Below are 144,179 nucleotides of genomic sequence, written 5' to 3'. Positions count from 1 at the left end.
TAATTTTCTCATTAGGCTTCAGTCCTGTTGGCACAATGAGGCTGGACCCTGACAAGCCACATGGGCCGGTGTGAGAGAATGGGAACCACAGTAAAACATGCATTTTTGGGGAGACTCAATGGAGTGACCCAGAGCCAGCTTATTGCATCTTAGAAAGTTATAGGAAAGAAGATTTATATTCTGTAGGTTAGTTTGAAAGTGGGAGAAGAGGTTATAAACTGGGAAGTCAACGAAGTGCTTTTGAAAAAATATTTGCTGAACATTTTAAGGCATAGGTTTCTGAGAGTACGGTGTTTTTATTTCTTCCCAGATACTCTGCCTTTAAATGCAGATCCAGCTGTCTGCTGTATGTAATCTGAGACAAAGGTTAATTTCCAGTGCTTGAATTACCCACACCACTTGTGGCCCTTATCCTGTAGGCGGAATTTGTGAAACATCCAAATAGTCACCTGTCCTGGAGCTAATGTACCTGCCCTGATGAGGGAGACAGGCAAAACAAGGTCTGCCCTCTTCCTGTATGTGAACCCCTGAAAGTGTCACCAGGCAACGATTTGGAGAATGTGTGGGTGAGGGATGAATGTTTTGACCCCTTTAGTTATTTCAACTGGAGCAGAAGAGAAGAACCCATGGCAACATCCAATTACAAACATCTTTGTTCTTATTTGAGACTGATAGCTATGCTTTTTCTTAATCTTTGATAGAAATATATTTCAAAAAGCAAGCACACAAAATTCTGTTTTAACAAAGAACCTTTAGAAATAGTGTAATTTTCCAAAATAACTTTTCATCGCAGGAACTTTAAACATTGTGTTTTTCCTCCGTAATCAGATAGGATGATAACTGGAATGAGCTCATAGCCTTATTATTCCTTGCTCATAAGAGACAAAAGTCTGTTGATCCAATGGTTTCCATGGGGGGAGAAAAATTCCTATATGGATATGTCAGGCAAGTAGGCCTTAGGACTCCCTCTATCCCTATCCTGAAGACAATTCATTTAGTGCTAGAAAAATCACCTCATTGCCACCTCTGCACCTTGGGATCTGCGTGCATAATTGCTCATACAATTATTAGGATAAACACTGATTCACTGTTAGTCTGAAGCTATACAGCCAAGTTTAATATAAGATTCAAGGTTTTTATTGCCAGGATTCAAATGCTAAAGTCATATTCCAATTTCTGTTAAATTAGAGAAAAAAAAATAAGACCTAGTATTTTCTAAAAAGTTGGAGGAAGGAAACAGATACGGCCTAAGGCCTTTTTATCAAATGCAATTAGGTTCAGCTGAATATGGTAGACAATCCAATGTGGCTTAAGATAAGGATTTTAATTTTTTAGCAGGAAAAGGATGTCTAGGTAGGTAGGATGACTCGAAGCAAAGAGTGGAAACCCAGATTCTTCTGTCTTTATGTTCTCCAATACTTAGGGCTTGATTTCTATCCTGAAGGTCATATTCTAGTCACAAAATAGTCACTGTGGCTCTAGCTAAAGGCAGTGGTTCTCATAGTGTGGTCTCCAGACCAGCAGCCACCTGGGAACTAGTTACAAATGAAAATACTCTGGCCGCACCTCAAACCACCTGCATCAGAAACTGCTGGGTGGGACTCACTGGTGTTTTGAAAACAGGTGCCCACCCCACCAGCTGAGGCACCTCCCTTGAAAGCCCCACCAAATGACTTCCAGATACTTTTCCCTGCGCCCCACCCCAGCCTTCCCAAACCTGGAGATGTTGGCTTTAGTTGAGCACATTGTCACTGTCAGGCCTGAGCCCAAGCCAAGTCATCGCATCCCCTGTGACTTGCACGTATATGCCCAGATGGCCTGAAGTAACTGAAGAATCACAAAAGAAGTGAAAATGCCCTGCCCTGCCTTAACTGATGACATTCCACCGCAAAAGAAGTGAAAATGGCGGGTCCTTGCCTTAAGTGATGACATTACCTTGTGAAAGTCCTTTTCCTGGTTCATCTTGGCTCAAAAAGCTCTCCCACTGAGCACCTTGTGACCCCCACTCCTGCCCGCCAGAGAACAAATCCCCTTTGTAGTTTTCCTTTATCTACCCAAATCCTATAAAACGGCCCCACCCTTATCTCCCTTCCCTGACTCTTTTCCAACGCAGCCCACCTGCACCCAGGTGATTAAAAAGCTTTATTGCTCACACAAAGCCTGTTTGGTGATCTCTTCACACGGATGCGCATTGACATTTTGTGCCATGACTCTGACATTTTGGTGTCATGACTCGGATTGGGGGACCTCCCTTGGGAGATCAATCCCCTGTCCTCCTGCTCTTTGCTCCTTGAGAAAGATCCACCTACGACTTCCGGTCCTCAGACCGACCAGCCCAAGGAATATCTCACCAATTTTAAATCGAGTAGGCAACCTCTTTTTACCCTCTTCTCCAACCTCTCTCACTATCCCTCAACCTCTTTCTCCTTTCAGTCATGACACCCAAAACTTCAATCTTTCCCTTCTCTTAATTTCAGTTCCTTTCCTTTTCTGGTAGAGACAAAAGAGACGCCTTTTATCCATGGACCCAAAACTCCGGCGCTGGTCACGGACTCGGGAAGACAGTCTTCCCTTGGTGTTTAAACACTGGGGGACGCCTGCCTGATTACTCACCCACCTTTCAGATGTGTCTGACCACACAGGGACGCCTGCCTTGGTCCTTCACGCTTAGCGGCAAGCACCGCTTTTCTCCGCGAGCGGGGGAAGCATCCCCGACCTCTTCTCTCCCTGTCTCTACCCCTTCTCTGCTTTTCTGTGTCGGGGGGAGTCGGCAAGGACCGCCCAACTTCTTACCTCTGCGCCCCAACCCCTTTCCCGCTTTTCTACAGGGTAAGAATCCCTCAACCCCTTCTCTCCGTGTCTCTACTCTCTCTTCTCTGGGCTTGCCTCCTTCACTATGGACAAACTTCCATCCTCCATTCCTCCTTCTCCCTTAGCCTGTGTTCTCAAGAACTTAAAGCCTCTTCAACTCACACCTGATATTGACCTAAAACCTAATGCCTTATTTTCTTCTGCAACACCGCTTGGCCTCAATACAAACTTGACAATGGCTCTAAATGGCCAGAAAATGGCACTTTCGATTTCTCCATCCTACAAGACCTAAATAATTTTTGTTGAAAAATAGGCAAACGTCTGAGGTGCCTGACATCCAGGCCTTCTTTTACACATTGTTCCCTCCCTAGTCTCTGTTCCCAATGCAACTCATCCCAAGTCCTCCTCCTTTCCCTCCCGCCTGTCCTCTCAGTCCCAACCCCAAGCGTCGCTGAGTCTTTCTAATCTTCCTTTTCTACAGACCCATCTGACCTCTCTCGGTCTCCTCCAGCTGCTCCTCGCCAGGCCGAGCTAGGATCCAATTCTTCCTCAGCCTCTGCTCCCCCACCCAATAATCCTTTTATCACCTCCCCTCCTCACACCTGGTCTGGCTTATGGTTTAATTCCGCGACTAGCCCTCCCCCACCTGCCCAGCAATTTCCTCTTAAAAAGGTGGCTGGAGCTAAAGGCATACTCAAGGTTAATGCTCCTTTTTCTTTATCCGACCTATCCCAAATCAGTTAGCGTTTAGGCTCTTTTTCATCAAATATGAAAAACCCAGCCCGGTTCATGGCTCGTTTAGCAGCAACCCTGACACGCTTTACAGCCCTAGACCCTAAAAGGTCAAAAGGCCGTCTTATTCTCAATATACATTTTATTACTCAATCCGCTCCCGACATTAAATAAAACACCAAAAATTAAATTCCGGCCCTCGAACCCCACAACAGGACTTAATTAACCTCGCCTTCAAGGTGTACAATAATAAAGTAGAGGCAGCCAAGTAGCAATGTATTTCTGAGTTGCAATTTCTTGCCTCCACTGTGAAAGAAACCCCAGCCACATCTCCAGTGCACAAGAACTTCCAAATGCCTGAACAGCAGCCAGGCATTCCTCCAGGACTGCCTCCCCCAGGAGCTTGCTACAAGTGCCAGAAATCTGGCTAGTAGGCCAAGAAGTATCCGCAGCCCAGGATTCCTCCTAAGCCGTGTCCCATCTGTGCGGGACCCCACTGAAAATCAAACTGTTCAACTCACCTGGCAGCCACTTCCAGAGCCCCTGGAACTCTGGCTCCTTCCCAGATCTTCTCAGGTTAGCAGCTGAAGACTGACACGGCCCGATCGCCTCGGAAGCCTACAGGACCATCACAGATGCTCTAAGTAACTCTCACAGTGGAAGATTCCCAGCCATATGAAGACACCCTAGCTGGATGATCAGTTCTTGTTAAGAATCTGACCCCTCAAACTCTACAGCCTCAATGGACTGGACCCTACTATAGTACCCCAACTGCCGTCCACCTGCAGGATCCTCCCCACTAGGTTCACCATTCCACAATAAAGCTGTGTCCATCCGACAGCCAGGCTAATCCCTCCTTTTCCTCCTGGAAGTCGCAAGTACTCTCCCCTACTTCCCTTAAACTCACTCGTTTTTCTGAAGAACAGTAACAACCCTTATGAGCCTAATGCATCCCTTCATTCTATCAGGTCTGTTTGTCCTTACCCTACTTTTTGCAACAGGGCTTTACGAAGTCACCCCCACCACTTGGACCGATCCCCAAAAACTAGTCATCCCTACTATCTTCTGTCTAGTCATACTCCTATTCTCCGTTCTCAACCACTTATAAATGCCCTACTCTTATTTACACTGCCGGTTTACACTGTTTCTTCAGGCCATCACAGCTGATATCTAGTGGTGCTAGCCCCAAGATGGACGCGCATGACGGTCACCAACAACGTGGAGATTCTGTTAGTAAAGAATAGACACTTGGTAAGCAACTAGCAGAAGAATCATAGCAATAAAGTGCAGGGCTAAGCACATTTTCATTGTCGATGAAGAGAGTCATTATCATTGTCATTGTCGATGAAAAGAGTCAAACTGTAAAATATTTGAAGAGATTTATTCTGAGCCAAATATGATTGACCATGGCCTGGGACACAGCTCTCAGACGGTACTGAGAACACGTGCCCACTCAAGGTGGTCAGGGTACAGCTTGGTTTTATACATTTTAGGGAGGCATGAAACATCAATCAAATATGTTTGAGAAATACATTGGTTTGGTCCAGAATCAATAGAAAGGAAATGTTCAGGTTAAGATAAAAGATTGTGGAAACCAAGGTTTTTTTTTTTTTTTTTTTTTTTTTTTAAAGACAGAGTCTTGCTTCATTGCCCAGGCTGGAGTGCAGTGGCATGATCTTGGCTCACTGCAAACTCCTCCCCCAGGGTTCAAGCAATTCTCCTGCCTCAGCCTCCCGAGTAGTTGAGACTACAGGTAGGTGCCACTACACCTGGCTAATTTTTGTATTTCTAGTAGAGGCAGAGTATTGCCATGTTGGCCAGGCTGGTCTTGAACCCCTGACCTCAGGTGATTTGCCTGCCTTGGCATCCGAAAGATCAAGGTTCTTTTGCAGTCTCATAGTGTCTGCCATTAGAGACAATAGATGTCAAATGTTTCCTATTCAGACCTTTAAAAGGTGCTAGAGTCTCAGTTAATCTCTTCAGGATTGGGAGGGCCTGGAACTAAAAGATCTAGCTATGTTAATAGAGATTCTTTACAGATGCAAATTTTCCCCCACCAAGTATGGCTTTGCAGGGCTATTTCAAAATATGGTAAAGAAACATGTTTGGGGGTAAAATATTTTGATTTTCTTGTCACGTAATGTTATGCCGGAGTCAGATTGGAAAGTAACTTAAGATATATAGGGTTAAATAAAACCCATCTGATGAGAATTTATGGTTTGTAGGGCATGACTCCCCAGACCCCTTAGGTAGGAATTTGGCAAGATAAGAAAAAATTAGAGCTTAGTCCTCATCATTATTGTTTTGAAATCAGGTATATTGGTGGTCAAACGAATTATTTTGGTGGGTAAATTATCAGATGCTTTCAACTTTTAATTTTGTACTGTGCCAATAATATCAAATGTCTGTGTAGATTATGTACGATAAGATTTAATTCAACTGAGCAGGAACACTCAGTGGACCATTTATTAGTAACAGGAAATTTTTTGAAAGTTTAGTAACAATTTCTCTATGTTGAGCATTTTATATTTTTCAAACGTAGGAAAAGTGGATAATCAAATTCCTAGAAATTTCTCTTGTTTTAGCCTTGCTGTCACACAGGTTGGTGTGCAGTGGTGTAATCTTGGCTCACTGCAATCTCCACGTTTTGAGTGGCTGGTACTACAGGCATGTGACAAAATGCCCAGGTAATATTTTTGTATTTTTAGTAGCTACAGGGTTTTGCTGTGTTGGCCAGGCTGGCAAACTCCTAGAAATTTCTACTTTTGGATGTTTATTCACATGTAGTCAAATATTGTTAATACAGTCTCTATATCCTTAAATGAACTAATTGACTCATGAGAACTAAAGGTAACTAAATTAGAGTAAAACCAGTGTCTAACTCATCAGAATACATTCCACCTCCTCTACCTTTCTTGTCAGTATTCCACTTTTAAAGAGCCCAATGACAAAAAATGATTAGCCTATGCCAGGAATTTAATTAAAAAATTAACTCATTGATCAGAATAGGTTTGTCATCATCTTGTACTTCTCTATGTACAGGTACAGGCCTATATAACATAATTCATTGTTCACAATTGCCTTCAGTTGAGTTTACCAGGGTAGAGACTCTGATAGTCTAAGATTTGTGTATAAGAGTTTTATTGGTTAGTGCTCTCAGGATCAACACTTGAGTAAAGTCCAATTCCTCACTGTGACTGACAGACCTTACAAGATCTGGCTCTGGATCACTTCTTGGTGTTACCCCTAACCTCTCAATCCTCTCCACCACTGCTTTCTGCTCCTTAAGCATGTCGAGTGCCTCAGGGCCTTTGCACATACTGTTCCCTGTCCTGGACCATGCTTCTCTCTAGATAATCATATAATATGCTGCCCCTTTCCATCCTATGTTTGTTCAGATGTCACCTCTGCAGAGAGGCTGTTTTGACCAGCCTTTCTAAAATAACTCCATCCTATAGTTTCTTCATCTTCACAACACTTAATCACTACCTGACAATATTAATGTACATTTTTTTTTCAGTTTTTTGTCTGTCCTTCTATAAAGGAAAATCCATGAAGTCAGGGTCTGATATGTTTGGTTGATGATATATAACACCCCTAAAATAGGTGTTATAGGGTCTGACACACAATAGAAATTCAGTAATATGTGGTGAGTCAATAAACTAATTCATTCAAATAAATTCTCTGATGAATTTACTGAAATAGAAGAGGTTAATTTTAGACAGAATTGAAGAAGGTTAATAATGAGCTTCATATAACCAGATAATTTTAATTAGTATATCACAACCTCACCAACCAGTCTTTTGAAGGAACTGTTACTGTGATAATTTGCATCAACTTGTAGTGAATATTGACTAAGTTAGTTTACCTGTAGTGAATCATCTGCATTTTCCATTTGGGATAGTTTCAACAGTTTTTATGCCTCTGTCACCTTAACCAGGTCCAAGAGGGAGAAACAGCTGTGACGAGCTGGCAGGTGTTAAGTATAAACCACAGCTAATTCCTCCCCACGAATCCAAACTTGTAACAAAATCAGGGTGCTAGTTAAGTTTATTTTTCTTTACAAGTTGATGAAAACTTCATTTTAAGTTTATAGACTACCAAGGCTGGCAAATGACAGCAGCACCTTTGGCTGGTGGAGCTGATGTTTACTCCCTGCTGGGAATTTCCAGCCTTACTACACCTAAGAATGGTGTTTGATGATGCCCTGGGGTCTCTTTTTGTGACCTGGGAAGGTGGACAGAGTGTGTTTGGGACTAGAACAGCGGAGGAGAAGGGAGGTGAAGATCTTGGAAGGGATAGCCTGGTCTCTGTTCCCTGTTGGGTCAACTAAATGTCTCTGAGGCATTGCCAGTTATGGCCAGAAAGTAACAGAACCAATTTCACAAGAGAGTTTTTGACACCCTGGGCCACATAGAGTAGCTGCTGGGCCCAAGGAAACAAAGTGCAGTCGCTGGCTTACAGGGCTCACTCATACCACCTGTTAACAAAGAGTCAAACTCCATAAAATATTTAAAGGTATTTATTCTGAGTCAAATATGAGTGACCATGGCCTGTGACACATCCCTCAGGAGGTCCTGAGAACATGTGTCCAGGGTGGTCGGGGTACAGCTTGGTTTTGATCATTTTAGGGAGCCGTGAGACTTCAATCAAATACATTTAAGAAATAGTTTGGATCCGTCCAGAAAAGTGAGACATCTCTAAGTGGGGGTGGTGGGGGCTTCCAGGTTATACATATATTTAAACAATTTCTGGTTGACAATTGGTTGAGTTTATCTAAAGACATGGGATCAATAGGAACGAAATGTCTGGGTTGCAATAAGAGGTTGTGGAAACCAAAGTTTTATCATGCAGATGAAGCTTCCAGGTAACAGGCTTCAGAGAGAACGGACTGTAAGTTCTTATCAGACTTAAGGTCTGTGTTGATGTTAATGCCAGAGGTATAATGAGGCATATCCAACCCCCATTTCTCATCATGGCCTGATCCAGTCTTTCAGGGTAAATTTTAAGCGTGCCCTGGCAAGGAGGAACTTTATTCAGATGGTTGGAGGGGCCTTAGAATTTAATTTTTGGTTTACATACCTCTGCAGAGCACCTACTGTTACTTTGGTTCCCCAAGAACTGAAAGCTTTGGGATCTTGGTGTTACCAGCCAGGTCCAGGTCCTTTCTGCCTGTGTGCAGTAAACCAATCACTACGGCACAGGTTTTACAAAAGAGAGAAGATTTATCCTCAAGGTTGCCAAGTGAGGAGGTGGGAGAACAGCTCTCAAATCCGCCTCCCTAAAGATAAGACTTAGGTATATTTATTGCTTAGGGAAGTGGGGTGGTCTAGGTCATGAAAAGGTGATTGTGAATGGGAGAGTTCTCTGACTTCCCTTGCAGGATGTGTGAGAAAGGTGTGGCTCATCTGTTAGGCTGCCATGTGTACTCAAACCAAATATGGGATGAGGAGCAGGCAGATGGGTAGGTGCAGGAGCCGGGTCAAGTGCCCCTGGGCTCTGGCCCCACAGGAGTGTCCGAGGTGAGTGCCTGCAGCTCCCAAAGCCCAAGTGGGCACATATTACAGTGCACTCCCTTAGACTTGCCATCCACAGATGGCTTATGTGTTAACTAGCTCAGTGCCCTCTTGGTACCCAGGTACTTGTCTGGCATCTGGGAAGAATCAGGTTGCACTTGGATTTGAAGGATGAATGTGGGGGTTTTACTGAGTGATGGAGGTGGCTTTTAGTGAGATGGATGGGAGCTGGAAGGGGGATGGAGTGGGATGATGATCTTCCCCTAGAGTTTGGCAGTTCAGAGGCTGATCTCCTCTCCAGCCATCCCCAGTTGAACTCTTCTCAGTGTATAGACGCTCCTTCTCTTGTCTCTGCTGTGGTTCCTGCAGTTCTTCTGCTCTTCTGTTCATCCTCTTGTCTTCTGTGCATATCATTTGGCAGTGGGGAAAAATGAAGTAACAGGTTCATTCTACACAAGCACGGGTGTTCATGCCATTTCATAGGACATATGTACAGAAAATGGCAGCGTTAACATGATCTGAGGGTGGAGTTTTTGGCCCTATGACATCAAAAAGCCACCTCTTGAGTACTTATGCAGGCCCAGTTGAAGGGTTGGGGGTTGATATGGTTTGGCTATGTCCCCACCCACATCTCATCTTGAACTGTAGTTCCCATAATCCCCACATGTCATGGGAGGGACCCAGTGGGAGGTAATTGAATCATGGGGGTGGGCCCTCATGCAGTTCCCATGATAGTGAATGAGTTCTCATGAGGTCTGATGGTTTTATAAGGAGATTTTCCCCCTTTTGCTGGGCACATCTCCTTGCTGCCACCTTATGAAGAAGGATATGTTTGCTTCCACTTCCACAATGATTGTAAGTTTCCTGAGGCCTCCCCAGCCCTGGGGAACTGTGAGTCAATTAAACCTCTTTCCCTTATAAATTACCCAGTCTTGGGTATGTCTTTATTAGCAGCATAAGAATGGACTAATGCCTCAGAAATTGGCATAAGTAACAAGCTGAATGTTAATCACCAAGACAAAAGGGAAAATGTCTTCAGGGCATGTCAGAGGTATTCATGGCAGTTCTTCCAGTCACAGGCCCAGAGGTCTAAGAGGTAAAAATGGTTTCATGGGCTGGGCCCAGGGTCCCCCTGCTATGTGCAGCCTAGGGACTTGGTGCCCTGTGTCCCAGCTCCAACTGTGGCCAAACAGGGGCCAAATTATAGCTCAGGCCCTGGCTTCAAGCCCCAAGCTTTGGAAGTTTTGACTTGGTGTTGAACTGCAGGTGCACAGAAGTCAAGAATTGAGGTTTGGGAACCTCCATCTAGATTTCAGAGGATGTATGGAAATACCTGGATGTCCAGGCAGAAATTTGCTGCAGGGGTGGAGCCCTCATGGAGAACCTCTGCTAGGGCAATGTGGAAGGGAAATGTGGGGTCAGAGCCCCCACACAGAGTGCCCACTGGGGCATGCCTAATGGAGCTGTGAGAAGAAGACCACAGTCCTCCAGACCCCAGAATGGTAGATCCACTGACAGCTTGCACCATGTGCCTGGAAAAGCTGCAGAGACTCAATGCCAACCCATGAAGGCAGCTGGGAGAAGGGTTATATCCTGCAAAGCCACAGGGGTGGAGCTGCCCAAGGCAATGGGAGCCAACCTCTTGCATCAGCATGGAGTCAAAAAAGTGTGAGTCATGGAGTCAAAAAAGATCATTTTGGAACTTTAAGGTTTAATGACTACCCTATTGGATTTCAGATTTGCATGAGACCTATAGCCCCTTTGTTTTGGCCAATTTCTCCCATGTGAAATGGGTGTATTTACCCAATGCTTGTACTTCCATTGTATCTAGGTAGTAACGAACTTGACTTTTAATTTTACAGGCTCATAGGCAGAAGTTTCTTACCTTGGCTCAGATGAGACTTTGGACTTGGACTTTTGAGTTAATGCTGGAATGAGTTAAGACTTTGGGAGACTGTTGGAAGGACATGATTGAGTTTTTAAATGTGAGAACATGCAATTTGGGAGAGGCCAGCAGTGGAATAATGTGGTTTTGCTGTGTCCCCACCCAAATCTCATCTTGAACTGTAGTTCTCATAATCCCCATAGGTCATGGGAAGGACCAACTGAGAGGTAATTGGATCATGGGAGCAGCTACCCTCATACTGTTCTTGTAAGAGTCAGTGAGTTTTCACAAAATCTCATGGTTTTATAGGAAATGCCTTTAGCTTGGCATTTCTCCTTGCTGCTGCCATGTGAAGAAAGATATGTTTGCTTCCCCTCCCACCATGATTGTAAGTTTCTTGAGGCCTCCCAAGCCCTGTTGAACTGTGAGTCTATTAAACATCTTTCCTTTATAAATTGCCCAGTCTTGGGTATGTCTTTATTAGCAGCATGAGGACGGACTAATACAGTGGTCTCAACCAATTTGAATTGAATAGGAACTGGCCCAAGTTCCTAAAAAACAACTGATGTGCTCATTACCCTGGTAACCTATGAATGTTATCTATAAAGTAGCCAGTAAAAGTTAAGTTTCAGCTGTTCAGGTGAGAGACCTTTAGCTTCTGCAGCCTTCAGCTTCATTGAAAAAGAAAAAAATAACAAGAAGTAAATGACCAAAAGCAAGCAGGACAGGCAGACTTGATGGAATTAACTTCTCAGTTTCAAGGAGGGACAGCATACTTGTTGTCATTACTGGCATCCCATGAGAGGCATAGCATCAGGGGCAACAGAGTTTCCTTTATGGGCAACTAACCAGTGCAAGTGGGTTGTGGCAAGAGAGAGAACCAGGGAGAGAGATTGTGTGGCACCTGTAGTTCCTGTCCCCATGGGCACATGGAGACACCTCTCAGAGCATTCTAGCAATATCCAGGGCAAGGGGTACTCATAATTTGCTAGTGTGACTATGGGATTTCTAGAAGCACTGTAATTTTGGCTTTAATTTAGATGTAACCCTGTTTGTATCCACAGCCAGGTGACATTTGGGTTAAAGAGTAATTTGACCTAGAGTCCTTGCAATGTAATTATCCTGGAAAAGTTACCTCTTAAAAGCCTCTTTAAAGGCTTAATTTACATTCCAAATAGAATGCATCTGTTTTTCAGATTCTAAGTATTTTAATGTTGTTTTTGCAAAGGGTAATTTCCATAACTTGAATATTTGAAAAATTAAAGTTGTAACTATGTAGAATTGAACCAATACAGAATTAAAGGAAACCCAATGCATTCGTTTGTGAGGCATTGCCCTCAGGAGGTGTATAGTGTAGAATTTGCACTGCTCTTATTTTAAAAATGTCCAGAACTTCTAGGCTCCTACTGTGTCCCAGGCTCACTCATAAAAAGCTGCCTAGCAGTCTACTTTTTGCCCTTGTAGTAATGTCTAATTTTCTTTGAGCTAAATGCTTTATGCTTATCTCTTTTGATTGTAACCACCTGAAGTAGAAGACAGTTTTCTTTTTTCTTTTTTTTGAGATGGAGTCTTACTCTGTCACCCGGGCTGGAGTGCAGTGGCATGATCACAGATCACTGCAACCTCTGCCTCCCAGGTTCAAGCAATTCTCCTGTCTCAGCCTTCTGAGTAGCTGGGATTACAGGCGTGCATCACCATGCCCAGCTAATTTTTTTGTATTTTTAGTAGAAACAGGGTTTCACCGTGTTGCCCAGGCTGGTCTCGAACTCCTGAGCTCAGGCAATACACCCGCCTCGGCCTCCCAAAGTGCTAGGATTACAGGTGTGAACCACCTCACCCAGCCTAGAAGATAGTTTTGATCCCATTTTATAGAACAGGAAACTGAAGTGCACAGGTCAAAGCCGCACAGTGAATGAACAGGAAAGTGGGACTCTAAGGCCCCTCCCTAGTCTGCACTGTGTACTATATCCCATCAAGAGCCTGCTGTATGACAGACACACCTGACAGCAATAACGTAACTTAGGCATACGCTGAGAATGATCCTATGGTCTTAAGAAGAATGTGTGTTTGTAGCTCTAAGCTAAGGAATCCAGAAGTAGCCAGCATGGAGGTTCATTCCTTATCCCCTGGCCCATCCTGTGGAGCACAGACTGTACAGGGGATCAAGGCTCTTTGTTTTGAATTAAGTGAAGGTTAATGGGTAGAGGTTGCTAGGACGAGGGTGTTAAGTGAAAACACTATATAAACTGCACGCTTTATACAAATTGTTACAGTTCTCCTGTCTAGTCCACCACCACTGGACTGGGCTGCCCTGTATGTAATTTCCCTTAATAAACCCTCTGTCTTGTTCACTGGTTCCAGGTCTTTTCTTTAGTCTCTCAAACACGATGCCATTCCTATTGAAAGAAATCAACAGGGGCCCAGCTTGATACCTGCCAGTCTTGAATTCTTTTTACCTCATCTTGCAGCCATCCCCCTCCCCCATTCCATCCTTGAGTTCTAACTCTAAGAAGACACAGTAGCTGCTCAGTAAGCTTTGGTTGTGTCGTCAGTTAATCATTAATAAAATAACCCTCCAGCTCCCTTTTAGAGTATCACCAAAAAGTGTTTTATGAATACACCGTTTGCAAATGTTATCATGAATCTGGGCTGGATTCAGAGCCTAAAGGAGGATAGAGTGCCTGCCTGGATACCTGCAGAGCACTCACCTGAGCTCCTCAGGAATGATTTCACATGTTTTTGCCAATTCTAGAGCCACTGAAGTCCACAGCAGGTTTCTTATTTTTCCCAGCAGTCCCCAGCCTACCTGATATTCTGACAAGCAATTTGATTTATCTCTTGGCTTTTATGTTGGCTGTGTCTGCAGTAAAAGTGGCAAGGTATTTGAAAGCAAGTTAGAATGCACGGTTTCTTTTATTGAGCATGGGAGAACCCCTGGAACTGATTTTTTAATTAAAAAATTATAAAAGGCTGGCCAAGGAGGTAGAGGGCTCAAACAACCTGGCTTAGGGAAACTTGATTCCTGCCTTTCAGCTTGATGGAGTCTCTCCTAAGCATTTCAGACTGTACCGCTGTCCACAGTTTGGAAGTGAAAAATGCCATCACCCTCTTAACTAAGCTTCCCTTTGTCAGAAATTTGGTTTCCAGTCCTGAATCACTTAACTGCATTTCTATCTCCACCACCTTTATTGCTATTTCATTAACACACATGAAAATCCTTCTGAATGATGCTCCTGTGCTTTGTAAAAACTCATCTAGCATCCCACAGGTGATATAGACAGGAGACAGGGAAATACTGAGTAGAAGAGGGCGGTTTCCTGGCAAGAGCCCCACCCTCAAGCCTGAAGACCCGTGGCCCTAAAGGAGGACAGGCATTCCTGTTTTTGCACCCAAGAAGTTGCCTTTCGGGCTGCCATATTCCCTATCCTGTACCCATATAAACCCCAAACCCCAGGATCCAGGAGCAGACCAGCAGATGAAGAGACAAGCAGAGGGACAGCGGAAGGACGCAGCAGAGACAGAGGAAGAGGAATGTTCAGCTGGGGGTGGTTGGAAAGGAGTTTGGCTGCTGGACGGCCCAACTCCAGGGGAAGATCATGTTCCCACTCCATCCCCCACTTCTGGTTTCCCATCCATCCCGCCAAGGGCCACCTCCACCACTCAGTAGAACCCCGCATTCATCCTTCAAGCCCATGTGTGACCTGATACTTCCGGGATGCTGGATACAGAAAGCTTTCACACTGGCCCTCTGACCTTACAAAAAGGCAGAGGGTCCATTGAGCTGGTTAACACTTAAAGCCATCTGTGGACAGCAAGGCTAAGAGAGCATTGTAACGCTGGGATTGCAGGCACCCACCTTGAGACCCTACCATGGGGCTGGAGCCCGAAGTGCTTGCCCCAGCCTCTGCATCTGCCCGTCTGTGTGCTCCCCTTCCCACAAGGGGTTTGAGAAACAGCAGGGCGGTGACCTATCAGGCAAGCCACACCCCTGTTGCAGGTACTGAGAGGGGGAACCGGGAACTCTCCCATTTCACAGGGACTCTAACTCACTTCTTCATCACTAAGTTTAGAGTTGCTCCACACTTGCTTTTTTCTTCTATGGGTGTAGGGGAGTTGGAGTTGCTAACATGTGCTGTAACCCATGTTTTCCCTTTAGTCTGGAGTACTCTTGCTTGATCCCTTCCCTCATCCTACTCTCGCCCTACAGTCATACTCCCAAAATTTGCCTGGATATGCGTTACTTACTGTACCCATTCTTCATGTTACCTCCTCAAAGCCTTCTTTGAAATTCTCCACCTTAAAGATCAGGTATCCTGTAGTACTGATATATGTAGTTGGTGCTAAATAAATGTGATTGGGTGGATGAATGAATAGATGGACAGTTGGATGGAGACCAAGCAAGGTGGTGGAATCCCATTCTGTGAAAATTTTAGAAAATAAGAAATTGAACTCACAAAGGGACAACAAACATTTTGGTTTCCCAGGAAGGAAAAAGAACATTCTATGTGTATTGTGATTATTTTTTCCAGGACCTGTTTAATTCCTAACTTCCTAGCAAGGAGTGACCAAGATGGCTTTTTGAGCTATCATCTGGCTTCATGCCTGTGGTGTGAGGAGGGTTTGCACTTGGTGCCAACACAGAAAAATCACCCTGTCTAGAGTAGAGGGGATGAAGGAGGCGGGGAGAAATCACATCCCCTGAACTCTCAGCTATGGAAAGGCCCTGCTCTTGGCACAGTTACCAGGTACCAATGTTTGTCTTGGATGACCCCAATCCTCTCTCCCTCTACTCTTCCCTTGTCCCTCACTCCCTGATCCCCACCTCTCTGGGCACCAGCAGAGGGAAGCAGGGGCCTCTGCCATCCCATCAGCCTGTACATTCCTGCCAGACAGACCTGGAGGTGATTGTCACTGCAGTGGCATCTGGGGAACCCTGCCTTCCTCTGTCTTGGCTCATAATCTTCCAGAACAGGAGGGGCAGCCACTCTAAGTAACTCTGCACTGCTGTGCTTGGCTGCTCACAGTTCAGACACGTCAGCTCCCTCCTCAGCAGAGAACATGCTCACATAGCTGCTGCACAAATTTATGCCTCAGCCTGAACATCCATTAGCTATGCTTCCCTTTTATTTTTTAAAGATGTTAATTATACAAATCATACAGGAATACATTTTGGTTGTAAAATTTAAAATCTAAGCACAAAAGTAAAGCTGAAGTCTACCTTGACTATATCTTTCTAGACCATACCCCTTCCTAGAGGTAACTATTGTTACCTTCTTTTGTGCATTTAGGCTCAAATACAAAAATACAGAAAAAATCGTTTTCATTTTTAAAAAACTTAAAAATCATATTATGTATAGCATTCAGTAAATTGTTTTCTTATTTCACTAATTTTTTTTCCTATTAATATATACAGATTGACCTCATTCTTCCTAACTGCTGCATACAGAATGGCTATGGGTATAGTAGCATTTATTAACCCATTCCTTATTCGTAGATAGACTCATTACAGTTTTTTTCCCACTAGAGACAACACAGCTACGAAGATCCTTGTGAACTTTAGTTTGTGCATGAGTGGTTTCCTGAAAGTGTGGTAGACACATGTGAAATTTTAATGCATACCAGCAATTGTCCTCTAAAAGTGCTAAAGCAATTTACATTCTACCAGCAAGATATTTGAGTACAATTTAGTACATCCTAAATAACACTTAATTATTTCATATATTAAAATCTTCATATTTGGTATGCCTTTATTATTGTTATCCATGTAATCATTCATCAGCTTATTCAACAAACATGTATTGAGTTTTGGATATGTATCACCCACCAGGCCACAGAGTTGTAAAGCTAGCAGCTCTGCAAACAGCAACCTGCATGATGATTTCAGTGTCAGGAAAGCCTCTACAGCAGAGTAGCCCCCTTCTTCTGCTTGCTGTAAGTGTCTTTAGCAGGGGATCTCAGCTCCCCTTGCCCAGTGAGCCATTTGGCTGTCAGTGCAAACCTGCTCTAGGAAGTCACATTCGCTGGAGTCACTCATACATGCGAGAGGCCCTGTGGGATCATTCCTGAGAGAGGACTGTTGGAGGAGTTAGGAAGGCAGGAGGGAAAGCTGCCAATTGTAGGCAGGGGTGAAGATGGGAGATCTTGTCTACTTCAAAGCTCCCCCTTGAATCAGCAGGTTGCTATTATACATATGGTGGCACATTAGTGTGTTTTTTCTTAAATTTTAAAGATAGTTTACATGGATTGTTATAAAGGGCCTAGTATAATAATGAGGATGATGATGATAATAATAATAATGTTTCATTGACCCTTAACAATCCATTGATTGTGACATGAGCCATTATTTTGTGAGCCACTGAGAAAAAAATGCTGTCAATTATAACATGCTATTGATTATAAATCACCTCCTGATTTCACAGATGTAAAAATGTATAAAAGCCCTAGAGTCTATGAAATACGGTAATAATTTATAATTCTCAAGCATCTACTATATGCAAGGAACTATAAAGCTCTTTAACATGAATTGTCTTATTTAATCCTCACAAAAGGATTAACAGCTGGCTCTCCAAAAAAATTTGCTCTGATTTGTAGCATTTACTGATTTCATGATGTAAATACTCCTACCTGGCCATTTTGACTTCTCTACGTGAAGCCAATGAACTCAGAGTCTGGAAGAGAAGCAGATAATCACCTCTTGCAAGTCAGTGAAAGCTGACCCCAGAACACTAGATAGATTTAATTATTATTACCATTTTACAGATAAGATAACTGAAGTTTAGAAAGATTAGATATATTGTGCAGGACTATATAGCTAGTAAGTAGCAAACTTGCCATTTCACCACTGCATCCTTACAAAACCCTCACTAACAGGGGCATGAGTAGTATGGATGAAGGACTTGGAATCATTCTTACAACAACCTGCTCTGGTGAGCAGTCAACTTCAGCTGACTCCTAAATCCCTCTGCTGGATCATTCTTGGAGATTATCGGAACAACTGAGTTCTGTTCTGACATAGTCCCTACCCTTTTCCCTCTGTGGATATATTTATCCCTTCTTCTTAATTCAACACAACAAATATTTATTGAGCACTTACGGTATGCAAAACATTGTCCTAGGCACTATCCCCTTGGCTTTCAAAGGGTATGGGAAGGCACCGCTCTAACTTCCCAGTGGAAGCGGAAGAAGATCTGCCTACTAAATATTAGAACTACCTACAAAAGTACATGAAAACATCTATGAAAATTTTGAAAAATAAATCAGGATTCTATTAGTGTTGAGATAGAATAATAGAACATTTTCAGCTAAGAAGGAAAATTAAAACCTGCTTCTACCATATATCCTCCTCCTTCCCCCTAAACACTTTAATTAAGCTCTCCATGAGAGGTCACCAGGATGAAGACGTAGCAGCTCTGACTTTTCTCATTATTCATCTCCTAGAGACTAGCATGTGATTAGACTGACGGAATCTTTTGAGCCCAGGGAAGCATCGTGAAATTTGTGGTGTCCTTGAAAAGATGTATCTGAAAAGATATTATCATGAGTTGTGCAACTATCCCAAATAATGGAGCACTATAGATAATTTAAACTTTGCAAGTTCGCTGATGGATAAAAATTCTGCATGTGTGCAGCTGTCACTTCTTGGATATCTGACTCTGCTTCCAAGGAGTAGATTATATCCAGATGGGTTTCTGTCACCTGGCTACAACAACAGCATGCAACATTTTAAATTTATTTATTTGCAGCCATACCCTGTGTTCTTTTGTTTTCCCTGGCTGTTCCCCTCATAGCCCAGAGGCAGGTGTTACAATCCCAGTAGCCTGATCCTCTTGTAAGAACACCACCAGCACACCAGGGCATGACGGCCTAGGCCGCTGCCAGATGGGGAGATCTTAAATGGAAATATTCACACGTTGAAATGGTGCCAAGTAGCAGGCCGTCTTGCAAAACCAACATGGCTTTGGAGACACAATACCTCTGATGAGTGAGAGGCGTGGTGGTATTTGTGGAAACCCAGCTGTTGCAGACGGTGGCATTAACTTGCCCAGCTTTGGCGACAGTTGTCTGAGTTTGGGATCACTGAACCTTAATATAGGATTTTTTTTGGCCCTAGTATTCTCTGCGGGTAAACCATAGTCTTGGGTCCCAGCTGCAGCTGTATACAATATTTCTAAAGACAGACTTTTCCAGTTCTACTAGCGAGAATGTATTAAATCACATGGCCATGTGTTCACGTCCAAACTGGAAATTCAACTTTAGTTGGGAACTGGCCTAGCAGGAGAACAAAGGCCATATAAAAGTTCCAAGGAAGAGGAAATTGTTCTCTTACATGACTGTGAACCCACTAAATGAAGCAATATTGCAAGATTCAGCCAGGAGGTTGAGTGAAAACAGAAGCCGTGGGCTGCCTTCTGGCCACTTTGAACAGAGAGACATAAAGCATGTTTAGGAGGAAGGAGTGTGGATTGAGCTTTGATCTTCTGGACACTGTTATACCCACTTTTACATCCAAACATAAGAAGGGCTGATTATCTCTTAACTCTCTCTAGTTTCCTTCCTCGCTCCATCTTCTCAGTAGGAAAATGAGTGGGTTTATTCTCAACTCCCTTTCAGCCTCATGACTTTACAAATGATCTATTGGATGCCTGTCCTTGTGCCCAGCCGTGTGTCAGGAGGACTGAATGATATAAAGGACTTCCAGTTTTGAGAAGCAGTCGAACAATGAAGTATGCACTCACTATACAGCACCAGTAATAAAAGCGAGGGAGAGAGGGGAGGCTCACTTAGGTGTGGTCTAGTTTTCTCACTGTAATGATGGCAGGCTCTGACCAGCCTCTTTTTCTTCTCTCTTTAATTCCTCTGTTCTTTCTCTCTATGAGAAAGGAGCAAGAATTAAATGGATGACAGGAGGTAGGATCCAGAGAACTCCAGAAAATTGAATTGTCTGGGCTGTAGTGGTTTGACTGGCTGGCTGAGATAATCAGTCCTCCAAATTGGTCCTGCAATCTTAAACTACACTTTGGTAGACTATGCCAAATCCACACATGGTTTTCACTGATCTCTCTATTTGTTCTCAGTTTCCACCTACCTCCCAACTCCTAAGCCTTTTCCCCCAGATGTCCATGGCCCAGGTTCTTTAACATTACTCTTTAGCTGCCATTTACCAAGCTCTGTAATGTCCCACGTGCTATGTGGGTGCTCCGTGATTTTCCAAGGAGGCAGTGTTGTACCCCATTTCAAAGGTGAGAAATATACTCTGCCTGAGTATCCAGTAGGTGCTGGAGTTTTAATGCAAACTTGGAATTGCCCATTCTTAGATCCTGTGCTCTTTTTCTCTTGAAGTTTGTACAATGTGAGATTTTTTAACACAGGGAATGACTAATGCTAAAATACCCACAGGGCACATCTGAGACTTTGCCTGGCAACTTACTAGGATGATAAGCTTCCTTTGTTGCAGTTTCTTTAGATCTCAGATTCCCCAGATATGAAATAAGTGGGGTTGGACTGGCTGATCCCACTCTAACCTCTTAGAGTCTGTGAGAGCTCAGGACAGACCAGTTACATTTCTGTTAATCCTGGGAATTCTGCCTCTTAGGCCAGAGTCCTGGAAACTTAGCTATTGGAGAGTAATCCACTTCAGACAATGAGCCCTCTAAATGAGATTTTTTTCAGACTAGGTCATAGTATTTCAGCTCTTTGTTCCCATGAACACACACGTGCTTGGAGGTCCATGAGACTTGATCTGTTCTTTGGGAAAGATGATATCCCTCTTTCTTTGGGAAAGATAATATCCCGTCTTTGGGAAAGATATCAAATGCAGGAATGTAAGCAATTCTTGCATTTGAAAAAGACCAAATTTGGGGTACGTCCTGGGGGAAACTGTATTTGAAGAAGAAAGTTTATTACAAAGCTTTATGGAAGGAAAGAAACTTAAGCAGTCCATGTAGATGAACTCTAAGGCACTGCTGAAATTGGGGCCTAGGAAAGAAAAAGTGATTTTACCTGATCATATGGAACAGAGGTAAAGCAGCAGCACTTTTACTGCCAAGATAGATGAAAGGGATGAAGAGAAAAAAGCCAAGGGCATATTACAGTAGGCTTGATAAATGTCATCCTGAAATCTAACTCAATATTTGAATGCTATAAATTGTGTTAAGAAATATAAGGCCAAATAAACCTTTGGGACTGTTTGTGACTGATTCAAGGCGACTGAGTTTAAACTGCTGCTGATGAAATGGATGGGGGTAGAATAATGGTATTAGCAATTTAACAAAATCCTAATAAATCAGAGATGAAGTTTGATTTAAGTTACACAGAAAGCCTTGCCAGAGCACATGGCCTCAACTCAGCTGAAGCCTGTGATTAGGATGGGAGCCGAAGTTGGAGCATGGAATCACTGCTATTTTGGATTCACTTCTACATCCTAAGGAGGTTCCGTCAAGTGATAACAGGGAAGGCATCTGCTCTGAATACACTCACCACATTTGCAAGCCTTGTGTTTTTATCACATGTGAATCTTACCTGTGTACTCCCATTTTATCAACTCTCTGGTTTGGAATCATCTCATCCATCCCTCAGTTACCACCTTAGGAGAAAAGATTTCATCCCCAGTTAAGAAAGGATCTGGGAAAAAGGTAATAGGAAGTGAATATTTTATCAGCATAAGAAAGAAATTTCATCTTATTTCTTAACCCCTAAGAGCCCTGTAATGTCAATATTTGTATAAAACATGAAAACAATGTTTGTAACATACATGCATATGAGGGCTAATAATTTAAAATACAATTTCTGAAGTATTCCATCTCCTAGAATAATGGTTGCCCTGGGGCCTTCCACTCATTGAAGCAATGGATTTAAGATCTTCAGGGAAAGGGTGGAGGCCAACTCTAGCAATAGAATTATTTCTCATCTTTGACTAGCAAATAGGATTTTTGAGTCACTAGCAAGATAATTGTCTTCAAAGTCAGGCTTTGGTGAAGAGAAATAAATTTCTAAATTCCTTGAGCTCCCATTAACATGTCAGGAATCACGGCTGGTCGACTGGCTCATAGAGTTTCTATAAACCTTGATAGAGAAAACTTAGCATGTAATATAAGGGAAGCCTTGGCTACACTGGAAAGGCAGGGAGAAATCTTACATCTTTAGGCCTGAGGAATTATGGGGAGAAGAAGATAGGAACCAGGGGACAGTCAAAGAGGTAAACACGTGTGTTCACAGTTTCCCTTCTTGAGAGAATCTTGAGTGAATCCAACACTGAGGTTGGTGGCCTGCTACCCTCACTGGAACCTCTGTGCTTTGCAACTGCAGGGGCATCAGTTACATTGTATTCTTTGTGAATGGCCATTCCTGGAGTTGTGTAATGCTGTGACCCTTTTTTCAAGCATGGCCTTATGAGGACTTCAGGTCTCTAGGAAAAATTTGGTAGAGGGATATGGGGCAGCACCAGTAGAGGAAAGTGGCTTGAGGGGCAAGCCTCTGAAAGCTCTCTTGGCTCTGCGGAGCTTTGATGTGTTGGGTAAAAGGTCTGAAACTTGCTTCATGGACTGGTGAAAACTCACAGAGCTGCTAAGAAGGGCCTGGCGTCAGAAATAAGCAACTACCAAGGATAGGAAAATCAACAACAAAGGCCAGCCATGAGCATTAGATGATAAACTTTATGCCATAAGTCCAGATGAAATTGTCCTCAGCAAATGCCAATCCTGAGATCAGATTGACACCCCATGCCAGGTCGGCAGAGAGAGGCAGTACCCAGGCCAGCTTCCTCTCACCACCTCAACCCCCTTCCTGTGTCTCCACTTCCCTAATTATCAGAAATACTCTCAAGCTTTCACCTCCACCCAGAAGCCATCTTGAAAAGCAGGAAGAAGAAGAAGGGGGAAAACAGCTCTGTTCAAAGAGTTTAAGTTAAAATTATATGAATGTTTGTCCCCAAAAAAGCATTTGAATATGTAGATACTATTAATTTTCAAATTCTGCCCTTATTCTCACCCCATCTCCCTACTATCTAGCAAGATTGGGAGGGAGATTGACAGTTAATAAGGAAGATTGGATCAGTTAAAGACTATAAAGAAGCTTGTATTTTGTTTTGTTTTGTTTTTTCTTGCCAGCTTAGTGAAGTATGCATTTGCAATCCTGTTCTACCATGTTGGTGCATAGCTCTTAGTCCTTTAGACAAACAGCTCTTACTATTCTACTGTGATTTGTCTGAGATTCCTGGAAATCTTCTACCTTCCAAGTAAAGAAGGGATTAATGACTGAGTATATACACTCTGGGATGGAATTAAAGCATGAGACTCTTGGGACTGGAGCCATCTGGGAGACTCTCTCATTAATGAAAGATTTTATTTTCAGAGAAAACTACAACCCAAGAAGCTTCCACTTCTTGTCTTCTGGAACTCTATCTGGGATCTCTGAGTTGCTGAAAAGAAGCCAGACTACCCACCTACACATGCCAGAGAACATCTAGACACTCCATTCCCGCCAATGTGTTAAACATTGAGTGAGCTGTCTTAGGCCACACTTACTCATTCACCAGATGAATTCCACCTAGTGACTTTAGCTTATATCACATGGAGAAGAAAAATTGCCAAGCTGAGCCCTGTCCAAATTCCTGATCCAAAATAATTAGATAAAATAAAATGCCAGTTATTTTAACTTGTTACATTTTGGGATGGTCTGTTATCCAGCCATAGGCAACTAGTATAGTAGAAAGAAAGAGCAATAGGGTGTTAGAAAAGAAGAAATTAATGCGAATTTGGTAGATCTCTGGGATAGCGGGAGGTAGGGTATAAGTATAGCTTTGGAAATGGCCAGACCTTGGGCAAGTGGTGAGAGGCATGGGGAGGAGAGTAAGAAAGTAGTGGAAGTGGAAGCACATAGAGAATGTTCTGAGCTTGCCCAGGGTGACAGGAGTGAGGCTGGCATGAATGGGAGCAGCAACAGGGAGAGATTTTTGAAAAAAGAAATCACTGGCTAATGCCAAGACTATGCATGAACTTAAGGATCCTTGTTGCTAACAAAAAGGAAGTTTTAAAGTGAAGGTCCTGTCTCTGGTTATTGCTCCAGTGTCAGAAGCTGTCTATTGAAATATGTCACAGTAATAAACAAATAGGTTCATGGGTTCACCCTGAACCCTAATGTGAGTTTTCTTTCTCCAGTGGAAGTCCTAAGCTCTGGCTTGCACTAAATCTATATGAGCTTTGGGTGGTTTCCTGGTCATGAGTTGAACCTAAAACCTACATCTTTATAAGTCCCAGAAATAAAATCTGATTTACCCTTTATCAGTCTGTTCTCACACTGCTATAAAGATACTATTTGAGACTGGGTAATTTCTAAACTAAACAAAAGAGGTTTAATTAATTCACAGTTCTGTATGTCTGGAGAGGCCTCAGGAAACTTACAATCATGGCAGAAGGCAAAGGGGAAGCAAGGCACATCTTACATGGCAACAGGAGAGACCAAGCAAGCACGAGGAAGTGCTGCACTTTTAAACCATCAAGATACCATGAGAACTCCCTCACTATCATGAGAACAGCATGGGGGAAACCATTCCCATTATCACCTCCCACCAGGTCTCTTCCTCAACATGTGGGGATTACAATTCAAGATGAGAGTTGGGTGGGGACATAGAGCCAAACCATAACAGAACCCTTGGTTAATCTCCCTGCAATGTAGGGATGGCCATTCCTAGAGTTGTGCAATTTGTGCAATTCTGAAATTCCAGCTATGTGTGTAATTCTGAAATTCCTGTATTAATGGCTGTTCCTTTTCAGGTTTCAGAATCCCCTTATTAAAGCATCACCATTCTGCTCATTTATTTGTTTAAGAAATGTTTCTTGATAGCCTACTACTATATGCTTTAGACACTTCCCAACATCGAATAAGATAGACAAGCCCGTGGTTCTGGAAGGCACACCATTGGAGGAGACCAATGGTAAACAAGTAAACAAGCAAGCAAACAGGATAATTGCAAGAGCTAAAAGAAAAGTAACCAGCACATGTAACACAAAACCAGCACATGTGATGGAAGGCAGGGTACAATATTTGATAAGAGGTCATGGAGTGCCTTTCTGGGGAGACAATGTTTGAGTCAATACTTGAATCATGAAGAAGAACCAGCCATGTGAGACCTGGAGGAAGGGCTTTTAGTGAGCAGAAACAGCCAGTAGAGAGACCCAGAGGCTGGAACCAATTTTGCCTGTCTGAAGAACAGAAAGAAAGAGAGTGTGGATTGGTAAGTGAAAGGAGGATGGTCAGAACAGATCAGAGAGTCAGGCAGTATTGGCCATGGAAAGTCTGTGGGGCCTGGGCAGCAGCTGGTTTTCATTTCAAGTGTAGAGGGAAGCAGTAGGAGAGAGCATGAGTAGGTTTATTTTTAAGCAGATCTTTGACTGATGAAATGAATTGTCAATATTAGTTATAAAGTTACTGGGGATTCAACCAGAGGTTGCCATACTTTTTTTCTGTAAAGGGCCAGAGAGCAAATATTTCAGGCTTTGGGGCAATTTAGTCTCTGTTGCAACTACTCAATTCTGCCTCATAAAAGCAGCCACACACAAGATGTGTAACTTTAGTTACAAAAACAGGTGGTGGGCTAGATTTGTCCCTTGGGCTGTAGTTTGGAGAACACTATATTGGATAATGGGGTGTGGGAAAGTAAGTAGTTGAGTGCACCAAGCAGAGTGGGTATGTATGGTTAGTGGGAGCATGGAGAATTCTAAAATGCAAGGCCACAGGCTCTGTGAAAAAAGGCAGGTGGAGGAGAAGAATGTCAGTGACAGATTTTGCATTTTCTAATTTCGCAAGGGCTGACCCCTATGAGCATGTGTGTGCATGTTTGTGTTCAACCTGGTGGCAATATGGGCCAAAGGCTCTGGTGTACTGGGGTGGTTGGTTTTGTGGGCCATGAAACTTAACAATATGGGAGTGCTTTTTAAGAAAGTGAATATAAAATTACAAATACAAAATTGAGGACAGGGCCTTGAAAGAAACATAGGCAAGTGACAGGCCCTGAAGCATGAGGCTTATTAGCTCCAGGGTAAATCCACCTCTGCTTGTGTATACGTACTCCCTCCCCGCAAGCTCACAGCAACAATCTGAGCCTCATTAAGTCAGACTATTTCAAATAAAACCTATTTAGTGACATCTGGTGCATGACCGATACTTTGAAACACTCAGAATTCTAAACAAGGAAAAGGGCACCTGCTCTGGGTCCTGCTGTGTCTGATTTGTCATCACCAGGGTGCAGGTGCTCAGACCCCACCCCACCCCACCGTCCTTAGCAACACAAACAGCCGTAAGTGGAAACCACACTGCAGCTTGTGTGGCTGATGTTTGCTTTATATCCTCGTACTTCTATTACTGGAAATGACACTGGAACCCAGAAAGAATGTATGCTGGTGCTTTAGGTCATGAAATGGGAGAAATTTTGTGGATTGTGTTTATTCTATCTTATCTTGAAAAATTTTGTCTGTGAGACAGCCCCTCCTCTGGATTCCACAGATCTGTATTGGGAAAATACTGTAATAAGCACCTGCAGTGGGAGCTCAGTCTCCAGTGCATCTAGACATGAGTGGAACTGCCCTGTGGAATGTTGGAGGAGGTGGTGTGATTGGTAGCTTAGGAGAAGGAGAGAGAGGTAAGGGCAAGGGGGCGAGAGGGATGGAGCCAGTGGATGGTGAAAGGCCTTGCCCTCTGCAGTGTGAGATCCCTTCAAATCTCTGCTCTGTCCTTTCCCTATTATGCAAATTGTCAGTTAAATTTATGAAGTCAAGGAAGAAATGAGGGACATAAAGTGCTTGATGCTCATGATTTTCTTTAGAAACAATAGAAGTAGCTAAATTCTTCAGCAAGCATGTGGAGGAGGATGTTGGAAGTGGGTGAGTGGTAAACAAAATGGATAAGGAGGATGGAAGCCATGGAAACTCATGGGAATTGTGGGGGAGGCTTAGGTTGCTACAGCTCTTGGTTTAAGGTTGGCTCCAAATTTAACCACATCTATGAAATACAGAGGGGCCCTCCCTGAGAGCTCTGGTGGTGGCAGATGGCACGTGCCTGGGTCGCACAGCAGCCAGCAGGCACAGCATATTGATGAGCACATGTGAGATATCCCTTTAGGCCTCCAGAAACATTGGGCAATTTAGCAAGGGGCTGATTTTCTGTGTGGGTAGATGGGTCTATGGAAATCAAAGAAATGTGGGTATAAAAGTCCTGTGACCTCATTGGAGACCACAGGGGAGTGAGGCCTGGGGACATTTAGGCTGCCATGGGTTGCATATCTACCTATCCCACCTGATGAAAAGTCACTGAGGCTGCAAACTTGTCTTATTCATTGTCATAACTCTTCCTGTCCCCCAATCACGTTTCCCAACTTACCCAGTGCCTAGCATAACCCCTGGCATATATTGTATTCAGTCAGTGAATATATGTGCAATGAATAAATGAATAAAGAATGCATGAATAAAACACTCTTATGTAGGAGCCTGTACCCTGGTCCATATTATCCTTCATTCTTGATCAACTCTAGCTTCTTCCTGGACTTTTGGTCTCTATCTGCCATGAAAGAATTAATGGTGCTATCACAGCATCATTCAGGCTGACATTTAGAATTATAGAATGCCAGAACTGGAAAGGACCCTAGAGCAGAGTCCAATGCTTTTGATGAAATCTGAGCTCCTTAAAAGAAAACCCAAGTGACTTCCATTTATCTGAAATCAAAACAAGCAAGAAATGCAAATGACTAGAATATTTTTTATATACCTTATGTTATATTTTTATTTATAAGAATACCTTATATATGTGAAAGTTTTTATGGGATATCAAGTTCTCTCACTTATATTATCTCACTGAATTTTCATAGTATATTTTTAAGTAGTCATTGATCTCCTCCATTTTAGAAAGGGTGAGCGACTTAACCCAGATCATTCAGCTGGCTAAAGACAGCCAGGGTTCGAAGTGGTTGTATTAGTTCTTTCTCACACAGCTACAAAGAACTACCTGACACTGGATAATTTATGAAGAAAAGAGGTTAAATTGGCTCACAGTTTTACAGGTTGCACAGCAGGCATTGCTAGGGAGGCCTCAGGAAACTTACAATCATGGTGGGGGTGAAGGGGAAGCAAGCAAGTCTTCACATGGCTGGCAGGAGAGAGGGGGTTACGGTGGGGGAGAGAGAGAGAGAGAGAGAGAGAGAGAGAGAGAGAAGGGGGAGGTGCGACATACTTTTAAACAACCAGATCTCATGAGAACTCTATCATGAGACAGCACTAGGGGATGGTGCTAAACCATTAGAAACCACCCCCATGATCCAATCACCTCCCACCAGGCCCCACCTCCAAACCATGAATTACAATTCAGCATAAGCTTTGGGTGGGGACACAGAGCCAAACCATATCAGTGGTCTACTGATTTCAGGTCCAATGTGATATCCACCATCTGGCAGGAAGCTTACCAGTTCATGGATAACAAATAGGCAAACTGATCTCAAGCATCTCCTTGGTAAGAAACACAGCTTCTAGGTGCTCTCAGTCTCCTGTTTCTTAGATAGCTCCAGAGCTATATGGAAAAATTATAGATAAAAGACACATGCTGTTCCACTAATTCTGTTGAGTTGTGAGAGAGTCTGAGTTTCCCATTACCCCTGTAACAAATTACCACAAACTTAATGTTTTGGAAGTCTTATGGTTCTGGAAGTCACAGGTCTGAAATGAATTGTACAGGGCTGAAATCAAAGTGTTAGCAGGGTATATTTCTTGTCAGATCTCAAAGGGAATCTGTTCCTTTCTCCTTTCAGCTTCTAGAAGTTGCTGGCATTCCTTGGCTTGTAGCCCTCTCACTCCAATCTCTGGTTCTGTCCTCACGTAGCTTTCTCCCCTGACTACTCTTGCATTCCCTTTATAAGGACTATTTTGATTATATCAGGCCCGGAATAATCCAGGATAACCTCCCCATTTCAAGATCCTTGATTTAACCATCTTGGCAAGGACCTTTTGCCATATAAGGCTAAATTCACAGGGTCTGGAATTAGAGCATGAACAAATTTAGGGGATATTATTCAGCCTACCACAGAGAAGAATTTTATTTTTCTAATGTGTCAGGTTCAGTGGTTTTAAAAGAAATATTTAAAAATTATACTTGCCAATGGGTTTATCTGAGAAGAGAATGGGAAGATTATGGTATAAAAGCCACTGTACTCCCAACAGTGAAGAAGTTATCTTCCTCAATTTCTCTAGGGCATGGACTGTCCTCCCAGGTAGCCTCCTTAGTCTCTGAGTTCAGAGTAGAGACGGAGGTAGCCAGACTGGTATCTATGAATAGAGACAAAATTTATCAGTCCTGGCTTTTGAGCCTCTACTACCTATAGGTGTAATGAGTGCCAAATGCCAGTATTTACATGCATATTAATCAGTCTTTGGTATCAATGCATTTTTCAGTGTGAGGTTGTGAGTCTCAGCTTGAGAACCTGGGCTGTCTCTATCCTAGGATTTAAACCTGTCTGAGCATGTCCAGAGGGCCCAGCAAAGCCCTCTTTGCCTGTGGGACCCAGGAACCTGCAAGATGAGACACCCTAAAGAAAAAGAGCATGGAAGCTGTGTGCTTGGAGCACAAAAAGTCTAAAGGCATTGGAGAACAAGGGCCGTGTCTCTCAGTAAGATCACCCCTTGCTCCAGCTCTATAGGCTCCCAGCCAACAAAGTTAAACAATGAGTACAAGCTAAAAGGGCTGTTTCTCTGAAATCCCTGGGGGACACTGAGAATGCAGAAAAGCCTTCACTGACTTGGCAGCATGGTGCTGCTGGTTTGAGCAGCAACAGGAAATGTAACAGGCAGCTTTTACAGTGGCAACTCGTGCTTTTTAGGCTTTAGAAGGCAGTTAGTATGTGTATTAGTCCATTTTCATACTGCTATGAAGAAATACCTGAGACTGGGTAATTTATAGAGAAAAAGAAATGTAATGGACTCACAGTTCCACATGGCTGGGGAGGCCTCACAATCATGGCAGAAGGCAAAGGAGGAGTAAAGGCATGTGTTTCATGGTGGTAGGCAAGAGTGTGTGGGCAGGGGAACTGCACTTTACAAAACCATCAGATCTCATGAGACTTATTCATTATCATGAGAACAGCATGGGAAAAACCTGCCCCCATGATTCAATTACCTCCCACAGAGTCTCTCCCATGACACTTGGGGATTATGGGAGCTAAAACTCAAAATGAGATTTGGGTGAGGACACAGTCAAACCATATCAGTAGGGGAGGAAAACAATAGTAAAAACACCTTTTAGAATTCCCCAAGGATGAGTTGAAGGGATGAAGAGCTTTGAAGATGAGCTGAAGCTCTTGAAATTGCTAGTTGTAACAAAACCAGAGAATATTTGTGGCAGAATAATATTTTTAAATATTAACAGGAATAATAATTTTCCTATTATTTTCTATTACCCTGAAATCCCATGACCCTTTTTGTTTCAAGCCCAGACCCAGACTTTGAGGTGTTGATTACCGTGGACAATTGATGTTATTACAACAGCAGAATAAAGGCTTTGAGTTTTGTAAGCCTAGCCTTGAGGGCACTTAAGGCATAAACAGTAGATTTGGACTAATATCTGATGAGTTAGAAAAAGGTGGTTTACTTCCAGACTAGAAAAAGATTCCCTGAATTTGGGGAGAAGGGGATGGTGGTGGGGTGATGGTAGAGAGGAATAGAGGGGAAGCCAATAATGAATGTACGTAGTGGATTTGGGGAAGAGGATATGGGAGTTTATTCCATTCTACTCTATGTGTTACTAACCCGGGAGGTGATAACACCTCCAGTTCGATTAGGGAAATCTGAGGACAAAGACTCCTTGAGCCTCCCTGTCCTAAGTAGCTCCCTAGGAAAAAGACTACACCCCACACTACGCTCCTCTATGTTGTTTTGGTACATGGGATTTTACACAGCCTTATGGATATTACCATGGCTCAGCATGGTGTGGGAGCCCACAGAATTGCCCCTGTCCCTCAGTGGAGCATGGCAGTAGGCATGAAGGACAACCCAGTGATTGCTTTCATGGACAATTGATGTACCGATGGAAATGGGAATGTCTCAAACGATGTTGGTCTGGAGAGATGATGATATAGAGTGTCTCCTTTTCACAATGATACCATTTAAACCCCCTCCCCAGACTTACACACAATCCCAGGGAAAAGGGAAATCCAAAATAGAATGTGATTCAGTCTATGCTATTTTGGCATAAAGGGAAATTGAAATAGATATCATATTGTTCAGTTGCAGAAAAATAAATACAATCACATTTTGTTGACATCTGAGTTAGGGGACCACACTTTGCATTCTCTACATTCTGCAGATGCATTTGCAGGTGACCTGAAACTCCCTGGTGCATAACAAGGTATCATTCTGATGAGGAAAGAATCTCAATCCTTCATGTATGGTAATGAGATATTTATCTGAAATGTGCTTCTACTTGACCAGCAGAATCTCAGCGTTGCTCTTGCATATGAAGTTACTCTCAGTGAGGGTCTGAGCAGATTACATACAATTTAATTTTTATTTACCTAATATATTGCCCAGGACTTGGGGGAATGTGATCACAGCAAATTCTATGCTGTAATGATTTTGTTAATCTGAATATTTGGAACCGCTTAGGAATATATTTGAATCATTTGTGATGTTTGATGTCTTCAAATATTGATTAGCAGTAGAGAATATTTAGAGAAAACAGATTATTTTTTGAATGTCTTATGCAAAGTTTTGAACACACCACAAATAAGAGAGAACAGTATAATGTTCCCGCATGTTCCCATTCCCCAGCTTAAACTATTAATATTCTGCCAATCTGAAAATACAGAATTTTAAAACGGGAAACGCTTTATTTGAAAAGTGAGGAAACAGAGTGGAGGGGCACAAGGGATCTTTCCACTCACACATCAGTGAGCTTTCTGCTCTGAAGTGAATAAAATTATGCACTAATCAATATTTAATAGCCATAATATTTCATAGTTCAGTCATTCTGAATAAATGGGAGATTGCCCCCAAATCTTGATTGAGCGTGAATCCTCTGCAATTTCTGAAGAACTCCCAAAGTGAACGTGGTTAAGCACAGGGTTGCCAAACACTGGGTCTGAGCTTAGGCAGTGAGGCACCTAGGATGCAACATTTAAGGGGCCCTGAATCTCAGGTCCACCCATACACAGGGTCAGCACCTCACTCAGTCCATCCTATCCCTTGGGCTACCACATGCTCATTCCAGTTTCTGACTCATATTAATCCCAGAATCCCCGAACTAGCTGCTCAACTGCCTTGCCTCTTGGGATCACACACTTTTGTGAGAAGAGGTGGTCGACAAGCCACGACTGACTCCTCCTGCACTCACAAATTCACTTGATGTGAAGTGACTCCTGGGTGCCAGAAATGAGGCTAGATGCCAGGGTGTGAAGATGAATAAGTCAATGGCCTTGACTTTGAGGACATTGCAGTCTGCTAGGGATTCTCTCTAAACGGTTTATTTTTCCATTTGCATTTGAAGCAGTACACTCTAAACCAGTATTAATTCCAGGGAGCACATGGACTACGGCTGAATGGAAACTATTTATTCCTGGCAATTTTAGAGCATGCTGGAGGGGGCAGTAGTAGTTGACAATACGTTTTTCCTATAGGTGTTTATACCTGATTCTCACAGCAGTTCTATGAGATGGGTATTACCTCATTCTTTTAGAATTGACAAAATGTTTGCTTAGAAGTATTGAGTAATTTGCAAAAGATCTAGCAACAAATGTTTCCCATTGGGATTTGAACCCTAGCCTTGTGCCTTAAATTAAATATACCATGACATGGTAACTACAACAGTCAAAAGGTCCCCACTAGAAATGACAAAGGAATATTGGAAAGCTGGGGACTTGGAAGGAACATGTTACAAAGCAGCTACCAAGGTGGTGAGAGAGGCCTCGGGATGGCACAGACACACCCAAATTCTCATCCTCACCTGTAGTTCTTCCCTCACCATCCTCAGATTATGATCCATAAAACCTCTCTGAAGAGGTAGCCTGCAGCCCTGTGCTTGCTAACAACCTGCGTATCCTCTGAATAGTATCTTCATCCTCTCCTGACAATGGGGAGTTCCTGTTACTGCCTGTTGTTAGAGCAGGAAGCCATGGAGGAGAATGGCTTCCTCCTAGCTCGAATGCTTCGGTTCCCTAATGGAGCTGACTTCCAGGCACTGATGGGGCCTGGGCTAAGAAGCAGTGTGGAATGGGGACTCTTTCCAGGAGGCAAAGGATGCTGGGATTTCATATTTGAAAGTGAATTCAATTCATCCCAGCATCACCGATGACTAGTAAAAAACCAATTTTGGGGTGCTTTGTTGGTGCAGTTCAGGATTCACGTGCCCAATACCTAACCTAGTCATGCAGTGATGTGTCACAGTTTCTACATCTAGGTCCCTGTGATGGTCCTTGGTGCTGTTCACCAGCTATTTCCAGGCATTTCCTGTTTGCCTTATGATGGGGAGGCCGTGTGACTTTCTCTGGCTGAATTTTAACTGAAAGCACATGTTCCTAGGCCAGACCATTTAACTCCTGACATAATACCTCTGGAGCTTTCTTTGCCATTTCTGGGGTAACCAGGAACCTTGCAGACTATGGCTGCTCCATCAGCTTAAGTCTTGGAGTTAGGATGATCTGGAACATAAAAGATAAATAAACTTTTGTTGTATTAAGCATCTGAGATCCTTTTTCCCCTATAACATAGCCTACTCCATATTGACCAGTAGAGAATGTACTACATTTCTTTTAATTTTTTAAAAAACATTTTTGTTTTGTGGATACATTGTAGGTCTATGTATTTAGAGGGTACATGTGATGTTTTGCACAGGCATGCAATGTGTCATAATCACATTATGGAAAATGGGTATCCATCCCCTCCAGCATTTATCCTTTGTGTTACAAACAATCCAATTACACACTTTTAGTTGTTTTAAAATGTGCAATAACATTATTATTGACTATAGTCTCGCTGTTGTGTTATCAAATACTAGGCCTTATTTATTCATTCTAGCTATTTTTTTTTTTTTTTGGTACCCTTTAGCCACCTCCATCTTCCCAGCATGCCTCCCTTCCCCAATACCTTTCCCAGACTCTGGTAACCATCCTTCTACTCTATCTCCATGGGTTCAATTGTTTAATTTTCAGATCCCACAAATAAGTGAGAACACGCACTGTCTGTCTTTCTGTGCCTGGCTTATTTCACTTAACATAATGATCTCCAGTTCCATTCATGTTGTTGCAAATTACTGAATCTCATTCTTTTTTTATGACTGAATAGTAATCCATTGCGTACAAGGACCACAGTTTTTTCATCCATTCATTTGTTGATGGACACTTAGGTTGCTTCCAAATCTTGGCTATTGTGAACAGACCTACAAGAAACAGGGGACTGAAGGTATCTCTTCAATATACTGATTTTCTTTCTTTTTGGTATATAACCAGCAGTAAAATTGCTGGATTGTATGGTAGCTCTATTTTTAATTTGCATTTCTCTGATAGTCATTGGTGTTGAGCATGTTTTCATATGCTTGTTTAGGATTTGTATGTCTTGTTTTGAGAAATGTCTATTCAAATATTTTGCCTATTTATTAATCAGATTAGGTTTTTTCCTCTAGTGTTGTTTGAGCTCTTTGTATATTCTAATTATGAATATCCTGTCAGATGGGTAGTTTGCAAATATTTTCTCTTATTCTGTGGGTTGTCTCTTCACTTTGTTGATTGTTTCCTTTGCTGTGCAGAAGCTTTTTAACTTGATGTGATCCCTTTTGTCTATTTTTGCTTTTGTTGCCTGTGCTTGTGGGGTATTACTCAAGAAATCATTGCTCAGATTGTTGTCTTGGAGAGTTTCCCCAATGTTTTCTTGTAGTAGTTTTATAGTTTGAGGTCTTAGTTTTAAGTCTTTAATCCATTTTAATTTGATTTTAGCATATGGCAAGAGATAGGGGTCTAGTTTTATTCTTCTAGGTATGGATATCTGGTTTTCCCGGCACTATTTATTGAAGAGGCTGTCTTTTCCCCAGTGTACGTTCTTGGCACATTTGTCAAAAATGTTCATTGTAAGTGTTTGGATTTGTTTATGGGTTTTCTATTGTGTTCCATTGGTCTGTGTGTCTATTTTTATGCCAGTACCATTCTGTTTTGGTTACTATAACTCAGTAATATAATTTGAGGTCAGGATAGTTATTTTCTATGTCTGTGAAGAATGTCATTGGTATTTTGATAGGGATTGCATCAAATCTGTAGATTGCTTTGGGAAGTATGGACGTTTTAACAATATTGATTATTCCAATCCATGAGCATGAATATTTTTCAATTTTGTGATGTTCTCTTCAATTTCTTTCATTAGTATTTTATAGTTTTCATTATAGAGATCTTTCACTTCTTTGATTAATTTCTAGGTATTTAATTTTATGTATGGCTCTTGAAAATAGGATTACATTTTTGATTTATTTTTCAGGCTGTTCCCTGGTGGCATATAAAAATGGTATTGATTTTTGAATGCTGAGTTTATGTCCTGCAACTTTGCTGAATTTGTTTATCAGTTCTAACAGTTTTTTGGTTGAGTATGTAGGTTTTTCCAAATATAAGATCATACCATCTGCAAACAAGGATAATTTGACTTCTTCCTTTCCAATTTTGATACCCTTTATACCTTTCTCTTGTCTGATAGCTTTAGCTAGGACTTCCAGTACTATTTTGAATAACAGTGGTGAAACTGGGCATTCTTACTGTATTTCAGATCTTAGAGGAAAAGCTTTCAGATTTTTCCCATTCAGCTGTGGGCCTGTTGTATATGGCCTTTATTATGTTGAGATATGTTCCTTCTATATAGAGTTTTTTTTAGGGATTTTATCATGAAGGGATGTTGAATTTTATCAAATGCCTCTCAGCATCAATTAAAATGATCATATGGATTTTGTCCTTCATTCATTTGATATGATGTATCACATTGATGGATTTACATATGTTGAACTATCCTTGAATCTCTGGGATAAGATCCATTGGTTATGATGAATAATCTTCTTAATGTGTTGTTGAGTTTGGTTTGCTAGTATTTTGCTGAGGTTTTGCATCAATATTCATCAGTGATATTGGCCTATAGTTTCACTGTCGTGGTTTTTTTTTTTTTTTTTTTTTTTTTTTTTTTTTGCTTGATGTGTCCTTTGTCTGGTTTGGGTATCATGGTAATATTGACTTCACTGAATTTGGAAATATCCCTCCTCCTCTATTTTTCTGAATAGTTTGAGTAGGAGTGGTATTAGTTCTTTATATGTTTGGTAGAATTCAGCAGTGAAGCCATCAGCTCCCGGGCTTTTCCTTATTGGGAAATTTTACTTATGGTTTTGATCTTGTTACATGTTATTGGTCTGTTCAGGTTTTGGATTTATTTATAGTTGAATCTTGGTAGGTTGTATGTGTCTAGAAACTTGTCCATTTCTTCTAGATTTTCCAATTTATTGGCATAGAGATGCTTATAGTAGCGTAGTCACTAATGATCATTTGAATTTCTGCAGTATCAGTTGTAACGTCTCCTTTTTCATCTCTGATTTTATTTGGGTCTTCTCTCTTCTTTTTTCAGTTTGGCTAAAGGTTTCTCAATGTAGTTTAACTATTTGAAAAACTAGCTTTTAGTTTCATTGATCTTTTGTATTGTTTTCTTCATTTCAATTTCATTTATTTATGCTCTGATTATTATTGTTTCTTCTACTAATTTTGGGTTCAGTTTGCTCCTGCTTTTCTAGTTCTGCAAGATGCATTGTTTGGTTATTTATTTGAAGATTTTCTTCTTTTTGATGTAGACATTTATAGCTATAAACTTCCCTCTTAGTACTGCTTTTGCTGTATCCCATAGGTTTTAGTATGTTGTGCTTCCATTATCATTTGTTTCAATAAATTTTTCAAATTCCTTCAACCCATTTATGCCTAGTATTCCATTATTGGAACACTAAGCATGTGAAATTATTTATAGTCTATTGCTCAAGGTCATTGCCAAAGTCTGATTTTTCAAATTAAAAAAATTGCAACCTCAGGTATTAATGGGTTAATTTCTTCATGAATCTACTGGTCATTCAGTACCATAATGTTTAATTTCCATGTATTTGTATAGTTTCCGAAATTCCTCTTATTATTGATTTCTAGTTTTATTTCATTGGGTTCAGTGAAGATGCTTGATATTTCATTTTTTTAATGCTTTTCAGACTGGTTCTGTGACCTAAGATATGATCTATCCTTGAGAATGATCCATGTGCTGAGGAAAAGAATGCATATTCTGTAGGTCTTTGATGAAATGTTACATAACTATCTATTAGATCCATTTGTTCTGTATTGTAGATTAAGTCCAATGTTTCCTTGTTGATTTTCTGTCTGGAAGATCTGTCCAGTGCTGAAAGTGGGGTTTTGAAGTCTCCAGCTGTTATTGTATTGGGGTCTATTTCTCTCTTCAGCTCCAATATTTGCTTCATATATATCTGGGTGCTCCAGTGTTGCATGCATATACATTCAAAATGTATATCCTCTTGCTGAATTCACCCCTTTATCATTATATGCTGACTATCTTTGTCTCTACTCATAGCTTTTGTCTTGAAATCTATTTTGTCTAATATAATTACAGCTAACTCTGCTCTTTTTTTTTGTTTCCATTGGCATGGAATATCTTTTCCCAACCTGTTATTTTCAGTCTATATATATCCTTATAGATGAAGTATGTTTCTTGTAGGCAAGAGATCAATTGGTCTTTTTTTTTTTTTTTAAATCCATTCAGCTGCCCTATGACTTTTGATTGGAGAATTTAGTCCATTTACATTTATCTTTATTATTGATAAATAAGGATTTAGTCCTGCCATTTTGTTATTTGTATTCTGGGTGCTTCGTGGTCTTCTTTTCCTTTCTTTTTCCTTCCTGTCTTTCTTTAGTGAAGGTGATTTCCTCTGGTGGTATGATTTAGTCACTTGCTTTTTATTCTTTTTGTATCCATTGTATGACTTTTGGTTTAAGGCTACCATGAAGCTTCCAAATACTATCTTATAGCCCATTATTTTAAGCTGATAACAGCCTAACACTGTTTGCGTAAACAAACCAACAAATAGCAAAAAGAAAACTAATAAAGACTCTATGCCTTAACTTCATCCCCTCAGCTTTGTTAATTTTTGCTGTTACTATTTATATCTTATTGTATTCTGTATGTGTTAAACAGTTGTTGCAGTTATTATCTTTTGTTGTATTTCTTATTTTTTGTTGATTCATTGTTCAGTCTCTCTACTTAACATAAGAGTAGTTTACACACCACAGTTACAGTGTTATAATATTCTATGGTAGATATGGTTTGGCTGTATCTCCACCCAAATTTCATCTTGAATTGTAGTTTCCATAATCCCCATGGGTCATGGGAGGGATCAGGTGAAGATAATTGAATCATGGGGTGGTTTCTCCCATCCTGTTCTCATGATAGTGAGTTAGTTCTCATGAGATCTGATGGCTTCATAAGGGGCCTTCACCTTCACTGGGCACTCATTCTTTCTCCTGCCATGCTGTGAAGAGGAACCTTCCATCATGATTGTAAGTTTCCTGAGGCCTCCCCAGCCATGCAGAACTGTGAGTCCATGAAACCTCTTTCCTTTATAAATTACCCTGCCTCAGGTATTTCTTCATAGCAGAATGAGAACAGACTAATACAGTTAATTGGTACCAACTAGTGGGGCGCTGCTGTAAAGATACCCCAAACTGTAGAAGTGACTTTGGAACTGGGTAACAGGCAGAGGTTGGAACAGTTTGGAGGGCTCAGAAGAAGACAGGAAGACGAGAGAAACTTTAGAACTTCCTAGAGACTTGTTTAATGGCTTTGACTAAAATGCTGATAGTGACAAGGACAATGAAGACCAGGCTGAGGTGGTCTCAGATGGAGATGAGTAACTTGTTGGGAACTGGAATCAAGGTGACTTTTGCTATGCTTTAGCAAAGAGACTGGAGATATTTTGCCCCTTCCCTAGAGATCTGTGGAACTTTGATCTTGAGAAAGATAATTTAGGGTAGCTGGTGGAATAAATTTCTAATCGGCAAAGTGTCCAAGAAGTGAATTGAGTGCTGTTTAAAGTATTCAGTTTTATGCATTCACAAAGATATGTTTTGGAATTGGGACATATGTTTAAAAGGCAAGCAGAGCATAAAAGTTTGAAAACTTTGCAGTCTGATGATGCAATAGAAAAGAAAAACCCACTTTCTGAGGAGAAATTGAAGCCAGCTTCAGAAATTTGCATAAGTAATGAGGAGCTAAATGTTAATTGCCAAGACAATGGGGAAATGTCTCCAGGGCATGTCAGAGGTCTTTGTAGCAGCGCCTCCCATCACAGGCCTGGAGGCCTAGGAGGAAAAAATGGTTTTGTGGGCTGGGCCCAGGGCCTTGATGCTTTATGCAGCATCAGGACTTAGTGTCCTGTGTCCCAGCTGTGGTTAAAAGGAGTCAATGTACAGCTCAGGCCATTGCTTCAGAGGGTTCAAGGCCCAAGCCTTGATGGCTTACATATGGTGTTGGGCCTGCAGGTGCATAGAAGTCAAGAATTGAGGTTTGGAAACCTCCACCTAGATTTCAGAGGATATATGGTAATGCTTGAATGTCCAGGTGGAAGTTTGCTGCAGGGGTGGAGTGCTCTTGGAGAACCTCTGCTAGGGCAGTGTGGAAGTGAAATGTGGCATCAAAGCCCCCACACAGAGTCCCCACTGGGGCACTGCCTAGTGGAGCTGTGAGAAGGGCACCACCATTATCCAGACTGCAGAATGGAAGACCCACCAACTGCCCGCACCATGTGCCTGGAAAACCCACAGACACTCAACACCAATCTGTGAAAGCAGCTGGGAGTGGGGCTGTAACCTGCAAAGTCACAGAGGTGGAGTTGTCCAAGGCCATGGGAGCCACCTCTTGCACCAGCATGGCCTGAATGTGAGACATGGAGTTAAAGGAGATCATTTTGGAATTTTAAGGTTTGATGACTGCCCTGTTGGATTTCAGACTTGCATGGGACCTGTTGCCCCTTTTGGCCAATTTCTCACATTTGGAACCAGAGTATTTACCCAATGCCTGTACCCACTTTGTATTTAGGAAGCAACTAACCTGCTTTTGATTTTACAGGCTTATAGGCAGAAGGGACTAGCCTTGTCTCAGATCTTAGACTTGGACTCTTGAGTTAATGCTGGAACGAGCTAAGACTTTGGAAAACTGTTGAAAAGGCATGATTGTGTTTTGAAATGTGAGGACATGAGATTTGGGAGGAGCCAGGGGTGGAATTATATGGTTTGGCTGTATCCCCACCCAATCTTATCTTTAGTTGTAGTTCCCATGATCCCCACATGTTGTGTGAGGAACCCAATGAGAGGTAATTGAATCATGGGGGCAGTTATTTTCATGTTGTTCTTGTGATAGTTAAGTGAGTTCTCATAAGATCTGATGGTTTTATAAGGGGCTTTTCCCTTTTGCTCGGCACTTCTCCTTCCTGCCATCACGTAAAGAAGGATGTGTTTGCTTCCCCTTCTGCCATGATTGTAAGCTTCCTGAGGCCTCCCCAGTCATGCAGAATTGTGAGTCAATTTAACCTCTTTTCTTTATAAATTATCCAGTCGTGGACAGCTCTTTATAGCAGCATGAGAATGGACTAATACAGTGTTTTTCTGTGTACATACTACTACCAGTGAGTTTTATGCTTTTGGATGATGATTTCTTTTGGCTCATTAACATCCTTTTCTTTCTGATTGAAGTATTCCCTTTAGCATTTCTTGTAGGACAGGTCTGGTGTTGATGAAATCTTTCAGTTTTTGTTTGTCTGGGAAAGTCTTTATTTCTTCTTCATGTTTGAAGAATAATTTTGGTAGATACACTGTTCTAGGGTAAAAGTTTTTTTTTTTCCTTTAGCACTTTAAATATGTCATGTTATTCTCTCCTGGCCTGTAAAATTTTCACTGAAAATTCTGCTGCAAGATGTATTGGAGCCCCATTGTATGGAGCTCTTGCTGCTTTTAGAATCTTTTCTTTCATCCTCAACCTTGGGAGTTTGATTATTAAATGCCTTGAGGTAGTCTTCTTTGAGTTAAATCTTGGTGTTCTATAAGCTTCTTGTACTTGGGTATTGATATCTCTAAGTTTTGGAAGTGCTCTGTTATTATCCCTTTGGACAAACTTTCTACCCCATCTCTTTCTCTACCTCCTCTTTAAGGCCAGTAACTCTTAGATTTGCCCTTTTTAGGCTATTTTCTAGATCCTGTAGGTTTGCTACATTGTATTTTATTCTTCTTTATTTTGTCTCTTCTGACTGTATTTTGTAACATCCTGCCTTCAAACTCACTAATTATTTCTTCTGCTTGATTAATTCTGTTATTAAAATACTCTGTTGTATTATTCAGTATGCCAATTGCATTTTCAACTCCAGAATTTCTGTTTGATTCTTTTTATTTCAATCTCTTTGTTAAGTTTATCTAATAGAATTCTGAATTCATTCTCTGTGTTATTCTGAATTTCTTTCAGATTCCTCCAAACAGCTATTTTTAATTCTCTTTCTGAAAGGTCACATATATCTGTTTCTCTAAGATTGGTGCCTGGTGGCTTATTTAGTTCATTTGGAGATGTGATTTTTTTCTGGATCATCTCAATACTTGTAGATATTTGTCTGTGCCTGGGCATTAAAGAGTTAAGTATTTATAGCTGGGTAAGGTGGCTCACACCTGTAATCCCAGCACCTTGGGAGTCCGAGGCAGGCAGATCACGAGGTCAGGAGTTTGAGACCACCCTGACCAACATGGTGAAATCCCATCTCTACTAAAAATACAAAAATTAGCTGGGCATGGTGGCATGCACCTGTAATCCCAGCTACTCAGGAGGCTAAGCCAGGAGAATTGCTTGAACCTGGGAGGCAGAGGTTGCAGTGAGCCAAGATTGCACTACTGCACTCCAGCCTGGGCAACAGAGAGAGACTCTGTCAGAAAAAAAAAAAGAAAAAAAAAGGTATTTATCGTAGTCTTCTCAGTGTGGGCTTGTTTGTACCCAAACTTCTTGGGAAAACTTCCCAGATATTCAGAAGGACTTGGGTTTTGTGATCTAAGCTGTATCTACTTTAGGGGTAACCCCAAGCCCAGTAATGCTGTGGTTCTTGCAGACTTGCAGAGGTACCAACTTGATGATCCTGGTTGAGATCCAGAAGAATTGTCTGGATTGCCAGACAGAGACTCTTGTTCTCCTCCCTTACTTTCTCCCTAACAAATGTTGTCTCTCTTTTGTTTCTAAGCCACCTGGAGTTGGGGTTGAAGTGACACAAATACCTCTTTGGCCACCACCTGTAGCACCAGACTGGGTCAGACCTGAAGTGAGCACAGCACTGAGTCTCTCTCAAGGCCTTCTGTAACCACTCCCTGGCTACCACCATGATCACTCAAAGCCCTGTGGCTCTACAATCAACAAGTGGCAAAGCCACCCAAGCCTATGTACTTCCCTTCAGGGCAGCGAGTTCCCCCAGTCCCTGGGTAGGTCTGGAAGTGCGATCCAGGAGCCAGGGACTAGAGTCAAAAATCTTAGAAATTTACCTGGTGTTCTGTTATACTGCAGCTGAGCTAGCACCTGAACCACAAGATGCAGCCCTTCCCATGCTTCCCTTCCCATTCCAAAAACAGAGAAGTCTTACCAAAGGCAGAAGAGTCTCACCTCGCGGCCACTATCACCCCAGGCCCATCAGGAGTACTGCCAGACTACTGCTGATCTTCCGTTAAGGCCCAAGGGCTCTTCAGCCAGACTGTGGTAAATACTGCCTGGCCTAGGACTCACCCTTCAGGGGAGTGTGGTCCCCTCTGGCCCAGGGAAGGTCCAGAAATCCCATCCAAGAGTCCAGTCCTGGGATCAAGGACCCCAAGAGCCCACTTGGTGCCCTACCCACTGTGGCTGAGCTGGCACTTAAAGCCAGAAAGTCTCAGAGTCTCATCCAAGGCACTCAATGTACCTGGGTATTGCTGCTGGTTATTCAGGGCCCAAGGGCTCTTAAGTTAGTAGATGGTGAATTCTGCTAGAACTGGGTCTTTTACCTCAAGGAAGCAGGTTCCCTTTGGCCCAAGGTGTGTCTAGAAATGTCTGGGAGCTTGGGCCTAGAAAGGGGGCCTCATGACTCTGACCAGTGCCCTATCCTGCTGTGGTTGAGCTACTATTTAAGATGCAAGACTAAGTCCTCCCCACTCTTTCATCTCATTTCTTCAATCAGAACAAAGGGGTCTATTTTGAAGTTGCAAGCTGTGTAGCCTGGGGTTAGGGATGGGGTGGTGCCAGCACTCCCTTAACCTTGTGCTGGCATCTTAGTCGATCATGTATGCCTCCCCACCAATACCGCACCCAGTCCACTGTCTTTGGGCCTAGTTCAGCCTGAGGACTCATCTAGGTGTTGCGTTCCTTGTGGCCTAGTCTGCCTTTCAAGTTTACTTGGGGTTCCAGCATACTTTAGCGCATGGTGGTAAGGCTTGTGGGAACTCAAGTTCTGACCCCTGGGATCAGTTATTCCCCTCTGGCTAGGGCTGGTTTAGATGCTTCCTCCATGGATCAGTGTCAGCTGAGTTTGGTCTGATTTTGTTTTCTGCCATAACAAGGGCAGCACTGAGTTCAATGCCTTAAAATTGCTGGCTCTCCCCAGGGCACAGAAATGCTCTCCATACCACGCTGCAGGGGGAGGGATGGCATGAGTGATTCAAGGCTGTCTTTCCTATCTCTTCAGTGCCTCTTTCAGTGATACAAAGTTAAAACCAGGTACGAAGAGTGCGCACCTGATTTTTCGTTCTTACTAAAGTGTTTTTTTGTGTGTAGATAGTTGTTAAATTGTTGTCCTTGGAGGGATGATTGGTGGAGCCTTCTATTCTGCCATCTTGCTCCACCCCTCCAGTGCTATATTTCTTAAAGAAAACTTTAAAATCACTTAGGTGCCTTGTTAGTCTGAAAGATTACACAATTTTATATTCTTTTTATATATTTTTATCTCTTGCATCAGGACAATCATATAACATCACACTTATACTAATGAACAGCTTTTTCTTATGGATATGAATAATTACATTTCTATTTACATTTGAACACCTCTCATCAATATTCAAATAGGGTCTACATTTTATTATCATTTCACTTGTTTTTAAAGCCTCCGTTTCCATCAGAGCTAAAGGATGGGAGATGAAAAGGTTTTATGGGGGGAGGTAGGTAGTTTTAAATACGGGCTGTGCCACTGTAACCAGAGAAGCAGGTCAATCATCTCTGTACATTGCACTTCTGCGTAAACTGTGGTTGAAGAGAATATTCTACTGTGTGAAATAATCCCATCATATGAAACAAAGTTTAAGGTCTTTCTGATGACTTCGACAGTTATAATTCTTAATCTTAATCTTGTGCTTATAGAATATTCTAAGAAATATATCGTGAATTAAGGAGAGTGTACAGTGGGATCATACAGACCTGGGATCAAATTCCAACTACTAAACTGGCTAGTTGTGCGGTCTTAGGCAAGTAGCTTAATTCTTTTTTTTTCTTTTTTACGGAGTCTTGCTCTATCACCAGGCTGGAGTGCAGTGGCGCGATCTTGGCTCACTGTAACCTCTGCCTCCCGGGTTCAAGTGATTCTCCTACCTCAGCCTCCCGAGTAGCTGGGACTATAGGCACACACCATCGTGCCCAGCTAATATTTGTATTTTTAGTAGAGCCGGGGTTTCACCATGTTTTCCAAGATGGTCTTGATCTCTTGACCTCATGATCCGCCTGCCTCAGCCTCCCAAAGTGTTGGGATTACAGGCGTGAGCCATCGCGCCAAGCCTGGCTTAATTCATTTATCCTTACTCCAACAACTGTAAAAATTGAGGTAATAAGATGCTGTTGTAATGATTAAATGAAAGGTTACCTGTAAAATGCTTAGCACACTAGGTAAGTGTTTAATCAGTTGTGTTACTTGTTTTTGTTATTATTATTATTTGTCAGATTTATTAAATGAAAGCAATACTAAGGTAGAAAACTCATTTTAAGAAAGCAAAAGAATAGAGCCTGGGTAGAATCTAAACCTATTTGCTTTGGAGTGATTGAGATATCCAATATCAGCATTGGGGTATGTAACACAATACAATCTTCTATAATGAAATAGCTTGTTTCAGCCAGGGGGTGAAAAAAAATAGAATGGAGCTGTGTTGGCTCTTCTATTGCATCCAGTGAAACACAATTTGTTGAGCACACAGGAGGAAGAGACAGTGTAGTAGAGAGAGGAAGGTGTGCAGAATTTAGAAACAAGCAGGACTCCTTAGTTTGAGTCCTAGCCTTTCCTCATTCCAGCTGTATAAAGTGGAAGAATATAGTTAATTTTCTTTTCATCTCAGTAACTCTCATCTGTAAGGAGGTATTGGCAGTCCAATTGGAATGCATCCCTCCAATTTAGCCTGATTTGATAGGGATGTTGGGAGTATTAAGAACAGCCAGTATAGAGGAAATCCTTACTAAGTACTTATATGTATTATTGCATTCACTGTGAACCCATGAGGTAAGTTACTACCCCAATGAGACAGATGAGATGATTGAGGCACAGACATCTAATAAGTGGTAGAGCTAGGCTTTGAGACTGAGACATTTCCAGAGGCTGTGCTCTTAACCACTAGCCTACATTGCCTCTCATGATAAGTGAATGCCAGGTCAAGTAACCTATACACAGAAGCTCTTCCAGAACTATACCATATCTTCTCTCTCATGGGAAAATCACTTTGCCTCTGTCTCACACATTCTAAACATCAATCAGGATGGAGTCAAAGGCCACTTTATGAAGTCTTCTCATATTACCTCAGCCCACTCAACTCTCAGCTTTTCTTGAACCCCTGTGATACTCACTGAAATACTAAAAAGATCTATTAGTCAGAACTATTTCTATTTAAGGAGGCTTAACATCTATGGGTCAAAGCCATTCTAAATATTCAACATGGAAGACATAAATTTGGTATTATGAAAAACTCCAACCTGTTAACAGCTGGAGGAAGACAATCTCATCCCAACAACTGAGGGTGCACTTTCAGTCTGACATGGCACCTAACAGAAAGTTCTGTGACCTCTGGAATGAGTGCATGTTCATGCTGTTTCAGGAGCTTCCAGCCTGGAGTTCATGGAGGTTTGGATGAATTATTTTTTTGACATTTTTTAAAGTTCGAAAGGAGCCATAATGAGTTATTGGCTCTCTGACACAACAATTATTTTACGTTTTTGGTGGGAATTATATCCATTTAATGCCTACATTGGACACTCTGATTGGCTCTTGATGACTGGATTTGTGAAACATAAATGATTAGTGGTCTCGACAGGGTTATTGGAGCCAGGATCAGGGAGTGACGATAGCTGACAGCATGCTTCCAGGATAGGTCAAAGTTGGACAGCACCTCAAATAAAGGAAAGGGTAGCAGCGACTGCCCAGAGTTGGTTTGCTTACTTGACTTATTGTGTACTAACCCCACAGTCCAGCCAGGGTTTACCTGATTTCACAATGTATCACCACTTTCTTGGTGTCTTAGTTGTTTTGGCTGCTATAACAAAATAGCATAGACTGGGCAGATTAAGCAACAGAAATTTATTTCTCAGTTCTGGAGGCTGGGAAGTTCAAGATCAGGGTGCCAGCTGATTAATTTCCTTTTGAGGGCCCTGTGCATGTCAGCTGTCTTTTTGCTGTATCCTCATGTGAGAGGTAGAAAGTGTGGGAGAGAGAGAGGGGGAGATGAGGAAGGGAGGAGGGAAAGAGGAACTGTAGGGAGGAGAGAGAGAGAAAGAAAGAGGGAGAGGAGGAGAGGAATAATGAGAAGCAGAAGAAGAGGGAGGGGTATGGGAGGTAGAGGAGGAGAGGAATAATGAGAAGCGGAAGAAGAGGGAGGGGTATGGGAGGTAGAGGAACAGAGAGAGATGAACAGAGAGAGTGAGAAAAAGAAAACACTAGTCTCTTCCTCTTATAAAGACACTAATCCCATAATGGGGGTTCCATCCTTATGACTGCATCTAAACCTAATTACATTAAAAGTCCCCACCTCCCCAAATCCCCTCATCACACTGGGATTAGGGTTTCAACATATGAATTTTGGGGAGACACAAACATTCAATCCATAATGTTTTGCAATTATGAATCCTTATTGAACATTGAAATTATTAATTGCATTATAAGGTTTTCTCTGTTTTCTCTCATTCTCTGATCCCTGAGTTTCAATCCTCTCCCTTCTTTGCCCTGCTCTTGCTCTGAAAGGCCAACCTTAACAACTGCAACACCTGGGCACCCTGAAGCACCACCAGAAGATTAGAAGGTGGAAGGAGAACAAAATGTGGTATTTTTTCTACTTCCTCACCCTCTTAGTGCTGTTCTGGGAATGCCTACTTCCTTCTTTGACCATAACTTCTGTTAGGCAGTCCCCTTTTCCATCACCAGATCTCACCTGGGTGTTTGAAACACTGTCTCATTTCCTCCCCCTCAGACCTAGAGGTGGTAATGGCTTCCTCCTGTTGCTAGCTCCTGAGCACCTTACCATCTCTTGTCTATTACCTTAAGGCAGGATTTCTCAGCCTCAACACTACTGATATTTTGGGCCAAATAATTCTTTGTTGGTGCGGGCATTGTAGAATATTTAGCAACATTCCCAGCCTATGCCCACTAGATGTCAATAGCAACTGCCCCAGTTGTGACAATCAAAAATGTCTACAGATATTGCCAAATGTCCCTTGAGGGGCAAAGTTGAGACCCACTGTCTTAAACCTATCTATATTTCTGTAAATGGTCCTTTCATTTAAAAACACGTCTTTAAATATTCCAATTGTGTTGTCTATTTAAATATTCCAATTGTGTTGTCTATTTAAACATTCCAATTGTGTTTTCTAGGATGCAGATGAAAATATGGGTAAATAATAATAGAACAAATGGAATTTATTGATGATTTATTACATGTTGATCAGGATAAGAATCTTTCAAAATGTGGGATCCAAAAATGAAAACAACGTGAAAAAGGGTATTGCTGGTGGCAAGCCTAGAAGTACTGATCATCTCAATGGCACAACAGCCATTGGTCATCTAAATGGTTGCCACACTGAAGCTGTGGTTTCAAACAGGGGCCACAACATAGGGAGGAGGTACATGGTGTAAGGCCTTGGTTGCATAGTGATTATGATCGGTGCTCTCGGATTAGACTGCTCAGATTCAAATCTTCATCCTATTGCATGCTAGTCCTGTGATGGTGGGCATATTAATCTCTCTCAGATGGGATGTAGACAGAGTTATTGGTGTCAGTGGTTCTTTTCTTATCTGAAAAATGAGTCTAATATTTTCTCAGATTATTGTGAAGATTGAGTGGTCTAATGTTTGTAAAGTGCTTGGCACAATGCCTGGTACATTGTAAGGTTTGCAAAAATGATCATAATAGGATTATTTCTGAATTATACACATACACACATATACATAACCACACTAGGTGTACACACATTAATCATGCAGACATATATCACAAGGTAAGCAATTATTACTCATAACAAATATGTCAAATATGGAGTTTTACTTTTAAAACATTAAACATTTTATTCCATGATACATAAATGCATAACCCCTATAAAGACTTAAAGAATACTATAAAATGTGTTTCTTCTCTTAAATGTACCTTCTGTATTATACTCCATTTAATTATTTTAATAGTATCTTGAACCATATGACATTGCTTTTTTTTTTTTTTGAGATGGAGTCTCGCTGTCGCCCAGGCTGGAGTGCAGTGGTGCGATCTCGGCTCACTGAAAGCTCCGCCTCCAGAGTTCACGCTATTCTTCTGCCTCAGCCTCCCAAGTAGCTGGGACTACAGGCACCCGCCACCACGCCCGGCTAATTTTTGTATTTGTAGTAGAGACGGGGTTTCACCGTGTTGGCCAAGATGGTCTCGATCTCCTGACCTCGTGATCCTCCCGCCTCAGCCTCCCAAAGTGCTGGGATTACAGGTGTGAGCCACCGCGCCCGGCCAACATTGCCATTTTTTAGGTCAAAACTGTCAAATATTACAATATCATGTAATTCAATCTAATAGCTCTGTGTCTTTCTCTAATTTTGTTCCATGAATTTACACACACTTATAGGCACATATGCTACATGACTTTTAAAAACATGAATGGCATCGTAACTACTTATCTTTTTTGTTTTAGAGATAGCGTTTTGCTCTGTTACCTGGGCTGGAGTGCAGTGTCCTGATCCTGGCTCACTGCAGCCTTGAAATCCTGGGTTCAAGTGATTCTCCTGCCTCAGCCCCCTGAGTAGCTAGGACTACAGGAATGCACCACCACATCCAGCTACATTTTAATTATTTTGTTGAGGTGGGGGTCTCACTATGTTACCCAGGTTGGTCTCAAAATCCTGGTTTCAAGTGATCCTCCTACCTTGGCCTCCCAAAGCGCTGAAAATAACTACTTTCTTTACCAATAATGTGCTGTGGCAGTCTTTCCATGTCTATCTTGCTCTTTTCAAGGTTGGCAAAGTATTCCATCTTATGAGTGAACTAACATTTATTTAAATTCTCCTTTATTGATATGAATTTTCCAAATTTATTGCCATGTACAAATTATAGTGCAATCAACACCTATTACATAAATATTTGCACATATGGGTGAGCATCTCTGTAGAATGGAATTGAGGAGTCAATTTAAAATTGATATATTTAAAATAATAACAGGTTTACCAATCTATATTTAATACTATATCTATATCTATATTTATACTAATCTGTTTAGTTGTTAGTAACCCTACATTTTCTTACATGTATAATTCTATATTAAAAGAGTTTGATACTGTACAAAAGTGCCAGGTCCTCAAACTTAAATTTTTGCAAATGTGAAAAGAGAAAAAGATAGGTTATTATGGTTTTAATTTGTATATCTCTGATTATTAATAAAGTTGAAAATCTTTTCATATGTTTGTTGAGTTTTTGCTTTTTCATCTGTGAATTGCTTATTCATTTCTCAAATCCATTTCTCTGTTGGGACATTTGTCTTTTTCACATCAATTTGTAGGTGCTCTTTATAGATTCTGGATATAAATCCTTTGTTGTACATGTTACAAATATCTCTGTTTGTCATTTGTCATTTAGCTTTCTTTATAGTATCTTCTATCACCCAGAAGTTATAATTTTTGTGTAATTGCATGGCAGACATTTCTTTGTTAACTGTGGGGTTATCAAGCCTGACTTCTAGAATGCTAGGGTGTTATACCTAGGGAACCCTCAAGCCAGAATCTGGATACTGCCTTGAACTGAATTATTTGTGGTTTATTTTTTTCCTTCCTATTTATGATGGTATATTTTTGCTTGGGAAAAAGAACCTACTATATGTAAGCAAAACCAAAACCCAGAGCGCTAGTACTTGTTTACACCAACTGAAAAATACACTAAGAATGGAGACTTGTAGTCTCATAGCAGACAGTCTTCTTACAGAACAGTAACAACAATAACCACACACACACACACACACACACACACACACACACAGAGTTCTCTGTGAATCCACAATTTTTAATTTGTCCACTTCACCATGTCGAGAGCTCCAGATAAAATGGGCACGCAGTAGAGCAAGGATGATAACACAGAAGCACTAGCTAATTTATCATTATAAAGATAGGCAACCTACAGGCAAGTCTGGAGGGACTCTAAGTTAATGAAGCTGATTTTCTATTGATTGGGAGCATGTTCGAGGTCAGTGAGGATTCTTCTATTTTCTTTGTGGGAATTGGGATTTGCAAGGTTATAGAGTTACTGTATGGTTGACCTGGTCAGGTTTTGATGGGGTTATCCCACCTGGTTCAAGGGGAATACGGCATTTCTGGTCCTGGTAGTAAGGAAATGTACAAGATTGCTGCTCATCCCTCTGAAGAGAAGGAGGCCTAGACAAGGAGGTAGCCAAAGGTGCAGATAGGTTGTACACTCAGGCCAAAGGATGTCTGCACGTATGAGGTCAGCCTGGAAAGAAAAGCCATCAGCAGGGAACAAGATGGGAGGGCAAGGTGGAGGGATGAAACATGTATTTCATGTCTACCAGGTTGAAGGCTTGTCATACATCACACCTCCCACTTCTGACAGCACTGACTGATTCTGAATCCATGCTTTACACTCAGCTCAGGTTACCCTCTTCCAGCAAGATTCCCCTTGTCTCCTTATCACAGACCAGGGGTCTCTTTTCCAGGCTTTCAGATCTCTCAGTGTACATCCTTTTCTCCCTCCCCCCCACATTTAACTACGTTAGATTCTAAGTGTCCCTTCATGCATCTGACTCCTTCACTATAAGCTTCTCATTCATCTCAGTATTTCCAGGACAGACACAACTCAATAATAATAATAATGGCCATCTTTTATGTAATGGATTCTGCATCCCACATCCTCATCTAAAGCTTTACATATTTGAATGCATTTAGTGCTCACTAGAATCCTGAGAGGGACATACCATTAATATCCCCATACAGGTGAAGAAACCGAGGCACAGAGGAATATAACCAAGGTTAAGTACTTGCTCAAGGTCTCCTAGTTGGTGAGTAACAGAGCTGGGTGTAGGATTTCTGCTGTCTGGCTCTTACTAAAGATACAAGGCTATACAAATGTAGCATCAGGGATGAAAAATATTTAAGTAAAGGAGTAAATGACTTATTTCATCCTGACAATGATGCCTCAAAGGAAGACAGCACTAAGAGAATAACCACATAGCTAGGAAGAGGAAAAGCCTGGGTTCTCACTCATGTCTATACTCTGAAATCCATGTTCTTTCCAGAATTATATTAACACTAATATCTGGAAAGGGTATTAGTGAGAGTGAGTTAGCCTAAGACGTGTGTAAAGGATCTCCATTGCATGTATATTTGGGAAGAAGTGACCAGAGGGACAGGCTGATGATATTGGAGTGATGAGAACCCAACCAGGCCAGGAGCTATACTCTGTATTGGGTCTTTTCTAAGTAGCCTTTTAGAAAACCTCAAAATTATATTTATTTATTTTCATGGAAAAGAGGTTAAACCCAGGGAGAAATTTTTCTTGAGGCTTCTTGAAAGCATGAGATGGTGATGATGATAATGACAGAGATGCACAAACTGATTGGGTTCAAATTGTAGATCCATGTTTTTCTAGCCGTGTGACCTTTGACCAGTTACTTCACTTCTCTGTACTTCAATTGTCTCAGCTTTAAAATGAGAACAATAAAAGTAGACATCCGTCTCGCAGGGCTGTTGCAAAAATTAAGCAGATTAATTCATATGAAGCACTTAAGATAATCCCTAGCATCTGTAAGCACTCAAAAATGTTACTACTATTATGTTCATGCATCCATGCGGTATTAGGAAAGGGCACTAGATTAGGAGTCAAGGCACTTGGGTCCCAATTCCATCTCCCTTGCTAGAGGTGTGACGTTAGCCATATCCTTCTTTTCTAAGCTGATTAGTTGTTAGTAACCCTCCGTTTTCTTACATGTATGACTCTATGTTAAAAGAGTTTGTAAATAAACTTCTCCTGTTTTAGGTTTGTGAACATCCACATGCAGAGATTGGATCTATGGAAACGGCACTGCTTCAGAGACTGCGCTGAACCAGCAAACGATGAACTGTGATAACAAGCAGGGAGCTCTGTCCCTGAGAGCACCTCACAGAAAGACTGAAACCACAGTTGCTGACCTGAGAGGGGAGCAGGAGGTGAAAACTGGAAGGCAGTAGTCTCACATGAGAGCTGAAGAGGCTACACAGAGATGGGAAGACCTCCAATTGCACTGATCATTGGCTGTCTCCCGTGGTTAGGTAGTTTATCATACCACCTGCAAATCATTACAGTTTTGTCTTTTTCTTCCTCATATTTATACCTCTCATTTTAAAATTTATTTTTATCATTTTGTCTAGGGACCTCGGTGCAATTTTAAATAATCATGGTTACAGTAACCAAACGTATCCAGCTTAGATGGAAATGTCAGTGTTTCAACATTAAGTATGCTGTTTATTTTAGATTGCAGCAGATACCCTTATCAAATTCAAAAAGGTTTGTTCTAGTGCTAATTGACTAAGAGTCTTTCTTTCTTTCTTTCTTTCTTTCTTTCTTTCTTTCTTTCTTTCTTTCTTTCTGTCTTTCTCTCTCTCTCTCTCTCTCTTTCTTTTTTGTTTTTGGTTTAAAATTAGGAGTGTATCAGTTTGTCAGGGCTCTCCAGAGAAACATTACCAAGAAGATGGATGATGGATGGACGGATGGATGGATGGATGGATGGATGGATGGACAGGCATGCAGGCAGATGGACAGATGGATGGATGGACAGATAGATTAGATAGATAGATAGATAGATAGATAGATAGATAGATAGATAGATAGATGATAGATATTTTAAGGAACTGGCTTACACCATTGCAGAAGCTGGCAAATCCAAATTCTGCAGGGTAGGCTTGCAGGTTGGAGACTCAAGGAAGACCTGATGCAGCAGTTTGAGCTTGAATGTGGTCTGCTGGGAGAACGTCTTCTTCCTCTGGGGAGGTCAGTCCTTTTTCTCTTAAGGCTTCCAAATGATTGAATGAGGCCTACCCACATTACAAGAGGTGCTCTGCTTTACTCTAAGTCTATTGATGTTAATGTTAATTTCATCTAAAAAATACCTTCACAGAAACATCTAGAATAATGTTTGACCAAATATCTGGGTACCATAGCCTAGCCAAGTTGACACATAAAATTAACCATCATGAAGAGTTGGATTTTATCAAGCACATGTTTGATATGTATTTTATTATTTTTATCCTCTGTTAATTTTAATTTTATCCTCTACCTAATTTTATTAATACATCTTGAATATTAGACTCTCTTTGCACTTGTAAGAGAACCCACACAAGTCTTTACCTAAATATTTGTAAAGATTCTATATATTTTACCCAAATACTTCAAAAGGTTCAAAATAACAAGTTTTGGCATGGATATTTGATACGGATGTAAAGTGGCAAAGTCTTTTTGGAAAGTACTTTGACAGGATCTATAAAAATTTAAATGCGCACCTTTGACTTGTTGGTTCTATTTTTTTCTTTTGGATACTCAAAAATACCTTTGCATATGAATAAAGAGGCATATGGCAGGCTGTTCATTATAGGGTTGTATGGAAAGTAAAAAATTGGAAACAGCCAAAGTGTCATGAAGAGAGGAATAAATGAACAAACATCTAAGAAATCCTGGCAGCAGTCAAAATTAATACATATATACTAGCCAGGCATGGTGGCTCATGCCTGTAATCCCAGCACTTTGGGAGGCCAAGGTAGGTGGATCACTTGAGGTCAGGAGTTTGAGACCAGCCTGGCTGGCCAATGTGGTGAAGCCCCATTTCTACTAAAAATACAAAAATTAGTCAGGCGTGGTGGCACATGCCTGTAATCCCAGCTACTCAGGAGGCCGAGGCAAGAGAATTCTTTGAACCTGGGAAGTGGAGTTTGCAGTGAGTTGAGATTGTGCCACTACCCTTCAGCCTGGGTGACAAGTGGAAACTCTGTCTCAAAAAATATATGAATATATTTATTTAGAACTCTCTAACATATTGATATTTGTTTTTATAAAAGCAAGTTTTAGAACAAAATCTCAAAATGACATGACATATTAAATAATCAAATTTTTGTATATACATTATGACATAAATGCAAAGAAAATCATTTAAATTATATTTATTACTCTGATAATAATTGTTACCCCTAGAGGCTCAGGGAGGACTATTTATCTGTATTGTTTACATTTTTTGCAATGAGAAGGTACTAACAAATTACTTATCTAATTTAAATTTAGTACCAAAAGCTATAAATTAACAAGACATTCTTTTATCTCAAATACTAGAATTTAGTCTAGAACCCTGATGTGCTAACTACATATATTAAAACTCATTACAAAATACTTTATGTCGTATTTAAAATTGAAATTTATATTGAAATGTTAACCGGATTCTTACAATATTACTTTAATTTACAACATACAATGTGTAATCTCTAGGCAAACAGTGAATGCATTTCATGTCAGTTGATAATGGTACTTTGGCAAGAATTTTCTTCTAGTTTGGTTAACACAAATAGATGTAACATCTAACTTTAGCTCACAGAGTAGTAATTTGAAAAGCAAAAAGATATATTACTCTTTCATAAAATGTTAGCTTTGTTACAAAACAATCCCCAACATAGTAGGTGTTTTGCCTTGGAATTTTATAGTAATAACCAAGGGGAAAAAGAAAGTAATAACATTATGATTTAATAAACATGGTTTCATATAAAAAACTTACAAACAAGTGGAAATATTTCTTTATAATTTCATTAAAGAAACTAAAGTATCCTCTAGGCACTCGAGGCTGAAAATTATTTTCTGATAACTTTTATTACACTGATCAATAACATATATAGCTTTTATGAGATAGTTTCTTGCTTTTGCGAGAAAATATAACACATGAAAGTAAAATAATCTCACATTTACCTTGAATCTTATGTATGAATTTAAGCTATATTTTTAATAGAGGAAAGGGGGGGGAAGGGCCTTGCCTCATGATTGAGGGTACTGTTCTCAAGAGAATAAGCTATTCCCAGCTAGCTAGATCCCTGGACCTTGGATCCACTCACTACATAGGTCTACACATCACTACATAGGTCTAACAGAAAGCAAGCCTCTTTTGAGATAGAACATAGGTTTCCCCAACATTTAAAAAAATTTTATTTTAAGTTCCAGGATACATGTGCAGGACATGCAGGTTGGTTACATAAGTAAACGTGTGCCATGGCGGTTTGTCACACCTATCAACCCATCACCTAGGTATTAAGCCCAGCATGCATTAACTATTTATCCTGATGCTCTCCCTATCCCTGCCCTGACAGGCCCCAGTGTGTGTTATTCCCCTCCCTGTGTCCATGTGTTATCATGGTTCAGCTTCCACTTATAAATGAGAACATGCAGTGTTTGGTTTTCTGTTCCTGTGTTAGTTTGCTGAGGATAATGGTTTTCAGCTTCATCCATATCCCTGCAAAGGACATTATCTTGTTCCTTTTTATGGCTGCATAGTATTCCATGGTGTATATGTACCACATTTTCTTTACCCATCCTATCATTGATGGATTTCCCCTACATTTTTATGGCACTGAATGTGTGCTTTCCTCCACGCCCTCAATCTCACATGATCCTCTATCTGGAATGCCCTCCATAATTTTCTATTTTCTGCGTCATCATTCTAGCACCCAAATAGGCTGGCTTTGTGGGTATGCAACACATGCAGGGCACAGGGCCCCATGCTCAGAAGAGCCCTATGCATGGTTTAATGCTCTATGCTCCCTGTCTTGAAATTCTTAATAATTTTATCTTTGAACTTGTATTTTGTAAGTGAAGCCTGATGGGACAGTAGAGCATGCACACGGAGATGCACAAAATATGAGTTTCCTTCCTTCTTTCTTCCCCTATTCACATAAAGTGTTCAAGATATTCCATGAGCACAGGATTTTAGTGGACCCTTCATGCATGGCACTTCAAAGTGAGTGAGTACAAGGAAAGCATGTTAAGTATGCCCAAGTAGGAGGGGTGCTGATATCCTGCAGAAGCCCTGATTTCTGCTCTAACCAGAACTCACTTCCAACACAGAAAGAAGGCAGTGGTGTTGTAAGAAAGACTGACAACGAAATCTTATACCCATTCTTACCCATGTTACTTCCCTGTATTAGCTAACCACTTAACACTGAAAATGGTAACACAGAAGGTAAGCGAAAGATAGGGCAACCATAGTTTCTTTTCCTTCCATCTTTCCTTTCTGATCGATAAGCTGAAGGTAGAGAGTGTTGATGGAATGTGCACATGTAAAGAAGTGAAACAAAAGAAGCTTGGTTTTGTGCAGTGTTTTTCCTGTTTTGGTAAGAATGAAATACACACATATGTAGGAACTCTGAAATATAAATTGTGTTATATCAGTGATTTTGCGTATAAATTAAATGCTCTTAAATTTGCATTCAAAGCTGACATTGCACAACATAAAGATGAATGGTGGCCAGGCGCGGTGGCTCACGCCTGTAATCCCAGCACTTTGGGAGGCCAAGGCAAGGGGATCACGAGGTCAAGAGATCAAGACCATCCTGGCTAACATGGTGAAACCCCGTCTCTACTAAAAATACAGAAAAATTAGCCAGGCATGGTGGCGGGCGCCTGTAGTCCCAGCTACTCAGGAGACTGAGGCAGGAGAATGGCGTGAACCTGGGAGGCAGAGCTTGCGGTGAGCCGAGATTGCACCACTGCACTCCAGCCTGGGCAACAGAGAGAGACTCCGTCTCAAAAAAAAAAAAAAAAAAAAGCAAATAATTCAATTTTTAAAAATTTTGAACTTCATTAAATAGCAAGTGAAAATCAGCATAACAAGTTGAGAGACTGAGAAAGAAAGGAAAATGATACATTTTAGTGTCATTAATATGCTTTTCCTGCCTTTTGAGCAAATGACCCCAAATTTTCATTTTGCACTAAACTCTGCAAATTATGTGGCCCAAATGTGTCACTGAAGTCATCTTTGGTTACTGCCATTGACCATCAAAAATTAATTGCTGGCCCGGTACAGTGGCTCACACCTGTAATCCCAGCACTTTGGGAGGCCAAGGTGGGCGGATCACCTGAGGTCAGGAGTTCGAGACCATCCTGGCCAACATGGTAAAACCCTGTCTCTACTAAAAATACAAAAAAAATGTAGTTGGGCGTGGTGGCACGTGCCTGTAATCCCAGCTACTCAGGAGGCTGAGACAGAAAAATCACTTGAACCTGGGAGGCAGAGGTTTCAGTGAGCCAAGATTGCACCACTGCACTCCAGCCCGGGCAACAAGAGTGAAACTCCGTCTCAAATAAAAAAATAAAATTAAAAAAAAATTGCTGTCTGTCATTCACATTCAATTATTTTAAAACTTGTATTTTGTACTTCATTGTGCCATGCTGTTTGGAATTACAGATACTATGCACTTACCCGTAGCTACTGTTGGCTGACATAATTCATCCCAAATATACCTCTGGGTCACCTACATCAGAATCACTTGGGAGTGGTGGTGGCAGGGTACTCTCCTAACAAGTTCCCTCTTAGGTTGGAGGGCATTGATACAGTGCAGTGATTCTGCAAAGTGCGATCCGAGGACATCACTTGGGATCCTATTAGACATGCAAATTTGTGGGTCCTCAGCCCTGGGGTGGGAAAGGGACTGGCAATCTGTGTTTTAACCAGTCCTCCAGGGGATTCTGATGTATGCTGTAGGTAGAGCTGATAGAGCTGGAAGAACGTAAGCTCTTGAAGCAGCTAGACTTGGGGTTGGTCCTGGCTGAACCACTTACTACCTCTCTGACCTTGGGCAAGCTCTCTCTTCCTGAAGACAGCCTGAGTGAGAACCTGAAACAAGGGAAGAAAACTTGTAATACCTGCAAATGCCCTGTTAAGAGTCTTTCTTTGTTTAGAAACTATACTTTGCCTTTTTTTTTTTTTTGAAGAGTAGGGAGAAACCTAATCCGAATGCACTGAAAGAGTTCTAATTAGACATTTCATGGGCCTCTGAGGCTCCCTGAGGAAAGTAAGAGAGAAGGCCAGAACACATGTCCCTCTTGGAGTGGGGGCCTTGAGTCCATGCTGCAGGGAGCTGGCTGTGGAGAATGAAACCCTTTCAGAGGTCAGCACCCACTGACCTGAGCCACTGAGTAAGTCGATCCAGCTCACAGGCAATGAACTGACGATGGATGAATCCCTCTCTCAGAGGTGAAAAGGAAATCCATCATGTATGAATACTGCTTGCACTGCATTTATTAAGGGCTAAAACAATGAAACCCTTTTGGCTCGTTTCTAGCTCCTGGTATCCTGTAATTTCTATTCAATTGTGACACAGGATCAATCAAAGTATGGTTTTAATCAGATTGAGATGATAGTCCTTATTTTGAGAAGCTCTGAGAAACTTGTTTAGCATTCAATTTAACAAATGGTGGAAATTGGAATATAAGGGGGAAAGATATAGAAACCAGTTCTATACCTTAAATGTTCCCTCTGCATCTATATATGTGTATAAATGTGTGTGTGTTATGTGTATAATTATGGGCTTTTGTTTTATTATTTTATTTATTTATTGTTTATTATTTATTTATTGTTTTACTCTTTGGTTTATTTAATTACAATACCAAAGCAAAATGCCAGTTTCAGTAACTTGATATTTATTTTGCATAACATTAAAATACTAGTATTGATACTGGCATTTTATGTTTTTTAATGTATTTAGAGTTAGTGAAGCAAAAAATTAAACCAAATATTTAATATGTAACAACTAAAAATTCAATACACCTTAAGACAAGTAAAAATGCAAAGTTTTAAATGTACGTATACTAAACATATTGTTATTGCAAAATTATTTATTAGCAGTAAATTAATAAAATTACTAAAAAACTTTATATACAATAAAAACTTTAGTAATCCCAGAAAGTTGAAAATTAGGTATTAAATAATTAAGTATTAATTAACTTATTAATAAATTCAGTACTTAACAATTTACCAAAAAAAAGGTGTCATAATGAGAGTCTACTGTCCTGCAAATTTGTTTAGCTGTTGAAAAATCTTTGACATTGTACTGGAATGTAAGACATCATGAATGGTGACATTAGGTTATAAACTAACTCCAAATATTTTCCTTTGGCTTAACATTTTCAAATAATCCTTCCTTTTATTTAGCAACTTTGAGGAGGTGTTTCTGCAAAACGCTTCCTTTTTCAAGGATCTTTCTGTGGCTCCTGAGCTACAACCTTGTTTTAAAGAGAGCATTGCCAGTTTATCTCAGACTCTTCCAGTCTCATCATCGTAGATGGAGTATCTGATGCAGTTACCTGCATCAACTTCAATTTTGTATTGTTTATATTCCACTTTTTCAAAAAGTCTTTGAACTGGAATGAGAAATATTCCTTGCAATAGAAGTTTGGCTTCATCGATTGTCATTTTCATTCTCCTCTCGAGGATTCTGGAGGTATAGAAGAGTACTTTCTAAATGAGTGCAGTTTTGTTGGATTAGAAATTGCAATGCAGCAAATAGCTCTCTGGGTATATCGCAAGTTGTAAAAGATTCAGATTCAGAATTTCAAAAAATATTAAAAAAATTGTTCCAAGAAAAATATAAGTATTTCAGTCTTACGATTCAGAATTTAAAAAAAATATCAAAAATATTGCTTCCAGAAACATGGCAGTATTTCAATACTTAAAAATCATCCACTGGGCTGGTTGTGGTGGCTCATGTCTGTAATCCCAGCACTTCAGGAGCCTGAGGCAGGCGGATCACTTGAGGTCAAGAGTTTGAGACCAGCCTGGCCAACATGGTGAAACCCCATGTCTACTAAAAAATACAAAAGGAAATAGCCAGTCATGGTGACGGGGGCCTGTAATCCCATCCCAGCTACTCAGGAGGCTGAGGCAGGAGAATTACTTCAACCTGGGAAGCGGAGGCTGCAATGAGCCAAGATCACACCACTGCACTCCAGCCTGGGTCACAGAGTGAGACTCTATCTCAGAAAAAAAACAAAAAAAGAAAGAAAACCAAAAACAACAACAACAAAAAACACTGCATAGACATAAATAAACAGTATACTTGTATACATACGAACACATCTAACTATTTTTTAGTAAAGTTTCTGCCTATTTTAGTCATTGCATGATGATGTGACTCAACATAAAATGTGAGGAGAGGGAGCTTCTTCTGAGAACAGTTCCTGTGATGTCTGGCAATAGGAGAGTTGATTGGAGCATGTGGATATACCTTATCCACCATGAAACATTTGAAAAACTCCAAAGTTTGGACTCAGGCAAGTGCAAGTCCAAAATGTCTGTTACAGTCCACTCTGGCTTTGGAGGTACTTGTGGAGTGCCCCACAGACCTCTAGGGAGTAAAACATACTGGGTTTTACTTTACTGGACCACTTGGAGCTCCTGAGCCAGCCAAGAACCATGCTCACCCCCAGCAGAGGTAAAGCCAGTTTGGGAGGTCTCAGGATTGTCATTCCTCCTGTTCACAGCATGGCTCTGGGCAGCGCCACTCAGTGCCATCAAGGAACCATGCACCTGAAGTTTGAAACCCAGCTGAGTATGCAATACAGAGGAGGAGAAGACTGCAGTGGGGTTTTGTAAGGTGCTTCCAGCACAGCCTGCATCTGTTCCTTAACTCTGTAAAGCAGATGTGGAAACCATTCACAGTTTCCTAGCTTTCTTTCCCTTTATTCAACTCCCCTAAGTGCTGAGGCCTAACTGCTGACCACTCTGGCCTCTGGTCTGATTTCCAGTGGATATCTGGCCAGTGGTGGCTAGGTCCAGCATTTCCTCCTTCATGATAGCCAAATCATCCAGGGTAATCTCTTGGTGGCAAAGGAGGCTAGAGAAGTTACTTTTTCAACAGGGGTCAAATCAAAAGCATACGGGGAGAGGAAGTTCAGGACTAAGAGGCATGGTGATTCTCCATGCCTTACTTTCCTCTGGGAGGCTGGATCCCAACCAGAACTGCACACCTCCCAGAAACTATGCTTTCTGACTTTGTATCTCTATAAATGACTCTTTCCTGATTGAATTGATAACCAAGTTACGAGTCTAAAATCACAGTATGAAATAAACTGAAAAAATCTAGAGACCATATGAAATTTAATTCAATAAACATTTGCATATCTTTTTATATCAGGCATTATATTAGACGTTGGGTTATAAAGACAAGTGGAATAAAAATCCAAGAGTCCAAGAAGCTCACGCTGCAGAAATATAAATATTTGCATGGCAATTAATGAGACAGAGGCATGGCTAAGATGCTTAGGAACAAACAGGAGGTCATGTAAGGCTTTAGGCTTCTGACACAAGAAAGGTGACCTCGGCTGGGTCTTGAAAGGTTAAGCAGGACTTCAGCAAATACTAAAAGGGAAAATAATGTACATAGAAAAATGAACAGATACAGGTAGTGGGCAAGAAAACCCGTTATTGTGTTTAGAAGACAACAGGAAGCACCGTGGGGTTGGGTATGCATTTGAGCAGGTAATGAATGACCTGAAATAGGTTGGTAAGTAAGCCTTGGACTCAGCTGCAAAGGGCAATCAATGTCTGGATGTCTGGGATTAAAGGAAGAATGCCAGTGCTAGATTTCCAGCAGGGGTTGCAGTAACAGCTTATGTTTTAAAAAGTTCACTTAGGTGGCAGTGCAAAAGAGAAATGCAGGCAGAGAGGAAATAGTTAAGCATGCCAAAGGAAGGAGATTGGGTGGTATGCTTAAGGGAGAACAGGACTAAAACCAGATTTTTTTTTTAAGATGGAGGAGATTTGAATATGCTGTAGGCTGAAGGTCAGTTGCCATTGGAGATGGAGAGATTGATAGTACAGGAGAGAGTGGAGATAATGGATGAAGACCTTTACCCATGCTAGCCTAGCATGCTGAGTTTCTTTTAAGTGACTGCATGCAGTGCATTAGCATTGGTCTTTGTAAAAGAACACATGAAATACTCAATGTCATTGTGTAATAATACAAAAATACAATGAAAAGATAGCAGAAGTCATTAGAGAAATACCTTAATCTCAGGGTACATGAAATGACGTGAACTAAAATAGTCTATCAAGAAAGGGCAAAATGGGCTGGGTGCGGTGGCTCACGCCTGTAATCCCAGCACTTTGGGAGGCTGAGGCGGGAGGATCACGAGGTCAGGAGATCGAGACCATCCTGGCCAACACGGTGAAAACCCATCTCTACTGAAAATACAAAAAAATTAGCCGGGCGTGGTGGCGGGCGCCTGTAGTCCCAGCTACTTGGGAGGCTGAGGCAGGAGAATGGTGCGAACCCCGGAGGTGGAGCTTGCAGTGAGCCGAGATCGCGCCACTGCACTCCAGCCTGGGCGACTGAGCAAAACTCAGTCTCGGGGGGGTGGGGAGGGAAGGGCAAAATGATGAATGAGACAATGTTATATTACAGGATAGTCAAGTTACCAGTAAACCTAAGTGACGTCATGGGTGGTGAAGAGAGAGGGAAACTGGGGAGTAAGAGAGAGATCATGGAAATCAGACAGCACAAAGAAGAAAACAACAGTCAGAGGAGAAGAGAAACAGGGGCAGAAGAGTCCATGTGTGTGTACAAAGGAGAAAAATGACATGGGAAGTTTTAACCAGCTCACAAATCCTGCTGTCTCCTACTTCTCACCACTCTCACCTAAGGCAAAGGCTGTAAAAGAGCTCCCAGTTGTGGCTTGTAGCATAGGAGGCTGGGGATCTTTGGAGACAGTTTTGCAGCATCTCTGGGTCTTTTTTAAATCAGCCTACAGTAAATGGACTGCCCGTATTTTCAGCCTGGCTGACCACTACCCAGTTATAAAGAGAGCTGTTTGCAGGAGGAACTGGTCCTGAGATCCTTGGACACACAATGGTTTTCCCTTCACCTTCAATCACCTGTCACCTCCTAAACAATGAATAAAGAAAGTGCAATACCTCCTGGCTCGAGGAGTGTTTACCTTTCCCAAAGTGTTAGATGAGGACCATGATAGGCAAAGCTGTGCTTATACTAATGAGACTCCTCCATAAAATGTGTTCAGAGCCCGGCTCAGTTCTTCTCACATTTTAATGTCTACATGAATCACCTGGGAATCTTGCTAAACTGCAAGTTCTGATTCAGCAAGTGTAGAGAGAGGGCCAAGATTATCAATTTCTAACAGGGTCCCAGGTGACACAAATGCTGTTGGTCTTTGAACCACACCTTGCCTAGCAAGGGATTAGGAAATGCTCTATTATGAACTGAGAAGGGTGTTAGGTTAAAAAAAAATGGAAAGAGTTTTTTTGCTGTCTTTGTAGAGAATCCACATAGAAATATGGCAGGATATCATTTCTGCCTTACCACTAGCCACACACTGCCACGGAGCTGTCCTTGGCTCTGGGTTCAGTTTCCCAGTGAACTTGGCCTAAGTTTTCCTGACCACAATCAAATGAGTCTGGGCTTGAGGAAATCTGTAAGTACAATTTCCTCTTCTGTCTTAATGGCATAGAAAAGACAGGAGGGTGCTCCTGGGATTCACCCACACAGCAGAGCAGAATAGATGAGCCCACAGAGAAATAAGATTTCCAAATGACTTTTGCTTATGACCTGATTTACATCTCCACAAAGTGTGAGAGAAATGAGTTACTTTCCTAGTCCAGGCCCTACTTACTTGCTGAATAAACTCTGTTTAGGGAGAAAAACCGAACAACCCAAAACTTGAGGATTTGTGCAAGGTTCATCTGACTAGTGAAAAGGATGAAGGTAACAGTTTTCTAGAATGTTTATATTTAGGTTCTGCCTGAGGGGAGCTCTTTTTATCACCTGAATAGGTCACTGTAATTTGATAAACAGCAGGAGAGGAGAGACTGGCATTGAAAAATGTTTAAAACACTCCACGATGTTTCAGTTAGCTCTGGCATAATGGAGTCTTATAAAAAGGAAGTTTTATTTTCAGTGCTGTCACCCAGCTTTGCTCAGTTCAACAAACATGCATTTGAGTGTCTGTTATGTAGCAGGCACTGTGCTGTGTGCTGAGCACACAGTGGTAAAAAGTGGTTGCTGTCCATGGGGAGCACTCCGTACTATGTGGGAGATAGACAAGTGGAGAGATAATGTCTATGCTGTATTGTCTATGCAATAATGGAAGTAAGTGCATGAAGTCTGAAGCACAGATGGGATCTTCTCACCCACCCTGCAGGTGGGGAGCACGACACAAGGAGGCATCTCTGAGTAGACAACATCTGAGCTGAATCTACAAACTTGAATAGGAATTAGAATGGTAAAAAAAAAATTTAGGAAGGTGCTAGTCATTAATGCTAACCATTAAGTATTTCTGATTTTTCCCTCTTTCATGTACATAGAATAGCCTGTCCCTGTCCTCTTACATGTAAATATAGCCACATGACATGCTTGAGCCAATGACATGTGGGTGAAAGCGATATATGTCATTTCTAGGCAGAAGCTATAAACACATATATGTGATTTACCATATTCTTTTCCCACTGCTACAGAAATTGTAGAAGCTTGTGTTAAAATAAACCCTCCATCAGTCTGGGTTCTTGAGTGACTATCATAAGCAGAAATAAACCTTTGTTGTTTAAAGCCATCAAATTCCAGAGTTGATACTGCAGTGTATGCTAGTCTGCCACGACTCACACAGAAGAGCAGGAAATTCTATCTGCAAAATCTCAGATGTGTAAAACCTTTGATTTGGAAAGTGCATGGTTAATAATACTAGAATATGTTATGCAGAGTGGGATAGATGGGGATTGGGATGATGTTTAACTTCTCTGGGTCTCAAGATAATAAAGGCTTAATTAGGTGATTGAATAAAGGGCTAGCCAAATGAACTCTTGTTTCCTTTCTAACTAAAGACTTTGGTTTTACAAAATTGAATGCAGTTTATGATCTTTTCCTCTGGGAACTTGTCATGCTGGACTCCTATTGATTTCAGTATGGATGGCACCATGTTTGAGAGGCCAAAGAAGAGGCCCAGAGCCAGCAAATGAGGCACAGGTTTTTTTTGAGGGGACTTACATACAGGGCAGTCCAGTGGCAGCAGGCTAGACAGGAGAACCACTAGCATTTGTAAAAATCATGCAGTTCATACAGCATTTTTGCTTAACATCTTTCCCCTAGCTCCTTCCACCTAGCAAGGTACTTCCACCACCTTCATTTAACCCAAAACAAAGGGTCTTGATTCCCTGTATGGCCTGCATTCCACGGCTTGGGCCAGGGGTTTAGATGTTCCTTATAGATGAGGAATGAATCTGCAGGTTGGTCACTCCCAGATTCCCCAGCTCAAAACTCCAAACGCACATTATGTTTAAGTCATAGGGTCATTCTCAGGGTATGCTTAAGTCATTGCTGTCAGGAACATCTGCCAAATTTCTAGACATGACTGGACTTTCATTTACCTCTAGGAAGCCACAGCATTTTTTAAAAACCTATATTATAGTAGTAAGTATTTTACAAAATGTTTAGTTTTGTTATCTTCACTAGACAAAGTTTTTTGATCACAGAAAATATTCCTATTGTATTCCCAAGCTCGTGCACAATGACTAGGGGTGTAGTAAGTGTCTATTAGACCTAAGCCACTCTTGTGGCAAGGTGTCTCCCTGTTAGGACAACCAGTCACAGAGTGTCCAGCTCCTATTGTCACTTCCAGGCTCTGATGAAGTACACATGGCAGAGTTTCCCAGACACCTGCTGAAAAGACTAAGAAAACAACTCAGAAACAAGTCTTTGTAGCAAGGTTTTAAGAGCGGCAGATGGGAAGGAGTCATTACATAAATTCTCCTGTCCTCCCTACAATAGGTTGTTCCAAGGAAAAGCATGTATGGAGGTTTCCTGCATGACTGGGTAGGTGAAGCTGCTGAGTAATTGGCTAAATCTCTTCATGACTCATTGTGAACTATTGTCCAGGTGGTAACACATTACCTTCTATTGCTTCCCATGCTTGTGTTTCAACTCTGTATTCCATTATTTTCATTGCCCTGGGCTCCAAAAATATATATTCCCACATAATCTTTGGTGAAAACTTTGTTTTCTAAGAAACTTGGGCTAAAACAGTTTGTTTCAGAAATGGTTACAGAAAGCAGGTCCTCCGTAAGATTTGGAGTTTGACTGCCCACAGATCAGAAATTAATAAGGACTGCAATGCTGGTAGTAAATGGATTGTTAATAACCCCCGGTATGCAATGATGTTGCAAGTACTTAGGCATTCACTTGCAGCTGGTTGATGTGAGGTGCATGTGAAAAGGAAAGCATTGAGAGATCTAGTAATTGTGTCATTTCATCAGTATGAGGACAATGATAATTATATATATTTTGGAGTAATGTGACTGTACTGTACTCCTTGCAAAAAGAAAGTGTTTGTCCCAGGGCTTATAATTGCACACTGTGAAAATCTCTCTTTAGTGTCTTTAAAAGAAACTCTTAGTGCCTAAAACTTCAAGGTAGACTCTGATGAAAATCAGGCCCAGGATCTAATTATAAAGCACAGTTCCTGCAAAGTATACGTATATATGTGTAATGTGCACAGGCCTCTTGTGTGAAAATTGGGGCCTTGATTGAAACATAGAATGAGGATATCTGCATGGGTGAACCTGAGAATTTTAAACTCCCAAGTTCTTCTGCCCTTTCTCCAATAGCCCAACAGCCCACCTTGCCTGGATACCATTCAATGATGCTTATTCTTGTCAGTATCTTCCCTATCACCTCTCATTATTTCCAGGCAAAAAACACAGCCAGGAGTCAGCACAGCCCAAGTGAAAAAGTACAAGCTCTGCTTTTGGAAAACAATAGTTTACATACCAAGAGAATTATTTGGTCTGATATATACTGACAAGCTCCAGAAGAACACATGGTATGAAATGGATCCTGAGAATGTTGGGCTGAGAGAGATGGAGGGCACAGAATATACATTGAATACAGAAGAATGTATTGATATGGGGAATGCACCATGATTTGAGCTTCAGTGCTTTGGCAAGGATATCTGGAGTTCGTTCAATATTCTGTAGAAAGGGATATAGAATGTTGAACATGATGATGGTTTCTATAAAAATGAAGTTTAAGATGCCCAGATTTCCCTGGTGTAGTGTTAAGGAACACATCAGAATACTTAGGGAAGTGGAGTATCATTAACTTAACCTAGAAATGTCACAATCACAACTGTTAGGCCAGATGTAGTATGTTCAGTAGAGAATTTCAACATAGTCTTTGGTCCAAAATCTACTGCTATGGATTTAATGAATGCTTTCTTCTGGATATGCAACAATAGGGAGAATTAAAAGTAGCATGTCATAATATGAAGAGGATATCAGTATATGTTTACTGTATTGCTGTAAGGCTATAATGTAGTCCAGAGACCTTGATCATCTTGACATTCCACAGAACATCACATTGGTCCACTGTACTGATAATACCATGTTAAGTGGACTGGTGAACTAAAAGTGGAGTGTACACTAGCTGCTCTAGTAAGAAATATGCATGCCCAAAGTTGGGAAATGGGAAAAAAAGGAGATGTAACAGTCTGCCCCATCAGTGAAGTTTTCAGGTGTCCAATAGTTAAGGACGTGCCAGGGCATTCATTCTAATGTAAACGACAAGTTGTTCTACCTCTCACTTTCTGTCATTTGTGATGAGGCACAACACTTGTATCTCATTCTGGATTTTGGAGGAAGATATGCTATACTTGGGAATCTTTCTGCAACCCATTCATGGGTTGACTCAGAAGACCTCAAACAAGGCCCAGGGCAAAAATAGGGTTTTGCAGCAGCTTTAGACTCAACAAGCTGCAGTTTCAGTGGTGGCTAACGGTTTGGATAGATAAAGATAACGTAGGAAGTTTCTGGAAAGTCATTAAAAATGAGCTGTGGGCAGATCTATAGAGTTCTGGGGAAGGCCATGCCTTCTTCAGCAGAGAATTACGATGTTTGCAAAACAGCTCCTGTCATTTAAGTGTTTCCTACTGGAGACTGCACACGTCATCATGGAGCACCAAGCGCCTCTATGAACTCAGATGCTCTTTATGGTCTGGATATCACCAGGTCCATTGAACCAAGTAGTAGAGCAGGCACAACAGCAAATAACTGTATGATGAAAGGAGTTTATTGGGGACAAGGGTCCAGGACCTCCTAAAGAATGAGTAAATTACAAAATCAGATGGCCCAGATCCCTGTATTAACTACTTAAGTTACATTGATGCCTTTCCCTCACTCATCATACCTTTGACCAATGAGATTTTTTCGACAATTGACTAATAAAGGTCTAAAGGGTTCTGTTCCAATTCAGTAATGAGTCTGAGCAATATGTTGGTGCTAGTTGTAAATGGGCAGCCGCTACATGACAGCACCATGCAAGTTGGACCTGAATTGATGGCGAAGAAAAGGGGTAAAGGGAAACCCTCTAGTGGGCAGAGCTGTGTACAGTAGACTTGCCATCATTTCCTATGGAGGAAGAGGCAGCTTGAGGGATAGATATACACTGACCCGAGAGCGGTGGTGAATGGAGGCTTGAGGAGGAGACAGAGAATAACAAGACCAGAAAATCATTGACTACGAGGTCTGGTAAACATACATAATTTATGGCAAAGGAGATGACAAATGGACTCAATCATAGGCTTCACTGGTTTTATCATGTACACCATCATCCCGAAATCTCTAGATGGGTCTGTGAGAATCGGCACAAATTGTACAGATATTTGGATTTCGTATTAATGCCTACCATAAAAAAAAAAATCAACTGCAGAAAAATCTATCAACAGCCAGCCAGGTAGTCAGAGTGTTTTATCCTATGGGTACCAATCAGTTGTTTTTTTTTTTTTTTGTCTTTTCTAGTGATTCTGCAATGGACTAACAGAGTAGCCATATGGTAGCAGGAATAGAAGCTTTGTATGGACCCAAATGGGCTCCCTTCATCAAGGATTGTGTAGCTATTGCTACCAATAAAGGCCAATCAACCAGCAGTGATCAACACAGAGCCAGCAATGTGACACCATCCTTGGGAAGACCACCAAGACACTTTGTGTCTTATTATTTTAGATATTTTCCTCTCTGGAGAGGGTAGTGATTTACCTTTGAAGTGACTATTCCTGGTGTGGATTTATCCACAGTGCCTTCACAACCTGAGAGCTTACAGATTATCTAGTCTATTTGCATCAGATCCTATACAACACTGCCTCAGACCAACACACATAATTTACGGCAAAGGAGATGACAAATGGACTCAATCATAGGCTTCACTGGTTTTATCATAGGCTTCACTGGTTTTATCATGTACACCATCATCCCGAAATCTCTAGATCTCCCCACTACTTCTGAATTTGGATGAAGAATTACCCTATAGGACAGGGGTCAGCAAACTATGACCTGTGCCTTGAATCCAGTCTGCTGCTTGTTTTAGTAAAGTTTGACTGGAATACAATCATGCCCATTTATTTATGTATTGTATATATTTGCTTTGGCAGTATAATGTCAGAATTAAGCAGTTATGAAAGGAACTGCATGGAATGCAAATTTACTAAAATTGACTATCCAGCACTTTACAGAAAAAGTTTCTTGACCTCTGATTTAGGACATGAGCTCTTGTTTGCTAAGGGGCTTCCAAAGGGGCTGTGTGATATGACCAAAAGTGTGAAGATGAGTTAATTTTTTGTAGGGCAAACTTTGACTAATGGATACAGGAGATGAGAAAGAGCAAGCAATTCAATTCTCTTTTCTTCCTTCCTTCCCTGAAGTATGCTGTACCTCAGCTTACCTCATAAAGAAAGGTTTAAATAGCTGCTTTAAAGTTTTTACCTGATAATTTCAACATCTGCGTCACCTCAGAGTTCGCATCTTTTTCTTGGGGGGTGGGGGCGGGGAGTCTCGCTCTGTTGCCCAGGCTGGAGTGCAGTGGTACGAGTCCCACTCACTGCAACCTCCACCTCCCAGGTTCAAGCGATTCTCCTGCCTCAGTCTCCAGAGTAACTGGGATTACAGGAGTGCGCCATCACGCCAGCTAATTTTTGTATTTTTAGTACAGACAGGGATTCACCATGTTGACCAGGCCGGTCTTAAACTCTTGACCTCAGGTGATCCACCCACATCGCCTCCCAAAGTGCTATGATTACAGGTGTGAGCCACTCCGCATGGCCAACGTCTGTCTTTTACTTGAGCATAGGTCAGATTTTCCAGGTTTTAGTATTTCTAGTAATTTGGATTTTGCCTGGACATTTTGTATATTACACTGTGAAGCTCTGGGTCTTATTAAAATCCTCTGGAGAAAATAGATTTTCTGTTTTTGTTTGTTTGTTGTTTTTTAAGCAGATAATAAACCTGTCTTGTCTTCTGTGAACAGTGGTTCCAAAGTCCGTTCCATATTCAAAGTCTATTTGGATCTCCTTCTCCCATATGTCACAGAAAGGGTGAGTCTTGGATGTGATCAGTGACTTATATGGTAGTTCACTTCTCAAAGCTTGTGCTTCTTTGGGTGCACACATGCAGTTTGGGGTGAACCTGGGACTTGTATCAATTCATATGTGGAATTGGGGGATCTCTTTCTCCCATTCTCCCTTTTGCAATATTGTTTCCACTCTTTGGTTCTGTGGGGTGTATTTTTCCAATTCACTGGCTGGAAAGACGAGGTTTCTCTTGAAGTTGTGGCCACTATTACTACTACTCTCATAGAGAAATGAAGAGAACAAAAAGAAAGAAAAATATCAGGAATTTATCTTACATTCTTTGCACCACAGGGACCCATTTTCCTAATTCTTCTATTCAGAGAGATGGATGAATACTTACAGTATCAGGTTATATCTATATCCCTTCACTCCCACCCCAGATTCCTTTTGCATATTTTTCTGTCCAGATCAACTAGAGGCTCATTTGCTTTTTGGAAGAGAGATTACACAGGTCATGGAGGAGGTCACAGAAAGTCTACAGGATGGGAAATGAACTGGGGCGGATTAAATAGTCTTGTTCTGTGGAGTACAACCTGGAAATTCCTCCCAGTTGCCCTGGTATTTCCAAAATGATTAGTGTCTGAATGAAAAATTAGTCAGGGTATGAAACATGTGGATAACAAAATTTTTATTTGACACAATCTTTTCAGAATAACTAACAGACTACTAAGAAGAGAGGAGATCTCCGAAGGATAGCTCAGGTGAACCTGGGGTATCATATGCAATGAAATTGTATAAATAAAGGCAGTTCCCCACCCTAAAAATGCTGCACAGCTGAGTGATCATTTACAAAGGCCTGAAAAGTAGATTCCCTCTACTCAACCAGAAGCACTTTCTTCTGAGGGCTTGAAATCTGAAATCATGGCCTGTTTTTCAGTTCTCTGCTCTCAGGAGGCCACTGCAAAGAGTTGAGTTCCCCTATGGCCATGGCTGACACTCTGCTACAGTCATGGGCATGCCTAGTCTTGGCCTTCTGTCTCACTCACACCTACAGTGAAGTGCAAGCAGAACTCGACGTTGGGTTGAAGAGGGCCAAGGGCATGTGCCTTGCAGCAAGCAGACCCCAACTGTGGCTGTTTACTGTTCAGGGAGGCTTGAGCTAGGCCCCTCTCTTCCTAAGCCCTTATCTGTATTGCCTATAAAGTGGGAATAATGACAGCCATATTGAAGGGCTGTGGGAAAAAACAAGATAGTGCGTAAAACTAAAACTTCCTCACCTCTAACTGATCTCCCCCTCTAGGCTCCAAATAAGACTTGAATTAGACATTATCTTATTCAAAAGTGAGATTTATATCCCCAAATGTTAACTAAACTCTGCCTATAAAATGTAGCATGGTAAACACACTTAGATCTCCCTTATTGAACAGATAAGAATGATTAATAATCAACATGCATTATTTATGTAAAATGTAACTGGGTGTTTCAAAAATTGTGAAGCTCACTATCTAAAGTAGGTTAGCATTCCCTGTCTCTACTTTATGATATAAATTGTTGGCATACTAATCTCTTTTTTCATAGGAAAATTCTAAATTGAAAGGACTGGAATTAATTACATCTTACTTTCTTATTCTAAGTATTGGTTTACTTTGTGTTATTCAGTTTTTAAAGTAAAGTCATGACTTTTATACAGTTTTTCTTGTACCATGCATAGAGACCAACATCATGTTTTGCACTTAGCAGGCACCTAATAACTATTGATCAAATTGATTAATGATGAGTGACACACTCTGAGATATGATTTCTCCTTAGACTGAAGTAAGAAGATCCAGTCAATGCAAACATTGACATCAAGAAGGGAGAAAAAAGAAGCTAAAAAGTTTTGGTTAATTAATTAATTTGCATATCTCTTAAATTTTGGTCACTTGGAAATTTAAAATTACTGAGCATAATTGTTAATGTGCAACAGAATTTGATCATTGAGATTCCTTAGCTGCATTTATAATTCTACTGTCTTCTAGCTGAGCAGCTCAAGACTAAATCTGTGGTTTACAATTATTAGAGAAATGTAGTATAAGGAGAGTAAATGGCCTTTGAGACAACAAGTCACTTATCACTATTTACATCTTTTAGGTGTACTTTCCTTTATGATGGCACACTGTCAGGGAAAATGATTCTGAAACTTTGTTGAGAAGACAGGGAACATTTGCCAGCAATGAGGGCTATTACTAGGTAGGTGATACGGGAATTGAAAGAAGAGACAGAGAAGGACGTGCATATTCATTGAAGGCCTGCTCTGCTTCAGTAGCTTTAGATGCATTATTTCATGTACTCCTCTCCATAGCAGTACTATGAGAGAATAATAAGTGATGTTTATTGAGGGCTTCCTCCAGGCCCACCATTGTATCTTCTGCCTGAGCACCTAGGCTTTCTGACACATTGTCTGAAATCTAGGTAGAAGCTTCCAACCCCCTCCTTTACTCTTGCATGCCATGTGCCTGCAGGCTTAACACCACATAGAAGTCACCAAGCCTGATGGCTTGTGACCTCCAGCAAAGTGTCCTGAGTTGCACCTGAGCCTCTCTGAGCTGAAGCTATACTTGGAGCAGCCAGAATGCAAGGAGCAGCATCCTCAGGCTAAGCAAGACAGCAGTGTCCTGGGCCTGGCCTCTAAAACCATACTTTTCTCTTAAGTTTCTGGCCCTATGATGGAAGGGACTATTCAGAAGACTACTAAAATGTCTTGGGGCATTTTTCCCATTGTCTTAGATATTAGCACTTGACTCCATTTTAGTCATGCTAATCTCTCTAGCAAGTGGTTGCTCCCCAGCCTGCTTGCATTCCTCTCCTGAAAGGGACTTTTCTTTCTCTGGCACTTGGGTACTTTTTAAATGTAACTTCCAACTTTAGGTCATTTATATGCTCTCACACCTGATCCAAGGCTTTTAGAAGCAGCCAGGCCACATCTTGAACACTTTGCTGCTTAGAAATTTCTTGCACCGAATACCCTAAGTCATCAGTCTTAAGTTCAAACTTCCACAGATCTCTTGGACATGAACAGAATGCAGCTAAGTTTTTTGCTGTGGTGTAACATGGGTGACGTTTATTCCAGTTTCCAATCCTCACTTCCATCTGAGACCTCCATCTAGCCTTCACTGTCCCTATCTCTATCGCTATTTTGGCCACAACCATGTAACCAGTCTCCAAGAAGTTCCAAACTTTCCCATATCTTTCTGTCTTTTTTGAGTCCTCCAAACTCCTCCAACCTCTGCCCATTCCCCTATTCCAAAGCCATTTCCACATCTTCAAGTATCTTTATGGCAACACCACACTCCTTGGTATTAATACAATTTTTGTTGTTAGTCCATTTTTCCATTGTTTTAAAGGAATACCTGAGGCTGGGTAATTTATAAAGACTAGAGGTTTAATTGGCTTATGGTTCTGCAGAGTATATAGGAGGCATAGTGCTGGCATCTGCTCAGCTTCTGGTGAGGCTATAACCAGTACTCCCATCTTTCTAAAAGATAGTTTAATTATTTTTTCTCTCTCTTTTCTCTTTCCTCCTATCCCCCACTTCCCACTGAGATAATATGGTTTGGATCTGTGTCCTCACCCAAATCTCATGTCAAATTATAATCCCTAATGTTGGAAGTGGGGCCTGGTGGGTGGTGACTGGATCATGGGGATGGATTCTTCATGAATAATTTATTATAGCACCATTCCCTTGGTGCTGTCCTCATGATAAAATTCTCACAAGACCTGGTTGTTTAAAAGTGTGTAGAACTTCCCCCCGCCACTCTTGCTCCTGCTCCTGCCATATGAGACACCTTGCTTTCCCTTTGTCTTCTGCCATGATTGGAAGCTTCCTAAGGCCTCCCTAGAAGCCCAAGCCACTATGCTTCCTATACAGCCTATAGAATAGTGAGGCAATCAAACCTCTTTTCTTTATAAATTTCCCAGTCTCAGATATTTCTTTATAGTAGTTAAGAATGGGTAAATACAGAAAATTGGTACCAAGGAATGGGGCATTGCTATGAAGATATCTAAAAATGTGGAAGCAGCTTTGGAACTGGGTAACAGGCAGAGGTTGGAAGACTGTGAAAGGCTCAGAAGAAGAGAGAAAGATGAGGGAAATTTTGGAATTTCTTAGAGACTGCTTGAGTAGTTATGACCAAAATGCTGGCAGTTCTATGGACAGAGAAGGCCAGGCTGATGAGGTCTCAGATGGAGATGAGGAACTTATTGGGGACTGGAGCAAAGGTGACATGTGTTATGCCTTAGCAAAGAACTTGGCTGTATTGTGCCCCTGCCCTAAAATCTGTGGAACTTTGAACTTGAAAATAATGACTTAACGGTATCTGGTGGAAGAAATTTATAAGCAGCAAAGCATTCAAGAAATGACCTGGCTGATTCTAACAACTATGTTCATCTGTGTGAGCAAATAAATGACCTAAAGTTGGAACTTATATTTAAAGGAGAAGCAGAGCATAAGAGTTTGAAAAATTTGCAGCCTGGCCATGTGGTAGAAAGAAAAGTCCATTTTCAGGGGAGAAATTCAAGCAGGCTGCAGAAATATGTATAATTAAAAAGGAGCCAAAAGCTAATAACCAAGATAATGAAAAGGGCTTGAAGACATTTAAGACCTTAAGACCTTCACGGCAGCACCTCTCATCATAGGCGCAGAGTTCTAGGAGGACAGAATGCTTTCTTGGGCCAGGCCCAGGGCCCCACTGCCCTGTGCATCCTCAGGACACTGCTCCCTGAATCCCGGTTTTTCCAGCTGTGGCTCAAAGAGGCCGAGGTACAGTTTGGAGAACAGGTTAATACATGAGCTTTTTAGAAATGCAATCATAACTTTTTACCTCTTCTTTACCAGACAGCCTGCAGGAGAAGCTCATTATGCTTAGAAACTCCAGGGCAGAACTTTCTCCCACCAGGAGATTGCCTCAAGAAACAGTCAATTTACAACCCAAAGTATGCCTGCTATGAAACTTTCTTCCACCTGGAGAGTTTTGACCACTTTTACAACCTAGTTCTGCCCACAAAGATGCCAGCAGTGGCTAGCTCGATCACCCAGTGGGATACAGCATCAAAATGAGTTCATGATCCCCCACTTGCATTGCCCTCCTCTGAGTGCCATTCGTGCCATATGCCTTTTAAAATACCTGCTTTCTGCTCCAAAAGCAAAAGTGTATAATTTTTCCCCTAAGCTAGCTTTGGAACAAAAAGGCACTTTCTTTATACTAGACTTTTCTTTTGTTAATTGGGTGAGAACTCACTTATTACCATGAGGAGGGCATCAAACAATTCACGAAGGATCAGCCCCCATGACCGAAACATTTCCCACCAGGCCCTATCTCTAACACTGGAAACTACATTTCAACATGAGATTTGGAGGGGACAAGTATCCAAGCCACATCACTATTTTATTAAGTTCTAAAATTAAAATTTATGATTTACTTTATTACTTTGTTATTAGTGGGCACTCAAGTTGTTTTCATGTCTTTGCTCTTATAGTGAATGCTAAAATAACCCCTCACATGTATCATGTGTCTTTAAATCTAAGTACTAGTGTACCTGTTGAATGTATTGTTGGGTCAAAGAGTAAAGGCAGGCACTTATAATTCTAGCAGACACTGCCATGTTGACCTCCGTGGATTGTGTGAATTTGTCCTCTCACTAGCAGAGTTTAAGGGTGCCTGTCTTTACATAGCCTCGCTGACACTTTTTATTGAACTTTTGGATCTTTGTCAATCTGATAGATGAAAAATTGATGTCAGGTATTTTTAGTTGTATGTCTTATAATTAATGAGGTCGAGCATCTTTTTATATGTTTGAGAAAAATTTATACTAAATATTTCCTTTCTAGTGCATTATCATTTGTATTCTGTTCATTTTCTACTTGTGCTTTTTTATATGTTAGGGAGTTAGTGTCTTGTGATTTGAGTTGCAAAAAGCTTTTCCTAGTTTGTCTTTTAGCTTTTGACCTTAAGCACAGCATATTTCCCATGGAGAAATTTTTCTACTTTTTTTTTAAGAGTCAAATTTACTAGTCGTTTCTTTGATCACTTCCAAATTTGAGTCCTAATTAGAGAGACTGTCACAACTCTAATATTATGAGATAATTCTCCCATGTTTTCATTTAGAACTCTTCTGTTGTCTTTTTTTTCATTTAAACCTTTGATCCTCTTGGAGACAATCCCACTGTTTGGATTGAAGCATACATCCAATTTTATATATATCTCTAGATAGATCTCCAATTTTGCCAGTATCATTTATTGAATCATTTTATGATTGACTTAAGATAAGTTTTTAATCATATACTGTATTGAAATATCTATAAATGTCTGTATATATGTCTTTTTTGGATTTTTTAGTCTACTCCTTCAGCCTATTCATTTATTATTACCATACTGTTTTAATAATAGAGGATTTTTAATATGTTTTAATATCTACTATGGCTAATTCCCTGTGTCTCACCATTTTTTTTTTCAGAGTATTTCTGGTTATTCTGATTTATGTTTCCATGTGACTTCAGAATGACACTATCTAGTTTTTGTTAAAATAGGCTTTTGGGTATTTTCCTTGGGATTGCATCACAACTATAAATGAACATGAAAAATTCATATCATTGTCATGGTATGTGTTTGTATTTCCATTTTTAAAAAGTTGTTTTAGGCTTCAGAATTATTATAAACATTTTATTATGGGTCCTACATATTTTTATTAACTTAATTCCTGTCTTGGTTGCTATAGTGATGTGGTCTTTTCTTACATTATATCATCTATGTGATTATTGCATATATGTGCATATGTATGGGTACGTATGAAAGCTAATGTTTCTATCTATTATTTCTATACCCCTAATACTTTTCTGAATTCTTATTGATTGTAATAGCTTTTCAGTTAGTTTTCTTGTTTTCCAAGTATGCAGTCATAGCCTCTGTAAATAATATTTTTTCCTTTCTCTTTTCTACTCTTTTCATAACTCTAAGAATTGTGATTCCTTTCTCTTCCCCAATTGTGTTGTCTGTGACATGTCAAGTTCTATTTCTGACTACAATGGGACTATTTTAGTGCTTCCCATTAAAGATAATGCTAGTTTTGGGGTTATGACTGAATTACTTGATGTTGGTATAGATTTGATTTGTCTAACATTATTTTATTGCAATTTTAAAAAATTAAGAATGAATGTTGTATTTTGTCTGGTGACATCATTTAATACATTTCCCCCCACGCTTAAATAATCTCAAACACAGAGGGTTTGTCATTGACTTATAGAATTGATAGAAATTGTTTTGTGTTATATACACTTACCTTTATCTTATTGCTCACTATATAATACTTTGTGGATTTTTTTTCCAAATTAGATCTAGCTCATTGTTTTAATGGCTGCATAATAGTCCATGGTTTGGATATAGGCCATTTATTCAGCCATTCCGCTAGGATAAGCATTCATTTTTTTTTCATTTTTTCCCTCTTCTATAAACAAATCTGAAGTAATTATCCTTGTATTGTAGTTTTATGTGATTGGCCCTTTTATTTCTAAGGACTATATTCCCAGGGATGGGAGTGCTGAACTGAAGGTTTGCATAATTTTATTTTAATAGCCACTTTGCTATACTGTTCAAAATCTCACAGCTAGAACTGGCACTCAATGAGCATTCTCTAACTCCAAAGCTCATTAAACCAAACTGCTGCCCAAATCAGAACCATGGATAAAGCAAATCATATAAAATCACTGTGCTCGTAGTGAGGTTCCTGCTATGCTTCACCTAGTGGACAGCATATAAACATCAGATTACAGATTATTGCCTAACAAGAATCTTCACCTCACAAGCATTTGTCTCTGTGAATCTTTGAAGTTAGGTAGGCCTTGGTTTCTGCAATCTTGGACAAGCTATTTTGTCTTTCTGTGAATCCGTTCTCTCATCTGAGAAATGGGAATAAAAATAGTGCCAACTTTGCACAGTTGCATCTAAGGTCTATTGCCTCTAAAGCCCAGAGCAAGGTATCTGGAACAAATTTTCTTACAATACATAAAATAGCAATTCATTTGAAGTTACCAGGCTCAGGTAAAATTTTTGCTATGTACTTTGAAGTTGTCCAGGGTCCAGGGTCCAGGGTCCAGGCTGACAGGATGTCGGTGATAGAAAGTTAGCTGTCGCAGGGCACCTGGACCCTTGGTCCTAAAGAGACCTTCACAGCTGTGACCAGAGTGAGCATCCACAGGCTAGAGGGGCCACACAGCACTCTCCTCAGGGCAGCCTCTGCCAATTCATGATTCACAATGGCCAGAAAGCCAGTGTGGAAGGTTGAGAAGAAGGGCTCAGTGGGTAAGGGAAAAGGGGGAGGGGGTTTGGTGGTGAAGAAAAGAGGACAGTAGGGAAGGGGAAGAGACTGGAGAGGAGGAGAGGAGGGCAGAGGGGAGAGCAGGGGAGGGGACGGGAGGGGAAGAGAGGGGAGGAGAGGGGACGGAAGGAGAGGGGAGGGAAGGGGAGGGGAGGGGAGGGGAGGGGAGGGGAGGGGAGGGAAGGGGAGGGGAGGGCCAAAGGCATTGTGTTAGTTTCCTATTGCTCCTTTGACAAATTACCACAAACTTAGTGGCTTGAAACAGCACAAATTTATTATAGTACATTTCTGGAGGTTGGAAGTTTAAAATCAGTCTTTTTGGGCTAAAGTAACATGTTGACAGGGCTGGTTCCTTTTGGAGGCTCAAGAAGTGAACCTATTTTCTTGCCTTTTCCTGCTTCTAGAGGCTGCCCACATTTCTTGGCTCATGGCCCCTCCCTCTATCTTCACAGTGCATCACTCCAACCTTTGGTTGTATTGTCACATTACATTTTCCTTCGGCAATTCTCTTTCCTCCCTCTTTGAAGACCCTTGTGATTTCATTGAATCCACTTGAATAATCCAGGATAACTCTAACATCAAGGCCTGAGTCCTTAATCACATCTATGAAGTCCCTTTTGCCACTTAGGTAACATATTCACACGTTCAGCAGATCAGGACACGGGCATCTTTTGAGGGGCACATTACTCTGTCTACCACAGACATGATGTGTGTAACCTGTGGCACCAATGCATCCCCTTTCTGCTCTTTGGAGGTCATCTTAACACTGAAGGTACCTGGTTTGTTCATCTGCCTTCTTTCTGCTTCCCTAAGAACCTCCTTCTTGCTTAGTTGCGGCCTGCTCTCCTGCTCACAGAGAAAAGACAGGATCTATTTTATTGCACATGGGATGGGAAAAGTGTATATTAGACTTGGTAGTTTTTACTGGTCATGCCCGTTTACTAGAGGAAGAGTATGCTTCATAAGCCAAAGGGCTGAAAACTGTGGTCAACAGAATTTACCACCTGCTATACTTCAGGGCTGTCTTCTTGGCTGCATCTGATGATTCCTAAGACATTGATTGGACTTCTTGTTTTGTCTCACTCGATTCCCACCATCTTTCTCCTTGTGTGCTTGTTTCTTATCTCTGTCTTTTCTCTGTGCATTTGTATCCCCAGTGTCTCTCTCTGTATGTCCTAATCTCTTGTAAGGACACCAGCCAGATTGGATTACAGCCCACACAAAAGGCCTCATTTTGACTTAATCACCCTGTTAAAGACCCTTCCTCCAATATAGTCACATTCTAAGGTATTGGGAGTTAAGTCTTCAGCATATGAATTTTAGTGGACAGGCGGGGGTGCTGCTGGGGGGAGTACAAGTCATAACCTTCATGGACCTTTTTCTTCCCCTGCTTAAAGTCAGGCCACATGCAATGCATGCCAACCCTGGTATCTTTAACTACCACCTGCCTCCATCTCTCCTGGTTGCCCAGTGGAACCATGGACAACCCAGCTGAGGTCAGCTGCAAAACACAAGGACCTAGTAAAATCAAATTAGGTAAACCCATAGGACTTATTCATCAGGCTAAGCCATTGTAGGTCTTGAATAATACAATTTGGCATTTGTTAGTATAACATTTTGATTCCTGCAAAGATAAGTCCCACCTTCTTAAAGTAAGTATAAACACTTTAAAACACAAGTAACAGCCTAAGATCTAAAGGATACATAATGGCAGAAGGTCCCATGATTTTCCCCCCCATAGGGCAGCTACATCAGGTGACAGTTCTAGAGAACTGGGACCCTGGCTTCCAGCCTCGGGCTGCAGTCAACAATGTAGTAAAGGGAAGTCTCAGAACCACTTTGCAGTTCAGGGTGTCCACCAGTAGAAGAGGGATAACCACATTTTGCAGATAGTATAAAGTAAAAGCTTGGGAAGTTCTTGGGATCTGAAGTAAATGTGTAACCATAATATTTCGTTAAAAGCATGTTATTGTTGCCCAGATTTCATCCTGTGTTAGTCGTGTCTCAATCCACACAGTGCCAAGTGCCTTGCTATTGTAACAGAGAAAGCCTAGAAGGCAATCATTCTTGAGAGCCCCTAATGCTAGAAGTGGCCACATAAAAGTCCTGGGTCATTTTTATTTTCAACTCCTTAAAACAGAAACATTAAGGAGGCCAGAAAAAGGGAGATAAAAATAAAACAAAGCTTTTCAAATCATAAAAGAAAAGGAACTTGGGTTTTGAGTGTGTTTCTAGAAGAACAAAAACAAGGCATAGATTCATTGATTCTGCCTCAAGTATTTCCTGTAGTGCAATAAAGCAACCCCAGGTGTGACCCCCAGATGCAGGTACTGCGAGCTGAGAAGCTCAGAGGCAAGGGAGGGAGGGCATCTGTCTCCATAACAATCTACAGACTTTAAACACACAGGGAGAGCTGTGCAGTTACCCTGAGGCAGTGGGGTGGGTGGGGAGGGTAGAGTCAGTGCCCATGCCCTGTCCTTCACCTGAAGGAGTGTGGCTTCTCTGTGGCTCTCTGTGTTTTGGAACTCGTTTGAGTCATTGAGATCAGCTGGGTGCAAGTGAGTTTTGCTTTTGTTTTACTGGGGAGAGAAAAGATTAGAGTGGGAAAAGGGAGAAAAGGAGTGCCAGAGAAAGATCGCTCATGACCCAGCCCTCGACACATGTTGAAAACATCTTATAGGCTGATTTTAATTAGAACTCTCTATCTGGAGGGAGAAACTGAATAGTTTCCAAAGACCATAACCTTTTTTAAATGACATTCTTTTCATGAGCCTTTCCCAAACAAGTTTCTATGCATTTACTATTAGTCTAAAGACATTTCCTGTTTCCCCCTTTCTCAGTTTAAATTTTGACATTTTCGTATTTTCTTCATTCCTGTTTCCCATGGCCCTTTACTATGCAAAAATGGTGTGTACCTGTGCATATGTGCAAGAAATGAAGGAAAATTAATAAACTAGCAAGAGAATTGGAGTGCAAGTTATGAAAAAAGAGTGAAGAGCTAAATTTATATAACCTAGAAAAAGAGAAGGCTCTAGAGGAACATGATAAAGTTACACTTCACAGAAGCAATATAAATGAAGGGAGGGAATTATTCACAGTCTCAGAAGACGGCAGGACTGAAGGGCTGGCCTTAAGCCAAGGCGGGGAAACAGAATCATGAAGGATGATAAAGGCGAAGACCAGAGGGAGCGCCTGCTGTGGGGCCCGCGACCCCACCCTTCCAGTTCATTTCCGACGGACACAGGGATCCAGCAACATCAAGGTCAGCTGAGCAGTTCCACGTGGAACTTTCCCATCCACAGCTCCCTCCTGGTCTGGTAGAATCTCCCGCACTGCTGTGGACAGTGGGGTGCGGGAAAAAGGATATGTTTTTCCCCAACATGGACAAACTTCCTCTGAAAGTAACTTTAAAGAACCAAACTTCCCTTCCTAAACACAGAAATAATTTCAAGCATAACACTCTAGTGACTTGTGTTCCTTTTTAAATTCTATCTTGCTCTGTTTAATTTTTGATCAATTGGAGCTATTTTAATGCTTGTGAAGTCTTTCGTCTGGCCTAAAAATGAGGACGATCCCTTTTACTCTGGGCATAATAGCACAGACATTTGGTGACAGATTAACAGGGCTCCACGCCGTCAATATCTACAGTGCATTAAGTGATGAATAGAAGGCCAGAGGTTGAGGTTTTACTTCTTACTCTGCCATTGTATTTGTTTAGAAGGCTATTAATATACAACAAATTTCCACAAAGGTAACAGCTTAAAACAACACACTTTTATTATCTCCCAGTTTCTACGGGTCAGGAATCTGGGTATGGCTGGGTAGGGTCATCTGCTTCAGAATTTCTCCACTGCTGCCATTGAGGTATTGGCCCAGGGTTTCTTAGAAGGCTGTTAGAAAGGCGCAGGCTGAGCCACAGGCATCTCATGGTTTGACTGGGGCAGAATTCACTTGCAAGTCATTCAGTGGTTGTTGGCAGGATTCAGTTCCTCTTGGGGTGTTAGACTGAGGACCTCAGTTCCTTGATAGCTGTTGGCCAAAGGCCACCCTCAGTTCCTTGCTTTGTGGGCCTCTCTAACATGAAAGCTTGGTTCATCAAAGTGAGCAAGCCAGGAGGGCAAACGATTGAATAGAGAGTGTCAGCAAGACAGAAGTTATGGTTTTTTCTTTTTTCCTTTTTTTTTTATTTTCTTGAGACAGAATCTTGCTCTGTCGCCAAGCTGGAATGCAGGGGTGTAATTTCGGCTCACTGCAATCTCCGCCTCCTGGGTTCAAGCAATTCTTCTGCCTCAGCCTCCGGAGCAGCTGGGACTACAGGCGCCGGCTACCACACCCGGCTAATTTTTGTATTTTTAGTAGAGATAGGGTTTCACCATATTGGCCAGGCTGGTCTTGAACTCCTGACCTTGTGATCTGCCTGGCTCGGCCTCCCAAAGTGCTGGGATTACACGCATGAGCCACTGTGCCTGGCCCAGAAGTTACAGTTTTTTATAAGTTGATCTTGGAAGTAGCTTTCCTTTATTTTTGCCATCTTCTATAAACGTATAGAAGCAAGTCATTAGATCCAGACCCCATAGAAAAAGCAGGAATTACACAGGGAGTGGCTAACAGGATGTGGTGACAACTGGAAGCCATTTTAGAAGGCCGCCTACAGCATTAACCAGATAAGTGGCCTTGGGCCTTAGCTCTTTCATGTGTTTAATATAATAATAAAAAGAAAAGTTTAAAGGTGGTTTAACTGATCATGGTGCAAATTTGACTGCCTGCCAGAGACTTGTAGGTCACATTAATTTGTAAAATGAATCACATGTGAGATAATAGGCAGGGTTATGGGGACTCCAGTGAGCTATACCTGTTCTGCTGGACCTATAGTATTCAAAATCAAATCTCTTAAAAATACATGGGCCTATCAAAGGTAATCTAAGTCCAGATTGGACCTGCAGATCACCAGTGTGACACCATTCAAGCTAACATGTTGTTACAGATGATGACACATAGTAGGGACTCTACATATTTTTGTTTCCTTCCATTCTCCTATCAGCTGCATCACCTTCCATTTAGCCAAAGCAAAGTGCACAGGCCGTTCTGTAGGTCATCATTCCCAACTCCCGTGAGGAATCAATGACATTAAGAAGAATGTTTCGTTAAAATTCAGAACTGGTTCTTGCTAAAACAAGTGAACGTTGGTTACCAGAGGGAAGCTAAGCTGGCTCCAGGTTCTTCTAGTCAACACCTAGCCCTACTTATACCCTTCACACCAAAATAAAAAGAATGGCATTCACAAAAGTAGATTATGTTGAGTCAAAGCAATACTTTTTGATAATAGAAATGATGGGCATATAATCATTTCTTCAACTAACATTTCTTGAGCTCCCACTGTGCCACCAAGATGAATAAGATATGGTTCCTCAAATTCTCCCAGTGTCTTGAGGACACATTGACAACATGCTCTGATGACTGCCAGAGAGAAGGGTATGCAGGTGATAAGACCACAGGGGAAGGGACAACAGGGTCTATGTGGGATTAGTTATGGCTTCACAAAAGATACAGTGATGGGCCTCGCTCTCTCAGGGGTATGATCCATGACTCCCAGTTCTGTTTTTGATGGTCAAAATGTTTTACAATGGGATTATCTCACTAATCCTCCTAACCCGCTGGGACTGCAGGAAGAACACAGGTGTTATATTACTCTGCCTGATAGCCGAATGAGAATCCTATAACATAAAACAGGAGTTCCCCTAAAGACTACTCCAGTGCCTAACAAGATCACTAACAAGGTAGGGGTATAATCCAGTCTATGGCAACAATTGGATTTCTGAGCTCTGCTGAGCCAGAGAGAGGACCTGATTTGAAAAAATATTATTATTATTATTATTTTGGAGATGCAGTCTTGCTCTGTCACCCAGGCTGGAGTGCAGTGGCACAATCTCAGCTAACTGCAACCTTCGTCTCCTGGGTTCAAGCGATTCTTCTTGGCTCAGCCTCCCAAGTCACTGGGATTACAGGCGCCCACCACCATGCCCAGCTAAGTTTTTTAGGAAATCATATTATACATGGCATTTACACATTGATATTTTGGGATTAGCTATCTACATTATTATCATTGATGTGACTAGTAAAATAAACAATTATAACAACCCTATACTTTGTCTTTGTATAGTGTTTTAAAAACTTCTCACTTGATAGCAGCACAGAAGTCTGAGTTTAGAAAGAAAATGCATCCTATTCTTTCATCAAGACTTAAATGGCCCGAATTCAAAGTTTTTAGAGAAATCAACTAAATATTATTGAAGTGCCAAGTCCAGGTGAAAGACAGAGTTTTTATGTAGGATGTATAATTATTTAATATTAGGTCTAAGAGATTCACATTTTTTCTTACACTATGCTATTACAAAAATTAAGAAAGCAGTGATTTTTACCCTTTAGCTCACCCAAACTGTCCATAATTCAGTTGTTTATTTGCAAAGCTGTGCTTTGCCATTAGATATCTGGATATTTCCAAAAAGAGCATTTACATATCAAAAATTACAGAGGAAACTGCTTCAGTTCCCCACTTACTTTAGGTCTATCAATGCATCCAAAGTGCTGCCTTTTTTTTGTGATCAGAGAGAAGGAAAAGGTGCATTTACTCATCTGGGAGGTGTATAATCAGTCACTCTCTCCATCAGCCCCCAAAAGCAGTTCAAACAGCATCTATTTAGATTGAAGACCAATTAAATAATTATCAAAAGCATCAAAAAGACAGCAAGGCTAAGACTCAGAGGAGCACATAGAGTCTGGTAAAAAAAACATAGTTGCTGTTGTTAATTTTTACCTCACCATTTATTAGACCATGTACTGCCAGTGACCTCTGCATATCAAACAGGTCCATGGGCAGCTTCTTTTGAGTGTATGGACCTCCCTGAGCACAAAAATGTTTCCTAGTTTTTGCAGACTTAGAAGGAGATGCATTTTTTGTTTTGTTTTGTCTCCAGCTAAGCTGCCAGGCCATTTGGCTTTGCAGAAATGAGCCCTTTGGTTCAGGATTGAGTGAAGCCTGCATTCTGGTCACTATGCATGAGGAGTTTTCTCCTTTGAACCCTGCCCAGCACACCCACTTGGCCAGCCTGATGTGTATCTGTACTCTTCAGAATGTGCCAGTAGAGTGCTAAACTCAGATCCTTGTTTTCCACGGATAATTTGCTTCTTCTCTGACTCTTTTTCATTGTTTCTGCCTTGTTCCAAGAGGCAAACCCAGGAGAAAGTAAACCAGCACCTTCTGAAAATACACCCAAACTGGCTGCCTGGAAGCCATGCACCTGGCTGGTGATCTTCCTAAGGGCTGCCCCCGAGGGCCGGCCATTGTCTTGCTGCTGCCCCTGTACTCAGGCAGGAGTAAGACAATGTGCAGCCGTCCTGCTGCAAACAAGCCCTATGCATTCACCCTTGCTAGAGAAACAAATGTCAGCAAATGGCCTATTCAGAGTGGGTTTGGAACTCATCATCTGTCTCTGAAAACCAGAATCTCTGAGGTGGCCTAACACAAAAGGATGCAAATGACAAAGGGTCAACAGCAGATGCTGAATAATGGAGTGGGAACAAATCGCATTCATGGGCTTCGTGTTTTTTGTGTCTCCTTCAGATGGTGCCTCATTCTTCCCACATCATTTTCAATTTCAACCATTCCTATTTTCATCACCAAGGGAGTCACTTGAGGGGCATCTGGATGGATTTCTGCTTGAGGTTTTCTGCCTTTGGATTGAAGCGGGCCTCTCTGCCCTTCAGTTTTGTTTTGTTTTTTTTTCTTGCAAAACAGTGACATATGTCTGCAAAAGCTTTGTAACAGCCACTTCCTCCTGCCCTGTGTGGCAGAGATGGCTATATTTTCATGCTGAGTGGAAGTGATACATTGATATAAAGTTTGCAAAGCAATTTAAAATCTGGAATGAAGAAACTATAGGCTTGCCAGAGTTTTTGCTGACATTGAGCTTAAAGATAAACTATTGGATCTATAATTTTTATTAAAACCAGGCCATTCTTTGGTGTCAAAAATCAAGGAGGAAACATGTATACAAATACACACCTACGACTCTCACCTTTCTACAGGTAAGGAGGAAGCAAAGGCTACTAGCAAGGAGCTCCCCCTTCATCTGTGATGTAGGACTCAGATGAGTAGAACTTGAGCAGTTTAAACGAAACAGTAGATATAGCAACATTGAAGATAGCCAAACAATCAATACACAAACAGGTGTTCTTCTTTCACGTGTAATGATAATACGGGTCATAACAAAAATAACATTTACTTAACGAAGATTGTGCCAAGGACTATTCTAAGGACCTTATAAGTATTATCTAATTTGATCCTCTTAATTACTATGAGGTAGGTGCTCTAATTATTCTATTCCTCATATGAGGAAATTAAGCAGGCACAAGGAACTTGAATAAATTGCTCAAGGACACAAGATAAGTATGGGGCAGCTGGGGATACGATCCCAGGAAAACTTGCTCCAAACCCAGCTCACCACCAGAGGACTTCATCAGTTCTAAGTAGAAGAAGGTGCCAACTAACAGAAGACTGAAAATAGCAAGAGCCAGTATGATTACAGGTTTACTTTTCTCTCTAGTAATAAATGTCTGGAAGTAGCAAGTCCAGGGCTGATACAGCAAATCCTATCAGAGGAATCAGATTCCCTCTTACCTTTCTGCACCCCTATCCTTGCTTAGTGCCTACCTTCAAACCTTAAGTTCACTTTAAGGTACAAAGTACTGTTAGAAACTTGGCCATTGTATCCAATTCCAGGACCTAAGGAGGAGGGAGGAGAAGGGCAAACATGTACCTGAGCTTGGGTCTCTTTCCACTTTAAGGAGAGTTCCTGAAGCCCCACCCAACCACTTCCACTTCCATCTCATTGGCTGGACCTTAGTTGTATGGTCACCCCTATCTACAAGAGAGATTAGGATACACAACTTTTAAGCAGAATACATTGTCACTCTGAATAAAATTGAATTTTCATTTTCTAAAAGAAGAGGAGAGTAGATATCGGTTGGTAGTCTGCAGGGGATACCAAAGACCTCAGTTGGGCTTAACCCAAGATGTGGATACAGCAGTCATAGAGCAAGACAAGTGAGCCTTCATCCTTACTGCCTACTTGACTACTTCACCGTCTTGTTATCATGGGAGCCAAGGAGTCTATTGGGAATACTTCATACCAGCCTGAAACTGAACTTTAGGCATACACCACCTGGCACGTCACACAGCCTGGGCAGAGTTAGGTAAACAGATCCTCAGAAGTCTGTTAGAAAATGTCAGGGTTGGGCCGGGTGTGGTGGCTCATGCCTGTAATCTCAGCACTTCGGGAGGCCAAGGCGGGTGAATCACCTGAGGTCAGGAGTTCGAGACCAGCCTGGCCAACATTGTGAAACCCCATCTCTACTAAAAATACAAAAAAATAGTTGGGCATGGTGATGGGCACCTGTAATCCCAGCTACTCAGGAGGCCAAGGCAGAAGAATTGCTTGAACCCAGGAGGAGGAGGTTGCAATGAGCCAAGATCGCGCCATTGCACTTCAGTCTGGGCAACAAGAGTGAAACTTTGTCTCCAAAAAAATAAATTAATAAAATAAATAAATAAATAAATAAATAAATAAATAAATAAGTCAGAGTGCTTGAGAGAGAATTCACCATGAGGAAGAAAATTTTGCATGTGAGTGTGAGGTAAGCATGACTCTGGGTAAATCTTGGCAGCTGGTATTAAGATCCACCCTGACTCACCTACCTGTGTGTTAGTCCACGCTTTGCATAGAAACTCAAGTGGCTATATTATTAAACTCAGTAACATGTCTGGACATAAACAGTCTTGCCGTGGCACTCCCTCTGAGTGTGACAGAGTGAATAAGGCATTCTTATTATTGTGATTTCATCTGTTGAATTAGTGAGGTGACTTGAGGATTAAGCACATGACAGCCAAGTCTGGTGTGTTGGCTCATGGCCATAATGCCAACACTTTTGGAGGCCAAGGAAAGAGGATCACTTGAGACCAGGAGTTCAAGGTTGCAGTGAGCTATAGTTGCACCACTGCACCATAACCTGGATGACACAGGGACACCCTGTCTCTTAAGAAAAAAAAAATGGCAGTTAAGGATATCCACAGGATGTCTACCTCATTGCAGCTGACAAGAAAGGCGACATGGTAAAGATAAAAGGGACAGAGGACAATGTTGAGTGACGTATGTAGGATAATCCTGAATACTCTTCCAAGTTACTGGTACGGGGTTCTTTTCATGGGGCTGGAAATTCTGTATGTTGTGGTCTGGATACTAGGGTTTGTAACATTCAGATTTAACTATAATATGATATTTGTTCATAAACATATTGAGAGCTGGGTTATTTGGGTTACTTTAAGGTCACACAGGTTTCAGCTGAGTTCTGTGGGTAGCTCAAATACTAATCCCTGAGCCGGGAAAACACAACTTGAAACTAACTTAACTTCCTCACTTTCTCTCTTCTAAATTCCCCTGCTCAATTTCATTCAAATGCAAATGGAAAGCTCTCCATAAAAAACACACGAGAAGAGAGAAAAGAAAGAAGAAAAGCAAGACAAGAAGAATACAGTAAAACAAGAAAGAAGGGAAGGATATAGTGAGGGAGATGAAGGAAGAGAGAGAAGAAAAGGTGTGAGGAGGAGGGAAAGAAAGCCAGATTGTTAAACTCTTAATCATTGTTAGTAGAATGAGTGGTGATGGTAATAATAATAATAATAATGGTGATGTTCGCTTTTATTTTCAGGATGGGAAATTACGTACCTTGGGAGAAGATGGGCTTGTGACAATTGTTAGAAAATACACTCTCATTCTCACACCTCAGTAAGATTGGACTATTTATTAGGCAGTACAGCTTTTACGGTTTTCATTTTGAGAATATTCTACATTAGAGTTATGCTGATGATGAGCATTGTGGCTGAAGAGAGCTAAATCAAGAGAACAGGCTGGGCGCGGTGGCTCACGCCTGTAATCCCAACACTTTGGGAGGCCGAGACGGGCGGATCAGAAGGTCAGGAGATCGAGACCATCCTGGCTAACACGGTGAAACCCCGTTTCCACTAAAAATACAAAAAATTAGCCGGGCGTGGTAGCGGGCGCCTGTAGTCCCAGCTACTCGGGAGTTTGAGGCAGGAGAATGGGTGAACCCAGGAGGCGGAGCTTGCAGTGAGCCGAGATCGCGCCACTGCACTCCAGCCTGGGTGACGGAGCAAGACTCCGTCTGAAAAAAATAAAAAAAATTAAAAAAATAATAATAAAAATAAATAAATAAATAAATAAATAAATAAATAAAAGAGAACAGTCCTGGCTCGTAGGTTCCACCTCCTTTCTCTGTGGAGCACTATCCTCCTCCTTGGAGCACTTTCCACAGAGGAGGGAGGTGGGGCCTAAGAGCCAGGACTGTTCTCTTGTCCACTACCTTATCCACTTGTCAGTGAATAAGGAGAGCAGTCCTTATCCACTATCCTTCCCTTGCTTAGCTGACAAGGATGATGTGAGGGTTAAATTAGAAGACAATGCGTAAAGCGCTTTATAAACTCAAAAGTTTTGTAAGGATATAAGTTGTTGTATTTAGCAAAGATTTTTAAGACCTAGTACAATCAAGCCAAACTCCTTAAAGTTAGAATTCATCTGACAATCAGTTTTGCTTAAGGATTTTGTAAGCATTGCTGAGCTCTACCAACATAAAGGGACAAAGCATGATTCCTATATTCTGAGAGAAATGTAGCATTTGGAGAGGCAGAAGGCAGTCTTATGGATTTCAAGCCTGACAAGTGGGTCCCAAAATAATACCCCCTGGCCATATTAGGATCTATCATTTTAGAGGCTCAACCATATTGTATGGGACACCCCCAAAACATTCATACAGACACACATACACATACATGCATAGATTTGATTTTGAGAATGGAAAATTAAGTTATCTAAACCCCAATTTAATTTACAAAAATTCTTTAAAATATCAAACAGGTCATATGATAAAAATGAACTACAGTCTAAGTGAAAAATAGAACTTGGGAAATTAAGAAGAACCTGGATGAGTTTCATACACTATGTTCTCTGACACATTGCAATTAATCTAGAAATCAATAGCAAAAAGAAAATTAGAAAGTCCTTATTAATATACAAACTAGGAAATCTATTTCCAAATAATCTATAGGTCAGAGAACAAATTATAAAATGAAAATAGAAAATACTTTTAATTGAGCAATGAAAATGACTTTATTGACTTTCTGTAAGGGGACAAATGTAGCAGCATTTGGAGATTTATAATTGTAAATGCTTTTTTTAGAAAAAAATAAAGACTGCAAGCTAATGAAATATAATTTATCTGAAGACATCAGAATAAAAGCTAAATAAACTCAAAGAAAGAAATAATGATAAGATTAGAAATACTTTAACGGTTAACACACAAAATAAAAAGAATCCATAAAGTTAAAAGCTGGTTTTTTGAAAAGATTATTAAAATTGAGAAATTTCAGGCAAGACTGATCATAAAGAAAAAAAACACAAGTCATGAGTATCAGAAATGAAAAAATAAATATTTAAAAGGTGTAGTAAATATTTAAAAATGTGATAAGTATATACTTATGCAAATAAGTATATAATTTATATAAGTAAATAACTATGTAAATTGGAAACATTTAATAAAATGATTAAATTCTTTAAAAATGTAATTTATCATTACTGTCTTACGGAGAAATAGAAAAGCTGAAAAATTCTACAACCATTAATAAAATGGAATCAGAAGTCCTATATCTTCTTACCAAGAAAACCATTGGTGGGTTCCACCTGAAGTCTTAAAAGAATAAGTTTTAAAATATAATAGAAATTCTTTTTCATAAGAGAATAGAAAAAGAAGGAACATACTCTAGGGGTAATTCATGCTATGCCTCAATGCTTCTCCATCTTGGAATTATACCATCTGGAATGCAAATGGCCTACAAGAGAAAATGTGGAGAAGGTGCAACCACTCTTATAGGACATAGGCTATAAGCGCATGTTCTTTGTACTCATATTTCTATTTCAACTGCAATGGAAGTTGAAAAATACTGTCTTATATATAGAAGATGTCAAAATGGTATGGTATAAACATAACATGTCTTCGTCGCATGATACTTACATTTTATGAATATAACTCTCTTACTAAAGCTTTACAAGGACGGTAATAAGAAAAGAGCACTATTGGCCAATCTCCCTCATTAATATAGGTGCCAAAATCCTAAACAAAATACTAGCAAACTGAATCTAGAAATATATAAAAAAGATAACGCATTAGGACTAAATTGGGTTTATTCCAGAAAAGCAAGGTAAGTTTAAATATTGGTTTGGAATTAATGTAATTAGCCACACGAAGATATTAATTTTAAAAATCAAATAATCATATCAATGAATAAAGAAAAAGCTCATAACAAATGCAATATCACTTGTGATTTTTAAAAAAATCTGTTAGCAAATGAGTAGTAAGAAAGGAACTACCTAATTCAGACAGAGTATATAAAACGCCATTCAGCAGATACCATGCTTAATTGTAAAATGTTATATGCTTTCCCTTTGAAATCAGAAGCAAGAAAGTAATTATTATGACTGCTTCTAATTGTTATTTCAAATTGTACTGAAGATCCTAGTCAGTGCAGTAAGTCAGAGAAAAGAGTGTTAACAGTTGAAAACAAATCTCCCACCATTTGTGGGTGTTATAATCTTTATCTTTAAAATAAAATGATACGTAGAAAATTTCTAGAATTAATTTGAGAGTCTGGCAAGTGTTTAGATACACAATTTAATATAGAATCATTTATAGTCCTATAAATCAGCATCCAAGAGAAATTTTTAAAAAATAAACTTCAGAATAAATTAACAAAATACATGTAGCACCTATAATGAGAAAGGAATTAAGCCTTATTGAAAAATTTTAAAGATGATAATAAATGTAGACATACTATGATTGTGGAGTGAATGACTCAACACTGTAAATATTGTCAAGTCTCCCCAAATTGATTTATAAATTTAATAGAGCTTGTGGAAGTTGGCAGGTCAATTATAAAATTTATACGCAAGTACAAATGGCTAAAAATAGACAAATAGACTCTTGAAGAAGAACAATGGAAGGTGTTTTTCTTCAAGAATGGGAAGAATTGTTGTATTAGTTTTTACAACTTACTTTATATTTATTAAGTGTATTGGTGTGGAGATATACACACCAATAATATTGGTATGGTGATTCTGTGCCAATGGGATGAAATAGACAACCTAGAAAGCACATCCATGCATACATGGTCCCTATGTATATGAAAGAGGGGCCCTGAAGAAAAATAGGAAGGAAAGTATTGTCAGTAAATTCTGTTGGGACAAACGGGTGCAATATTGAAAAAAGAAATTATTGGATCTCTATGTCCTAACATACACAAAATAAATTCTAGTCGAAGACCTAGTATGAAAGTCAAAGTTATAATGCTTTAACGAGATAATATAGGAGAGTGTCCTCAGGGTAGGGGAGAACTTAAGACACAGTAAAGCACTAATCATAAAATAAAAGATTGATAAATTTGACTACCTTAAAAATCAAGAACTTTTCTTCATCAAAAGGCAATATAAAAGGAGTGAAAAGAAAAGCCATAGAATGAGAGAAGTGATTTGCCTTACATATAACTTACAAAGGACTAGTATCCAGAATTTATAAAGAACTAGAAATCAATAAGAAAAACATAAATTGTTGGGAAAAAGGGTAAGAATTTCAGAAAATAAGAAAATTCAAGTGGGCAATAGGCATATGAAAAAGTCCTCAATCTGTAGTTACAAAAACACAAGTTAAATCACAGTGAGATAACTTTACCTCCAGGCATCCTTAACAAACTGGCAAATAAAACTTCATATATTTGATAGTATCACTGTTGATGAGAATGTGGACCAACGGTTGGAGTATAAGTCTATAAAACCTTTTGGAGACAATAGAGAGAGTGCTGTCAATAAGATGGTTTACTAGAGATGCCTGGGATTTGTACCTCTCACAAGAAAGCACCAAGGCAATGAATAAACAGCTAAGCTTTGACTGGAGTGTTGAAGGGAGAAGGCTGGAGTGCATCAGGTGAGTAGAGACACACCTGTGGTGATCAGAAGTCCGGGACGGCAGTATGGAGGCATCTGAACTGTGTGGCCCCATCTCTCTCACCTACATCAAATCTGCCTAGAGTTAGGAGGAACTTTCCTTTGGGAGGTGTGGAGGAAGGTAAGCAGAAGATCTCCGCCAGCCCCTATTACCACCACAAACACCTACAGTCCTTACAACAGAAGAATCCCAGTCTCCCAGTTTGAAGAGGTGCTAAGGATTCATACAGCTGCATTGCCCTGGATTGGGAGTACAAGGTTTAACTTCTCTACCCTGCCATCTATTCCCTGTGAGCCATGCTGCTGCAGCATGGTGCTTTCTTGAGACTAGAGCCACCTCTGGGGTATGCCCTGCTCTGGAGACCAGTAGCCACTGCACTTCTCCAGCACTGGAATTCCGTCTTCATTCTACTGTGTCCATACCAGTAGCTGAACACCACAATCCCAGCAGTGTGGAGTCTGGGCCCAAGATTGAATATGAGGCTGATCCTACACAGCAAAGAAACCAACTCCTGCTACCCTTACTTCCAGCCAGAGGAACAGACTGGCAATCCTGCCCAGAGTAAGCCTACCTTTGGGATAGCCTGAGCAAGAGAGACTCTCAAGCCTCCAAGCAGTTGACATGCTCCCAGGTCAGCAGAATGGCAATACACCTGGGCCCAGAGCCTGAGAAACAGCCCTGAGGTACCCCAACCCCTGCAGACAGGCCTATGACCAGTTCATCAGCCCTGTATCTACAATCAGTCTGAGAAACAGATCTGTGGGCGTCCGCTAACAGGAACTCCCTTAGGCTGGCCAAGGAGCTGTGCACACACACCCTGGGACTGAGAAATAACTCCACAGGCTGCCCCTAGTGGTCAAGGCCCCAGGCCAACCAAGCAGTGGTATACCAGCATCCTGGACTCATGAAACAGCTCGGTGGGCCACCACCCACAGACAAACCCCCTAGGCCAGCCAAGCAGTCATGCAGCTGTGTCCTGGGCTTTAGAAACAGTCTCATAGGTTGCCCCCAGCAGACATGCCCCCAGGTTGGTTAAGCAGAGGTATGCCTGCATACTACGCCTAAGGAACAGTCCCATAGGCCGTTCCTGGTGCACATTCCCTCAGGATGGCCAAACAACCATGGACCTGTGCTCCCAGTCAGAATAACATGCCCATGACCACAACTCCAGAGAGCCAGACCCCAAATTGGCTGATGCATCATGTGCAAACCTGTGCACCTAACCTGAGAAACAGCCTGGTGAGCCTATCCTTGGAAAACTCACACCACTTCCACCACAAATGCTCTCGGACTAGGCCACTGAGAAGCTCACAAACATCACTAGTGTGGATTACAACTAAAGACACTACTTGAAGACTACACTACTGAGTCTACCTAAAACCAACACCAACACATGCCACCAAACTGACAGTCCAAGACCCATTCATCTGAGTAAGTCATTCCATATGAAACCTCTGCAAAATTGGAAGAGGTGACTTTTCTCCCAGATGTGTAGAAATCAATGTAGGAATATGTCAACCACGAAGAAGCAAGGAAGCATGTAACCTTCAAAGGAAAACAATAATGCTCCAGTAATAGATCTCAATCATAAGAAAATATATGAAATTCCAGAAAAAGAATTCAAAATAATAATCTTAAGGAAGCTCAGTGAGATACAAAAGAATTCAGATAAACAATTCAATTAAATCAAGAAAATAATTCATGATTTGAATGAGAAATTTGGCAAAGAGATAGATATCATAAAAAAGAACAAACAAAAATCCTAGAGCTGAAGAATTTAATGAATAAAATTAAAAATACAATCAAGCACCTCAACAACAGATTATACCAAGCAGAAGAATTTCTCAGCTTGCAGACAGGTTTGAAATAACCCAGAGAAAAATAAGTAAATAAATAAAAAAAAAGAATGAAGAAAGCCTATGAGATTTATGCATCACTGTTTAGCAAATAAATATTCATACTATGAGTATTCCAGAAGAAGAAGAGAAGAAATAAAGGTGAGAAAGATGTATTTAATGAAATAATAGCAGAAAACTTCCCAAGGTTTAGAGAGAGAGAGACATCTGGGTCTAGGGAGCTCAAAAAACTCCAAATAAATTCAACCCAAAGAGGTCATCTCTGGGAAACATTATAGTCAAATTATCAAAAGTCAAAAAGAAACAAGGAATTTTGATCCAGTAAGGCCAGATTTTTTTTAACTAAAAAAAAAAAAAAAAAGAAAAGAAAAAAAAGAATATAAAGAAACAAAGATTTTTAAAGAGCAGCAAGAGAAAAGCTTCAGGTTACAAATAAAAGAATCCTCATTAAACTAACAGAGGACTTCTCAGCAGAAACCTTAAAGTCCAGGAGAAAATAGGATAATATATTCAAAGTACTGAAATAAATAAACTACCAGGCAAAAGTATTATACTTAGCAAAACTATCCTTCAGAAATGAAGAACAAAATCTTTTGCAGACAAGCAAAAACTGAGGGAATTCATCACCACTGAACCAGCCTTATGGAAAATGCTCAAGGTAGTCTTATATCTGCAAGTACAAACACTATCATGAAAACATGCAAAACTGTAAAATTCACTGGTAGAGCTGACACACAAAGGAGAAAGAGAATCTAACCTTATCACTACAGAAAAGACCCAATAACAAAAGTAAACAATAAGAGGAAGTAAGGAGCAAGCAATTAATAAAATATCCAGAAAATAATCAATAAAATGACAGAAGTAAGTGCTCATCTATCAAATTTTGAATGAAAATTTGAAGATATAGATGGGCTGAGTGGATTAAAAAAGAGGAACCAACTATATGCTGTCTACAAGAGACTTATTCCACCTGTAAAGACACATAAACTGCAAATGAAGGAATAGAAAAAGATATTCCATGCATATGGACACCAAAAACAAGAAGTAGCTATCCTTATAGCAGATAAAACAGACCTTAAGTTAAAAGCTGGAAAAAGACAAATAAAGACATTATATGATAATACAGTGATAAATTCAACAAGAGAATATTTCAATTATAAATATGTATACAACCAACACTGGATTGCCCAGGTATATAAAGCAAATATTATTAGATCTAAAGGGAGAGATAGACCTCAATACAATAATAGTTGGGGACTTCAACACCCCAACAGATCATCTAGACAGACAATCAATAAGAAACATTGAACTGAAACTGCACTATAGACCAAATAAACCTAACAGACCTTTACAGAACATTTCACCCAATAGCTGAAAAATACATATTCTTTTCATCAGCACATGGAACATTCTTCAGGATTGACCATATGTTAGGACAAAAAACAAGTCTCAAAAAAATTTTCAAAATCAAAACCATATGAAGTATCTTATCTGAACACAATGAAATATAACTAGACATCTGTAACAAGAGAAACATTCAAAACTACACGAATATGTGGACATTAAACAACAAGCCCCTGAGTGATCAGTAAGTGAAAGAAGAAATTGAGAATAAAAGTTAAAAATTCCTTGAAACAAATGAGAATAGAAACACAATATACCAAAATCTATGGGGGCAAAGCAAAAGCATTATTAACAGGCAGGCTTTTAGCATTTAATGTCTACATCAAAAACCTAGAAATATTTCAAATAAACAGCCCAATGAAGCATCTTGACTAACTAGGAAAGCAGGAACAAAACAAACCTAAAGTTAGTAGAAGAAAAGAAATAATGATGATTAAAGGCACAGAAATAAAATTGAGACTAAAAATTGCAAAAGATCAATAAAACAATAAACTGTTTTTTAAAAACAGATAAACAAAGTCAACAAACCATTAGTTAGACTAAGAAAAATTAAGGAAGACTTAAAAATCAGTAACAAAAGTGAGATGGCATACTGAATGGCAAAATGAATACTACAGAAATACAAAGAATCATTAGAGAGTACTATGAATGTACATGCCAATAAATTTGAAAATCTAGAGAAAATGGGTAAAGTCCTAGACACATACAACATATGAAAATTGAACTAAGAAGAAATAGGAAACCTGAATAGACCAATCACAATTAACAACATTGAGTCAGTAATAAAGTCTTCCAACAAAGAAACATTCATGAATGGATGGCTTCACCACTGAATTCTACTGAAACCTTAAAAAAGAATTAATACCAGTTCTCAAACTATTCGAAAAAATTGTAGCAGAGTGATTTTTTTCCTAAACTTATTCTATGAGGCCATCCTAACTTTAACACCAAAAGAAGACAATGACACAACCACCAAAAAAGGTCTAATATACCTGCCAAACATAGATACAAAAATCCTCAACAAAATAATAGCAAACCAAATCCAACAACATGTCAGAACAATAATAACCATGATCAAATGAGATTTATCCCAGGAATGCAAGGATAATTCAACATTTGCAAATCAAAAAACATCATACATTACACCAATAGAATAAGGAACAAAACCCATAATCATCTCAATAAATACAGAAAAAGCCTTTGATAATATTTAATATCACTTTATGACAAAAACTGATAATAAATTACATACAGAAGAAAAGTACCTCAATATAATAAAATTCATATACGATAAATTCACAGCTAATATAATGAAAGGAGAAAAATGGAAAACTTTTCCTCTAAGAACTGAAAAAACACTTATTGCCCACTCTCACCACTCTTGATGAACACAGTGCTGGAAGTCCTAACCAGAGCAATTAGGCAAGAAAAAGAAATAAAAGATATCCAAATTGAAAAGGAAAAAATCAAATTGTACCTGTCTGCAAATAACATGATCTTATATATAGAAAAATGGAAAGACTTTACCAAAAAAACTCTTAGAAATGATAAATGAATTCAAGAAAGTTGCAGGATACAAAACTATCATACAAAAATTTGTAGCATTTCTATACATGAACCACAAAATGGCTGAAAAAGAAATCAAGAAGGCAATTCCATTTACAATAACTATAGAAACAATAAAATACTTGGGAATAAATTTAACCAGGAAGGTGAAAGACCTCAACAAGAAAAACTACAAAACACTGATGAAAGAAGTTGAAGAGCATATAAAGAAAATACTCGTAAACTGAATCCAGCAGCACATCAAAAAGCTAATCCATCATGATCAAGTAGGCTTTATCCCTGGGATACAAGGTTGGTTCAACATATGTAAATCAAAAATTGGATCCGTCACATAAATAGAACTAAAGACAAAAACCACATGATTATCTCAACTGATACAAAAAAGGCTTTTGATAAAATTCAACATCTCTTCCTGTTAAAAACTCTCAATAAATTAGGTATTGAAGGAATGTACCTCAAAATAAAAGCCATCTATGACAAACCCACAGCCAACATTATGCTTACTGAGCAAAAGCTGGAAGCATTCCCCTTTAAAACTGACATAAGACAAGGATGCCCTCTCTTACCATTCCTATTCAACATAGTATTGGAAGTCCTGGCTAGAGCAATAGGCAGGAGAAAGAGGGCATCTGAAGAGAAAAAGAGGAAGAAAGAGGAAGTCAAACTATCCCTGTTTGCTGATGACATGATCCTATATGTAGAAAACCTCATAGTCTCAGCTCAAAAGATCCTTCAGCTGATAAACAACTTTAGCAAAGTCTCAGGATACAAAATCAATATACAAAAATCACTAGCATTTCTATACACCAAAAACAGCCAAGCCGAGAGCCAAATCAGGAATACAATCCCACTCACAATTGCCAAGAAAAGAATAAAATACCTAGGAATACAGCTCGCCAGGGAGGTAAAAGATCTCTACAATGAAAATTACAAAACATTGTTCAAAGAAATCAGTGATGACACAAACAAACAGAAAAACATTCCATGCTCATGGATAGGAAGAATCAATATCATTAAAATGGTCATACTGCCCAAAGCATTTACAGATTTAATGCTATTCCTATCAAACTATCAATGACATTCTTCACAGAACTAGAAAAAACTATTTTAAAATTCATACGGAACTGATAAAGATCCTGAATAGTCAAGGCAATCCTAAACAAAAGAAGAAAGCTGGAGGCGTCACGTTACCTGACTTCAAACTATTAATATACAGCAGGGCTACAGTAATCAAAATACCATGGTACTGGTAAAAACAAAACAAAACGAAACAAAACAAAAAACAAAAAACAAAAACAGATGTCTAGACCAATGGAACAGAATGAAGAGCCCAGAAATAAGGCCACACATCTACAAAAATCTGATCTTTGATAAAGATGCCAAAAAAAAAAAGGCAGTGGGGGAAGGGCTCCCTATTCAATCAATGGCACTGGGATAACTGGCTAGCCATATGAAGATGATTGAAACTGGACCCTTTCCTTACACTATATACAAAAATCAACTCAAGATGGACTCAAGACTTAAATGTAAAACTCAAAACTATTAAAAATCCTGAATGACAACATAGGCAATACCATTCTGGACATGGGAACTGGCAAAGACTTCGTGACAAAGAGGTCAAAAGCCATCACAACAAAACCAAAAATCAACAAATGGTATTGAATTAAACCAAAGAGTTTCTGCACAGCAAAAGAAACTACCCACAGAGTAAACAGACAACCTACAGATTGGGAGAAAATATTTGCAAACTAGGCATCTGACAAAGGTCTAATATCCAGCATCTGTAAGAAACTTAAACAGATTTACAAGAAAAAAAAACCCAAAAACCCAGCCCTATTAAAAAGTAAGCATAGGACATGAAGAGACACTTTTCAAAAGAAGACATACATGTGGCAAAAAACATATGAAAAAAGTTCAATATCACCGATTTTTAGAGAAATGCAAATGAAAACCACAATGAGATACTATCTCACATCAGTCAGAATGGCTGTTATTAGAAAGTCAAGAAATAACAGATACTGACAAGTTTACAGAGAAAAGGGAATGTGCAAACACTGTTGGTGGGAGTCTAAATTAGTTCAACCATAGTGAAAAGTAGTGTGGTGATACTTCAAAGAGCTAAAAACAGAACTACCATTCTACCCAACAATCTCACTCATGGGTATATACCCAATGAATATACATTATTGTATCATAAAGACATATGAACTCATATGTTCAATTCAGCACTACTCAAAATAGCAAAGACATGGAATCAACCTAAATGTCCACCAACAGCAGATTGGATAAAGAGAAGGTGGTATATATACATGATGGAATACTACGCAACCATAAAAAAGAATGAGATCGTGTCCTTTGTAGGAACATGGATGGAGCTAGAGACTATTTCCTTAGCAAACTAATTCAGGAACAAAAAATCAAATACATGTGTTTTCATTTAAAGTAGGAACTGAATGATGAGAACACATGGACATAAAAAGGGGAACAACAAACATTGGGGCCTACTTGAAGGTAGAGGGTGGGAAGAGGGAGAGGATCAGAAAAAATAACTATTGGGTACTAGGCTTTGTACCTGGGTGATGAAATAGTCTGTTCAACAAACCCCTGTGACATAAATTTACCCATACAACAAACCTGCACTTGTACTCCTGAATCTAAAATAAAAGCTTAAAATATAAAATAAATAAATAAATAAATAATAACATAAAAGAAATTGAAGAGGATAGAAGCAAGTAGAAGGACATCTCTTGCTCATGAATCAGAAGAATTAATGTTAAAGTGACCACAGTACTCAAAGCAATCTACAGATTCAATGCAATCCCTATCCAAATACCAATGACATCTTTCACAGCAATAGAAAAATATAATTCTAAAATTTGTATGGAATCACAAGACCCTGAATAGCCAAAGCAAAAAGAACAAAGCTGGAGGTACCATACTTCCACACGAAAAATATACGATAAAGTTGTAGTAATCAAAACAGCATAGTACTAGACTAAAAACAGACACATAGAATAATAGAATAGAACAGAGAGCCCAGAGATAAATTTATGCACCTCCAGCCAACTGATTCTTGATAAGAGCACCAAGAACACACATTGTAGAAAGGACAGTCTCTTCAATAAACAGTGCTGGGAAAACTGGATGTCTATATGCAGAAGAATAAAACTAGAACCCCAGCTCTCACCCTATACAAAAATCAACTTAAGATGTGAAACAACAAAGACGTGAAACAATAAAACTACTGGAAGAAAACAGGGAAAATGCTTCAGGACAGTAGTCTGGGGAAATATTTTATGAATAAGGCCCCAAAATCATGGGCAACAAAGGCAAAAGTAAACCAATGGGATTATATCAAACTAAAACCTCTGCACAGCAAAGAAAACAATCAACAATCAACAAAGACAACCTACAGAATGGGAGAAAATATTTGCAGACTATTCATTCGACAGAGTGTTGATATCCAGAATATACAAGGAACTCAAACATCTCAACGGAAAAAAAAAATCCCAGACAATACAATTTAAAAATGGACAAATGATCTGAACAAACATTTCTCAAAAGGAGACATACAAATGGCCAACAAGTATATTAAAAATGCTCAACATCACTAATCATAAGAAAAGTGCAATCAAAACTACTACGAAAGAACATCTCACCCCAGTGATGTTTATTAACAAAAAGACAAAAAATAACAAATGCTGCCCAGGGTGCGGAGAAAGGCAAATGCTTACACGCTGTTGATGGAAATGCTAACTAGTACAATTACTGTGGACAATATGGATATCAGTATGGTGGTTCCTCGAAAACCTACAAATAATTCTACCATATAATCTAGTAATCTCACCACTTAGAATTTATCCATAGGAAAGAAAATCATTATATTGAAGAGATATCTGCACTCCCATGTTTATCACAGCACTACTCATAATAGCCAAGTTATGGAATCAACTTAGATGTCTAACAAGAGAAAAATGGATAAAGAAAATATGGTGTATATATATGCAATAAAATACTATTCAGTCATAAAAAATGAATGAAATCCTGCCATTCGCATCAACATGGATGGAGCTAGAGGATATCATATTAAGTGGAATAAGTCAGGAACAGAAAGATAAACACTGAATATTCTCACTCCTATGTGGAAGCTAAAATAAGTTGATCCCAGAAGTAAAAAGTAAAGTAGAGGATACTAGAGGCTGGGAAGGGTAAGGAGAAGGGAGGGATAGGGAGAGATTTGTTAAAGCAGGGGTTGCCAACCTTTTTGGCACCAGGTACTGGTTTTGGGGAAAACTGTTTTCCACAGACTGTGGGTGGGGGATGGTTTCAGGATGAAGCTGTTCCACCTCAGATCATCAGGCATTAGATTCTCATAAGATGCACACAACCAAGATCCCTTACATGCACGTTCACAATAGGGTTTGTGCTTCTATGGGAATCTAATACTGCCACTGATCTGATAGGGAGTGGAGGTCAGTTGGTAATGCTTGCTCACCCACTGCTCACCTCCTGTGTGAAGCCCCGTTCCTAACAGGCCACGGATTGGTACCCGTCAGTGGTCCAGGGGGTGGGGACCCCTATTTAAGGACAGAAAATGACAACTAGATAGAAAGAATGTGTTCTATGCCACTGTAGGATGACTATAGTCAACAATAATACATGTTTTCAAATAGCTAGGATAGGAGGATATTGCATATTTCCAACAGAAATAAATGATCAATGTTTGAGCTGATGGATACGCTAATTGTCCTGATCTGATCACCATACATTACATGTATCAAAACATCATTATATACCCCATGAATATGTACAACTACTGTCAATTAAAACAAACAAACAAGCCAATAAACAAAAACCCTTTGGAAACGAACCTGGAATGATCTACTAAAGTTGAAGATAACACATACCCTATGACCTAGAAAGTCTATTCTTACATATATACCCAACAGAAACCCATGTACATGTGCAACAGGACACTTGGACAAGTAATCTATTATCATTCTTTCTTACAGTAAAAAGAAAAGGCAAATCTAAACTATACTGTTTAACAACATATAGGAGAAAAAGAAAACAAGGACCACAAAAGGCAGGATAGTGGTTACTGATGGGGAAGAGAGACGGACGGGTTTATCAGCAGGAAAGGCATATGGAAGACTTCCAGGATGCTGCCAGCGTTCCTTTTTCTCATCTAGGTTGGGGTCAGCATATCAGTCAGGGTTCTCCAGATAAATGTAAATAATAGAAAATCTATCTATCTATCTATCTATCTATCAATCATCTATCATCTATCTATCTAGATATGGAGAGAGATTTATTATGAGGAAATGGCTCACACATTTATGGAGACTGAGAAGTTCCACAATATGCTGTCTGCAAGCTGGAAACCTAGGAAAGCCAGTGATGCAATTCCAGTTTTGATCAGAAGGCCTAAGAAGCAAGGAAACTAATGGTATAATGATCAGTTCAAGGATAAGTGAAGATGGATGTCCCGTCTCAAGCAGGCAGGCAGGAAGAAAAAGGAAAAAATTCCTCTTTCCTCTGCCTTTTCTGTTCTATTCAGGCTCTCAGGAGACTGGATGATGGCCATTCCCATTGGAGAGACCATCTACTCCTCTGAGTCCACTGATTCAAATGCCAATCTCATCTGGAAACACCCTCACAGATACACCCAGAAACAATGTTTAATCTGGACACTCTGTGGCACAGTGAAGTTGACACATAAAATTAACCATCACAGTCAGCAAACTTCTTCTGAAAAGGGTGAGGCGGTAGTTATTTTAGGCTTCATAGGCCATATGGTTTCTGTCACAACTACTCAACTCTGCCATAATAGCCTGAAAGTAGACATAGACATTATGCAAAAGTATTGGCACGGGTGTATTCCAATAAAATTCACTTACAAAAAATGGCGATGGGGTGCCTTCAGCCCATGGGCCATATTTGTCATCCCCTGTTATAGGTAATGTCATGTGTGTGTGCTGTATGCAATTTGTATAAGTCATATGTCACAAAAAGAAATGAAGGACTCAGAAACAAGAAAGAAATTTAGCCCAAGTGCTACATTTGAGGGTTGTAGAGTCAGAAAGCCAGGGTGTGACTTGTGCCTTACCTACTCACAAGGTACTGGGCCTTGGGTATAATGCACACCTGTGAACTAGAGTAGTGGTAGCACCCATCTGTTTTGAGGATTAACTGATGGATAAGGTTAGGTGTTTAGTAAAACTCCTAGCACATATTAGCTCAAGATTTTTTTTTTTTCCTCTCAGATAAGAGGGTCTTTAAAGTATGTTCAACCATACTTACCAATACTTTAAGGACGTACTTGTTTCTTGCTGTAGGCAAAAATTAGCTCCTACGGAAGAAATTTATGGAAGAATAGAAAATATACATAATCCCTTCTATACATAATGTGGAAAAATCACAAGTAAACATAGTATGCTGCCTACTATTTCTTGGAAAGCACTTTTTCCTTAGCATACTTTGGGTGCTAAGCAAAGGACTTGCAAAAAAAATTAAAATGCATTCCATATGTAAATTATAAGAGGAGAAAAGAGTGTGAAGGGAAAAGTTCACTCCTGATTCTGAAACCAGAATGACTATGCTTTATTTCTCAGTAAAGTCTTATTGAAGGGGTAAAACCTGACCATTTACAAAAGGGTAGGCTTTCATAGTAGGCGGAATAATGGTCCCTGAGGTTTCCACATCCGAATTCCCTGAAGCTGTGAATATGTTATCTTACGTGGTAAAAGCTGTAATTAAGCTAAGGATCTTGAAATGGGGAGAATAGTCTGGATTACCCAGGTGTTTTTAATGTAATCATAAGGCTCTTTATAGGTGAAAGAGTGACGCAGAAAGGTCAGAGTGAGAGAGAAATTTGAAGATGCTATCCTGCTGGCTTTAAAGATGGAGAAAGGGGCTCCAAGCCAAGGAACATAAGGTCTTTAGAAGCTGGAAAAGTCAAGAAATGGATTCTCTCCTACAGCCTGCATAAGAAACACAGTTCTGCAGTCATCTTAACATTAGCCCAGTAAAAATCATTTCAGACTTCTGACCTTCAAAGCTCTAACATAAACATGTGCTGTTTTAAGTCACTAAGTTTATGGTAATTTCTTACAGCAGCAATGAGAAACTAACAGAACCGTATAATGGATAGAGTGTTCAGTTGGGCTAAACGTAGCTCCTTAAACTGCCCTGCCATTTTATTATGTATTTTTATAATTTATCCAAAAAGTACTTATTAATGACCTCCTGAGTAACAGGAACTAGAGTTATAAAGATGAATAAACTTAGCCCCAGTCCCTAAAGAGCCCACAGCATAGCAGAGTTGGAAAACTGTCTAGTGTTTCTGCACATCTTGTGAGCAGAGGTACCGGTTGCCTTTGTTCAAGACTGTCATTTCAAGAATGTCTGTCTGTTTAACGAACAACTTTGAATTGTGAAGACAGTATCTCCCTCCAGAGCAAAGGGCAGACATGCTTATAGTTCAATGGGAAAGATTCAGGATCCCTAAGCTCAAGGTTCCTCTCTCGTCAGGCAGCCTTGACAAGACTTGTGTGAATGTATCATCTTGTCCTCTTTGTGTCATCCTGTGGAAACTGGGATTGGAAAATCATCTCAAGAGATTGCTGACACTCTGGCTGCTGCTATTGCTGAGTAACGAATTGTCTATTTTTCTCTAACTCAGCTATTTTGTGTCTTCTTTTAGCATCCATGAGCTGTAGTAGGTTAACTTGTTAGCTTGCAAATAGAAAAATCTCACATCCTTCACAGTTCTTAACAAATAGTAAACAAAACAATGCACACATCTTTATCAACATCCTGGGTCAGGGTCTCCTAAAAAGGTCTATAATAGAAATGAAAAAGAAAGAGGTACTATGTGTATTAGGTACTTTATATATATTCTTATTAAGTTTTCATACTACTCTGTAAGATTTATTTTAACAGCCATCTAGATATCCTGTTTACTTATGATTCAGATAAGAATGGACCACCACACTCCAATTATCTCCGCCATTACATGTCCTTAAGAAAATCCAGGGCACCTAGCAGATTCGAGAGCAGTGGTTTTCAAAGGAAGTAATTTGCCCCTGATATGGTTTGGATGTTCCTCCCCTCCAAATCTCATGTAATGCAATCCCCCATGTTGGAGAGGGGCTTGGTGGGTGGTGTTTGGATCATGGCAGCTGATACCTCATGAATGGCTTAGCCATCCCCTTGGTGATGAGTGAATTCCTGCTTTAGTAGTTCATATGAGATCTGGTTGTTTAAAAGAGTATGGCATTTCCTCCCTCCCTCTCTTGCTTCTGCTCTAGCCATGTAATATGCTGACCCCCACTTTGCCTTCCACCATGATTGTAAGCTTCCTGAGGCCCTCACCAGGTACAATGCTGGTGCCATGCTTCCTGTACAGCCTGCAGAGCCATAAGCCAATTAAACCTCTTTTCTCTATAAATTACCCAATCTCAGGTATTCTTTTATAGTGACACAAAAAAGACAAATACACTCTCCATTTGGCAATGACTGAAGACATTTTTGATAGTCACAACTTAAGGTAGTGGTATTAGTGGTATCTAGGGTGTCAGGAATATGGCTAACCATCCTACAATGACTATGACAGCCCCCATAAATACTCATCTAGTCTAAAATGCCAGTAATACTGAGGTTGAGAAACTCTGCCCTGGAGTATAATCATCTCTGACTTCCATTTCTGCCTCCATTGATATCTTTTGCTCTGTTTTTTATCCACTAATGTATTTATCTCATCTTGGCATGTGTACAAGTTTCCATCTCTCCCTCGCTAAAATAAAGTCACCACCAATGTAAGCCTATTGCGTGCGGGAGAAATTTTACTAAAGATTTATAGGTATGAGGTGGGAGGTTACAGAATCATATCAAAAGCAAATAAATTGAAGAAAATATTAGACAGCCCTGCTGTTAATGTCCTACTAGTCCCTGCACTTCTGGACTCGGGCTTTCTCACTGCCCATAATAATGGTTGCCCATGTCAACGCATTCAATGCCTTAGGCTTTCACCATCTTACTGGTTCCAGTCTTCATATCATCCCCTTCCTAGATTGTACTTAGGAACTCCAGGTTCCTCTCTCTGTTATGTAGCAACTATTCAATTCTCTCAATTCTCTACATCTAAACTCAGGTTGAAGCCTTTCTTTAGTTTGTCTAGCGGTTTTCAAATTCGAGCATGCATCAGTCATACACAGCTTGTGGGCAGAGGCAGATTTGATTCTGTAGATGTGGTTGAAAATTTGCATATCTTAGGCTGGGCGTGGTGGCTCATGCCTGTAATCCCAGCACTTTGGGAGGCCGAGGCGGGTGGATCACTAGGTCAAGCAATCGAGACCATCCTGGCCAACATGGTGAAACCCCGTCTCTACTAAAAATACAAAAATTTAGCCTGGTGTGGTGGCGGGCGCCTGTAATCCCAGCTACTTGGGAAGCTACTTGGGAGGCTAAGGCAGAAGAATCGCTTGAAGCCAGGAGGCGGAGGTTGCAGTGAGCTGAGATCGCGCCACTGCACTCCAACCTGGGCAAAAAAAAAAAAAAAGAATTTGCGTATCTTAAACATTTCCAGGTAATGTTAATTCCTCTGGTCTGGGACAACACTTTTAGAACCACCATATAAAAAACAAGAAACAAAAAAACATAACAAAAAAACCCAACTAAACACACAAACCCATCCAAACAATAGAGCCATTATTTCTGTAGCAGGATAAAAAAACCCCGCAGAAACCTTGACATGAATGCCTTTCTCTTACTTTGATTCATGCACTTCAGAAGACAGTAGTAATTCTGTATAGCATTTGCCAGCCTTCTCAGTTACACACAGAAGAGGAATTGGGGGCTCAGAGAGGTTAAGTAACTAGAAAACTATGACCCAGAGCCCAGGTCTGTTGGATTCTGAAACTCCTGCTTGTGTAAGTGGTTAAATGGGATGTGAGAAACATTCCCTTCTTAGGATCATGTGCAATTTGTTCAATGGTACGAAGCAGCTTTTGTGGTAGAATTCACAAATATATCTCAGGAGTTTATTTAAAAATAGTTCAAATACAGTAATAGGGGTGTGAACCTTCACTGCAATGTTTCATTATAAGTAATTTCTCAGGAAAATTATGATAACAATGCCTTCAAATAAATGGCACTTGACAAGAAGCTGTGAAGCTGTCCTCAATGACAACTAGTAAATCTATATATGCTATAGCATATAGAATATCTGTAATTAGTACATCTATGGATGTTAGTGTGTGGAGGAAACCTGGCCTGAGATGATTGATGCCCCTACAAAACCTTTGGGAACTGAGGCATAATTACCCTCACAATGAAGACCGAAGGAGTTGCAAGATGTCGAGACTTCAGTTGTATTTTTCAGAGAAAAGATCCTACTGATGCTCCTTCCTCTTGTTCCCCAAAGAAACAAAGGTTAAGTTTATGTTTACTACTGGAGCTTTAAGTTTACTACTTGGGTAGTGCAGTCTAATCCTGGCTGGGAATGCTGCTGGTGAGATCTCATCTTGACAAATCAGAACACAGTACTTCTTGGAAAGTACTGGTTTCAGAACTGCCTGAGATGTTGCTTGGGATTTGTTTTGTCTTTATTCCTGACAGATTGCTATGTAAAATCAAGCTTATACACAATGTTGACTGCTAAGATAAAAAGCAATTCCTGTGATCATGAAAAAGTCTGTCTGCTGGGCAGAAAGTAAAACAAACAGCACAGAGGTGCTTGACGATCACAGATGATGGCCAATAAGTGATCATTTGTATGAAGTACAGAATGCAGTGTTATTTGATGAATACGATGTTCTGCATGCATCTGGCCATTATTTAGGAGGTGTTTGCTCAGATATGACTTCGGATGTACACTATATGCTACATAGAGTCAAACACACTGGCTTTGGTAAGGCCTGAAATATAAATTAAACAAAAACACAATGACTAATAACAGTGATGCTCCAAACAGGCTTTCTTCTTCTTCGGAAATTTCTTACGGTCTGGCTTATTTCGGTGAACACTCTGACCACATTTTCAACTAATTGGTAAAACCCAGAGCAGAGGAGAGGATTATATATGAGTTTCCACGGACAAGAAAAGTCAGAGAGAGGAAGTAGGGGAAAAAAAGGCATGGAAAGATAAAAATTGAGAAAAGTTCAGGGCAGGGGTGGGGGCATATAATTTTCCTGGGCTTGCCATAACACAGTACCACAAACCGGGTGGCTTCAGCAACAGAAACTGTCTCACAGTTCTGGCAGCTAGAAGTCTGAAATCCAGGTGTCAGCAGGGGAGGTTCTATCCTAGGGCTGTGAAGCAGAATCTGTTCCATGCCTCTCCTCTAACTTCTTGTGGACCTGGCCATCTCTTGCCCCTTGCATGGTGTTTTCCCTGTGTCTATACATTGTATTCCCTCTGTGCATATCTCTGTGTCCGAATTTCCCCTTTTAATAAGGATGCCAGTCACACTGGATTACAGCCTATCCTAAAGACTTTATTTCAACTTGATTTGCTTTGTGATGACCCTATCTCCATATAAGGTCACATTCTGAGAGACTGGGGGTTAGGACTCCAGCATATCCTTTTTTTTTTTTTTTTTTTTTTTGGGGAAAGTGGTAGAGAATAGAATTCAACCTATCACAGGAAGAAAGAGAGAACTGTGGGTAGGCACAACACTGAAGTCACACTGCACCTTCGTGCAGTGCCCAGTCTGCACAACTGAATACTACAGCCCTACCAAAATGGTTCTTTGAGCTCCACATCCCTGGTGTCTTCTAAGATGGAATTCTCCTTTTTAAAAGCTGATACAATAAATGGAAATGCCATGAAGAATTTGCTAGGTTTTGGGTTACTAAAATTATTGACCTCTGCAGATTTTTGTTTTGCTTTGTATGTAGCCATAGGGGACACCATTAAATGAGATGAACAGTACTATTTACCCATCAGTCTCGTTTTCAAAAGTAAAAAAATAAGGCCAAATGACAGATTTTTAATATTCATAGGTCCTATCATCTCCTATATGGTAGACATGTGCATTAGGTCATTCTTACATTGTTATAAAACCTAAGACTGGGTAACTTATTTTTTTATGAAAGAGGTTTAATTGGCTCACAGTTCTGCGGGCTGTATAGGAAGCATAGTGGCATTTGCTTCTGGGGAGGCCTCAGAAAGCTTCCAGTCACGGTGGAAGGCAAGGGAGAGCAGGCACATCACACAGTGAAAGCAGGAGCAAGCAAATGAGGGAGGAGGAGCTACACACTTTTAAATGACCAGGTCTCATGAAAACTCATTCACTACAGTGAAGACAGTACCAAGACGGATGGTGCTGAACTATTCATGAGAAATCCACCCCCATGATCCAATCGCCTCTCACCAGGCCTAACAATGAGAATTATATTTCAATATGAGATTTGGGCAGGGACACAGATCCGAACTACATTAACATGTAAAATGAAAAGAAGTCCAGGATTCCAAATTAACTCTTCTTGGCTCCCTGCTTTTCAACTACATTGCAAAAATGGGGAGAATTTTATGGAAAAATAAATATTTGTTTTTAGAATGTATTTGAAATAATTAAAAGGGCCCATAACCTGAGTGGGAGCCCAGACTGAAATGGTAGAGCTACACGACAGAAAATAATCTTCCTCTCTAGGTTCCAAAGGAAGCACATTTGAAAGAGTGCAAAGGAGCCAGCTGAGACTAAACTGGGTTTGTCAAGCTTTTCTTGTGTTTGTTTCCTTTTCAATGTCTTTGTAAAAATTACTAAAGTCATACATTTTTGTTGCCAAACATCAAACAGAACACTCATGTCAATGAAAAAAAAGCAATTTTTCTTCCTCTCTCACTTTTAATCCATCTTCCCAGAAAAAGATCACTTTCCCAGGTTAGTCTAAATACTTCTAAACATTTCCCTGCAAAATCTATATACTATATAGGTATGCAATTTTGTGTTTTACAAAGCGAGATCATGATATATGTATCATTTTCTCATGCCCATTTTAGAAAGTATGGCTAACACCGTAAGACAGAAGTAAGAGTAAAAACCTATCATACATCCCTTACACTATGTCCCAAAGAAAACCCAGTAGTGGTGCATATGTTTTCTCATTGTCTCTTCTCCGTTCATACACATTTGTTTTGTTTTACTTAATCTTGATCCTCTCAAGTGCTATCCTTTTTTTCTTGTTGTACCAGTAATATATGCTCATAGGAAAAATAAAATTTAGAATATAAGCAAAAGAAGAAAATAAAAATCATCTCAAGATCTACCTTTCCTAAGCTTTGGTCATTGTTTACATTTTTGTATATAAAGACATTTTTCAACTACTTCAATTTAAACAGAAAAGGATAAATACCACCAACAAATCTCAATAGATTTGTTAAAAGTTCAATCCAGTTTGGGTTACGTATACAAGACATCTAAACGTGGCTTTATTTTTGTCTTGACTCGAGTGGGGAGAAAGAGTAGAGGAGTTTTCACAACTTAATATTATCACAGAATCAGCATTTAGGGAAAGTTGTCATTTTCTTCCCATCTCTTCACTTCCAGCTCCATAATCCCCTTTCCCCCTCCAAGAGCTTTTCAGAGAATGTGACATTTGCTGCCTTTTCATCCCTCAGAGTTGTTGTTTAGATATATTTTGTTTGTTTTATAAATCAGATTAAAGCAAAACGTACTTAAAGCACTTCCAGGTCAGAAGTGCAGTTTCTTGATTGAGAGCAGGGTGTTTGTCCTCACTGACATTTAAAAGGCAGATCTCTGTTAAGCCTCTCTTAACATCCAGAATTACAATCTTGAATTTTCCACACACATCTTGTCAGGAAAATGTTTTAGTGGCATTAAATAATTACTACTGCTTTACACCAACATTTTTCAGGCTATAAATATTTGTTACTTAAACACTTTGGGAAAATAAAGAAAATATAGGAATGAAAATCAAAGTCATCCATAATTCCACTTCCTTGCGATAATCATTGTTACTTAACATTTTAGTGTGTTTTCGGTCAAACTTGTTTTTATGTGTATACACACACACACACACACACATTATAATCAAATCTATACATGATTTCAATGGCTATGTGGACTTTTATGTTATAGCAACGACTATTGTGAATGCTATTGTTTAAATAAAAAATTTAAAACTCAGCCACATTTAAAAAATCTCTCACCAAATATTAACACATCTTTCATCAGTTTATACCTATCCTGATTACCTTGATTCAATTATTCTTATGATCCTCATCTTGACTTGTAGCCAAAACCCTAGAGCCCCCAAGTAGGGTTTCAAAGACTCAATAGACTGTCCTTTCCATCTTTCAGATGCAGACTTTGATTTTTTGCTTTTTGTCTTACTCACAGTTTTGGGAGGTTTGTTTTGTTTTTCTTCTGCTTTTTAGCAACACCAGCCAATCAAAGATGTGTTTGCCTTTACGGGGGTCCCATTAAACTTCTAGTTCCAAAATGGACTGCCTCACTGCCACCGCCTGCAAGGCTGAAGAAAATAGGGAAAGCTTCACTTATCTTTATCTCTCAATTACCTATTTAATCTCAACAAATTTTATTGCGCTCTATGAACCACAGGCTTTCTGTTGGCGCTGGGCTACAGCAGCAAATAAGGTCCCTACTAGCCTGGTGCCTCCTGTCCAAAAGGTTGTACTGCTTATTCCACTGTAAGCTGTTTAAAAGCAAGATCTATGTCTGTCCCATCTGGCCATCCATCAGCTCCTGGCAAAGTTCCTCTGTCACAGTAGTAACTTAATTCAACAGCAATTGGCCAAATGAGGGAGTGAAAAGCATATTGCTTAAGAAAATAAATCAGTTGGGCCCGGTACAATGGCTCACGCCTGTAATCCCTGCACTTTGGGAGGCCGAGGCGGGTGGATCACGAGGTCAAGAGTTTGAGACCAGCCTGGCCAACGTAGTGAAATCCATTTCTACTAAGAATACAAAAATTAGCCGGGTATTGTAGCGTGTGACTGTAATCCCAGCAACTCTGGAGGCTGAGGCAGGAGAATCTCTTGAACCCAGGAGGTGGAGGTTGCAGTGAGCTGAGACTGCAGTCCAGCCTGGGTGACAGAGCAAGACTCCGTCTCAAAAGAAAAGAAATCAGTTTGCCACAATCTTCATAGATTTATTTCTTTGAATGAGGGCAAATCAGTTCTGGTAAAAATACAAATCTCTCTAGAAGGAGTAACATATGAAAAACCTTTCAGCCATTAACAGGTTAGTGAGAAGACATTTTCCAGCCAACTGACTTCCAAATTTGAAATGGGAGAGAAAAAGGAGAGAACACCTGCTTTAGATCATGAAGGGGTGCTTGGGACAAATATGGGAGTAATTTGGGAAACCCAGGGATCAAAAGGTGGTGCCTATGAGGGTCAAAATGAGGGACAAGAGAACTTAGAGAATCAATTTTACAAATTTCACTATTCTATTATATTCAAAATTCTTACAAAAAGACAGAAGCCAGAAAATATGAGGTATGTTTTCAAAGAGCTTCCAGCAGTAACTAAGGAAGTAACAAATCACACGCCTGGATCCATTTGGGATCTGGGAGACAAAGACAAAGTGAAGTTTCTTCCCCTTCAATCCCACTGCAAAGATCCTGCCCTGCAAACAGATATCCTCATATTGTAATATATTTTCAGATTTACAGAAAGTAACCTAGTGGGAAATTCTCTTTTAAGCAATATTTAACTGCTTGAAGTCTTGGTTTTATGACAGCCAGAATGTTGGCAAACTGAGAAATATGATCAATGGGGTAGAAGCCACAGCTTGGAGGTAAGCTGAAATGTGATGGCTTTGTAAATAGTCCCTGTGATTTCTCCTTCATTGAGATCCTATTTGTTAATCATTCATGTAAATGTTAATGGAAAACATGCAGAATCAATTAGCAAGTACTGGCATTCATTTAAAAATCTATAAAGATACTTTTACTATAGTGACAAAAACACACAATTCACAATTACAGACCCTAAATATATATAGTTTTTAAATTTGGAACTGAATTGATGTGAGAACTAAGAGTATTTTAAAAAACTAGACAGAACAAATTTCAGGCAGTATCTGGTAAATTTCCAGAGGATTTATTGACTTGCCAACTTAAAACTGGAGTTTCTTAGGTTTTACGTTCCTTTTGGAAGTTTTTGATGGTCTTTGGCTGGTTTGTAGCCTTTTGTTTCAAGTGGCGTTATCTCAGTGTCCAAAGCAAGAAAACAGATAATGAAAGAAAAGCAACATCTAGAATTTTCTAGAAGACATATATGCGTGTAAATTCATTCATGTAGGTATGACAGACAAGCAACACAAATAGTTTTGTATTGCATTTATTAAAATAACTTAGTATAGTTTAAGTAGGGTATCTATTTAGAGCATCAGACTAACTTTCTAAAATTCGAATTTAATTACTTCGCTTTCCTACTTTAAAAATAGGAATTCCCATTGAATTTGGATTACAGTTTAAATAAATGGCATACTATATCCATCATAATCTGTTATTCAGCCTTATTTCCTAGTCATCCACCATCCTCACGATGAGCCCTGGGTGCCTTTCTTTTCCTGGCACAAAGTGCACTTCCTTCAGAAAGTCTACTCTGAATTTTCATATTGGGCCTAGGGCCTCTTCTCTCTACTCCCCCATTACCCTCTGTATAGCTGTCTTATTCATTAATATTACTAATTATACTATAATAATAGTAATTAATATTATTCAATAGTGATCTGGTTCCATGTCAGTCTTTTTCTTCAAACTGTCTGTTCTCCAAGTATGTGGACACTGTGGCTCTAGGATGTAGCCTCACAGAGCATAAGTTCAAAATAATAACTTGTTAAACATAACTACATTTATTAAAACACTTATTGTATATAACTGGATGAACACTACCCAAGTGGAGTGGATGCTAAGACGATTTTCCCAACACTGGGCAAATTCTCATTTGGATAGGCCACCTGTCAACATGTACACCTGAGCTAGAATAAAGAAGGACTGGAGACAGGGCAGAACTGGAACTGACAGGTGCCATGTTTTTCTGTTTCTTTTCTTGCGTCTTGCCCTTTTATCTCTCCTTCTGCTCCCTCAACATTTTTCATCTCAACACACATGCACTCTCAGGTACCCACCATGGTAAAATGGTCAACTGCCCATTAGACCAACTCTTGGCTTGAAAGTGGGAAGGATTTAAAGTCTGACTAGCTTGTATGCAGAGCTGGCTTAGATTAGGGGGCACAGATTTAAATACCTTCAAGAGCTAAGGAGGAGAGGTAACTATGTGAAGAGTATTTGTATTAGTCCATTTTCAAGCCGCTGATAAAGACATACCTGAGACTGGGCAATTTACAAAAGAAAGAGGTTTAATTGAGCTTACAGTTCCACGTGGCCACAAAGGCTTCACAATCATAGCAGAATGCAAGGAGGAGCAAGTCACATCTTACATGGATGGTGGCAGGCAAAGAGAGAACTTGTGCGTGGAAACTCCCATTTTTAAACCCATCAGATCTTGTGAGACTCATTCACTATCACAAGAACAGTGCAGGAAAAACCCATCCCCATCATTCAATCACCTCCCACTGTGGGAGTTACAATTCAAGATGAGATTTGGGTGGGGACACAGCCAAATCATATCAGCATTGAACTCAGATTAAAAAAAACAAAAATGTTTGCAAACCAAACCAAATAGGACTGACTGTATTTCACCGGCTGGCTGCTAATTTGGGACCTCTGGCTTTAACTATTAGTGAAGCTCCAACAGTGGACTCAGGAGCCAATGGCTGGGAATTCGCATCACAAATGTAAAGAATTTTAAGGCAGAATGCATTGAAAGAAAGAAAAATGATGCCCTGGCATAAATATGGTTGAAAAGATATGCCTCCTGCCTATCAAATGACCTTAGATTGAAGGTGGTGGTGAAACACACACACAGATACATACCATCTCAAAGACCAAGGCTTCTGGGCCCACATGCTTGTAGACCCAATCATGCTGGTTCTCTATTTTGTTAATTCTTGATTGTCTATGTTTTTTTTATAGGGCATCATCTGTAAGCTGAATGGGCTAGATATTGGGATGGAGAAATGAATAGAAATGATTACTGTCCTCAAGGACTTAATGGAATTATAAAGGAAGACAGACATTTATATTTTAAAATGTACTAAAATGGTTGAGGGAATAGTAAGGTCTACAGAAGAGTGTCATTTCCACCTTAAGAAGCCTCCCTGAGGTGATAAGCCTTCTGCTGAATTTTTACAGATGAATGAAATTTACTAAGGAGATGGGGAAGGGGGTTGGCAGGAAGGCACACAGAGAGAGAAGTTTGAACACAGTTGCTTAAGCATGAAAATGCCTTAGAAGAATGTGGGGGAACTATTAGCAGTTCTGCAGAGCATTAGAAATACAGAGAATGATAAAAACTAGAAAACCAAAGAGAAACCAGATAATGCAGGCCTTAGAGGTCAGGCTATGGATTTTGAACTCTATTCTATTTTTTAAAATGAGAGTATTTGACAGTGTGGCAGTATAATTTTATGACTATTAATTTGCGTTTTCCATTTATACCTACCCAATCCACTGCAGTCTCCTTTCAAGAAGACAGCTTGAGCTTTTCTCTTTCCTTGCCCTGGAGCTTTGGCAGGGCCAAAGGAGAAGCTGTTGAAAGAACAAAGTTCTTTGTGCATGTGTTCAAAGACTCTGTCTTTGGGGGAGATTGTGTTCAGTATTCTGGCTGGGGAGAGGAGAGAGAAGAATGCCTGGGAGCGAGAGACAGGAGAGAGAGGTTTCTTCAGGTAGAGAAGGGACTAAGGTTGGCAGTTCACCAAAGAGTCAGGGATGCAAACCTGGTGACCTAGATAGTGAGAACTCAGAGAGGTGATTCAGAGAAGCCTGCCCCAGGCACTGCTGCTTCTTGCTAGGCAAATGCCTCAGTTGGAACAGTAGCTGTAGAGATGTCAACACATCAGATGCCATGTAGGTTTGGAGAGTGAGGCTATCAGTGGCATCTATGACAGCACATTAGAAGCTACGTTCATTTTTTTATGGGCACCATGTAAGGTTTCTGGACTACTCTAGGCAGAGGGAAGAACTCCCATTAAGTACTGTGATTGAATTTTCTGCCAGCTATAAAAATTGGGTCTTAGAGTTAGATTTAATTGGATTTTTAAAAATGTGATATCTTTAAAATCTGTAGGATAAAATTTATGTGTTCACCACAAAGTCTTTTATAAGGGAAAATGACATGATTGGGCTTGAGTTGTGAAAGGATAATGTTTGAGAAAATTCACCTGGCATCCATGAACTTTATTGCAATTTGGGAATCAGATTTTTCCAGAAACTGAAAAAGGTGAATAAGGGACCAAAGATAAAATCCATAAAAGAAACAGAACATTAGTCTTTAAGAAAAGTCAGCCCTTCCCAGATGGAAGAAGTATATGCTAAAGTTTGTGCTTAAGGAATGAGAGCTCAGAAATGGAGACCAGCATTGGTCCCACTCTCAACAGCTAAGGAAATGATGACACTAGTGCAGCCTTCTCCACATCAGTTCAATCTTGCAGATATATGTGTCTAGTAAAACATATTTTTAAAAGTCTTACATGTGATAATGGATCTATAAAAAGCACCACAGTGTCCTAACCTATTTTCTGCTGCTATCACAGAATATCATAGACTCAGTAATTTATAAGAAAAAAAAGTTTACTTAACTCACATCTAAAGGTTACGAAGTTTAAGACCATAGTGCCTGCATCTGGTAAGGGCCTTCCTGCTGCATCATAAGATGGCAGAGAGCATGAGCAAGACAGCCAGTAGGAGCTCACTTTTATAACAAAGTCTCTCCTGTGATAACAAAGCCATTCCTGTGATAATGACATTAATCCACTTGTGAGGGCAGAGCCCTCATTAATCCACTAATCCATTCATGAGGGCAAAGAGATTAAGATTCCAATACATGAACTTTTAGGGGACACATTTACACAATAACACTTAGTATTATTGGATCCAATCCATGCTTTCAGGGATAAAGTACTGTCATTCCTATTTTAGAGCTAAAAATATGAAATCCCAAAGAGATTACAATTTTTAATTAAATTATTTTTCAATAAATATGGACTGAGCTCCACCATATTCCAGACACTCTGATAAGAGCTTTGAGGAATTCTAATGATGGGAAACAAATATATAAGTATTTATTATATATATTGATAAGTGGTATAGCATGTTTTGCACTTTTCCTTTGCAGTGTCTGTTTCCCACGTAACCCCATATCTCTGAGAACTTTTCACTCTCTGCTCAGTACTGACCCCTGGCAGACATATTTTTGTGATTTAATGCAACATTCTTCTTTTAATAGATTGTGTCTGGCATCATCATTGAACTGAAGAGTGGCCAGTTAAATTCTTTCTTCAGGTAATTTAGAATTGGGCTTGAGAAATAGTCTGAGCTGGTCTCTCAAGTCAAAGACAGTTCTAGTTAATGATATATTTGTATGAATTTCATCAAAACTTTTAAATTAATCACATAAAGTTGTGCAGAATAACTTATCTTTTTAATATCTGTAGCATCTATGGTGGTGACCTCTCTCATTCCTAATATTGGTTATTTGTGCCTTATCTCTTTTTTTCCAGATTGCCCTTGCCAGAGATCTGTTAATTATATTAGCTTTAAAATAAAACAACATTTGGTTTTTTCATCTTCTTTATTTGTTTTTGTTTCTATTTAATTAAATTCTGCTCTTATCTTTATGATTTCATTTCTTCTATTTCTTTGGGTTTATTTTACAGTTCTTCTTTCTGAAGTTTTGAGATGGATACTTTGCTCATTAATTTTTAACCTATCTTTTTCTCTAATACAAGCATACAAGGCTATAAATTTCTAGGTAATGTTAAAATTGCCTATTGTATGGTTTGAAACTGTTTTGTTAGAATTAAGTTGAAAAGGTTTCTAATTTCCCTTATAGTTCTGCTTTGAACCTTGGGCTATTGAGAAGAATATTTCCTAATTTACAAATATATAGAAAAATTTCCAGATATCTTTTTGTTACTGACTTCTAGTTTTATTTCACTCTGGTCAGAGAATACAGTTTTAAATACTCAGAAATTTGTGAAGACGTGCCCAGACTATGGCCAATTTTTGTGAATGTTACATGGTTGTTTATAAAAAATAAAGGTATTCTGCAATTCTTGAGTATGATATTCTATAAATATGCATTAAGTCAAATTTCTTAACCATGTTGATCTTCTATGTAGTTAGGGCTTTGCTTTTTATTTATGTCCTTTTTGTTCTGTGAATTCCCAAATGAGGTGTAATGTTAAAAACCTCTCAATATGATCCCAGATTTGCTTATTTCTCTTTAGATTTTGTTGTTTTTTTTTTTTCTGTTGGGAACAGGCCCCCCAAAATCTGGTCATAAGCTGACCCCCAAACTGGCCATAAGCCAAATCTCTACAGCACTGTGACATGTTCATGATGGCCATGATCCCACACTGGAAGGTTGTGGGTTTACTGGAATGAGGGCAAGGAAGACCTGGCCCACCTAGGGCGGAAAACCGCTTAAAGGCATTCTTAAACCACAAACAATAGCATAAGCGATCTGTGCCTTAAGGACATGCTCCTGTTGCAGATAACTAGCCAAACCTTTCGGCCCATCCCTTTATTTCCCATAAGGAATACTTCTAGTTAATACATAATCTATAGAGACAATGCTTATCACTGGCTTGCTGTCAGTAAGTACATAGGTAAATCTCTGTTCAAGGCTCTCAGCTCTGAAGGCTGTGAGACCCCTAATTTCCCACTCCACACCTCTGCATTCCTCTAGCACCACTGGGTTAGGTTCTCCCTGACTGAGCTTGTCTCAGCATTTTTCCTTTATTTATTTTGAGATTATATTCTTACATGTACACACATTTTTAAATGTTACATCTTTCTGGTAAATTGAGCCTTTATTTTTATAAAGTGATCTTTAATTAACATAATGCTTTTTGATTTAAAGATAATTTTGTCTAATATGAATATACTTACACACTTTTTTCTGATTGTTGTTTATATGACATATATTTTCTATTCTTTAACTTTTTAATCTTTCTATATCCTTTTATTTTGGATGCATCTCATAAACAATACATACTTGGATTTTAATTTTTAGTAATCCAGTATGACAATCTTTCTCTTTTAACTAGAGTAATTGGTTCATTTACAATTAATATAATTAGTCACATACTCAGATTTGTGTACCATCTTATTGTGTGTAATTTATCTTCATCTGTTTTGTTTCTTTTTGTCTTCATTTCTGCCTTCTTTTGTATTAATTAAGCATTTTTGTTCTTATTTCCTTTTGTTCCTGCACTTGCTTCAAAGTTAGACACTCTAATCTACTCATTTAATGTGTAGGCTACAATGTACAACATACATATCTATTTACCTCATCAAAATTAAATTTAATCAATACCTTTACCATTTCCCTTACAATATCTTAGAACTTATTAATTCAAGTACTACCATCTCCCAAGTAAAATGTTATTTTATATAGTCAATATTTTTTGAATATTTTACATATTACTACTTTCTTTTCTATTCTTTCCTTCTTGCACATAATACTTTCCATTTTAGATCACTCTTTTCAGACTAATGAGCATCCTTTAAAACGTCCTTTAGTGAATATCTATTAGTGACAAACTTTCACAATTTTTGTTAGAATTAAGTTGAAAAGGTTTCTAAATCTTTTCAACCCATACAGGATGCAATTTTAACAGTACCCAGAAATTTATAGCCTTGTATGCTTGTATTAGAGAAGAAGATAGGTTAAAAATTAATGAGCAAAGTATCCATCTCAAAACTTCAGAAAGAAGAACTGTAAAATAAACCCAAGGAAATAGAAGAAATGAAATCATAAAGATAAGAGCAGAATTTAATTAAATAGAAACAAAAACAAATAAAGAAGATGAAAAAACCAAATGTTGTTTTATTTTAAAGCTAATATAATTAACAGATCTCTGGCAAGGGCAATCTGGAAAAAAAGAGATAAGGCACAAATAACCAATATTAGGAATGAGAGAGGTCACCACCATAGATGCTACAGATATTAAAAAGATAAGTTATTCTGCACAACTTTATGTGATTAATTTAAAAGTTTTGATGAAATTCATACAAATATATCATTAACTAGAACTGTCTTTGACTTGAGAGACCAGCTCAGACTGACTATTTCTCAAGCCCAATTCTAAATTACCTGAAGAGAGAATTTAACTGGCCACTCTTCAGTTCAATGATGATGCCAGACACAATCTATTAAAAGAAGAATGCTGTATTAAATCACAAAAATGTATCTGCCAGGGATCAGTACTGATCGGAGAGTGAAAAATTTTGTTTCCCTTACTATTGAAAGACATTTTGGATTGGTATAGAATCTTAAGATTGGACATTATTATTTTTCTGCACCTTAGGGACATTACTCCACTGTATTCTAACTTTGATTTTTATTGTTCAGAGTCAGCTGTCAGTCTGTTACTCCTAGAGGGTAATGTATAGTTTTTCTCTGGATGTTTTCAGATCTTATCTTTGTCTTTAGTATCTTACAGTATTTCTTTCCATGCTGTGCCTTAGTGTAGATTTATTTTTATGCATTCTGTTTGGAACTCACTGGGCTTCTCAAAAACAAAAACAAACTATAGATTAGGCATTCCATTAATTGTGGAAAGTATCCCATCATTATACTTTCAAATATTGTTACTACCAGATTCTCTTTCCTTTCTTCCATGAAATAGAATTAAAAATATTTTTTATATATTTTAAGCTTTCTTAAGTTTGTCTTCAAGTCTTTTAATCTCACCTTCCTTTTCCTATTTTATATTCTTTCTATGCTTCATCGTGGATTTTTTTTTCAGATTTATCTTCTAGTCAATTAACTCTCTCTTCAGCTATAACTAATTTACTGTTTAACCTGCTGACTACGTTTTAAAATTTCACGTATTATATTTTTCATTTCTAAAATTCAGTTTGGTTCTTTTGAATATCTTCTTGGTTATTCTTTATAGGTTTTTTTTTTTTTTTTTTTTTTTTTTTTTTTTTGTCCCCTGTAGGTAGTTTTAATTTTATCTCTTATAATTTAATCAGAGTAGGCCTATTTATTTACATTGTGTCTGTTAATGCCAACATCTGAAATATTTAAACATCTTTTGCTATTATTGCTGTTCTTCTTTCTCATGAAGCATTATTTCCTTATGTGCTTAAATTTTTGTGTGTTTGTTGCATACTTTCCTTGAAAAACTCATTTACAGGAATTCTTCTAAAGTTGTGATAAAGGCACATTTTTCTCAGAGAATTTGCTTTTCTTTTGCTATGAATCCATAAATCCTACCAATTTGAGATCCTTTTTTTAAGAGGAAGATAATGGTTGTGATTTCTTTGGACAACCTGGGGATTTTCATTTGGGCTTCAAATCTGCATAAAGTAGTTTACTTCTTACCTGTTCTTATTTGAAAGTATAGTCATTGGGGGTGTCCTGGCATTATAGGAGATTACACATTAGACTTCTTAACTTGAGAAGGTCTGGCCATTATCTTCTATCCCTATTGTATGTTATCTCAAAATGCTTAGACTCAAGTTTATCATATGTGGAAAGTGACATAAGCAAGATGGCAGAATATTTTCTCTGGCTCCAGTCCAGAGAAATTGAACTAGCAACTAACCAGACAAGAGTACCTTCATGAATATCCCTGAATGTGAGAGGGAGGCTGAGACAACCACTGGGACCACAGAACTGAGAAAGTACATCCAAAAAGTAAGAGTTTTCACTTTGACCACATCGTCTTTCCCTCAAGCCAGCACAGCATCACCCAGCACATCAGTCTTGGGCCCATGGTTTCTACAGTGGGAAAAAAAGGAGTTGGAAGTAGAAATTCAGTTTCCTCATGATTCTGCACCCATGAGAAACGTTGAAAATTTTGTTAAGGGTAGACCAGGTGGGCTCAGTTAAAAAACAAAGAATAAGGGTAAGGCTCACAGCAACCAATGTGCAAATCTTGGCAGTGGCTCTGCATTATGGCACAAGAAGGCATTCCACTAGAAAAACTAGTCAATAGAATCACTCTACAAGAAGCACAGTTGACAAGTCTGCCAGATTCCAGTCCCTACTTAGCTTTTCCACCCAGCCCTGGTGCTCTGCGTAAACCTTCTCTAGATTGGGGGCAAGTACATATTCATGAGTATCTGTGGAAGGGAACATCTGGCCATGCCCAACTCCAGTGGCTGAGCAGCAATCCTACATACCTCTGGTGCTTTTCTTAAGCCTTCCTCAGGCAAGGAGGCAAGTGCAGATCCTGGAATATCTGTAGAGGGGTGCATCTGGCCCTGAACAACCCCAGTAACTGAGTAGCAACCTCACTCAGACCCAGTGCTCTCATTAAATCATCCCTAGGCTAGGAGGCAAGGGCAGATTAGTGACTCTCTGTGGAGGGAAGCTTCTTGCTTTACCCAACCTCTGGCCCAGCACATCCCAAGTGGCCAAGGGGCAACACCATCAAGCTTCATTGCTCTCTTTAAGCCTTCCCCAGACAGGGAACCATGTGCAGGACCTGGAATATCTGCAGAGGAAATCGTCTGACCCCACATAGTTTCAGCAGCTACACAGTGCCCCAGCAAGTATTGGCACCCTGCTTTAGACTTCCCCAGGCCAGAAGGCAAGTACAGGTCAGCAATTATCTGCAAAGAAAAGTATCTGATCTTATCCAACTCCAGCTGCAAGCAGTGACCACACAAAGCCACAGTGTTCTGCTTAAAGCTTCTCCAGGCCAGGAGACAAGTACGCATATATATGCACATCTGTGGAGCAAAGCCTCTGGCCCAGTACCTCCCAAGTGGTTGAGCAGTAATTATTTTTTTTCTTTTTGCTTAGTTGTCTATGTACTCATCACTAATCTCTACTCTTAAGCAGTAGTCTAAATCTACTCTTGATACATTCAGACACGTAAGATACTAATTTCATCTTCTTGAGTAAACATTCCCTAGAGACTTCCAACTCTTTCAATCTGGACAGATTGTCCTTACTGCTCAATTGTCCTTTCAGGAGCTCTCTTTACCATTACCCAGTAAATTCTATTTTCCCTCAATCCTGTATGAATCTTCTGTTTCCTAATCTTGTGTTCCTCGTTTTGGTGGAGTACATCTTCCATTAATTTTCTGAGAAAAAGGGCAATTAGGTATGTATTTTGAGACCTTGAATGTCTAAAAATATTTTGAACCTAACCTCATATTTGATTCATAGTTTGAGAGGGCAAATAATTTATAGGTTATTAAAATTTATTTTTCAAATATTTGTGGCATTTTTCCATTGTGTTCAATTCCTATAAAGGCTCATATATTTTTGTTTCATTCTTACTCCTAAGGAGTAACACTTTGGGTTCCAACAGAAAATCTGGAGTGATTACTGCAATCTCTCATCTTTGGTGAACTGTAACTTTTGTCTCTTGTGACCACACGAAACTGCTAAAAACTCTGCACAGCTTCTCAGCCTCTCAGCTACTTATATGTACTTACGTTTTCAACCTTTTAGCTACTATTTTCTTTTTTATCCTTTTTTTTAAAATTACACTTTAAGTTCTGGGATACATGTGCAGAATGTGCAGGTTTGTTACATAGGTATACATGTGCCATGGTGGTTTGCTGCACCCATCAACCTGTCATCTACATTAGGTATTTATCCTAATGTTATCCTCCCTTAGCCTCTCACCCTCTAACAGGCCCCAGTGTGTGATTTTCCCCTCCCTATGTATGTGTGTTCTCATTGTTCCACTCCCACTTATAAGCAAGAAAATGTAGTGTTTGGTTTTCTGTTCCTGTGTTAGTTTGCTGAGAATGATGGTTTCTAGCTTCATCCATGTCCCTGCAAAGAATATCAACTCATCCTTTTTTTATGGCTGCATAGTATTCCATGGTGTATATGTGCCACATTTTCTTTACCTATCTAACATTGATGGGCATTTGGGTTGGTTCCAAGTCTTTGCTATTGTGGATAGTACTGCAATAAACATGCATGTGCATGTGTCTTTATAGTAGAATGATTCATAATCCTTTGGGTATACACCCAGTAATGGGATGCTGGGTCAAATGGTATTTCTGGTTCTAGATCTTAGAGGAATTGCCACACTGTCTTCCACAATGGTTGAACTAATTTACACTCCCAACAGCGTAAAAGCATTCCTATTTCTCCACATCCTCTCCAGCATCTGTTTCCTGACTTTTTAATTATCGCCATTCTAACTGGCATGAGATGGTATCTCATTCTGGTTGTGATTTGCATTTCTCTAATGACCAGTGATGATGAGCTTTTTTCATGTGTTTGTTGGCTGCATAAATGTCTTCTTTTGAAGAGTGTCAGCTCATATCCTTCGCCCATCCTGTGATGGGGTTGTTTTTGTTTTTGTTTTGTTTTTTGTAAATTTAAGTTCTCTATAGATTCTTGATATTAGCTCTTTGTCAGATGGATAGATTGCAAAATTTTTCTCCCATTCTATAGGTTGACTTGGATGATAGTCTTTTTTGCTGTGCAGAAATTCTCTAGTTTAATTAGATCCCATCTGTCAATTTTGACTTTTGTTGCCATTGCTTTTGCTGTTTTAGTTATGAAGTCTTTGCCCATGCCTATGTCCTGAATAGAATTGCCTAGGTTTTCTTCTAGGGTTTTTATGGTTTTAGGTATTATGTTTAAATATTTAATCCATTTTGAATTAATATTTGTATAAGGTATAAGTAAGGGGTCCAGTTTCAGTTTTCTGCATATAGCTAACCAGTTTTCCCAATACCATTTATTAAATAGGGAATCTTTTCCCCATGGCTTGCTTTTATCAGGTTTGTCAAAGATCAAATGGTCGTAGATGTGTGGTGTTATTTCTGAGGCCGCTTTTCTGTTCCATTGGTCTATGTATCTGTTTTGGTACCAGTACCATGCTATTTTGGTTACTGTAGCCTTGTAGTATAGTTTGAAGTCAGGTAGCATGATGCCTCCAGTTTTGTTCTTTCTGCTTATGATTGTCTTGGCTATATGGACTCTTTTTTGGTTCCATATGAAATTTAAAGTAGATTTTTCTAATTCTGTGAAGAAAGTCAATGGTAGCTTGACAGGAATAGCATTCAATCTATAAATTACTTTGGTCAGTACGTACATTTTCACAGTATTGATTCTTCCTATCCATCAGCATGGATTATTTTTCCATTTGTTTTTGTCCTCTCTTAATTCCTTGAGCAGGGGTTTGTAGTTCTCCTTCACATCTGTCACATCCCTTGCAAGTTGCATTCCTAAGTATTTTATTCTCTTTGTAGCAATTGTGAATGGGAGTTTGCTCATGATTTGGCTCTTTGTTTGTCTATTATTGGTGTGTAGGAATGCTTGTGATTTTTGCACATTGATTTTGTATCCTGAGATTTGCTGAAGTTGCTTATCAGCTTAAGGAGATTTTGGGCTGAGATGGTGGGATTTTCTAAAAATACGATCATGTCATCTGCAAACAGAGACAATTTGGCTTCCTCTCTTCCTATTTGAATACCTTTCTTTCTTTCTCTTGCCTGATTGCCCTGGCCAGAACTTCCAGTACTATGTTGAGTAGGAGTGGTACTCAACCTCATCTCATGCCAGTTTTCAAAGGGAATGTTTCCAGCTTTTGCCCATTCAATATGATATTGGCTGTGGGTTTGTCATAAATAGCTCTTATTTTGAGATATATTCCATCAACACCTAGTTTATTGAGTGTTTATAGCATGAAGGAGTGTTAAATTTTATCAAAAAGCTTTACTGCATCTATTGAGATAATCACGTGGTTTTTGCCAGTGGCTCTGTTTACGTGATGGATTACATTTATTGATTTGCATATGTTGAACCAGCCTTGCATCCCACGCACGAAGCCGACTTGATCATGGTAGATAAGTTTGTTAATGTGCTGCCGGATTCGGTTTGCCAGTATTTTACTGAGGATTTTTGCATTGATGTTTGTCAGGGATATTGGCCTGAAATTTAGTTGCTGTTGTTGTTGTGTCTCTGCCAAGTTTTGGTATCAGGATGATGCTGGCCTCATAAAATGAGATAGAGAGGATTCCTTCTTTTTCTATTGTTTGGAATAGAAGAAATGGTACCAGCTCCTCTTTGTACCTCTGGTAGAATTCGGCTGTGAATCCATCTAGTCCTGGGCTTTTTTTGGTTGGTAGGATATTAATTACTGTCTCAATTTCAGAACTTGTTATTGGTCTTTTCGGGGATTCAACTTCTTCCTGGCTTAGTCTTGGGAGGGTGTGTGTGTCCAGGAATTTACCCATTTCTTCTAGATTTTCTAGTTTATTTGCATAGAGGTATTTATAGTATTCTCTGATGGTAGTTTGTATTTCTGTGGGATCAGTGGTGATATCCCCTTTATCAATTTTTTATTGTGTCTATTTGATTCTTCTTTCTTTTCTTCTTTATTATTCTGGCTAGTGGTCTATATACTTTGTTAATGTTTTCAAAAAACCAGTTTCTGGATTCATTGATATTTTAAGGGATTTTCATGTCTCTATCTCCTTCAATTCTGCTCTGATCTTAGTTATTTCTTGTCTTCTGCTAGCTTTTGAATTTGTTTGCTCTTGCTTCTCTAGTTTTTTTTTTTTTTTTTTTTGAGATGGAGTCTCGCTCTGTCAACCAGGCTGGAGTGCAGTGGTGTGAATTTGGCTCACTGCAAGCTCTGCCTCCCGGGTTCACATCATTCTCCTACCTCAGCCTCCTGAGTAGGTGGGACAACAGGCACCTGTCATCATGTCTGGCTAAATTTTTTTTTTTTTTTTTGTATCTTTTAGTATAGACAGGGTTTCACCGTGTTAGCCAGGATGGTCTCTATCTCCTGACCTCATGATCTGCCTGCCTCAGCCTCCCAAAGTGCTGGGATTACACGCATGAGCCACCGTACCCGGCCTTCTCTAGTTCTTTTAATTGTGAGGTTAGGGTGTCAAAAAAATAGATCTTTTCTGCCTTCTCTTTTGGGCATTTAGTGCTATAAATTTCCCTCTAAACACTGCTTTAGCTGTGTTCCAGAGATGCTGGTACATTTTGTCTTTGTTCTCATTGGTTTCAAAGAACTTATTTATTTCTGCCTTAAATTCGTTATGTACCCAGTAGTCATTCAGGAGCAGGTTGTTCCAGTTTTATGTAGTTGTGTCGTTTTGAGTGAGTTTCTTAATCCTGAGTTCTAATTTGATTGCACTGTGGTCTGAGAGACTCTTTGTTATGATTTTCATTATTTTGCATTTGCTGAGGAGTGTTTTACTTCCAATTATGTGGTTAGTTTTAGAAAGAGTGTGATGTGGTGCTGAGAAGAATGTATGTTCTGTTGGTTTGGGTTGGAGAGTTCTATAGATGTCTATTAGGTCTGCTTGGTGCAGAGCTGAGTTTAAGTCATGAATATCCTTGTTAATTTTCTGTGTCATTGATCTGTCCAATATTGACAGTGGGGTGTTAAAGTTTCCCACTATGATTGTGTGGGAGTCTAAGTCTCTTTGCAGGTCTCTAAGAACTTGCTTTATGAATCTGGATGCTCCTGTACTGGGTGCATATATATTTAGGATAGTAGCTCTTCTTGTTACATTGATCCCTTTACCATTATATAATGCCCTTCTTTGTCTTTTTTGATCTTTGTTGATTTAAAGTCTGTTTTATCAGAGACTAGGATTGCAACCCCTGCTTTTTTTTCTTTCCATTTGCTTGCTAAATCTTCCTCTATCCCTTTATTTTGAGCTTATGTGTGTTTTTGCATGTGAGATGGGTCTCCTGAATATAGCAAACCAAAGGGTCTTAACTCTTTATCCAGTTTGCCAGTCTGTGCCTTTTAATGTGGGCATTTAGTGCATTTACATTTAAGATTAATATTGTTGTGTGTGAATTTGATCCTGCCATTATGGTGCTAGCTGGTTATTTTGGCCATTAACTGATGTAGTTTCTTCATAGTGTCAATGGTCTTTACATTTTGGTTTGTTTTTGCAGTGGCTGGGGGGGTACCGGTTTTTCCTTTCTATATTTAGTACTTCCTTCAGAAGCTCTTGTAAGGCAGGCCTAGTGGTGACAAAATCTCTCAGCATTTGCTTGTCTATAAAGGATTTTATTTCCCTTCACTTATGAAGCTTACTTTGGCTGGATATGAAATTCTGGGTTGAAAATTGTTTTCTTTAAGAATGTTGAATATTGGCCCCCACTCTCTTCTGGCCTGAGGGTTTCTGCAGAGAGATCCACTGTTAGTCTGATGGGCTTCCCTTTGTGGGTAATCCAACCTTTCTCCCTGGCTACCGATAACATTTTCTCCTTCATTTCAACCTTTGTGAATCTGATGATTATGTCTTAGGGTTGCTTTTCACGAGGAGTATCTTTGTGGCATTCTCTGTATTTCCTGAATTTGAATATTGGCCTGTCTTGCTAGGTTGGGGAAGTTCTCCTGGATAACATCCTGAAGAGTGTTTTCCAACTTGCTTCCATTCTCCCCATCACTTTCAGATACACCAGTCGATTGTAGGTTTTTGTTCTTTTCACATAGTCCCATATTTCTTGGAAGCTTTGTTCATTTCATTCTTTTTTCTCTAATCTGGTCTTCATATTTTAAATTGATCTTCAGTCTCTGGTATCATTTCTTCTGTTTGATTGATTTGGCTATTGATACTTGCGTATGCTTCATGAAGTTTTTGTGCTGTGTTTTTCAGCTCCATCAGGTCATTTATGTCCTTTTCTAAACTGGTTATTCTAGTTAGCAATTCCTCTAACCTTTTATCAAGATTGTTAGTTTACTTGCATTAGGTTACAACATGCTCCTTTAGCTCGGAGGATTTTGTTATTACCCACCTCCTCAAGCCTATTTCTGTCAATTCATCAAACTCATTCTCTGTCTAATTTTGTTTCCTTGCTGGCAAGGAGTTATGATCCTTTGGAGAAGAAGAGGTATTCTGTTTTTTGGCATTTTCAGGATTTTTGCACTGGCTTTTCCTCATTTTTGTGGATTTATCTACCTTTGGTCTTTTCTCTTGGTGATCTTTGGATGGAGTTTTTGCGTGGTCATCCTATTTGTTGATGTTGATGCTATTACTTTCTATTTGTTAGTTTTTCTTCTAGCAGTCAGGCCCCTCTTTTGCAGGTCTGCTGGAGTTTTCTGGGGGTACACTCCAGACCCTGTTTGCCTGGGTATCACCAGAAGAGGCTGCAGAACAGCAAAGATTACTGCCTGTTCCTTCCTCTGGAAGGTTTGTCCCAGAGGTCACCCATCAGATGCCAGCTGGAGCTCTCCTGTATGAGGTGTCTGTTGACTCCTGCTGGGAGGTGTCTCCCCGTCAGGAGGCATGGGTGTCAGAGACCCACTTGAGGAGGCAGTCTGTCCCTTAGCAGAGTTCAAGCACTGTGCTGGGAGATCCGCTGCTGTCTTCAGAGCTGGCAGGCAGGAATGTTTAAGTCTGCTGAAGCTGCACCCACAGCCACCCTTTCCCCAGGTGCTCTGTCCCAGGGAGATGGGAGTTTTATCTGTAAGCCCCTGACTGGGGCTACTGCCTTTCTTTCAGAGATGCCCTGCCCAGAGAGGAGGAATCCAGAGAGCATTTTTTTTTTTTTTGATGGAGTCTCACTCTGTTGCCCACACTGGAGTGCAGTGGCGCAATCTCAGCTCACTGCAACCTCTACCTCCCAGGTCCAACCGATTCTCCCAACTCAGTCTCCCAAGTTGTTGGGATTACAGACACCTGCCATCATACCTGGTTAATTTTTGTATTTTTGTAGAAACGGGGTTTCACCATGTTGGCCAGGATGGTCTTAAACCCCTGACCTCAGGTGATCTGCCTGCCTCAGCCTCCCAAACTGCTGGAATTATAGGCATGAACCACTGTCCCCAGCTGAGCAGTGATCTTGAGATCTTGCCTAGTCTCAGAGCTTAGCACAGGGCTTTGTCCATCTATAGATTCCAAACAGCAGTATTATCCAGTGAGAGGAGACAATCTGTAACTCTGCTCAGAGGCAATCACAAAACTTAGCTAATAGCTCTCCCTAAATACAGAGTCCAGCCAGTGATCTCATCAGACTCTAGAGCACAGCCAGGGTTTCCATTTGACCTCAAAGCAGTCAGTAGTCCAGCCCAACTAGAGAATCTGACAGCAAGGTGCCTGTCAGGACTTGCCACCAGCTGGGCCATCCAGAATCCCAGCCTAGACTAAATAGTGAAGGTCTATTGCTACCAAAGAAAATTAGCAAAGGCTGGAAGAGGCAGCCATTTCTTCAAATGTGTAGACACTAGTGTAAGGTTTACAAAGACTCAGAGAAATATGACACCAAAAAAAGAAACTAATAAATCTCTAACAATGGACCCTGAATGAATGGAGATCTATAAAATGACTGACAAGGAATTTAGAATGATTATCTTAAAGAAGTTTGGTGAACTAAAAGAAAATATTGATAGAAAATTAAATCTAATTTGAAAAACAATTTATGAAGAAAAGTGAGAAGTTTGAAAAAGAAATAAAAATCATTTTTAAAAATCAAATAGAATGCTAGAGATAAAAAATACAATAACTGAACCAAAAAAAATTGAAAGAAGCTTCAACAGCAGACATGATCCAGCAGAAGACATTATTGTGAGTTTGAAGACAGGTCATTTGAAATTATATAATCAGAAAAGCAGAAAGAATGAAAAAAAGAAAGCCTTCATGAATTATGGGTCACCGTGAAAAGAATGAACATTTGCTTAAGATTTTCAGAAGGAGAAAAGAGAAAACAGGGCCCAGAAAGCATATTTAAGTAAACAGTGGCTGAAATTTTCCCAAATCTGGGGAAAGGTGACAACATTCAGGTATAGGAAGCTCAGAGGTCTCTAATCAAGTTCAACCCAAAGGGAAGTTCACCAAGACACATCATAATTAAATGATCAAAAATCAAAAACAAAAAAATTCTGAAAGCAATACAAGATAAGAAAAATATCAGATTCAAGGGAGTCCCAATACACCTATCAGCAGATTTCTCAGCAGAAATCTTGCAAGTCAGGAGAGAGTGGGATGACATATACAAAGGGCAGAAGGAAAAACATGCCAACTAAGATTACTTTGCCTGGAAAAGCTGTCCTTCAAAAATGAGGAAGAAATAAAAACTTTCCCATATAAACAGAAATTATGTCAGTTCATCACCACCAGACCTGTCTTATGGGAATAGTTAGAGGGATTCCTTTAGCCTGAAACAAAAGTCCAAAGTGATTTTCAGAACACTAGTACTGTAAGGGTGATATATGAATAATTTTTATCCCTATTACCAGTGTTGAAAAACAAAACTATCAAAAACGACAGTAGCTACAATAAATGGTTAAAATATACAAATTATAAAAATATATACATATTGACACATCATAAAAGCGGGGGAGGGAGTAAAAGTGTAGCATTTTTGTATGATTAAAGTTAAGCTGTTATCAGCCTTACATAGCCTGTTATAATAAGTATAATATATTTTCTGGATGCCTAATTGTAAACACAAAGCAAAAACCTGTAGTAGTTGCACTAAATATAAAAGGAAAGTGTTCAAAGCGTAGCACCACAGAAAATAATCAAACGACAAGGGAAGACAGCAAGAGGGAAAAGAGAAACAAAAGATCCACCAAACAACCAGAAAACAAATTACAAAATGGCAGTAACAAGGTCTTACCTATCAATAACTACCTTGAATGTAAATAGATTAAATTTTCCAATAAATTAAAATTTCCAAATTTTCCAAAGAGTGGCTGAATGAATAAAAAGAAAGAAACAACTACATATATATTGCATACAAGAGACTCACTTTACTAGTAAGAACACACATAATCTGGAAGTAAAGGGATGAAAAAAGATATTCCAATACAAATGGAAACCAAAACAGGGCAAGGGTAGCTATACTTATATAAGACTGATGCTTATATCGGACCAAATAGATTCTAAGTAAAAAACAGTAAAAAGGGACAAAGAATACCATTATGTAATGGTAAAGGGAAAATTTCATCAAGAAGACATAAAAACTGTAAATATATATGTACCCAACATTGGAATACCTAAATATATAGAGAAATTATTAAATTATCTGAAGGTAGAGATAGGCCACAATGCAATAATAGTAGGGTATCTCAGTACCCCACCCTCAACAATTGACAGATTATCTAGACAGAAAATAAGGAAACATTAGACTTGAAGTTTATCAGATTTGATAAATGCCCTCAAGGCAGAAGCAACTTCCTCATTTCTCTTGCATCTCTCTCAGTTCTGGGCTCCAAGCTTCCCTTAGATTTGGTCCTGATAATTATTTTTCCTTTCCTCCTTCAAATATTTTCGAAAGGCCGGGCGCGGTGGCTCAAGCCTGTAATCCCAGCACTTTGGGAGGCCGAGACGGGCGGATCACGAGGTCAGGAGATCGAGACCATCCTGGCTAACACAGTGAAACCCCGTCTCTACTAAAAAATACAAAAAACTAGCCGGGAGAGGTGGCGGGCGCCTGTAGTCCCAGCTACTCGGGAGGCTGAGGCAGGAGAATGGTCTAAACCCGGGAGGCGGAGCTTGCAGTGAGCTGAGATCCGGCCACTGTACCCCAGCCTGGGCGACAGAGCAAGACTCTGTCTCAAAAAAAAAAAAAAAAAAAAAAAAAAAAAAAAAAATTTTCGAAAGATGTTTTCTATATTTGATCATTCATTTTTAGTTCTCAGCATTATTAAGGTTAGTACAGATACCAGAAAAAGTCAAATGTATTACCAGAAAAAGGAGTCTCACTTTAACTCTTGAATGGTAATGATGGCAGTAGGGGGCCATCTGCAGCAGCTGCTGCCATCACACCTGCAGCAGCAAGGGGGCGTGGCCAGGGCTGCATACCTCATGGAGCTGATGGGAGCTGGGCACAAGTGGGAGCCCCGCCCCTTCCAAGTTGGGGTGGGATGTCCCCTGGGGCCGCTGCAGTCACCCAAACCATGGCTGCAGAGCCGGACCTCCCACTCCAGGGAGCAGGCGAGAGCCCTGCCCTCTGAGAGGGGCTGCAGTCGTCCAAGTCATGGCTGCAGGTCCAAGTCTCGCTGTGCTATTGGGGGACCAGGAGCAGGAAGGAGCCCTGCCTCTCCAGGTGCAGATGCAGCTCCCCAAACTATGGCTGCAGACCTGGACATCCTTGCACTTTTGGGGGCCCAGAAGGCCCCCGTACCCTTGCAGGCTCAGAGGTGCCTGCTCCCACTGCCTGGCTTCTCCCTGCTGTTAGTACCTGCTCCATCGGAGCAAAGTCTGGCTCAGCCCAGGTGCCATGAACAGCAGCGAGAGGCAGACAGATTCCTGGATAGAAGGGGGCAGGTCCCCATGAGTCCCCCACCTTCAGGCCAGGGAGGGCCTGAAGGCTGGGAGCTGGGCTGCATGTCCTACCAACGGAGTGGGAGCTTGTGGTGCCTTTTCTGGACACCGGTGGCTGCCCCTGGACCAATCAGTGCACACTTCCTCCCCTCTGAGGCCCATGTAAGCCCTGGGTTCCGCCAGAACTGAGCAGATGTCAAGATGACCAACAGCAGAGAGGAGCTACCCACTCTAAAGCCTTCTCTCTGCTGAGAGCTTCAGAAGCTTGCAGAGGCGTCGGGACCACCAGCTGCAGAAAGGCGCAACCCACCCCAGGGCCTCCTCTGTGCTAAGAGCTAAACATTGGTCAGGACACCCTGGCCGTGGAAAGGAACTACTCACTGCGGTCTCCTCTGAACTATTCTATAACTTAATAAAGCTCCTCCTCATCTTGCTCACCCTCCACTTGTCCGGGTGCCTCATTCTTCCTGGTCATAGTACAAGAACTTGGGACCTGTCAAATAGCAGGACTAAAAGAGTTGTAACACGAACAGGGCTGAAACATGCCCTTTCCTCACCATGTTGGGGGCAAAGAGAAGGAGAGAAGAGCTGCGACCCTTTGGGGAGCCCAGACCTAGGAGCTCCCTGAGCCAGGGATGTGACTCTTTTTTTGTAGCCCTGCAGTTCCCAGCATCTCCAAGCTTCCAAGCACCACTGCATTCCCCAGTGCCAACTGGCAAAAATTCTTGCAATGCACCTGGTTCTGCTGCAGCCTCACAGAGAGCCAGTGCCCGTGCCTGCACGTGCAGCTGCCCACATGGCAGCAGCCAGTGTGTCTGACCGTGCACAGTGGCTGGACCTCATGCTTGCTCACATACCCCTTGCCACTCTGCCACCTGGTTCACCCTTGGTAGAATGGGATCCAGGCCAGTGGCGTAAGCTGAGTGGGCAGAACGATCCCAGCAGGCCCGAGCAAAGGACGGGCAAAGGCATTGCTGGCCACAGAGGTTTCCGGCCAGAAAAGTAACACCCAAAGATTCTGTAACAGTAATTTAGCTGTTATTCCTTAAAGGTGATTTTTTGTGGTCTTTGAAATCATGGGATAACCATTATTTCCTTAAAAAATGTCAGATATTACTTTAATGTTTGTTTATTATTTATTTATTGAATTATATTGTTGCTATGTCTAGTATATTGAAGTTTCAAGGTTCATTACTGCATTCTATGCTTAGTTGTTCTTAAGATTATCTTTAAAAGTACATTAAAACACAGCTTTAGCTGTATCTCCTTAGTTTTGATGTGTCCACTTTTCATTATAATCCAATTAAAACATTTTCTAAAATTCACTGATTTTTTTAACCTATGTAATATTTAGAAGCATATTGCTTAATAACAAAAGATTTAGGTACAATAAGGTTATCTTTCATGATTGATTTCTAGCCTACTTTCACTGTGATAAGAAAACATTATTTAAATTGTTAAAATGTGTCAATGCTCACTTCATGGAGAAGCATAAAGTTAAATCTGGTAAACAGTTCATACGTGTTTGAAAATAATATATTCTATGGTTGTTGGATACAGTATTTTATACATGCTCAAGTTTGTTAGACTTGTTGTTCGTATGTTCATTAATCTAAACTAATTTATCTCTGCTTGTTCTATCAGCTATTGAGAAATGTCATGGACAGTTTCTATTGATGGCTATAACAATCCTCATCTCTTGGTATTCAAGTCCTTCTGTGATCGTCTCCCACTAACTGCGGATTGGATCAGTGACTTGCTTCTAAGGAATAGAATATGGTAAGTGATAGGATGTTAAAAGATTAGGCTATTAAAAGACTCATGCCTTTTGCTGGGCTTTTGCTTGCTCATTTTGATGGACGTCGGCTGCCATACGGTAAGCTTCTTTTTGTGGGGGTTCTTATGGCAAAGAACTGAAAAAGGCTTTTGATCATGAACCAGGGAAAAAATAAGATCCTAACTCCAGTATTATTCAAGGAGCTGAATACTGCAATAACCACATTGGAAGCAGGTATTTCCCAAGCTGAGCCTTGAGATAAGATTGCCCTGTGAGAGACCTTAAGTCAGAGGATCCAACTAAGCTACTTCAAGATTCATGATCTACTGAAACTGAGATAATCAGTGTTTATTGTTTTAAGAAGCTATGTCTTGGGACAATTTGTTCTGCAGCAATAGATAATTAATACCAAAGAGATTCAATTATAGAGTTTTTGGTTTCTTCTTTTTTTTAAAAAAAATAATTTAATTGTGGTAAATATTCACAGCATAAAATTTCCCATCTTAACCATTTTTAGTGTATAGTTCAGTGGTGTTAGGTATGTTCACACTGTTGTATAACCAATCTTGAGAACTCTTGTTATCTTGCAGAACTGAACTCTATACCCATTAAGCAATAATTCTCCAGTACCTTTCCCACCAGGCCCTGGTAACTTTTATCATAGAGATACAAAGAGTTGTATTCACAGATATACAAAGTAGCGATTCTACTTTGTATCTCTAAGAATTTGACTACACTAGGTACCTCTTACAAGTTGAACCATACAACATTTATCTTTTTGTGACTGGTTTACTTTACTTAGCATAATGTCCTCAGGGTTCATCCATGCTGTAACATATATCAGAGTTCTTTTCCTTTTTAAGACTGAATAATATTCCATTGTATATAAATACCGCATTTTTATGGATATATACTTGTATACACCACATTCATCTGTTGATAAACTCTTGGGTTTTTTCCACATTCTCATTTTTGTGAATAATACTGAGATGAACATGGATGTAGAAATGTCTTTTCAAGATCCTGCTTTCAATTCTTTTGGGTATATACTCAGAAGTAGAATGGTAGTATCATATGTTAATCCTATATTTAATTCTTGAGGAACCACTATACTGATTTCCACAGTGGCTGCACCATTTTACATTTTTACCAACAGTACACAAGGGGTCCAGTTTCCCCACATCCTCACCAATGCTTGCTATTTTGCAGGTGTTCTTTTTGATAGTAACGATGCTAATGAGTGTGAGCTAAATTCTGTTACTTTTTTGCTTTATATATTTTGAAAAAAAATTTTTTTTGAGACAGACTTTTGCTCTTATTGCCCAGGCTGGAGTACAATGGCATGATCTTGGCTCACTGTATCCTCTGTCTCCTGGGTTCAAGTGATTCTCCTGCCTCAGCCTCCCAGGTAGCTGGGATTACAGGCATGTGCCACCACACCCAGCTAATTTTTATATTTTTAGTAGAGACAGGGTTTCTCCATGTTGGTCAGGCTGGTCTTGAACTCCTGACCTCAGGTGATCCACCTGTCTTGGCCTCCCAAAGTGCTGGGATTACAGGAGTGAGCCACCGTGCCTGGCCTTGAAATTCTTAATAAGAGCATGCACATTTAAATTGTCATGGATGACTGACTCTTTCATAAACATAAAATATCCCTCTTTCTTTTTAATAATATCTCTTGCTTTAGAGTACACTTTGTCTGATAGCTCTCTGATAGTAATAATGCTGCACTAGACTTTTCACTGATATTTGCATGTATATATTTTGTATTCCTTTACTTTCAAATTCCCTGTCCTTATGTTTAATGTACAGCGGATAATTAAACATTATCCGCTGGTTGAAAAATTTTAAAAATACAATCTGATAATCTTAAACTTTTAGAGTTGAATTTATTTTTATTGGTATAGATGGGGTTTTGCTATGTTGCCCAGGCTGGTCCTGAACTCCTGGCCTCAAGTGATCCTTCCACCTCAGCCTCCCAAAGTGCTGGCATTACAGGTCTGAGCCAGCATGCCCAGCCTCCATTAATATTTAAAGCAATTATTGATATGTTTTTATTTTAATCCACCATCTTCTCTTTGTTTCTATCTGTCCATTTTATTTTAAATTTAGGTTTGTTTAATTTTATTATTTTCACAATTTCTACTTGATTCTTTTCCAAATCTGCTTTTTTAAAAGTAGTATCCTCTTCTTTCACTATGGGTTTTTTCCTTTAATTTTGTTATCATTTGAAACATATTTATTTATAATTTCTTGAAGCTTGCTATCTCAGTTTGGGGGAGTGGTTACTAATTCCCCTTCACTCTGTCATCATTTCTTTTTATGACAGATGAAGTTTTCATTATATTATTGACTTCAATGCATTTACATTCATTTCAAATTCTTGTAGTCCTTACCTGCTATTATTTTAATACTAGAAAAATGTATTATAAAAATTTCCTGAGAGCATTGCATTTTATGATTGCATATTCATAAAGCGCTAAGCTCAAGCAGAGTTCTATACAAGCTTCTCTGTTCAGGTACGAGAGTGTGACCAAGCTCTTTGTCTATCTTCCTTTCCAAAATATAATCTTTGTATTGATTATCACAGTCATTAAGTTTATGCAGAATTATTTCATCTTCCTCTTCTTTGAAGCATATGGTAGGATTGTTATTCTCCTTTTTAACTTAGGTGTGGCCATGTGACTTGCTTTGGCCAATAAAATGTGAGTAGATGATATGCCTTTGTGGTGGAAGCTTTAAGAGCTAATGTGTGCTTCACCACATTCTTTCCATTCTCCCACAGAGATTCACAGCATTCCTGGTGGTGTTGCTTCTTTAGCCTAGATCCCAGAAAGAGATTATGCAGAGTAGAGTTTTTAGTTGATTTATGGTTGAAATGGAGTCTGAGAAATAAACCTTTGTCATTTAAGACTTTTTTTTTTTTTTTGAGCTGCTTGTTATTGTAACATAATGTAGCCTTTTCTGATTGATACGAGGATCAGTGGCACAGCTTATTTCTTATTGTATTCCCATATCTTAGCACAAGGCCTGGTACAGTAAGTATTTGTGATTTGTTGAATCAAACTTGAGAATCAGAGTTCTCTAATGCCTGTGGTGACAATGCAAAGATGGGGGCTGATTTTCTGTGCTATTTGGTCTTGAGTTCTCAATACATTCCATTCATTTTACCAGCTGGAGGGAGGAAAAATGACATTTGACTTAGTCACAAATGGAAATCATTTTGTTTGGTACAAAGCCCATTGGAAAAAGGAAAACAAAGGGCATTTCTTCCAGTGGTAACCTGCTACTGCATTTCCTGTAAACACTAAATATTGTATTCTGTTAGCCTGTGAGAAATGGTGCTAGGTGGGAGAGGAGGCAAAGGTTTTCTTGTTTGTCTCTTAGCTCAAAAGAATCAGGGGAGAAATCTCTTCTAATTACAGAGTTGTGTGCTTTGGAAGGACTTTTGTATTCATTGAGTCTACCCACTACCTACAAGTAATCTGTCTTGGAAAAGGTGTTTTATTCTTAGAAGTATGAAACCATTTTTGGTCGCTGAAGCAAGATGATTGGATCTACCAATAGACAGTCATATTTTCTTGGTCAGACAAATATTTTATACATTTTATTTTTCAAATAAGTAGAGAAGTCAATATTATTTACTGTCTAAGCATAGAGACATCTGATCATGAAAGAGGGCACTGTTACCATTTATACTCAGACAACTAGCATAAAATGGTATTTTCCTGGGCAAACTACATGAACACCTTACAAATAGGGCCACTTATGAATGTAACTTTCGTAACGTGTAATCAAGTCACTAAGTCCCTTATTCTGAGAAGAGCCAGCTGACCAGGAGACCAAAAAGCCAAGAGAAGAAATGTTATCCTCAATTAAGCATTTCAATGAGTAAATCATTATTCCATTAGTTGATTGTTACTAAACTTTCTTAAGATATGCCTTTAGTGGAACCTTTGACACCAGTGTACAAATGCCTGGACTATTTGCCTGAACTAGATGGTCCTTTCGCCTCAGCAACCCCTGACCATAAGACCCAGACTAAATGTTATTTCCTATGGAATTGCTTCTTCAACATTCCTGGATGTGGCTAGTCTGTGATAACTGGGTTTCCCCAGCACAGTGTAAAGACTTCTATAGTGGTACTTTTCACATTATATTATAATTCTTCATTTATGTCTGTCTTCCCTCATGGGCTGTTCAAGGGCAAAAACTTTGTCGTATTTATTTTTATGTCTTTCTAAGAAAAGCTTTTTTTACTCAAAGTAATTGCTCAATAAATTATTGAAAGAATGAATCCAGAGAACTACTTATTTAGAAAAAGAAGTTTATGCTAACAAGGCCTTCCCAGCTTGAGATAAAAGGAATAAAAAGAATGAACTGATTTACCAGCTGTTTCCTGATTCATAAGGAAAGAAATATGGAATAATTTTGAGGTGGGAGGCAGGGGAGAAACAAAGCATAGTTCCTTCATTTTAATTACATTTGGCTGTGGTGCCATTTCAGGCTAGAACTCACAAAGCTGTAACTGCTAGGAGCTGTGTATGTATTGCTTAAGGGAAAACAAGATAATGTACGAATCTTTAAGATATTTTAAAAAGACTCTTTTATGGTACATTGTCTAGAAGTGAATGTAGGTTATATCCCCCCCAGTGGTAACTACAGAAATTAGAGATGCTGAGAAATCATGTGGTCAACCCTCCCAGCGTAGTATGCACAACGTCACCTGAGCCGTGTTTATGTAGCTCCTGTCACTTCCCAGGAGTGTGCAGAGCTCCTAGCACAGCAGAGAAGACTGCTTTGGAAATCTAAAGCAGACACTTGGCTCCTACTGCTAGATGGCTTTGGTGAGGCATTGGGAATTGACAGATGTTAAATTGACAGCAGAATTCTCCAAGCTGGGAGTTAAGGCTAAAGCGTGAAGTATTGAGAAGCCATATATATTTATGTAGAGAGGAGGGACCTCTCTTGAGCCAAAAGGAAGTGGGTGGGTAGGGATTCTGTTTACTTTATTAAGCTGTTTTGTAGGATTTGGGGAACCAATTTCATTGAAGCCTGTGTCAGGACAGGGCAATCATTCTCAGAGTCAAGTAGTACTGTCAATAAAGAATCGCATGGGGCCAGAGACTGGTGGGATTACTTTAGGTTCTAATTCTGGACTGACACTTGAGTAGTTCAAAGCATGAAATATCCATGTTTCTCCCCAGGACTAGATTTTTCATAGCTCTAGAGTATAGGGAGGAGTCCTGGTGACTACAGGAGGCGGTGACAGAAAGAGATACATAGAAACAGCAACATACATCTCTCCCTACACTGACTCTGTCTCAGCCTCTACTATCCTTTCACTCTATTCCTTCAAAAATATGTTCCAAGCCCATAGTACTGTGCTAAGCAGTGCAAAATTAATGGTAAAGGAAGCATTGGCTCTTAAGAGCTCCTAGCCTAGTGGGGAAGGCAGCCACATAAACAGATCACCATCATTCACCATGATATGTATGCTATTGGAAATGTGTATAGGAGGTTATGAAAATATAATGGAAGGAGTTGCTGATTCTGTATGGTCATAATTAGGAAGAACTAGAGTTTCAGAAAGGTATCACATATGGCTTCCCATTATAAAACCCAAGCCTCTTGGCCCTCCAATGTGTGTCCCTGCCAGTTGAAATCTCACCACCCACCATGCCTGACACCAACTCTGCTCCATCCAGAGTCTGCCTGATTCTCAGCTTTGTCCTCTTGTTTCCCTGGCTGGAACATTGCATTTTTCTCTACTGACCTAATCTTAGCTGTTAAAAGTCAGTTCAAGTCCTACCTCCTCCATAAGTCCTCTTCTGAGTATTCTAGCCCGTAGTGAATTGCCCATTCTTGACTCATTGTTTGGAATTCTACCTTGACACTAGGTTTTATCCTGCATTGTGACATCTCGTATATTGCTATATAGTGCTTCTAGTATTGATTTAATACACATGTTTCTCTTCTCCCAAACTAGAATTAAAGACATTCAATGGTAGAATGCATTATCTAATATTCCATATAGATCAGTGATCCCCAACCTTTTTGGCATCAGAGACTGGTTTCGTGGAAGACAATTTTTCCATGGACCAGGGAGGTGGGATGGGATGGCTTCGGGATGAAACTGTTCCACCTCAGATCATCGGGTATTAGATTCTCATAAGAAGCACGCAGCCTAGATTCCCTGCCTGGGCAGTTTACAATAGGGTTCCCACTTCTATGAGAATCTAATGCAGTGTGGCTGATCTTACAGGAGGCAGAGCTCAGGTGGTAATGCTTGCTGGCTCCCTGCTCACCTCCTGATCTGTGGCCTGGCTCCTAACAGGCCACCAACAGGTACCGGTCTGTTATCTGCCTCTGGTCCAGGGGTTGGGGACCCCTGATATAGGCCTTAGTAGAGTGTAGGGCACAGTACTCAGTAGATACCTGTGGAGTAAATGAACATAAGCATTTTGTTCCTTGGGAGAGATTCAGGGTAAAATTGTCTTTCTTTTTTTTTTTTTTTTTCCCACCCAGATTCAATAAGGAGTGTGAAGCCTCTTCCTGTGGCTATGAATTTGGGTAACATTAATTTTTCTTTAAGACTGTCCATGCAGTCCTCCATCTACCAAATATTTACCTAAGAATTTACTATTAACCACTACTTGGTGCCAAGAAACAGCTGAATTTGCCAAGAGATGGAGTTCTCGGCTGGAAGTAATTTTTCCCCAAACTTCTTTTTCGTTTTGTTTTGAGGCAGAGTCTCACCCTTTCACCCAGGCTGGAATGCAGTGGTGTGATCTCCGCTTACTGCAACCTCTGCCTCCCGGGTTCAAGCGATTCTCCTGCCTCAGCCTCCTGCTAGCTGGGGATTACAGGCATGCACCACCATGCCCTGTTAATTTTTGTATTTTTGGTAGAGACGGGTTTCACCATGTTGGCCAGGCTGGTCTTGAACT

Source organism: Macaca thibetana, chromosome 15 (assembly GCF_024542745.1).
Source record: "Macaca thibetana thibetana isolate TM-01 chromosome 15, ASM2454274v1, whole genome shotgun sequence".
Lineage (NCBI taxonomy): Eukaryota > Metazoa > Chordata > Mammalia > Primates > Cercopithecidae > Macaca > Macaca thibetana.
This window is presented reverse-complemented; position numbering follows the sequence as displayed.